Raw genomic sequence first — 144,179 nt, 5'->3', positions numbered from 1 at the left:
TTCACCGGTGTTGCTCTCTCATGGTGGAACACGCATGTACAATCGGTGGGTATCGATGAAGCCCACACACTCTCTTGGACCGAATTAAGAGAAAGAATGATCACCGAATACTTCCCGCATGACGAAACTCAAAGGCTCGAACAGGGGCTAAGGAATTTAAAAATGGTCGGGAATGACCTTGAAGCTTATAATTAACGGTTTGTCGAACTAGCCTTAAGTTGCCCGAACATCATGACTCCTGAATCCCTAAGAGTTGAACTTTACATGGAAGGCCTCCCAAAGAGCATTCACCACGAGGTAGTATCATCCAAACCCGCCAACCTACAAGAGGCTTTAACGATGGCCCGCCAATCTATAAAAACGGTGAATGAAATTGAAGCGCCGACACCAATGGCTGAGGACCAACCGGGTAACAACAAAAGAAAATGGGAAGTAATGTTAATAACAGTAATTTTAAATAAAGAGAAAAACTTTAAGAATTATGATAATGAAAATAATACTTTGGATAAAAATTCCTAGTACCTAATAACAATAACCATCTTATTACTAATTATAATTTTAATAATAATAATACTACTCAATAATAATACCGCTAATGGTAATAATATTAGTAATAACAATATTACTAATAATAACCATACTTGTAATTATAGTTATGTTACTTGTAATAAATGGTAACTAATATTAATATTAATAATAGTAATAATAATAATAATAATAATAATTAGTAGTCATTAATTGATATTAATAATAACTTGTATCACTAACATTAATTGATAATAATAATAACGACAACATTAATAATAATAATAATAATAATAATAATAATAATAATAATAATAATAATAATAATAATAATAATAATAATAATAATAATAATAATAATAATAATAATAATAATAATAATAATAACAATAAATGTATTTGAAAGACTACCTTGAAGAATAAGCCTCACAAAAAAAATAAACACCCCTGCCAGGTCTTGAACCCATGACCTCTCGATCCTACACCAACATCCTTAACCGTTGGGCTGATGCCGTGTTTCTGTTTTATATCTCAATCCGTATATTATATAGCCCGTATAATAGGATCCCTAACTTCCTCTTCTTCCTCAATTTCCATTTTCAATCGATTAATCCTAAACTTCTAATATCATTATTATTTGATATAACACAAAAAAATATATATATATATAATCGCTATGTCAACTAATCAGAAAAAATAAAATAAATAAAAAATAAATAAATAAAAAAAATTGAAAAGTATAGCAGCTCACCGTCGCTGTTATGAACTTGGGAAGAAAAAAAATTGATCTTGCAAAAGGTTACGATTTATATGAAGGTTATAACACAAATTAGTTTGTAAATTGTTTATAGAAACTAATGGAATCATAAATTGAACTAGAAACACAAACACAAACTCTAATTTGATTGAAGAACAAATGGTTGACTTTTTTATTTCGAAACTTTGACTTGAAAATTCATACTCGATATTACAAATTGGGTTTTGAAACCTTGCAGATAGTTTATATAGAAGATTCCTAACAATTCTGCATTTAAGGATTTTTAAATAAGACTCAAATTCGAATTTTGGCTATAAAAATGAAGAACAGAGGTTTAAAGCTTCTGTTTCTTATCTGTTTTCTGTTTTTTTTCTCTTTTCAATTCTGATTTGCATAGAACGTATGTACACACTAGATATAGGATTAAGAATTGACTAATTTTGTTTGTAATAAAACCTGATTAAGACGCGTAACAATATTCAGACAGGAATTTAATTTAGGGAATTAAATAAAAAAAATATAATACAGATCATAAAGAATATTTGAGTCGTACGATTTCAATAAATTTTGGATGTGCCTGCTAAGTAGATTTGACTAGAAAACAAAACCTAAAAAGCTAAGGTTGAAAAAAAAACGGATCCTTGTATCTGTATATAATTTTATGTATATTTTATATTATTGAATTAATGAATAATAATAATATTGATAAATTAATACTAGTAATATTCTTAATAATAATAAAAAATAAAAAAAATCATGTTAATGGTAACTTTGAATAAAGATAATAATTTATAGTAAATACTAATTATTAATAATTATATTAATAATAGTAATCATAGTATTATTTATAAGACACTACTAATAATACATAATGATAATAATAATAACATGATGATATTGCTCATAACAATTATAATTTCAATAAATTCTTATAATAATCAATATTAATAAAACTGCTAATATTAATATTATTAATAATACTAATAATAATACTAATTGTAATTATCAATAAAAATATTATAACAATTCTTACATATCAACTTTCATATCTTTATGCTATATATATAATAATATTATTAATATAGATATTACTATTAATATTGAAAGTAATATAGCGATTATATTTTTATTTGCAAGTAAGTTTATTATATTGATATTATATCTTATTAGCTATGTAATATTTTATTATATATCCTATGATAACATTTATTGAATCATAAATATACATATAGGTAATAATATCATATATATATATATATATATTTATATATAATCATTTTTAATAATACTTGATTATTCTATTTATTACTTTTATATTTTTAATTCGAATTGATTAAAGTTTATTTTATTATTTCAGATTATTATTTTACATTTTTAATTCCAATTGATTAAGTGTACTTTATTTATTTAAATTATTATATATACACTTATTTTTATATTTATATATACGTACTCATTTGTTCGTAAATCGTTGGGAGTAGTCAATGGTCAATTGAATATATGAACATCGTTCCAAAATTCTCTAGACTCAACATTACAGAATTTGCTTATCGTGTCGATTTCATATTAAAATTAAGTTCAAATTTGATCAGAAATTCCCGGGTCATCACAGTACCTACCCGTTAAAGAAATTTCGTCCCGAAATTTGAGTGAGGTGGTCATGGCTAACAATAAAAATGTTTTCATGACCAATATGAGTTGATAATTAGAGGTTTATCATCATTGAATAATAATGATAAAATAATTCAATTATTATAAGGATACGAATGAAGCTATCGCAAAAGAGTGAATTGCAGAAAATAAGATTTTCCTTAGCTTTTGAAGTAAACAAGGTTAAATTTAGAAAATAAGGTACGTCTTAACTTTTGACGTAGTCATGGTTGAATTCCGGAATTCAAGGGATTTAAAAGAAAATCTTGGAAATCTATAAGATCTGATTCTTCGGGATTTATGGAAATTAAGATTTCTTCAATTAAATACGATGATCTGTCCTGATTACTACGTCTGATATTTCCATTATAAATTAAACTCTTCCGTTCCATTATTCTCACCATTCCTATACTTTCTTTCTTAATTCATACATCCAAAACATTGTGAAAATGCCTAATCCCGTTCTAATCCTGATATTTTCCTAATTATCATTTCTGTCATTCTTCTTTTCAATCTTCCATCAGAAATTCTGTTTACTTCTACTATTATCTTGGGGTGATACTATTCTTAATTATACCGTGTCTTTATATTACTATTCATATTAATATCCACGGTTTGTAACCTCCGTGTTGTTATTGGGCTTTATATTTTCTCTTATATTTTGGAGCTTTGTCCCTTCGTTTCTTCTTCTTGTGATTAAACACCGCTTGTAATGGTTCAGAATTCATAGATATAAACTTCAGAATGAACATTGTTAATGTTCTAAGAAGGAAATCGTAATAGCACGATTTGATTTGTCAAATTACCAGAATCACTGAGAATAGAACTATCAAGAATATATTTTCTTGATATGTTCGGAGGTGAAGTAGAATGAACGAGTCATGTAACATGGCACATGATGACGTTATGATCTGTGAATCATCACTTTCCATTAGAAACTCAGCATGACTTACTGTAATATAATCACGTTGATCAAGTGTCATTATATTATACTAACTCATGCATCAATTCCCAACACTACTTCAAAAATATTCATAATTTAAACTCGAATTTTAAAGAATTTTAGAAACTAAAATAGTTTCCTTTATGATGTAATATAGATAGCACGAAGAGATAAATAATTTCGAAAGAGAATATTTATGAAAATATCTTCAGAAATATCGAAGATATTTATGATGATATTTTGGAATTTCTAAGTTCGATGGTTGATGAGGAAGATTTTCCGCAAGATTTTAACACGAGTTCGGAGCAAGATATTCGTTGAAGGTTTCATCGGATCTAGAATTATCTGGATTCTTTGAATATATGGTATGGTCCTTGTATTTGTCCTTGGTCTCCTTTGTGGTTAGCTCAATCCGTTTTCTAGTTCCAACTTTTCTGAGCTTTTCCAACATACTATTCTTTATCATCAAACTTTCGATGATTAAGGTCGTTTATGGTTGTCTATGGTTTCTGCTGCTTCATTCAGCTTTTTCAACATTCAGAGTATTGATTTGTGACTGAGTGCTTTTCAGAATTTCAGAATGAGAGATCATAATTCTAAGAGATAAATGTCATACATATAACTGTTGATGTAGATATGCTGTGAGTTTTCAAAGTACTGATTGCTGATTCCCGGTAATTGTTATGGCAGTTCTTGTTACAAGATGCGGATGAGTATATGATAGGGTTTCAATGAATAAATATAATGATTTGTCAGAGAGATTTAAGCCAAAAAGCAACGAGGTTACTGGTACGTCTGCTGGTAATATGATGGAATATAAATGAATTCTCCGGTCAAAAGGGTAATTGTATATATCAGGATTATAGTAAGGCTACTTCGAATGAAAAGTCGAAGTTGACTTGCTGGAGCTGTGACAAAATTGGCTACTTTGAAAAGGGATCGCAAAGTTATTTTTGCTAATAAATGCCAAAGGATCTGATGCGGCTACATGTTAAACTTTTACTCAGTTGCCGAGAGTTTCTCAAGTGCATAACTATATGCATAAATCTTTCCTTCCGTAGATAAAGTGCGGTTGATTCATCCTATCGATTGAGGTGTTTTCAAGAATCATGAAAGGTTTGAACGCAGATTGTAATCGTCAAGATACAAATGGGGTTTAAGATGAAATCAAGTGGCAAACTTGAAGAAATGTTTAGTTTCATATGTTATAATCAATATTTTAATTCATTTTAATTGTCCAATGTTATTAGTCCACAGTCGATAGTTCACAGTTAACAGTCCAATAATTCATATATAGTTTAATATATAATATTCGAATTAATTAATACATATCGTGACCCTTGTACATGTTCAGACTCGATCACAACTCAAAGTACATATATTATTTGAGAATCAACCTCAACACTGTATAGAGAACTCAATCATTACTGCATATAGAGTGTCTATGGTTATTCTAAATAATATATATATATATATATATATATATATATATATATATATATATATATATATATATATATATATATATATATATATATATATATATATATATATATGCGTCGATATGATATGTCAAAACCTTGTATACGTGTCCCGATATTTAAAGTTCGTAAAATAAATACAAAAATTAAATGACGATAAATAAAATGCTTAAAGTAAATAACAGAAATTAAATGACGATAAATAAAATTGCGATAATTAAATTGTGATAAATAAACTGCGATAAATAAAATGTAATCAGTTAGCTAGGAACAGTTAGCTAGGATTTTGTTAGCGTAGATTCTTAATAAAATTTTCTCATGGTTAATTTGTTTGTTTCTAATAAATTTTTATTTTTGTCCAATATTTTCTTCATTATACCACTTGTTGGATTCTGATAGATCAAAATACAAATATGAAATTGAATGGAAAGGGTTATTATGCGGTGAACGGATACGTATATCGGTGGTTGTAAGTAGGATAGTAAATGACTGTTGAATCAGATTCGAGGAATGTACATTGTAACTTATTAATGTGAAATCTGAATATTCCTCGGGTATTACCTACCCGTTAAAATATTTTCACAATTAACACTTTGTACGAAAGAATTTTTAATTACAATCTTTATGAAAACATATATACATATATATTTTCTTTAGATGTAATCATGGATTTAATGAGTCAATATGATATTAAACTCATTTAATTTACCGTTAGAACAAGAATATATAATCTCTAAAACATTAGAGATTACATAATCGCTATGTCGAACGAAGATAAATGATGTAGAACGCCATGTAGAACGATGATTATACTCGAGGTACAGAATGAGATGTCGAAGCTGGTGACGCGGATGTTGTTGTTGATGGTATTGTTGTTGTTGGTGCTGAGGCTGGTGATGTTACTGGTGTTGGTGATACTGCTGGTGCTTGTAAATTATGTACCGTACTCTCTAAAGTTAACACTCGAGCTCGGAGTTCTTTAACTTCTTCTACTAACCCTAGTTGGTTATCAGTGTGAGGTAGAGGTCGGATATCTTCTCTAGTTCCATTAATGGTAGCTTCAAGACAAAAAATTCTTGCAAATAGGGTATAAACGGTGTTTGCGAACGGGTTCGCCGGTGAGCGGGTCAAGGACTCCAAGGTTAGATGGTAGATTCGATTCATGATATGGAGTACCTTCTTCCCTTCTCCATAGGGTGAGTATGTCACGAACCCACCCCCATTTTCTCCAGTAATCACGGTAGTTGATTGGATGGTGTGCTCCTGTCACGCTGTCTTAGGAGTCAGAGGAACTTGGTCAATTCATAGAGGCCATCTTACGCGATCTCAGGAAAGATTTTTGGTATAAAGAGTTTAGTGACAGCAATTGATAGTTGGATGGTATTCTCAATGCATAATTTGCATACATATATATATAGTACTAGGATCCCTTAAATTAAGGAGAAATTTACGAGAGATATCAGGCAAGGTCTACAGTAACAGATACGTTAAGATATGAATTTTGTCTATACACTATTCATGCAGTCAATGCAGTAAAACGTGTCTAGACTAAGAGTAATGAGTAGGTAATTTCCTAAGGATGATAAGAAGATGATTTCCGGCAAAAATGATAAGCAAAACTTTTGACATGCAGACATGCTCGAAGTTCAGACTCACTAATGCATCCTAATGACTATCAGTTAGACACACTAATGCAAGACCTGGTTCGCTAAGACCACCACTCTGATAACAACTATAGAGACCCGTCCTAATCCATCCGGACGAAGTCCATATCGATTATAAACGATTCACAACAGTTGATTTCATCGCGAGGTACTTGACCTCTATATGATACATTTTACAAATATTGCATTCGTTTTTGAAAAGACAATCTTTCATTACATCAAAAGTTGACGGCATGCGTACCATTTCGTAATATATCCCACTATAATTGACTTAATACTAATCTTGATGAACTCGGCGACTCGAATGCAACGTCTTTTGAAATATGTCATGAATGACTCCAAGTAATATCCTTAAAATGAGCAAATGCACAGCGAAAGATTTCTTTCATACCTGAGAATAAACATGCTTTAAAGTGTCAACCAAAAGATTGGTGAGTTCATTAGTTTAACATAAATAATCATTTCCATCATTTAATAGACCACAAGATTTTCATTTTTCATAAATATACGTCCCATGCATAGAGACAAAAATATCATTCATGTGGATTGAACACCTGGTAATCGACATTAACTTAATGCATAGAATATCCCCAAAATAGAACCTCTCGTCTGTATAATAATCTGAAGTACTAAAGCATTCGTACCCTGAATGGGACTTGTCAAGGTCCATAGATCTATCTATAGGATTCGCGTCAATCAGGGGCCATTTCCCTAAATTCTTAGGTTACCAGACTTGAAGGGCGATATTCGGTTAATAATCCAACTAAATAATGTAGTTTTAAGTACTTGTGTCTATTTTGTAAAACATTTATAAAATCAGCGCATGTATTCTCAGTCCCAAAAATATATATAAAAAGGGAGTAAATGAAACTTACCTATTGTATTTTGTAGTAAAAATACATATAACGACATTGAACAAATTTAGGGTTGGCCTTGGATTCACGAACCTATATAATTTTTATATTTATTAATATACATAATTGTAATCGAACAAAATATATATTATTACTATTAGTGATGTAATTTATATATTTAATAATTTATAGGTTTCATTATTTATATATTTTCATTTTATATATGTACTTGTTACTATAGTTAAGTTATGTGTAAAAATATATTTTTTTTTATATATAGTCTTTATTTTTATATTTATAATCTTAACAATGTTATTAAAACTTTTTATTTTAGTAATCATAATTATTTTAATAATAATAATATAGATAATACTACTAATAACAATAATGGTCATTTTAATGATAGTAAAATAATAATTTTAATAAAAATGTTAATAATGTTAACAATTTTTAATAATAACGATACTATTAATGTTAATCGTAATAATAATAATAACGATAATACTTATAATAATAATAATAATCGTAATGTTAATAACAGTAATTTTAAATAAAGAGAAAAAATTTAAGAATTATGATAATGAAAATAATACTTTGGAAAAAAATTCCTAGTACCTAATAACAATAACCATCTTATTACTAATTATAATTTTAATAATAATAATACTACTCAATAATAATACCGCTAATGGTAATAATATTAGTAATAACAATATTACTAATAATAACCATACTTGTAATTATAGTAATGTTACTTGTAATAAATGGTAACTAATATTAATTATTAATATTAATAATAGTAATAATAATAATAATAATTAGTAGTCATTAATTGATATTAATAATAACTTGTATCACTAACATTAATTGAGAATAATAATAACGACAACATTCATAATAATAATAATAATAATAATAATAATAATAATAATAATAATAATAATAATAATAATAATAATAATAATAATAATAATAATAATAACAACAACAACAATAAATGTATTTGAAAGACTACCTTGAAGAATAAGCCTCACAAAAAAATAACACCCCTGCCGGGTCTTGAACCCGTGACCTCTCGATCCTACACCAACATCCTTAACCGTTGGGCTGATGCCCTGTTTCTATTTTATATCTCAATCCGTATATTATATAACCCGTATAACAGGATCCCTAACTTCCTCTTCTTCCTCAATTTCCATTTTCAATCGATTAATCCTAAACTTCTAATATCATTATTATTTGATATAACACAGAATATATATATATATATATATATATATATATATATATATATAATCGCTATGTCATCTAATCAGAAAAAATAAAATAAATAAAAAAAATTGAAAAGTATAGCAGCTCACCGTCGCTGTTATGCACTTGGGAAGAAAAAAAATTGATCTTGTAAAAGGTTACGATTTATATGAAGGTTATAACACAAATTAGTTTGTAAATTGTTTATAGAAACTAATGGAATCATAAATTGAACTAGAAATACAAACACAAACTCTAATTTGATTGAAGAACAAATGGTTGACTTTTTGATTTCAAAACTTTGACTTGAAAATTCATACTCGATATTACAAATTGGGTTTTTAAACCTTGAAGATAGTTTATATAGAAGATTCCTAACAATTCTGCATTTAAGGATTTTTAAATAAGACTCAAATTCGAATTTTGGCTATAAAAATGAAGAACAGAGGTTTAAAGCTTCTGTTTCTTATATGTTTTCTGTTTTTTTTCTCTTTTCAATTCTGATTTGCATAGAACGTATGTACACACTAGATATAGGATTAAGAATTAACTGATTTTGTTTGTAATAAAACCTGATTAAGACGCGTAACAATATTCAGACAGGAATTTAATTTAGGGAATTAAATAAATAAAAAATTATAATACAGATCATAAAGAATATTTGAGTTGTACGATTTCAATAAATTTTGGATGTGCCTGCTAAGTGGATTTGACTAGAAAACAAAACCTTAAAAGCTAAGGTTGAAAAAAAAATCGAATCCTTGTATCTGTATATAATTTTATGTATATTTTATATTATTGAATTAATGAATAATAATAATATTGATAAATTAATACTAGTAATATTCTTAATAATAATAAAAAATAAAAATAAAATCATGTTAATGGTAACATTGAATAAAGATAATAATTTTTAGTAAATACTAATTATTAATAATTATATTAATAATAGTAATCATATAAGACACTACTAATAATACATAATGATAATAATAATAACATGATGATATTGCTCATAACAATTATAATTTCAATAAATTTGTATAATAATCAATATTAATAAAACTGCTAATATTAATATTATTAATAATACTAATAATAATACTAATTGTAATTATCAATAAAAATGTTATAACAATTCTTACATATCAACTTTCATATCTTTATGCTATATATATAATAATATTATTAATACAGATATTACTATTAATATTGAAAGTAATATATCAATTATATTTTTATTTGCAAGTAAGTTTATTATATTGATATTATATCTTATTAGCTATGTAATATTTTATTATATATCCTATGATAACATTTATTGAATCATAAATATACATATAGGTAATAATATCATATATATATATATATATATATATATATATATTTATATATAATCATTTTTAATAATACTTGATTATTCTGTTTATTACTTTTATATTTTTAATTCTAATTGATTAAAGTTTATTTTATTATTTCAGATTATTATTTTACATTTTTAATTCTAATTGATTAAGTGTATTGATTTAAATTATTATATATACACTTATTTTTATATTTATATATACGTACTTATTTGTTCGTGAATCAGTGGGAGTAGTCAATGGTCAATTGAATATATGAACATCGTTCCAAAATTCTCTAGACTCAACATTACAGACTTTGCTTATCGTGTCGATTTCATATTAAAATTAAGTTTAAATTTGATCGGAAATTCCCGGGTCATCACAGCAGGGTACTAATCTACATCCTATAATCTATTTCTTATTGAAAATCCTTCATCTGATCGTACGAGATGAATCCCTCAACCAGTTCGAGTCCCTCAGATTCTGATAGCTATCCCGATAGTTATTCCGACAGTTATTCTGATATGGAAACACACTTGAGCTCCGAAAGCAATATAATCGGAATGGATCAACCAATCGGCCATCATCAATTCTAGATGAATTGGAGATAGGTTCATGATCGACCTAATCAATGGAGACGAGAAGAAGGCCACCAACCGAATTCACCTCTTGGCGAAGAACCTGATGCACTTACCGGCGAACCTATCCGAAACACCAATTTCAGCCTCATTTCCAGGGTAGCTCTTCACGATTATATTCTACCCACAATTCTAAACCTTATTCATCCACTCGTTCCGACCGACAATCATCCCGGAATAATGGAAGAAGTCAACGAGCTTCGCGCCCGAGTTGTAGTCTTGAAAAATATGGTGCAAAACGTACCAGCTTCAGCAACATCACCGGCACCAACAGTACCACCAACATCAATACCAGTACCACCAACAACCAAAGTTTCAACATCACACACCTAATCATCGTTCTACGAATCGATCTACATCATTTATCTTCGTTCTACATGGCGATTATGTAATCTCTAATGTTTTAGAGATTATGTATCATAGTTCTAATCATAAATCAGATGAATTCAATATCAGATTGACTCATTAAATCCATGATTACATCTGAAGAAAATGTATATGTATATATGTTTTCATAAAGATTGTAATTAAAAATTCTTTTGTACAAACTGTTAATGATGAAAATATTTTAATGGGTAGGTAATACCCGAGGAATATTTAGATTTCACATTAATAAGTTACACTGTGCATTATTCGAATATGATTCAACGGTCATTTACTATCCTACTTACATCCACAGATATACGTATTCGTTCACCGCAGAATAACCATTTTCATTCAATTTCATATTTGGATTTTGACCTATCAGAATCCAATAAGTGGCATAATGAAGAAAACATTGGACGAAATAAAATTTGTTAGAAACAAACAAATTAACTATGAGAAATTTTGTTAAGAAACCACGCTAACAAAATCCTAGCTAACTGTTCCTAGCTAACTGTTAATTTCTTATTACATTTTATTTATCGCAGTTTAATTATCGCAATTTTAATTCTCGCAATTTTATTTATCGTCATTTAATTTCTGTTATTTATTTTATGCACTTTAAATATCGGGACACGTATACAAAGTTTTGACATATCATTTCGACGCATCTATATATATATTATTTGGAATAACCATAGACACTCTATATGCAGTAATGTTCGAGTTAGCTATACAGGGTTGAGGTTGATTCTCAAATAATATATATACTTTGAGTTGTGATCGAGTCTGAGACTTGTATACAATGGGTCATGACATGTATTAATTAATTAGAATATTATATATTAAACTATATATGAATTGTTGAACTACTAATTATAGACTTCTAACTGTGGACTAATAATATTGGACAATTAAAACGAATTAAAATATTGATTATAACATATGAAACTAAACATTTCTTCAAGGTTGCCACTTGATTTTTTTCTTAAAACTCATTTGCATCTTGACGATTACAATCTCTATTCAAACCTTTCATGATTCTTGAAAACACCTCAATCGAGAAAATGAACCAACCGCACTTCATCTACAGAAGGAAGGATTTATGCATATAGTTATGCACCTAAAAAAAACTCTTGGAACCTGAGTAAACCTTTAACACGCATCTGTGCTAGCTCCTTTGGCATTGTTATTACAGAAAATAACATTGCAATTCTTTTTCACAATAGTCAGTTTTGTCACAGCTCCAGCAAGTCAACTTCGACTTTTCGTTCGAATCAACCTTATTATAACTTTAATATACACGTTTGCCATTTTTTATTGTTACCGGGGAACCTTTTATATTCCACCATATTACCAGCAGACGTATTAGCAACCTCGTTACTCCTTGGCTTAAATCTCTTCGACAAATCATTATATCTATCTATTGAAGTCTTATCATGAACTCATCCGCATCTTGTAACAAGAATTGCCCTACCAATTACTGAAAATTAGCAATCAGTATTTTGAATCTCGCAACGTTACTACATCAACAGTTATATGCATACATATAACATCTATCTCCTAGAATTATGATCTTCCATTCTGAAATTCTGAAAAGCATCCAGTCTGTGAATCAATACTCAGAATGTTGAAAAAGCTTAATGAAGCAGCAAAAACTGTAAGCGACCTTAACAGCCAAAAGTTTGATGATAAAAAATAGCGTGTTGGTAAAGCTCAGAAAAAGAGAAGGTTTGGAATTGGAAAATGGATTGAGCAGATCATGAAGGAGGTTGTGGAAAAATTACAAAGACTAAATCTGCCTTCAAAGAATCTAAATGATTCAGTGTATGCTGAAGGCTTTAGCAAATATCTTGCTTCTTACTCTAAACCCTTACGGACAATATTCTTCATCATCCTCTGATTTTAGATACTTAAAAATTCTAAGATATCATCATATCTTTCATTATAAATATCCTCGATATTTCTGAAGATATTTTCATAACTATTCGTATCTAAAATCATTTATCTCTTCGCGATATCAGTGTTACGTCAGAAAGGAAACTATTTTAGTTTCTAAATTCTAAAAAAGTTCGAATTTAAAGTATGAATGTTTTGAAGTAGTGTTGGGAATTGAAGCATGCGTTAGTATAATATAATGACACTTGATTAACGTGATTATATTATAGTAAGTCATGCTGAGTTTCTAATGGAACGTAATGATTCACAGACTTTACCATCATCATGAACCATGTTACATGACTCTTTCATTCTACTTAATCTCTAAACATATCAAGAAAATATATTCTTGATAGATCTATCTTCCATGATTTCCGGTAATCAACAAATCCAATCGTGCTATTTCCTTTCATTTCTGCTTAGAATCTTAATCATGTTCATCCGAACTTTATACCTACAAAACCAAGACATCTTGATCACTTTACTTTAAGTCGGGAAGAAAACAAAAGCATGAAGCCTCAAAATAGAAGAAAGTATAAGACTGGTGAAAATAATGGAACGGAAGAGATGAATTTTTTATAGCAAAATATCAGACATAGCAATCAAGGTAGATTACCACATTTAATTAAATAGGATCATAATTTCCTCAATTACCAAAGAATCAAATCTTATATAGATTTCGAAGATTATCTCTAAATTCCTTAAATTTCAGAAATCCACCGTGACTACATCAACAGTTAAATCTCTATCTCAATCTTTGGTAACAACTTCACTCGTACGCTTCACATACTCGAATCGTTTTATCTAAATTAATCAATAATGATAAAACTCTATTTATTAACTCATATTCGTCATGAAAACATTTTTAATGTTAGCCATGACAACCTCGGTCAAATTTCGGGACGAAATTTCTTTAACGGGTAGGTACTGTGACGACCCGGAAATTTCCAACCAAATTTAAACATAATATTTATATGATTTCAACACGATAAGCAAAGTCTATAATCTTAAATCTCAAAAACTTTTGAACTGTTTTCATATATTAAATTACCCTGTGACTATTCCCGACGATTCACGAACATTTGTGTGACGACCCGGGAATTTCCGTCCAAATTTAAACTTTAATCTTTATATATTTCCGACACGATAAGCAAAATCTGTAATGTTGAGTCTCAAAAGTTTTGAAATCTATATTCATGTATTCAATTGACCTTCGACCATTCCCGACGATTCACGAATAACTAATTGTAGATAGATACATGTATATTCAAATATATATATATATATATATATATATATATATATATATATATATATATATATATATATATATATATATATATATATATATATATATATATATATATATATATATAAGAATTTGAAATATTATTTGAAATAATATATGAGTTAATTGTTAGAAATAAATATGTAAAATAATATGCGATATAATGAAAACTATTATTACAAATGTATATATATATATATATATATGTATATAAATACTACTTGTAAATATATAAAATAATATTAAATCTATTTGTTTAAAAATATATAATATATATTTATGTGATAAAACTTGTTATTTAAAACTAATTATATTTAGAGAGAGAGTAAATGGAAAATGAATGATTTCGAGCTTAATTAGTAAACGTCAGTAACACTCGGTTGATGTTTTGTTAGTTTTAATATATATATTGTACATGTTCATGAAGGATTGAAATAAAAGTTGGACTGTAAATTGATTACGAAGATTTTAGATTTGTCAAAAATATTTTTACCTTTTTGATTAAATATTAGCATTCCGTACATATAAATTGGAACAGAAAATAAATAAGTATTGAACCTTTTTGATCATGTTTCAAACAGTTAATGAGTGAAATAATTAAATATATTTAATCTAAAAGTTTGGGATTTTTAGGAACACTTTTATACGTTAACTGTTTAGCAATGAACACGATATATTACCCGTGAAAACTGTCGGTACTAAAATTCAATGAATGGCAACTGGATTCACGTTTTCTTTCTTTTTACTTTAATATTCATATTTATCCATTATTAGATTACTACATCTATTATTATGAAATATGTTTACAATATATGTATCATTCACGAAGTCATTCACCAAACACCACTACCATACTCACTACCTAATCATCGTCCATCTCCACCATTCCACCATCACTCTCGACTTCCGGCAACCCACCATGCGGCTACCACAAACTGCCATCACCCTTAACCTCACCACCGGTTACCATGGACCACGACTATTATTTTTTTGTGTTACCTTAACTTCGGTCACCATTAATCTAAACTGCCAAAGTTTCACCTTAGCACCTTCTCCTTCGTGAAATCTCACCATCTTTAGACCATTAACCACCATCATCTACTTCCATCACCACCGTGACCACAATGATTCACCGGTCACCATAAACCGCCACTATCTTCTTCATAACACCCACATACACGGTCACCTTCTTGTTCATGTCGACCCAAGGTCACCAACGGCTACCCTTTTTTTCACCATGTACAACAATCATCCACCAAGCCTCCTCATCTTTCTTCTTCTTTTCTTAATCAATCAAACCACCAAGGATACCATCTTTACTATTACCTTCTGCTTTGTGTTGCTGCCATCTACACCCGTCACCTTAAACCCACCATCACAACCACCATATAAAGCTCGTTTCTACTGCTACATACCATCTATTTTCCTGTTTCTCTTCCGAACTAAACACAGCCATCACCACAAACAATACGCATAATGATAATACAGCTTGATTCGATATTTATATATATATATATATATATATATATATATATATATATATATATATATATATATATATATATATATATATATATATTTGCTGTTACTACATTTATTATATTTCTGTTTCTTTTTAGTTGATTCGAGCAACAATTTCTGTTGTTGTGTTCAATTTACGATCCCCAAAAACCATCCACAACAACTGTTTTGCTACTGCTATTATTTCTGTTTGACTTCGCTGTTCAAAAACCTTAAAACATCGAAACCCATTTGGGGAGATGATGAACAGTGAAAACGAAATAAAAAATGATGATTGTGACTAAGATATCAAGATGATAAGATAATAGTGGAGATGAAAATTTAGATGGTAATGATTGGAAGATGATGATGATTGACCACCTGTTGCTGCCACGATGTATATGATATATTTTTTATATATCATCGAATTATTGTGTTGTCTTGTGTTTATATTCTAACCGAACCCTTTGTTTCATGGGCCATCTGTACAATATTAAACCCAGACAAATTGTTGAGCTGATTTTGTTTGGGTCGTGACCTGTTAATAAGTTGGGCTGAAACAAGGCGAATAAAAGACTTATATATATAATCGGGAGCGAACTAAATTCAGAACAGAAGAATTGGAAGAGTGGTTTAGGAGTGGTTCGTGTGAGCAAGAGGTCGTGGGTTCGAGTCCCGGCTCTAGCATTTTACTCTTTTTAAGCCTTTAAAGGTAGTTTTTATATTTATTAGTATTATTATTATTATTATTATTATTATTATTATTATTATTATTATTATTATTATTATTATTATTATTATTATTAATATTATTATTATTATTATTATTATTATTATTATTATTATTATCTATTGTTATTATTAATAATCTAATTATTATTAATTATTGTTATTATGCTAGTTATCATTATTATTTATAAGATTATTATTATTATTATTAATATAACTTATAATGTTATTATTACTAGTATTGTCATATAAAACTATTAGTAATATCATTATTATTATTATTCTTATTAGTAATATTATTTTTATTATCATATTTATTTATAGTATCATTTCTATTAAAATTCTAATAATTATTAAAACTACCATTTTTATGAAAATTATCATTTTCATTATTATTATATTATGACAAATAAATATTTTATACATAAATATTATTATATAATTAATAGTTGTGATTATTTGACTTCCAATATATGTGTTAATATATATAACTGATATAGGTTCGTGAATCCGAGGCCAACCCTGCATTGTTCAAATATAGTCATATGTATTTTTACTACAAAATACATTAGGTGAGTTTCATTTGCTCCCTTTTACTCATTACATTTTTGGGCTGAGAATACATGCAATGTTTTAATAACTGTTTTGCAATATTTTTATGCGTGAGTTCATTTGAATCCCTTTTACTCTTTACATTTTTGGGGCTGAGAATACATGCAAATGCTTTATTAACTATTTTACAATATTTATATGCGTGAGTTTCATTTGCCTTTTTACCCTTTATATTTTTGGGCTGAGAATACATGCGCTGCTTTTATAACTGTTTTACGAAATAGACACGAGTAAATGAAACTACATTCTATGGCTGGATTATTAAACCGAATATGCCCCTTTATAGTATGGTAATCTAAGAATTAGGGAACAGACACCCTAATTGACGCAAATCCTAAAGGTAGATCTATCGGGCCCAACAAGCCCCATCCAAAGTACCGGATGCTTTAGTACTTCGAAATTTATATCATGTCTGAAGGAGGATCCTGGAATGATGGGGATATTATTATATGCACATTGTGAATGTTGGTTACCAGGTGTTCAATCCATATGAATGATATTTTTGTCTCTATGCATGGGATATATGTTTATGAGAAATGGAAATATGAAATCTTGTGGTCTATTAAAATTATGAAATGATTATTTATGTTAAACTAATGAACTCACCAACCTTTTGGTTGATACTTTAAAGCATGTTTATTCTCAGGTATGAAAGAAGTCTTTCGCTGTGCAATTGCTCATTTTAAAGATATTATTTGGAGTCATTCATGACATATTTCAAAAGACGTTCCATTCGAGTCGTTGAGTTCATCAAGACTATTATTAAGTCAATTATAGTTAGATATATTATAAAATGGAATGCACGCCGTCAACTTTTGATGTAATGAAAGATTGTCTTTTCAAAAACGAATGCAATGTTTGTAAAATGTATCATATAGAGGTCAAGTACCTCGCGATGTAATCAACTGTTGTGAATCGTTTATAATCGATATGGACTTCGTCAGGATGGATTAGGACGGGTCCTTTCAGTTGGTATCAGAGCGGTGGTCTTAGCGAACCATGTCTGCATTAGTGTGTCTAACTGATAAGTCGTTAGGATGCATTAGTGAGTCTGGACTTCGACTGTGTCTACATGTCAAAAGTTTTGCTTATCATTTCTAGTCGGAAATCATCTGCTTATCATTCTTTGTCTAGACACATCTTACTGCATTGATTGAATGAATAATGTATAGATAAAATTCGTATCTTAGCGTATCTGCTAATTCATATCTTAGCATATCTGTTACTGTAGACCTTGCCTGACAATTTCCGTAGATTCCTCAGTAACTTATGGGATTTTAGTATTATATATGCATATGTAAATTATGTATTGCAAGGTACTAATCTACATCCCATAATCTATTTCCTATTGAAAATCCTTCATTTGATCGTACGAGATGAATCCCTCAACCAGTTCGAGTCCCTCAGATTTCGATAACTATTCCGATATGGAGTTTCACTCGAGCTCCGAATGCTGTGTCACCAGAATGAACCAGCCAATCAGCCATCCCTAATTCATCTGATGGATTCGTAGTCGACTTAATTAATGAAAATGCGAAGAAGGCGATCCTTCCCACCAACCGAATTCATCTCTTGGCGGAGAACCTGAAGCACTTACCGGCAAACCACTTCGATACACTATATTCACTCTCATTTCCAGGATATCTCGCCATGATTATATGATATCCAAAATTCTCAACCTTATTCATCCGCTTGTTCCAACCGACAATCATTCCGGAATAAGGGAAGAAGTCAACGAGCTTCACGCTCGAGTAATCAATTTGGAGAATATGGTGCAAAACGTACCAGCTTCAGCAACATCACCGGCACCAACAGTACCATCAATAACAGCACCAGTACCATCAACAATCCATGCCTCAACATCTCATTCTGTACCTCGAGTATAATCATCGTTCTACATATCGTTCTAAATCAATTATCTTCGTTCTTCATGGCGATTATGTAATCTCTAATGCTTTAGAGATTATATATTCTTGTTCTAACGGTAAATCAAATGAGTTTAATATCATATTGACCCATTAAATCCATGATTACATCTGAAGAAAATATATATGTAAATATGTTTTCATAAAGATTGTAATTAAAAATTCTTTTGTACAAACTGTTAATGATGAAAATATTTTAACGGGTAGGTAATACCCGAGGAATATTTAAGATTTCACATTAATAAGTTACACTGTACATTCTTCGAATCTGATTCAACGGTCATTTACTATCCTACTTACAATAACAGATACACGTATTCGTTCACTACAGAATAACCATTTTCATTCAATTTCATATTTGGATTTTGACCTATCAGAATTCAATAAGTGGCATAATGAAGAAAACATTGGACAAAATAAAAATTGTTAGAAACAAACAAATTAACTATGCAAAATTTTGTTAAGAATCCACACTAACTGTTCCCAGCTAATTGTTCCTAGCTAACTGATTACATTTTATATTATCGCAATTTAATTATCGCAATTTACATTCTCGCAATTTTATTTATCATCATTTAATTTCTGTTATTTACTTTACACACTTTATTTATCGTCATTTAAATTTATGTTATTTATTTTTACGCACTTTAAATATCGGGACACGTATACAAGGTTTTGACATATCATATCGACACATCTATATATATTATTTAGAATTACCATAGACACTCTATATGCAGTAATGATCGAGTTCTCTATACAGGGTTGAGGTTGATTCTCAAATAACGTATATACTTTGAGTTGTGATCGAGTCTGAGACATGTACACGGGTCACGATATGAATTAATTAATTTGAATATTATATATTAAACTATGTATGAATTATTGGACTGTTAACTGTGGACTATCGACTGTGGACTGCCAACATTGGACAATTAAAATGAATTAAAATACTGATTATAACATATGAAACTAAACAATTCTTCAAGTTTGCCACTTGATTTCATCTTAAACCTCATTTGTATCTTGACAATTCTAATCTGAGTTCAAACCTTTCATGATTCTTACCAACACCTCAATTGAAAGGATGAACCAACCGCACTTCATCTATGGAAGAAAAGATTGACGCATATAGTTATGCACCTGAAAACTCCTGGACCCTAAGTAAAAGTTTAACACGTGTCTGTGTTAGCTCCTTTGGCATTATTATTACCGAAAATAACATTGCAACTCTTTTTCAAATTATACAATTTTGTCACAGCTTCAACAAGTCAACTTCGACTTTTCACTCAGATTAGCTTATTATAGCCCTGATATATAAGTTGTCTTTCGTCATCGATACCGGGAAACCGTTTATATCTCACCACATTAGCAGTAAATTTACCAACAACTCCGTTGATCTCTGACTTTTCAAAAAAAAAAAAATTCACTATATTAAGTGAAACCCTATCATTTACTCATTTACATCTTATAACAAGAATTACTAGACCAACCATTGGGAATTAGCAATCAGTATTTTGAAATCTCGCAGCATGTCTACATCAATAGTTATATGTATACATATACCAATTATCTCCTAGAATTACAATCTTCAATTCTGAAATTTTGAAAAGGCACCCTGCTTACGAATCAATACATTGAACTTTGAAAAAGCTGAATGAAGCAGCAGAAACTGTAGGCAACCGTAAACGACCTTAGTCGTCGGAAGTTTGATGATAAAGAATAATATGTTGGAAAAGCTCAGAAACGATGGAACTGGAAAACGGATAGAGTTAACCATGAAGGAGACCAAGGACAAATACAAGGACCATACCCTAAATTCAAAGAATTCAGATAATTCTAGATCCGTTGAAATCTTTAGAGAATATCTTGCTCCGAAGTCATGTTAAAATCTTACGGAAAAATCTTTCTCCATCAACCATCGAACTTAGAAATTCCAAAATATCATCATCAATATCTTCGATATTTCTGAGGATATTTTAATAAATATTCTTGTCCGAAATTATATACCTCTTCGTGCTTCCTGTGTATCATTATAATGGAAACATTCAACAGAAAATTTAGTACCGAAAAGCAGATTATGCGAAACTATGAAGAAAGCCGTGGACAAATCACAAAGAATAAGTTTGACTTCAAAGAATCCTAATGATTCAATGTCTGCTAAGGTCTTTAGTGAATATCTTGCTCATTACTCTAAACCCTTGCAGATAATAGTTTCTATCATCCTCTGATCTTAGATATTCCGAGATATTATCGTATCTTTCATTATAAATATCCTTCATATTTCTGGAGATATTTTTATAACTATTCTTACCTGAAATCCTTAATCTCTTCGTACTATCAGTGTTACATCATATAGAAACTGTTAGTTTCTATATTCTATAAACTTTCGAGCTTAAAATATGAAAGTTATTGAAGTAATGTTGGGAACTGATGCATGAGTTAGTATAATATAATGACACTTGATCAACGTGATTATATTACAGTAAGTCATGCTGAGTTTCTAAATGAAACGTGATGATTCGCAGACTCTAACATCATCATGTGCCATGTACACGAGTCTTACATTCTATCTAGTCTCCAAACATATCGAGAACATATATTCTTGATAAATCTATTTTTCCGGTATATTCTGGTAATTTGACAAGTCAAATTGCTCTATTACCGTTTCTTTCTTAGGACATTAACAATGTTCATTCTGAAACTTATATCTGCTAATTCTGGACCAATACAAGAGATGCCCAATTGCAAGAAGAAGAAATGAAGGGACAAAGCTCCGAAACAGAAATTGGAGTATAAATCGCAGCAAATAGGGGAAAATATTAACTGGGGATGACAATGATTATAGAAAACAGAAGCAAGGACTTTGAAGTATAAGGGAAGATATAAAGCCCGATAACAACACATAAATTGCAAACCGTGGATATTAATACGAATAACAATATAAAGACACGGTATAATTAAGAATAGCATCATCCCAAGGTAATATTAGAAGTAAACAGATTCTTCTGGTGGAAGATTGAAAGGAAGGATGACAGGAATGATAATTAGGAAAATATCAAGGATTAGAACTGGATTAAGCATTTTCACAATCTTTTGGATGTATGAAATAAGAAGGAAAGTATAGGAATGATGAAAGTAATGGAACGGAAGAAGTTCTTTTATAGTGAAAATACCAAACAAAGAAATCAAGGCAGATTTCCGCATTAATTATAGAGACCTTAACTTCCTTAATCGCCGAAGAATCAAATCATTTAGATTTCGAAGATTTTCTTCAAGTTCCTTAAATTTCGGAATTCAACCATGACTAGTCAAAAGTTATGATGAAACATGTATTTCTCATTTCATTATTAAGTAATAGCTTCACTCGTACTCTTCGAGTAATTGAATTATTTTATTCATATTACTCTATAGTGATAAAACTCTATTTATCAACTCATATTCGTCATGAAAACATTTTTATTGTTAACCATGACCACCTCATTCAAATTTCGGGACGAAATTTCTTTAACGGGTAGGTACTGTGACGACCCGGGAATTTCCGACCAAATTTAAACATTAATCTTTATATGTTTCCGACACGATAAGCAAAATCTGTAATGTTGAGTCTCAAAAGTTTTGAAATCTATATTAATGTATTCAATTGACCTTTGACCATTCCCGACGATTCACGAACAACTAATTGTAGATAGATACATGTATATTCAAATATATATATATATATATATATATATATATATATATATATATATATATATATAATAATTTGAAATATTATTTGAAATAATATATGAGTTAATTGTTGGAAATAAATATGTAAAATAATATGCGATATAATGAAAACTATTATTACAAATATATATATATATATATATATATATATATATATATATATATATATATATATATATATATATATATATATATATATATATATATATATACTACTTGTAAATATATAAAATAATATTAAATCTATTTGTTTAAAAATATATAATATATATTTATGTGATAAAACTTGTTATTTAAAACTAATTATATTTAGAGATACAGTAAATGGAAAATGAATGATTTCGAGCTTAAGTAGTAAACGTCAGTAACACTCGGTTGATGTTTTGTTAGTTTTAATATATATATTGTACATGTTCATGAAGGATTGAACTAAAAGTTGGACTGTAAATTGATTACGAAGATTTTAGTTTTGTAAAAAATATTTTTACCTTTTTAAGATTAAATATTAGCATTCCGTACATATAAATTGGAACAGAAAATAAATAATTATTGAACCTTTTTGATCATGTTTCAAATAGTTAATGAGTGAAATAATTAAATATATTTAATCTAAAAGTTTGGGATTTTTAGGAACACTTTTATACGTTAACTGTTTAGCAATGAACACGATATATTACCCGTGAAAACTGTCGGTACTAAAATTCAATGAATGTTTTCTTTCTTTTTACTTTAATATTCATATTTATCTATTATTAGATTACTACATCTATTATTATGAAATATGTTTACATTATATGTATCATTCACGAAGTCATTCACCAAACACCACTACCATACTCACTACCTAATCATCGGCCATCTCCACCATTCCACCATCACTCTCGACTTCCGGCAACCCACCATGCAGCTACCACAAACTGCCATCACCCTTAACCTCACCACCGGTTACCATGGACCACGACTATTATTTTTTTGTGTTACCTTATCTTCGGTCACCATTAATCTAAACCGCCAAAGTTTCACCTTAGCACCTTCTCCTTCGTGAACTCTCACCATCTTTAGACCATTAACCACCATCATCTACTTCCATCACCACCGTGACCACAATGATTCATCGGTCACCATAAACCACCACTATCTTCTTCATAACACCCACATATACTGTCACCTTCTTGTTCATGTCGACCCAAGGTCACCAACGGCTACCCTTTTTTCACCATGTACAACAATCCGCCACCAAGCCTCCTCCTCTTTCTTCTTCTTTTCTTAATCAATCAAACCACCAAGGATACCATCTTTACTATTACCTTCTGCTTTGTGTTGCTGCCATCTACACCCGTCACCTTAAACCCACCATCACAACCACCATATAAAGCTCGTTACTACTGCTACATACCATCTGTTTTCCTGTTTCTCTTCCGAATTAAACACAGCCATCACCACAAACAATACGCATAATGATAATACAGCTTGATTCGATATTATATATATATATATATATATATATATATATATATATATATATATATATATATATATATATATATATTGCTGTTACAACAGTTATTATATTTCTGTTTCTTTTCGGTTGATTCGAGCAACAATTTCTGTTGTTGTGTTCAATTTACGATCACCAAAAACCATCCACAACAACTGTTTTGCTACTGCTATTATTTCTGTTTGACTTCGCTGTTCAAAAACCCTAAAACATCGAAACCCATTTGGGGAGATGATGAACAGCGAAACCGAAATAAACAATGATGATTGTTACTAAGATATCAAGATGATAAGATGACAGTGGAGATGAAAACGTATATGGTAAGGATTGGAAGATGATGATGATTGACCACCTGTTGCTACCACGATGTATATGATATATTTTTTTTATATATCATCGAATTACTGTGTTGTCTTGTGTTTATATTCTAACTGAACCCTTTGTTTCATGGGCCATCTGCACGATATTAAACCCAGACAAATTGTTGGGCTGATTTTGTTTGGGCCGTGACCTGTTAATAAGTTGGGCTGAAACAAGGCGAATAAAAGACTTATATATATAATCGGGAGCGAACTAAATTCAGAAGAGAAGAATTGGAAGAGTGGTTTAGGAGTGGTTCGTGTGAGCAAGAGGTCTTGGGTTCGAGTCCCGGCTCTAGCAGTTTACTCTTTTTAAGCCTTTAAAGGTAGTTTTTATATTTATTAGTATTATTTTTATTATTATTATTAATATTATTATTATTATTATTATCTATTGTTATTATTAATAATCTAATTATTATTAATTATTGTTATTATGCTAGTTATCATTATTATTTATAAGATTATTATTATTATTAATATAACTTATAATATTATTATTACTAGTATTGTCATATAAAACTATTAGTAATATCATTATTATTATTATTCTTATTAGTAATATTATTTTTATTATCATATTTATTTATAGTATCATTTCTATTAAAATTCTAATAATTATTAAAACTACCATTTTTATGAAAATTATCATTTTCATTATTATTATATTATGACAAATAAATATTTTATACATAAATATTATTATATAATTAATAGTTGTGATTATTTGATTTCCAATATATGTGTTAATATATATAACTGATATAGCTTCGTGAATTCGAGGCCAACCCTGCATTGTTCAAATATAGTCATATGTATTTTTACTATAAAATACATTAGGTGAGTTTCATTTGCTCCCTTTTACTCATTACATTTTTGGGCTGAGAATACATGCAATGTTTTAATAACTGTTTTACAATATTTATATGCGTGAGTTCATTTGAATCCCTTTTACTCTTTACATTTTTGGGGCTGAGAATACATGCAAATGCTTTATTAAGTGTTTTACAATATTTATATAAGTGAGTTTCATTTGCCTTTTTACCCTTTATATTTTTGGGCTGAGAATACATGCGCTGTTTTTATAACTGTTTTACGAAATAGACACGAGTAAATGAAACTACATTCTATGGCTGGATTATTAAACCGAATATGCTCCTTTATAGTCTGGTAATCTAAGAATTAGGGAACAGACACCCTAATTAACGCGAATCCTAAAGATAGATCTATCGGGCCCAACAAGCCCCATCCAAAGTACCGGATGCTTTAGTACTTTGAAATTTATATCATGTCCGAAGGAGGATCCCAGAATGATGGGGATATTCTTATATGCATATTGTGAATGTCGGTTACCAGGTGTTCAATCCATATGAATGATATTTTTGTCTCTATGCATGGGACATATGTTTATGAGAAATGGAAATATGAAATCTTGTGGTCTATTAAAATTATGAAATGATTATTTATGTTAAACTAATGAACTCACCAACCCTTTGGTTGACACTTTAAAGCATTTTTATTCTCAGGTATGAAAGAAGTCTTCCGCTGTGCAATTGCTCATTTTAAAGATATTATTTGGAGTCATTCATGACATATTTCAAAAGACGTTGCATTCGAGTCGTTGAATTCATCAAGACTATTATTAAGTCAATTATAGTTAGATATATTATAAAATGGTATGAACGCCCTCAACTTTTGATGTAATGAAAGATTGTCTTTTCAAAAACGAATGCAATGTTTGTAAAATGTATCATATAGAGGTCAAGTACCTCGCGATGTAATCAACTGTTGTGAATCGTTTATAATCGATATGGACTTCGTCCGGATGGATTAGGACGGGTCCTTTCAATTTGTGTGTAATTAAACATGTAAATATAAATATATATATATAAATATAAATATAAATGTATATATTATATTTTAAATTAATAAAATACACTTTAATCAATTGGGATTAAAAATATAAAATAAAATACAGAACAATTAAGTTACTATTAAAATATATATATATATATATATATATATATATATATATATATATATATATATATATATATATATATATATATATATATATATATATATATATATATATATATATATATATATATATATATATATATGAGTAAAGTGAATATGAGGCTGTTATACACCTACTTAAGTGTAGAACCAAAATATGATTGGCCCATATGATAATGAAAAGTTTAAAACATTGAAAAATGTGCACCCAACTTATTTTTTATCCAATCAAATGTTGGTTCTACACCCAACTTATATGTATAACAGCCACATATTCTCCATCATATATATATATATATATATATATATATATATATATATATATATATATATATATATATATATATATATATAATTATATATATATATAATTATATATGTGATTTTTATATCTAATTTATATAATATGTATATTATAATATAATAAAACATATAAAATTAATTAATCAATATATGTTATATTACTTATAATTATTAAATATTACATAGTTAATGATATGTAATATCAACATATAAACTTACTTTCAAATTTAAAATATTATATTATTATTATTATTATTAATATTATTATTATTATTATTATTATTATTATTATTATTATTATTATTATTATTGTTATTATTACTAATAAACATTATAATTAGTAATAAAAATATGATTTTAGTTATTATTTTGATATCATCAATATTATTATTATTCCTATTATTATTATTATTAGTATTTTTATTAATAATATTAAAAGTATTATTATTATTGAATTCATATTTATTAAATATTAATATTAAGTATATAAATAAAATATATAGATAGATACAAAATTAGTTAGGAATTCTATACTGGCTGTTTGATCGTGTCTCTAATTTGATTCCATGTCAATAATCGATTTTCCATACAAGTCCAACATTCAGTTGTAAGTCTCAATCAACTTTTATATATTTTTCCTCTTCTCTGACTTTCTATCCTGCTCAAAAATTCTGTCAATAAATTGATATATATATATATATATATATATATATATATATATATATATATATATATATATATATATATATATATATATATATATATATATATATATATAAATCTATTAGGTTATGATTATAGAGAATTCACCCAACCTTCTATCATCAGCAAGGTTATAAAAGTCGCGAGTCGGGGACGCATCAGCTGAGTCGGGGAGGCGTCGGAGACGCATTGGTTGTTGACAAACGTTGACTATATTAATAATTTCTTAAATATATATTTATATATGTATAAAATAGTTGATTATGTACCATAAATTTCATAAATAATAACTTGAATTTTAATAAAATTAAACTTCAAACTCAATTAATGTTACCGAGTACATAATCAGTAAGAACACAGAGAAAAGAGCGGCCCAAAAAATGAAAACAAACCCAAATTTTAAAACATATCGCATCTTGGCGAAATTTGACTGATTTTGACCGTTTTTAACCAACTTTGACCTTCTTTAATAGACTTTGAGCGAAATTTTAGCTTTGACCATCTTTTGAGTCATTTTCAGAAAAAACGGGATGGAGAACCCAAAAAAACGACGCATCGGCCGACGCGTCGGCCAAGTCGGCCGACTTTTACAACACTGATCATCAGTACCCAATATAAACAACTAGTCTCAATTTAAATCTGTTAATCTAAAACAGAAAAAAAATGGAACCCATTTATCTCTGTTTCAACCCATTCATACCAACAGCCAAATTCAATTCATTCTTAAAAATCTAAAATTGTAGTTACATTAGGAATCTTGTAGTCGAACTACCTGCAAAACTACAGACCCTAATTCATTCAATTGATTCTGAATTTGGAAGTCAAATGAAATGCCTCGTTCATATTAATTATAAATATTTCATATTAATTGGTTTCTTTGCGAGGTTTTGACCTCTATATGAGACGTTTTTTCAAATCTTGCATTCGTTTTTAAAAAAACCATAACCTTTATTATTGAATAAGGGTCTTAATGACATAATATAGATTGTCTATCAAAGACAATCTCCTCAAATAAATAAGTTTTTACACAACCCATTACAACATGATCAAATATATTACAACAAACACTCCGAATGCAAGTTTAAACAATATAAACAATTATGCCGACTCCAAATCTTGACCTTGGATTGGCATCGACAGCGGAAGTGTTTTTAATATTCACCTGAGAATAAACATGCTCAAAACGTCAACAAAAATGTTGATGAGTCATAGGTTTAATTTCTAATTAATAATCATAATATTTAATAAGACACAAGATTTCATTTAATTAAATGCGCAAGATCATTACAACTGCAAAAATCATTCATACGATGAGTCGCCTGGTAACCGACCTTAATATAGAGCACTTAAGATATCTAGCATTATACATTCCACTATTCATATGTATGACAAGAACCCTTCGAAGTACTAAAGCATTTCCACTATTCAAAAATGGGGGTGGTTGGTGCCCGTAGATCTACCTTTAGGATTCGCGTCAATTAGTGTTTTTCACTAATTCTTAGGTTACCAAACATAATAATAATAAGTACAGATATCCGGTATAATAAAACAATCGTAGAATGTAGTTTCATGAACTTGTTCTTATTTTGTAAAACATTTATAAATTTTGCATGTATTCTCATCCCAAAATAATTTAGATAGTAAAAATGGGACTATAACTCACTTGTGATGATTTTCGAATAGATGGTGGTAAGACTTGGCCTTTGACAAATTCACGAACCTAATAATAATATTCTTGTGTCAAGATATATATATATATATAATTAATATTCCAAACTTATGATACTTGTGATAATTTTAATTGTCCATTGTTGGTAGTTCAACATTCGTAGTCCAATAGTCCAACAGTATAAATATATATATATATAAATATATATGCGTATATTGTATTAGAATTCACTAACACTATAATATATTGTCTTAATATAATAAGACACATAATATGTATATTTTCTGAAGCAATCCGCGACCCATTGTATACATGTCTCAAGCTCGATCACAACTCAAAGTATATAATATTTTGGAATTCACTTCGACCTACAGCTAACTCGAAATTACTGCCAATGGTGTCTTATAGTTCGTTCCAATAATATATATAGAAGAAATCAAAATGATATGTCAAAACACTGTATACGGATCCACGGTGATCAAGTCATATATATAAATATAAATATATATATATATATATTGATAAATATAAATATATATAAATATATATATATATATATATATATATATATATATATATATATATATATATATATATATATATATATATATATATATATATATGGTGCCTTACGATCTTTATTAAGACTATAATATATTGTTGTAGAACTTAATAACGACTATTATAAATTGTATTTCCATAAGTTCGGGAACAAGACATGTATAAATACATGTAGGATACAAGGTAAGTTAGCTAGGATAGGTTAGCATCCATTTTTATGAATCATGTTCGTAGCTAAAAATTAAGAAAAATATCCAATTTTGTTTTACCCATAATTTCTTCGTTACAAATCCGTTTTGAGTGATTCGAGTTGCCATGGTTTCGTTTCAAACTAAAAATTATTAATCTTAGCAGAAAAAATATAGGTTTATAGTCAAAAATACAGCTTAGGTGTCAAATAAGAGAAGATAGTCATATCCGTCGTAAGAACGACATCTTGATGACCCTTTTGAAAAAACATACTTCCACTTAGAGTTTAACAATGGATTTTGGATATATTTCATATACCTATAAAATAAGATTTTTCACCAAAGGAAATCTATTAATTCAAAGTTTAAGATAGGTTTTTAAAATTAAACCCAAAACAGCCCCCGTTCGACTAAGACGGCGTATATTCGATTTTAAGGTGTTCTTCGTGTTTACAAGTTTTATATCCTTATGTTAGCTTGACATATAGTCATAATACATGTGTTGAAGTATTTTAAAAGTCAAGTTAGAAGGATTAAGTTTATTTGCAAACAAGTTTAGAAATAATCTAAACTATGTTCTTGTTGTTATTAGTTATAACTCAAAATAAGATAGCTATATGAATATGAATCGAACGAGATTTTGAATAAAGCTATTACCTCAACTTACTAGGGTAAAGTTACTGGAAAAGATAGTAAATAATCTTTAGCTCAAAGGTAGCTTTGATGGCTTGAAATTCTTGAAGTAGAATCATGGAATCAACAAAAGTTTCAAGTAAGAAATATATCTTGATTTAAGATAGTTATGATTATATGAATTGAACCAAAGCTTGAATATGTTTATTACCTTGATTATAAGATGAAAAGCTACTGATATGAAAGTAGGATTATGAATTCTAAAGAGTTGTGGAGTTGGATTGAAAGATTGGAAGTAAACTTGTACACTTGGAAGGTTATCTTGATATGTTCTTGATGAAGCTTTGTTATGTTGATTATAACTTAGATTTTTGAGACTAATACTTTCTGAATTGAATGGAGGTTTGAGAGAGTTTTTGAGTATGTGTTTAGAGAGTAAAATGATGTAGTTAATTGAATGAAATGGATGGGTATATAACCCCTAAAATGGCATGAACTATGGGGGGAACAAAAACAAAATTCAAGTTTGTTATTTTGTATAAATTTCCATGCTAGCATCCAATTAAGGTTACATCTCTTTGAGGGCAGAATCTAGGGCTGATTAGATGGTATTTTGATGTGTATATACCAATAGGATATACATCTAAGAGTTGTGTATGATACGGGTATACATACCGAATGAATACGAATAGAATTCTTGATAAAATTGAATGAGAAAATGAGTATAGCTATTTTTATTAAGTATAAATATATTGATATATGTTATTAAGTCTTTCAAAAGTGTATTAATACATATTAATACAATACATATACATACATTTTAATTTAGAAGTTATTACAACGTTAATCGTTATATATATATGTATATAGTCTTGAAGTCTTTAAATTAGTAATCTCATTTTATGAATATAACCAATTGTTATTATATGTAATGAGATACTTAAATATCATTTTATCAAATCATAAGTATGTATGTATGTATATATATATATATATATATATATATATATATATATCCATATATACATCATTATATAATTATTTCGAGTTATGACGTTCGTGAATCGTCAGACAGTCTGGGTGGCCAAACATTTGTATATAATTCATTTCAAATAACCAAGTCTTAATAAGTTTGATTGCTTAACATGTTGGAAACATTAATTATGTAAATATTAATCCTCTATATATTAGCGGAAAAATTCGGGTCGTTACATGTAAGACCCTGTTTCTGTTTCTGATTTTGCAGTAGATCGGGACACCGTCCAACCTTCGGGACACCGTCTAGCAAGGAAGGACGGGACGCCTTCCAAGATTCGGGATGCCATCCAAACTGTCTGTCGAGCCAGCTGTTTTAATTAATTAAAAAGGGGTAAAATGGTAAATTCACTTGGATGCCGGTTTGGAGCCTTCAAGGCTGGTTCCTTGGTCATTTGTAGATGATATTTCATCCTCATGAACACTCTCAACCTTCTCTAGAGAGAGAGGAGGGTTTTAGAGAGAGAGATTTGGATTTGGAGAAGAAGGAGTCGGATTCTCGCAAAAGCTCGGGTTCTAAAGTTGTTCATCTCGCTCCTAGCTACGTTGTGGTGGTATTGGTAAGCTCAAACTCCGAATTTCATTTGTTAGATTTGATGTTCAAGTTAGGGGTTTGAGCTAGATTGTTGTGAAACCCTTTTTAGATGATGAAGTAGGTTCATGGTGACTTGTTAATCTTGTCACTTGGCGGGTTTTGGGTTGGTTGACGATTTGGCCTTGTTTAGGGTTTGATGGTGAGTTTAATCACTAGGTTTAGTGATTATGGAAGTGTTGGAACACTTTTGGGTGTGTTTGGTTGCCTAATTTTGGTGTCAAAATGGGTGTGACACGTGTTTAACACTTGTGATCGGGTTTAATTGGCGTGTTAGGACCATTTTCACTCGTGTTAGTGATTATTGGTTAGTTTGGGTGCGGTTTGTACTTGGAAGTGCATTTGGGTTGGAATTTGCACTAAGTGTCATATGGGTTGATTTGTAAGTCAACCCTAATTGTGTTGTTGTGTTTGTGATGATGGATTAGGTACTTTCCATTGACGCGTGGCAGTTTACTTGGAAGCATTCATCAAGGAGACTAGGTGAGTGTTAATATCCTATGTGCATATGTATGTGTAGGATGGGTGCGGGTTGGGTGAAGTGGTTCTCGGTTATAGAGCTCACTTCACATATAGGTGGATTTGATGGACTTGCGTTTAGGTCCAATTGGCACGGTTGTGCGTTTTGGTTGACCACCTTTGGCGAGGTACACGTTTTGTGTGTACGTTATCACACGTGTTTGTGATGTGGAGTATATAACCCCAATGGCGAAGGGTTGATATTGTTGTGATGTGGATAACCCCGATGTGGTGGATTTTATAATCCCGTGATCGTGGGTTTTGAGTTGGAGAAGTGAATCGCGTGTAGTTCGGATTCACGATGACGCGTGTAGTTCGGTCATCTTATTGGAAATGAATCTCGTGTAGTTCGGATTCATGGTGACTCGTGTAGTTCGGTCATCTTATTGAGGTAGTAATCTCGTGTGGTTTCGGATTACTAAGGCGGGTGTAGTTCGGCCAACCTCGATGTTGTGAAGATAGTAATCTCGTGTGGTTTCGGATTACTAAGGCCCGTGTAGTTCGGCCAATCTTCATTGTGGCGTTTGGTATTCGGTAATGGGTTAAGGGGTTAACCTTATTCGTTTTATATTGTTATATATTAATGTATTGTTGTGTTGTAGCTAACCCTCCGGGTGTAGCTTATTGGCGTTGTTCACATCATCGTTGGTGAACTTACACTTTGTAGATATCTTTAGCTTGTTGCTTAGAGGTAGTACGGTATGCTTAGTGTAGTTGCCTTATACATGGATGCTTCGGTATGCGGTATTTGATATTTGTGTGGCGTGTCCATTTTATACATATATATGTATGTAGTATATTATCATTCACTAAGCGTTAGCTTACCCTCTCGTTGTTTACATTTTTATAGATTGCACGGATGCGGTGGCTCGGGTAAACGCGGGGACTAGTGGACTTGCGTAGTTTTCTTTAGAAGACTTGCTTTTGGATTTTGATTAGGATTGGGTAGCGTGTCCCTAAATCCCATGCTCGGTCTATGTTTTTGTATAAACTAATGGGTCGAAATAGTCACTTGTGGTATTTTGGGTCGATGTGGGCCCGGTGTCGTAAAACTCGGTTTTTATTGTGAAAAACTCTTAGTTTAAACTATTGTAATCTACTTTGAAAGTGTTTTGGTTTAAAAGTGTCGGGAAGCGGGTTTTTGCCCGCGTGTGTTCGAAAAACTGATCAGAATGTTTTAATACATCTGGACGCCGTCCCAGATGGCTGGACGCCGTCCCAGTCTTAAGTGCTGGACGCCGTCCAAGCTTTTGGATGCCGTCCAGATCAATTGTTCCATAAAAAAAAAATTTGTTGTGGCACATTTTCGGAAGGTTAACGGGTTGGGTTGTTACAAGTGGTATCAGAGCATGGTCTAAGGGATTTAGGTGACTTGAGATAGGTGCCTAGACTTAGACTTTTGTGTGTGCTTATTTGTTGCGGGACTTGTAGGATTACGGGTCAGAGTGGGTTTAGTTAGTGCCTTGTTTATAGGTTGACTAACATTTATATTAGTAATGCGGATATTATTAATATATTATTTGTGTTGTGATGATAATTCTCGCGTGTGTTATATTGCGTAGAATTTTGTTTGTGTTTGTTTATAACATCAAGCGAGACGGTCGTTGTACTAACAAGTCGATACGGCGTGTGTGCGTAATAAGGACTTGCAAACCTTATTACGGGTGCAAATCGTGTCTAACAAGTGATGTACGATGAGTGTTGAGCAAGATGGGGCGGTGTTATGCGTGTTGTTTTATACGTTCGTGGACTAATCGTTTTGCATTATTTAGAATGACGACGCGAAACGAGATCGAGACGAATGACGTGGAGTTTAACTCTAGAGTTGCAGCCGCCGTTGCGGAGCAAATGAGTGCGTTTTGAGAAGAAATGGATAGGAAGTATTCCAAATTTCGGGGTAGTAGTGAAATGGAGCGTTGTCTTAAGAGCTTCATGAGGACTAAACCCCCGATGTATGACGGGAAATCGGATCCTTTGGTAAGCACAACTTGGATCTCGGATGTCGAAGGGTGTTTTCGTACTATTGAATGCCCTCCCGAGAAGAGGACAAGACTCGCTACTAGTTTGTTGCGGGGTAGGGCGAAGGATTGGTTAGATGGTAAGATTGATCTTGTCGGTGGTGAACCGTTTATGGCGTTATCGTGGGACGGTTTAAGAAGGAATTCTTCGAGGAGTTCCGGACTTTAGCCGATTTGTCAGAAATGCGTAATGAGTTGCGAAATTTGCAACAGGGTTCTATGGATTTGAATACTCTCAAGACGACCTTTATGGCGAAGGCTCGTTTTTGCCCGGAGTATTTAGGGAATGATAATTTGTTGATGCAAGATTTCTATCGAACCTTGAATGATGACTTGAAAAATAAGATTAGCCGGGGTCACGCAAAATCGTTTGCGGAATTATTCACCGTGGCTAGAGGTTTTGAGTCGTATACGCGATCAAAGATTGGTGAACCTTCAAGTGAGAGAAGGGTTGTTTCGTATGGTGCTCCGAGTAAGAGGACTAAGGGTCCGAGTGTGAGCACGGGTGATACGCGGATGGGTATACCGGATTCTAGTGCATCTAGATGTTACAATTGTGGCATGAGGGGTCACAAGTCTTGGGAATGTTCGGTACCAAAGGGTGATGGTATGGTGTGTTTCAATTGCCAAGAAGAAGGACATCGTAAGTCGGAATGTCCCAAGTTAGCGGGGACAGGTGCGGCAAGGAGACGTTAAGGTACGTTTCGTTTTAATAAATATGTTCTTTGATTATTTATTAAGTGCCGTTGAATTTGAGTTTGTAAAATGCCTTGTGTTGTGCATATTGTTGTTATGGGTGATGTTCCTAATGGAAGTACCCTATGGTGACGTTTGATTGTCGGGCGAAGGGCGTAGGACTTGGTGTAACCAAGCATGCTTTAGTATTGGGAATTTTTTCTACAAAGCCATATGTGTGGGCTTCGGTGTTCGATTGTTAAGCGCGTGTTCGCTCTAGTGTGGAATTTGATGAACTATGAGGTTCGTCGGGTGGTTGGAGCCCTTGAAATCGAGTGTTTTGAATCTCGATGTATGTTGGTGATGGAGTTTATATGACGCGACATTAGGTGCCTCTTTTATACCTACTAGCGTGGTGTTCAACTCCGATTGTGTTGCGGTTACATTGTACTTAGGGTACCGAAGTGAAACCCTTAGGTACATGAGTGACTAGGTAGAAATTGACAAACTAGAGCAATTGGATGATTGCGAGGGTGTGGTTTGTGTAATTGTAGTACACTTTTCGTTCGAAGTGTTTGAGGATTGATTTAAATCCTTCGTGTGCTCTCAGTTGGAGCAAGATGTGGTGATGGGTCGTGTGAACCCAATTGTTGGTAAAGTCTACCTTTGGTAGCATGGTACGGTTGTACGAGATGCGGTTATGTGATGTAGTTCCAAGTGGGGGAGTTACACTCCCGCCCAAGGAAGTTTTAGTGTGAGATTTCGGATGACGTTTTAGTAAGATCCGAAAATTGTGTTGGGACCTAGTTTGGTCGATTTGTGGTAGATTACAATTTCGGATAAATTGTACTTACGGTTTAGATTTGAATTATCACCGAGGTGGTAATGTTGTAAATCTCATTAAGAGATAATGGACATGTTTGGTGAGCAAGGTGAAATCCTTCGGTTAAGGGAGGTGTGTCAGATTCTCTTCTAGAGAACTTTTGTTTTGTGCCTATGTTTGATATAGGTGGTTCTTGCTCGATTGTGTGGATGGTTAGTGGTATCCGTTAGGGTTCACTATAGTGTAACAGAGCGCGATGTTACGCTACTCGTTGTTCGAGGCCAAAAGGGCGTTGATTGGTGAAGCATGACCTTCGGGGTCCGCTGACTTCATCATGGTTATTGATTGGTGGAGCATGACTTTCGAGTCCGCTGACTTCATCATGGTTATTGATTGGTGGAGAATGACTTTCAAGTCCGCTGACTTCATCATGGGAGTATGCAATTGGTGGAGCATGACCTTCGGGGTCCGCTGACTTCATCATGAGCGAGGTGTTATATCGGTGGAGCATGACCTTCGGGGTCCGCTGACTTCATTCGGTGTTGAGATTGGTGAAGCATGATCTTCGGGTCCGCTGACTTCATCATGGTAGTGGATCGCGTGTGATTTCGGATTCACGATGACGCGTGTGGTTTCGATCATCTTATTATGGAAGTGGATCTCGTGTAGTTCGGATCCACAAATGACTCGTATGGTTTCGGTCATTGTATTGAGGAGTGAGTCTCGTGTAGTTCGGATTCACAAATGACTTGTGTAGTTCGGTCATTCCTCCGGGATAGTGACTCTCGTGTAGTTCGGATTCACTAAGGCGCGTGTAGTTCGGCCAATCCCGATTGTTGTTGTCGTGAAGGTAGTGACTCCCGTGTAGTTCGGATTCACTAAGGCGCGTGTGTTTTCGGCCAGCCTTCGTGTGGTGTGATCTATCGGTTGTTTTATGCACCAATGGTGGGGTTGTAAGGACCGTCTTGTGGGAACTATCGGTTGTTTTATACGCCGATGGTGGCGTCGTGAGGACCATGTTGTATGATTTAGTGATGCGATAGCCGTGTTTCGCTCACATGTTGTTACGGGTGTGATGATAGTCGATTTTGTACACCTTGGGATCTAGCGTTGCCATGATTGTTTTAGGTGCTATCGGTTTTAGCTGTTGGATTATGATGTTACGGTAGTTACATATTGGTCGTATTGTGCGCTACAAGGGATGTTTAGTGATTGGTATCATCCGTAAGGATTCATTTGGATTGGTCTTCATCGTTTCAGGTTGTTGACCTTAGGTTGTGACTTGGTTACTTTAGCATTGTACTTGGTAATGGTACGCTAAAGGATTGATATCTCGGTTCGAGATTGGATGAGTTTTTTCCGATGTGAGGGAATGTGCATGGTTATAGTGCTCGGATTGTGGTTTTGATAAATCGCGGGTGATGATTTAGTTGTTAAAGGCGATTCCTTGGGAAGGATTGTTTAGGAAAGTCGGATTGGGGCTATGTTTGAGGACCGTTGAGTGTGGTCCGTTTGGTTAAGTGACGAGGATCACGAGGACGTGATCGATTCTAAGTGGGGGAGAGTTGTAAGACCCTGTTTCTGTTTCTGATTTTGCAGTAGATCGGGACGCCGTCCAACCTTCGGGACGTCGTCCAGCAAAAAAGGACGGGACGCCGTCCAAGATTCGGGACGCCGTCCAAACTGTCTGTCGAGCCAGTTGTTTTAATTATTTAAAAAGGGGTAAAATGGTAAATTCACTTGGATGCCGGTTTGGAGCCTTCAAGGCTGGTTCCTTGGTCATTTGTGGATGATATTTCATCCTCACAAACACTCTCAACCTTATCTAAAGAGAGAGGAGGGTTTTAGAGAGAGAGGTGGATTTGGAGAAGAAGGAGTCGAATTCTCGCAAAAGCTCGGGTTCTAAAGTTGTTCATCTCGCTCCTAGCTACGTTGTGGTGGTATTAGTAAGCTCAAACTCTGAATTTCATTTGTTAGATTTGATGTTCAAGTTAGGGTTTTGAGCTAGATTGTTGTGAAACCCTTTTTAGATGATGAAGTAGGTTCATGGTGACTTGTTAATCTTGTCACTTGGCGGGTTTTGGGTTGGTTGACGATTTGGCCTTGTTTAGGGTTTGATGGTGAGTTTAATCACTAGGTTTAGTGATTATGAAAGTGTTGGAACACTTTTGGGTGTGTTTGGTTGCCTAATTTTGAAATGGGTCAAATTAGGGTTTTGGTGTCAAAATGGGTGTGACACGTGTTTAACAATTGTGATCGGGTTTAATTGGCGTGTTAGGACCATTTTCACTCGTGTTAGTGATTATTGGTTAGTTTAGGCGCGGTTTGTGCTTTGAAGTGCATTTGGGTCTGAATTTGCACTAAGTGTCATATGGGTTGATTTGTAAGTCAACCCTAATTGTGTTGTTGTGTTTGTGATGATGGATTAGGTACTTTCTATTGGCACGTGGCGGTTTACTTAGAAGCATTCATCAAGGCGACTAGGTGAGTGTTAATATCCTATGTGCATATGTATGTGTAGGATGGGTGCGGGTCGGGTGAAGTGGTTCTCGGTTATAGAGCTCATTTCACATATAGGTGGATTTGATGGACTTGCGTTTAGGTCCAATTGGCATGGTTGTGCTTTTTGGTTGACCACCTTTGGCGAGGTACACGTTTTGTGTGTACGTTATCACACATGTTTGTGATGTGGAGTATATAACCCCAATGGCGAAGGGTTGATATTGTTGTGATGTGGATAACCTCGATGTGGTGGATTTTATAATCCCGTGATCGTGGGTTTTGAGTTGGAGAAGTGAATCGCGTGTAGTTCGGATTAACGATGACGCGTGTAGTTCGGTCATCTTATTGGAAATGAATCTTGTGTAGTTCGGATTCATGGTGACTCGTGTAGTTCGATCATCTTATTGAGGTAGTAATCTCGTGTGGTTTCGGATTACTAAGGCGCGTGTAATTCGGCCAACCTCGATGTTGTGAAGATAGTAATCTCGTGTGGTTTCGGATTACTAAGGCTCGTGTAGTTCGGCCAATCTCCATTGTGGCGTTTGGTATTCGGTAATGGGTTAAGGGGTTAACCTTATTCGTTTTATATTGTTATATATTAATGTATTGTTGTGTTGTAGCTAACCCTCCGGGTGTATCTTATTGGCGTTGTTCACATTGTCGTTGGTGAACTTACACTTTGTTGATATCTTTAGCTTGTTGCTTAGAGGTAGTACGGTATGCTTAGTGTAGTTGCCTTATACATGGATGCTTCGGTATGCGGTATTTGATATTTGTGTGGCATGTCCATTTTATACATATATATGTATGTAGTATATTATCATTCACTAAGCGTTAGCTTACCCTCTCGTTGTTTACATTTTTATAGATTGCACGGATGCGGTGGATCGGGTAAACGCGGGGACTAGTAGACTTGCGTAGTTTGCTTTAGAAGACTTTCTTTTGGATTTTGATTAGGATTGGGTAGCGTGTCCCGAAATCCCATGCTCGGTCTATGTTTTTGTATAAACTAATGGGTCGAAATAGTAACTTGTGGTATTTTGGGTTGATGTGGGCCCGGTGTCGTAAAACTCAGTTTTTATTGTGAAAAACTCTTAGTTTAAACTATTGTAATCTATTGTGAAAGTGTTTTGGTTTAAAAGTGTCGGGAAGCGGGTTTTTGCCCGCGTGTGTTCGAAAAACTGATAAGAATGTTTTAGTACATCTGGACGCCGTCCCAGATGGCTGGACGTCGTCCCAGTCTTAAGTGCTGGACGCCGTCCAAGCTTTTGGACGCCGTCCAGATTAACTGTTCCATAAAAAAAAAATTGTTATGGCACATTTTCGGAAGGTTAACGGGTTGGGTTGTTACATTACATTACACACCCGTTAAATTAAATTGCGTCCCGAAATTTAGAATAGTACCTAGTTAACGTGCGATATTGGGAAACAAATGTGGGTACTTCAGTTTCATTTGGTCTTATCGTTCCCAAGTAAATTTAGGTCCTCTATGAGCATTCCATAGAACCTTAACGATTGGTATCTTACTTTGTTTGAGTCGTTTGACCTCACGATCCATAATTTCGACGGGTTCTTCGACGAAATTTAGTTTCTCGTGAATTTTAATCTCGTCTAAAGGAATAATGAGATCTTCGGTAGCTAGGCATTTCTTCAAGTTTGAAACATGAAAGGTGTTGTGAATCTTTTCTAATTGTAGAGGTAGCTCAAGTCGATAGGCCACCGGCCCAATGCGTTTTTCAATCTTGAATGGCCCAATGTATCTTGGGTTCAATTTCCCCCGCTTTCCAAAAAAAATAATACCTTTCTAAGGTGATACCTTAAGCATAACCATGTCATCCTCCTCAAACTCTAAAGGTTTTCTCCTAACATCTACATAGCTATTTTGTCGACTCCGGGCTGTTTTCAATCGTTGCTGAATTTGAATGATTTTATCGGTGGTTTCTTGGATAATTTCTGGACCTGTAATCTGTTTATCCCCCACATCACTTCAACAAATTGGAGACCTGCACTTCCTACCATAAAGTGCCTCGAATGGTGCCGCCTCAATACTAGAATGATAGCTGTTGTTGTAGGAAAACTCAGCTAACGGTAGATGTCGATCCCAACTGCTTTCAAAATCAATAGCACATGCTCATAGCATGTCTTCGAGTGTCTGAATTATCCTTTCACTCTGCCCATCAGTTTGTGGATGATAGGCAGTACTTAAATCTTGACGAGTTCCCAACGCTTCGTGTAATGCCTGCCAGAATCTGGAAGTAAATCTGCTATCACGATCAGAGATAATAGAGAGTGGTATACCATGTCTAGAAACAACTTCTTTCAGGTATAATCGTGCTAATTTCTCTATACCATCCTCTTCTTTTATTGACAGAAAATGTGCTGACTTAGTAAGACGATCTACTATTACCCAAATCATATCATAACCACCTGCGGTTCTCGGTAACTTAGCAATGAAATCCATGGTAATGTTTTCCCATTTCCATTCTGGGATTTCAGGTTGTTGGAGTACACTTGATGGTTTCTGATGCTCAGCTTTGACTTTAGAACAAGTCAAACATGCTCCTACATATGTGGCTATATCGGCCTTCATTCCTGGCCACCAAAAGTTTCTCTTGAGGTCTTGGTACATTTTCCTCGCTCCGGGATGTATTGAATATCTGGTTTTATGTGCTTCATCTAGTACCACTTTCCTCAAATCCCCATTCTTTGGTACCCAAATTCTTTCAGCTAAATACCTGGTTCCATCTTCCCGAATATTAAGCTGTTTTTCTAATCCTTTGGGTATTTCCCTTTCAAAACTTCCTTTCTTCAAAACCTCATGTTGTGCCTCTTTTATTCGAGTAGTAAGATTAGTATGAATAATCATGTTCATAGCTTTTACTCGAATAGGTTCTCTTTCCTTTCTACTCAAGGCATCGGCTACCACATTTGCTTTCCCCGGGTGGTAACGGATTTCACAATCATAATCATTTAGTAGCTCAACCCACCTGCGCTGCCTCATATTTAGTTGCTTTTGATTTAAAATATGTTGGAGACTTTTGTGGTCGGTGTATATGATAAACTTGACCCCATATAGATAATGTCTCCACATCTTTAATGCAAAAACAATGGCGCCTAATTCCAGATCATGTGTGGTGTAGTTTTGTTCATGAATTTTGAGTTGTCGAGAAGCATATGCAATCACCTTCTTCCGTTGCATAAGAACACACGCAAAACCCATTCTTGATGCGTCGCAATAGATAACAAAATCTTCCATTCCGTCAGGTAACAATAAAATAGGTGCCGTAGTCAACTTCTTTTTCAACAATTGGAAGGTACCCTCTTGTTCAGAAGTCCATTCATACTTCTTCCCCTTATGTGACAAGGCAGTTAAAGGTTTGGCTACTCGGGAGAAATCTTGAATAAATCTCCTATAATAACCGGCTAAACCCAAAAATTGACGTATATGCGTTGAAGTTTTTGGGGTTTCCCAATTTTTGATGGCTTCAATCTTGGCGGGATCAACTTTGATTCCATTACTACTGACTATGTGGCCAAGAAATTGTACTTCATTTAACCAAAAAGCGCACTTAGAGAATTTTGCATAAAGTTGTTCTTTTCTTAACAACTCTAACACAAGTCTCAAGTGTTGTTCGTGTTCTTGGTTATTCTTCGAATAGATAAGAATGTCATTAATAAATACAATAGCAAACTTATCTAAATATGGACTACATACTCGGTGCATGAGATCCATGAAAACTGCAGGTGCATTGGTTAGAGCGAATGGCATAACCATGAATTCGTAATGGCTATAACGAGTTCTGAAGGCTGTATTCGGTATATCGGCTTCTTTAACCCTCAGTTGATGATAACCCGACCTTAAGTCGATTTTGGAGTATACGCTCGAACCTTGGAGTTGATCAAATAGGTCGTCGATTCTGGGTAAAGGGTATCGGTTTTTAATGGTTACTTTGTTCAGCTCACGGTAATCGATACACATGCGAAAAGACCCATCTTTCTTTTTAACGAACAAAATTGGAGCTCCCCATGGTGACGTACTCGGTCGGATAAAACTACGTTCTAATAATTCTTATAGCTGACTTTGTAATTCTTTCATTTCGGTGGGCGCAAGTCTATATGGAGCACGAGCTATTGGTGCGGCTCCTGGTACAAGATCTATTTGAAATTCAACGGATCGGTGTGGAGGTAGTCCCGGTAATTCGTCCGGAAACACCTCAGGAAATTCTCGTGCAACGAGAACGTCATCGGTTTTCTTTTCTTCTTTTTCAACCTTCTCGACGTGTGCTAGTACGGCATAGCAACCTTTTCTTATTAGTTTGCGCGCCTTCAAACTACTAATAAGATTTAATTTGGCATTACCTTTTTCTCCGTAGACCATTAAGGGTAATCCGTTTTCTCTCGGAATGCGAATCGCCTTCTCATGACAAACAACTTCGGCTTTCACCTTGGACATCCAGTCCATTCCAATAATTACGTCGAAGCTTCCCAATTCCACCGGTATTAAATCAATTTCAAACGTTTCGCTAATTAAACTAATTTTTCGATTTCGGAAAATTTTATCAACCTTAATTAGTTTACCGTTTGCTACTTCAACTATACACTTTTTATCCAAAGGCGTTAACGGGCAATTTAATTTGGCACAAAATTCTCTACTCATATAACTTCTATCGGCACCCGAATTAAATAAAACATAAGCATGTGTATTGTTGATAAGAAACGTACCTATAACAAGCTCCGGGTCTTCCTATGCTTTCTCCCCATTAATGTTGAAGGCTCTCCCACGACCTTGCCAATTTCCATTCCGGCACTGGTTTATGGTATAGCCTGGTTTTCCACATCCATAGCAAACAACGCCGTTATTATTTGTTTCGGCATTATTTACTCCTTTGTTTCTATTTGGTTCGTAGATTTCACACTTTGCCGCAATATGGCCATTCCTATTGCACTTGGTACATAACTCTCTACAAAACCATTCTGGATGAAACGTATCACACCTTGGGCATATAGTTCTTTGCCTTTTGTTGTCGTTGTTGTTGTTATTGTTGTTGTTGTTAGGGTTTTTGTTGTTGAGACGTTTTTTGTTGTTATTGTTGTGATTGGGATTGTTGTTGTTGTTATTATTATTGGGATGGTTGTTGCGGTTATTGTTGCGGTTGTTGTTACGATTATTGTTGTTATTGTGGTGGTTGCGATTGTTGTTGAAATTGTTGTTTTGATTATTGTTGTTGTACTAGTGACCCTGATCACTGCTTTCCTCCCACTTTCTTTTCCCCTGTTTCATTATGGCCTCCTCAGCCGCTTCTTTATTTATCCTTCCTGTAATTTGGCCTATCAATTTGTGGGCTATACGGCTCGCTTTCTGCATTGTTGCAGGGTCGTTAGCACCTATATGCTTTTGGATTCATTCCGACAACCCTTTTATGAATGCTTCAATTTTTGCTTCTTCGTCCTCAAACGATCCAGGACACATTAAAGCCAGTTCATTAAAACGTAGCTCGTAGGTAGTGACGTCTAACCCTTAGGTTGTCAGTGCTTTAAGCTGTGCCTTGAGCTTGTTGATTTCGATTCTGGGACGGTACTCTTCCTTCATCATGTGTTTGAAAGCGGACCATGGAAATGCGTAGGCGGTATTCTGTCCTACGTAATCCATGTAGGTATTCCACCATGTCAAAGCAGTACCCCTAAAAGTATGTGTGGCATACTTAACTTTATCCTCTTCTGCGCAGTTGCTGATTGCGAACACAGCTTCAACCTTCTCTGTCCACCGCTTTAGTCCAACGGGTCCTTCGGTTCCTTCAAACTCATTGGGTTTGCCGGCCATACAAGCTTTGTAGAAACATCCTATCCGGTTGCCATTGTTTCCTCCACTGCTGGAACCCGATTGGTTATTGTTGTTCATTGCATTCACCACTGCAGTCACATTTGCAGCGAAAGCTTGAAGTTCTTCTGTGTTCAATTGTTGTTGTCTAGTAGCTGGAGGAGCCATTTCCTTCAAAAATAGCCGAATGAGTTAATCATATAGAATTTTTAGAAGTAGCCAAAAAGTATTTTGTAGCTTAATATGAACTTATTATTATAAAAGCCTTTTCTTCATATTAGCATTTTATAACTGTAATAATGTTCATACTTAGCAGCTAACACACAAATTAACTACTAAAATTCTAATATGAAAAACTATGGTAAGTTATTACGTTACTACGTAATAATAAGTTGTAATAATAATAAACTTTCCACGCTTATTCTTATTATTATACAATCATAAGAAAAATTACATTGCGGATTTTCTTACAAACTTAAACACACAATATAATACATATTTCACAATGCATGGAATACAGGATAGCTGCCGATGGTTTAAGAACGGCGAGATTTCTTAGATGTTGACGTTGTTTCTTTCTTGGCCAAACGTTTGGATTTTCGTTTGGATAGTTCTTTTTCCAATTCCTCCCAATTGGTTCTTTCGGCTAATTGTTTGGGAGCAAAACCAACAGTCGTTATACGAGCGGTCATTTTATAAACTGGTTTCTTAGGTGGTTCAGGTGGATGATCACAATCATTTTGGGTCATAATAGGTTCATCGGGTTTGGGATCGGGTATAACAGCCAAAGATTTTCCCAAATCACGTTGTGGTTCGGTAATTTCCACAACTTCTTCAGGATCCTCTTCTTCGGGTTCCTCCTCTGGATCTTCTTTCGGATCCTCTTCTGAAACCTATTCTGGCAATTGTGAATCTTCCTAATTTTCCCAACAATTTTCCTCTTTAATGGTAGTACCAAAAGTTAACTTTTCCATTAGTTCATAAGTCGTATGCTTTGACTCAGCCTTCGAATCATTTGATAAGTAAATGAAATCTGAATCACTAGAGATGCTTATATGATCGGATGAAGTCATCTATCACATAATAGCAGGCACGTTAAGAGAATGATATATCTTATAATATTTATATGTTAATAATCTTATGTTTCCAACAATTATATTAAGCAATCAATTTTAAAATAATTACGGTCGAAGTCCAGACTCACTAATGCATCAAAAAACAGTTAGACACACTAATGAAAAATTTTCTGATTCTCTAAGACCAACGCTCGGATACCAACTGAAATGCCCCATTCATATTAATTATAAACGTTTCATATTAATTGATTTCCTTGCGAGGTTTTGACCTCTATATGAGACGTTTTTTCAAATCTTGCATTCGTTTTTAAAAAAACCATAACCTTTATTATTGAATAAGGATCTTAATGACATAATTTAGATTGTCTATCAAAGACAATCTCCTCAAATAAATAAGTTTTTACACAACCCATTACAACATGATCAAATATATTACAACAAACACTCCGAATGCAAGTTTAAACAATATAAACAATTATGCCGACTCCAAATCTTGACCTTGGATTGGCATCGACAGTGGAAGCATTTTTAATATTCACTTGAGAATAAACATGCTTAAAACGTCAACAAAAATGTTGATGAGTCATAGGTTTAATTTCTAATTAATAATCATAATATTTAATAAGCCACAAGATTTCATTTAATTAAATGCGCAGGATCATTACAACTGCAAAAATCATTCATACGATGAGTCGTCTGGTAACCGACATTAACATAGAGCGCTTAAAATATCTGGCATCATACATTCCACTATTCAAATGTATGACAAGAATCCTTCGAAGTACTAAAGCATTTTCACTATTTAAAAATGGGGGTGGTTGGTGCCCGTAGATCTACCTTTAGGATTCGCGTCAATTAGTGTTTTTCACTAATTTTTAGGTTACCAAGCATAATAATAATAAGTACAGATATCTGATATAACAAAACAATTGTAGAATGTAGTTTCATGAACTTGTGCTTATTTTGTAAAACATTTATAAATTTTGCATGTATTCTCATCCCAAAATAATTTAGATAGTAAAAATGGGACTATAACTCACTTGTGATGATTTCCGAATATATGGTGGTAAGACTTGGCCTTTGACAAATTCACGAACCTAATAATAATATTCTTGTGTCAAGATATATATATATATATATATATATATATATATATATATATATATATATATATATAATTAATATTCCACACTTATGATACTTGTGATAATTTTAATTGTCCATTGTTGGTAGTCCAACATTCGTAGTCCAATAGTCCAATAGTCCAATAGTCCAACAGTATAAATATATATATAAATATAAATGCGTATATTGTATTAGAATTCACTAATACTATAATATATTGTCTTAATATAATAAGACACATAATATGTATATTGTCTGAAGCAATCCGCGACTCATTGTATACATGTCTCAGGCTCGATCACAACTTAAAGTATATAATATTTTGGAATCCACTTCGACCCATAGCTAACTCGAAATTACTGCCAATGGTGTCTTATAGTTCGTTCCAATAATATATATAGAAGAAATCAAAATGATATGTCAAAACGCTGTATACGGATCCACGGTGATCAAGTCATATATATATATATGGTGCCTTACGATCTTTATTAAGACTATAATATATTGTCGTAGAACTTAATCACGACTATTATAAATTGTATTTCCATAAGTTCGGGAACAAGACATGTATAAATACATGTAGGATACAAGGTAAGTTAGCTAGAATAAGGTTAGCATCCATTTTTATGAATCATGACCGTAGCTAAAAATTAAGAAAAATATCCAATTTTGTTTTACCCATAATTTCTTCGTTACAAATCCGTTTTGAGTGATTCGAGTTGCCATGGTTTCGTATCGAACTAAACATTATTAATCTTAACTAGAAAAAGTATAGGTTTATAGTTGAAAATACAACTTAGGTGTCAAATAAGAGAAGATAGTCATATCCGTCGTAAGAACGACATCTTGATGACCCTTTTGAAAAACATACTTCCACTTAGAGTTTAACCATGGATTTTGGATATATTTCATATCCATATAAAATAAGATTTTTCACCAAAGTAAATCTTTTAATTCAAAGTTTAAGATAGGTTTTTAAAATTAAACCCAAAAAAACCCCCGTTCGACTAAGACGGCGTATATTCAATTTTAATGTGTTCTTCGTGTTTACAAGTTTTATATCCTTATGTTAGCTTGACATATAGTCATAATACATGTGTTGAAGTATTTTAAAAGTCAAGTTAGAAGGATTAAGTTTATTTGCAAACAAGTTTAGAAATAATCTAAACTATGTTCTTGTTGTTATTCGTTATAACTCAAAATAAGATAGCTATATGAATATGAATCAAACGAGATTTTGAACAAAGCTATTACCTCAACTTACTAGGGTAAACCTACTGGAAAATATAGTAAATAATCTTTAGCTCAAAGGTAGCTTTGATGGTTTAAAATTCTTGAAGTAGAATCATGGAATCAACAAAAGTTTCAAGTAAGAAATCTATCTTGATTTAAGATAGTTATGATTATATGAATTGAACCAAAGCTTGAATATGTTTATTACCTTGATTATAAGATGGAAAGCTACTGATATGACAGTAGCATTATGGATTCTAAAGAGTTGTGGAGTTGGATTGAAAGATCGGAAGTAAACTTGTACACTTGGAAGGTTATCTTGATATGTTCTTGATGAAGCTTTGTTATGTTCATTATAACTTGGATTTTTGAGACTAATACTTGCTGAATTGAATGGAGGTTTGAGAGAGTGTTTGAGTATGTGTTTAGAGAGTAAAATGATGTAGATAATTGAATGAAATGGATGGGTATATAACCCCTAAAATGGCATGAACTATGGGCGGAACAAAAACAAAATTCAAGTTTGTTATTTTGTATAAATTTCCATGCTAGCATCCAATTAAGGTTACCTCTCTTTGAGGGCAGAATCTAGGGCTGATTAGATGGTATTTTGATGTGTATATACCAATAGGATATACATCTAAGAGTTGTGTATGATACGAGTATACATACCGAATGAATATGAATAGAATTCTTAATAAAATTGAATGAGAAAATGAGTATAGCTATCTTTATTGAGTATAAATATATTGATATATGTTATTAAGTCTTTCAAAAGTGTATTAATACACATTAATACAATACATATACATACATTTTAATTTAGAAGTTATTACAACGTTAATCGTTATATATATATATATATATATATATATATATATATATATATATATATATATATATATATATATATATATATATATATATATATATATATATATATATATAGTCTTGAAGTCTTTAAGTTAGTAATCTCATTTTATGTATATAACCAATTGTTATTATATGTAATGAGATACTTAAATATCATTTTATCAAATCATAAGTATATATATATATCCATATATACATCATTATATAATTATTTCGAGTTATGACGTTCGTGAATCGTCAGACAGACTGGGTGGCCAAACATTTGTATAAAATTCATTTCAAATAACCAAGTCTTAATGAGTTTGATTGCTTAACATGTTGGAAACATTAATTATGTAAATATTAAACTTCTATATATTAGCGGAAAAATCCGGGTCGTTACATCAAAGTTCAAACAAAAAAGTCAACTGTTTCTTGTTAATTCAAATTCGTAATTTAGATGATGTTCCTATTGTAATTGATGATCTCCGAAGGTTTTAGGAAGGATTTGCTACATAATTCATGTTGTAAGTATCATCAGAAACCGTCCTAAATTCATAATCAATATTCGAGTACTTGTGTTCATCGTGAAGACTGCTACTGTTGTTGCTGTTTACAATTTTTTTTCCTTTTGATCAAGATCAACCACATTCCGGTTGTTTCTGTTTCATTTGCCAATCCTAAACCGAATCATTGATTCACTGCTATTGAAGTTGTCCTCGATCTCATTTTTAAGAAGAAGAAGGAACAAACAGAAATTTGGTTTAAATAAATTAGAGAGTAAATTAAAACAGAAAGGTACCAAGCAGAACATTGGTTAGGGTATTTACGGTTTAGCTAGAGGTCTCGGGTTCGAGCCCCATTAGTGGCATTTCTTTTTAGCTTTTCTTCAAAGGTTGTAATCCTTTATTTTTATTATTATCGTTATTATTATAATTATTATTATTATTATTATTATTATTATTATTATTATTATTATTATTATTATTATTATTATTATTATTATAATTATTATAATTATTATTATTATTATTATTATTATTATTATTATTATTATTGTTATTATTATTATTATTATTATTATTATTATTATTATTATTATTATTATTATTATTATTACATACTAGTATTATTGTAATTACTAATTATTATCATTATTATTAATATCATGGTTACCAAAATTATTATAATTAATATGGTTTATATTATTATCATTATTAATATTATTAGTATTAACATTATTATTATTAGTATTATTATTATTATTATTGTTATTGTTAGTGTTGGTCCCTTGATAACAACAGGAGTATTGTAAAGGGGGAGGGGGGGTGAATACCATTTCTTTTAAAATAACTTAACAGTTAAACTTGATTAGTATTCAAGCATGCAAATAAATAGAGTCACGGGTAATTTTCAATAGTTATTCTTTATTGATTGAATCACAAAGAATCAAAACTATCCTTGGCGGAATGATAGTTGGTTGATACAGATTACCTAGATTATAGCTAAGAGGTAAACTAACAGCTATTACACGTTTTGACTCTATAATAATAAACCCACACCACTAGTTGTTATAATAGTGGATACAACAATTTATAGTAGTCCTATTATCCGTGTAATGGTTCTATTGTCCACTGGTACATAGGATGTCTGTACTTGTGGAGACAACTACATCAGAGAGCATGCTCTCCTCTTTGGTAGCTATTTGTCGGAACACCCCAATTCGGTTTGGCACCACTATTTGATTATATAAATAGAATGTTGTGTTCCCTAGGTGTTGACAAAGTATAACCCATGTCTGCACATGCGTTAAACTTCTGCATTCCCACGTGGTCTTGTAAGGTCACTTGTCAGCCGCTGACGCGTGTCCTTTTCTGTTCAACTTTGTCTTAGACTTCTGTTGAATAGTACCATAGATGTAGACCACTCGGGAAACTATTATGCTTATAATGGAGCATAGCTGTCTTGTGTAGTAAGCTGCATTCCAGCTGTGCTGGTTCTTCATTGCTGAGCTACTTCATGTTCTTGATTTGCTGAGTACACATCCTGTGCTGATTGAAGAACACTGTCTACCTTGTGCTGGTAGACTGAACAGCAAACTAAACACTCGACACAGCAATATATGCTGTCTATACATAAACAAACTTGTGCTGACTGCACATAACATTTTAGTGCAAATAAATTACAGTTTTGTCATAATTAAATCCTTAATTATTTTGGGGACTCAACAATCTCCCCCTATTTGATGATGACAAAACCTATGACATATAGAGAAAACACTAAAGTCAGCACCGAGGGACCTAATGAAAAATAGGCAGTAAATTTGTCCCTTTTTAAGTTTGTTTTTGGGATCTTTTGCTGAGTTATACATATCTTATAATTTGATATGAATTTTGAAGATAAACTCATTTCACTTTCATTACAACAAAGTATGTACCGTAATTACAACAACAACAAAATGAAAAGTGAATTAAACAAAAGATACAATTTGAGCACATAGGAGACTATCTATCTTTATCTCGTTCTTCTTCAGATTGCTCCTCTTGTTTGATTCTCCGGGCTTCAGGGAACAGATAAGGTACATCAGCAGGTTCAAATACAGGGATATGAGGAGGTAGAATGATAGGGCCTCTTCCGGTTAGTCCTTCACGAGTAGATTCCTTTCCTTTAGGCTTTTGAAAAAGGACTTCTTCTACATTCACCACTGGTGCATTCCCAAACCTTGTTGCTTTCTTGAAGAGCTGTTGGAGTTCATATTTAAGTGTATTTTTTATAGCACTTTCACCTTTACCAATGAAATACTCCAAGATCTCCATCCATTTAATAAATCCAAGGGATCTTAACTCGTCATAGTTTATTCTTTCTTGAACCTTCTTTTTGACCCTCTGTTCACTTTGATGATCCTGTTGGGATTGGATCTTCCATTCATCACATCACCATACCTACTCCTATAGTAATGATCAGGAAATTCAATGGTACGGGTAGGTTCTATAGGAGCAGTAGTAGGTGCTTTCTCAGCAGCTTCCATCTCATCAAGTGCCTTATCCTGTTCTTTGACAATGGCTTTGGCTAACTTTAGGGACTCAGCCTCTTGCTTTCTATCAGCGGCCAATTTGTCTTCTATGTCCCAAAGCCTTACCCTCTCAGCAAGTTCAGCATCAGCAGCCTCCCTTCTTTGAATTTCAGCTTGTAGGCCCAACAAATAATCGTCGGCAGTGATTTTTAGGGATTTTGCTATTTCAATCATCTTTCTACCCTCTTCAGTTCTAAGGGTAGCACGATACTCCCTTAGATCCATACCCAGCTGGCGAGCCTCTTGAAATTGAGCTTCCTCCTCATCAGTAGAGAGCCTTTGACCACTGTTGTTTAAGTATACACCAATTTCAATGCCATAAGTCAAGGCAGTGATGTAGAGTGGCTGATCAAGGGGATGATGCAGCAACCTAACTTGGTGTATCCTTTCATTAATAGCATCTTGTCTTTGCTCAAGCAATTCTTGTACAGTGATCTCCAGCCTGTAAGCATCTCTTTCATCTGGATTCATTTTAAATAAGTCTGGCTCACCACGGGTAACTGAATCATCTTCCCAAGTTCTGTTTTTACCATGACGTTTTTGGAAAGATGGTGGATACATGATTGATTCACCTATGACAGATGAACTCACTGAAAACTGATTAACACGATTATCCTGTGTTCTGTTAAAGTAAGTGAGGTTCTGGGGAGAGATAGGTGATTGAACAAATAAGTGATCTCCACTACCCCAGACTGTAAAGTCAGCAGGATTAACTGTATCATCATCTTGATTAGCACCCAGCTCAACCACCTTGGCTGGGTCTTCAACACTTGTAACACCCAGCAGCACACTTCTGGCTGGGTCTTCATTCACAGCACTCCTTGCTATGTCTTCAGTATCAGCTGACTGATTAGTATCAGCTGGCACAACCACCTCAGTATCTTCATCAGCTGCCTCAAATAGGGGTCCTTTCCTTAGGGGATGATTATCCCTAGGAACAGATTTCACCCTTTGTTTATCAATGGGCATGGGTTCAGCTGATGGTTCTTGTGTTGATACTGGCTCAAGTGGAGGCAGGTAGGGAACAATAGCAAGATGCTCCCCCTGAACATCATCATCATCAATATTGATTATGTCTGCTGGCTTTTGTTGTGTAGCTGGCTGTGCAAAAGATGTTGGACGAGAAGATGAGCTGGTTTCTAACATAGCATCTAACCACTTCATAAAAATTTCAGCTCTAACTCCTCCCCCTGACTCAGTAGATGCAAGATAATCTTTCATTTCTTCAGGAGTCATCCGTTTGATCATGTCTGCTCGCTCAGCATACAGCTTTGCCCTCTTTTTGTCGTATTTGACCATGAACTTAGCATTTCTTTTTTGTGCATTCTTTTTGAATTTATCAATGCCAATCAGGTCATCATCAATGTCCCTCTTTTTTGGGGTTAGCCATCTTCTATGCTCAATTCTGTGGCGTTTAAGAGCAACATAGGCATCCCATTTGACATTGAAGGCATCATTTAATTCTTACTGTCTCTTCTGATGTCTCTCCAGTTTTCTTTTCATTCTTCTTTCAATAGATTGAGAGACAACAAAAGCTTCAGCAACAGCCAATGTAGAAACATCACTGGGCTTACTGCCAGAACCAATATCATCCACTGATGTGGCAGACATACTGGGTTGAGATTCACCAGCTGCCTGTACACCAGCTTCAGTATGAGCATTGCTGGGCTTAGTGCCAGAGTCTTGACCAGTAGTACCATCACCACCATCACCATCACCATCCCTCCTTGGTTGTTTTGGAGCCCTTTCATGCTCATTCTCCCCCTCTGATTGTTTTCTCTTTTTGAGTTTCTTTTTAGATTTCTTCTCCCCCTTTTTGTCATCAGAAGGGGCAGAAAGGTGAACAGGGGAGACCTGTTGTAACGACCTTGGAAATTCCAACATTTATTTATTAATAATTATTATTATTAATACCTGTGATTAAACGAATGTATGTTATTACATTTACATGTTGCCATGATTGCCCGTACTTGACTTTTAAGTGCCCGAAACGTCTTTGTGACACTCGAAACTTTCACGAATAATATATTTAGATATTATTTGCATTCATGATTAAGTTTATTAATCATTTTAATTAACTAAGGCTTTTAGTTAATTACTTGGGCTTTGTTGGACTTAACTTGTTAGTTACTTGAACTTGGGCTTTTATTGGTGTTAATGGACTTAAAGAGCCCACTCTACCTCTTTAATGGATTATTTAGCCCATTTAACATGTAAGTATTACCTTAGAATTAAACTAGACTAATAAACCTTGTATGGAATCTAGTTACATGATACTTCCCATGTAAGCACCCTCATTAACCAACTTTTAAAGGCTTTACATGTATGAGACTAGTAGATAATTTCCTACCCCTCTTTTCCTCTTTGGTCGTGACTTTGGGGGTTGTAAAGGGAGGGTTTGGTTTCAAATTTTGTTTACTTCTTACTTCAATTCTTTCATTCCAAAACACACACAAAGTTACTTGCATTTTTCTCTCTACTTTTCCTCTCACTTTTCTCTCAAAATAGTGTAAGTATCATGAACATTCTTCCTCATTTCTTGTCTTAAAAACCGAATACTTAGCACCTCTTTATCATCATCATCTTTGGTTACTTGATTATTGTTTACTTACTTGTAATTCTTAGTTGTAGTTGCTTACTTTGTTGTTGTTGTTCTTTACTAGTTACAAGATCAAACTTACTAGTTTGATTCTTCATTCATCTTGTATTTACAAGAACATTTAAGAACATAAACTTACTAGTTTATGTTCTACTTTTAAAGTTTCAAAGACTTAAGTTCATGTGTTGTGAAAACATACTTGTAAGTCATGTTAGTAAACTTTAAAGTTTACTTTCTTAAAGATCAAACTTTGGTTTGAATCTTTAAAGTATGAAATCCATGAACTCATTTACTTGTTTATTTAGTGTTACTTGCACTTTAATTTTATGATTTTGGTTGTTGTTGGTCAAGTACTACAAGTTAGTCTTGATCTCATATCTCTTGGAACTAAAAGATAACTTAAAAGTTCAAGAACACATAAATAAGTTTTCTTTAAATATAACTTTGTATACTTATGCTTGATCTAGACTTTTGGGTCTTGGATCTTCAAGATCTAACTAAGAACTATGTTCTACATCCTAAGATCTTGATTAGTTAGTTTACTTTCAAGTTTGTAACTTGTTATTAGCTTTAAAGTTCATGTATGTGTTAGATCTAAGACTTTGATGTAACATTGGTTCATCAAAACACTTACAACTCTTAAGTGAAGTTGTGCTACATGTCTTGGACTTGCACAAGGGTTATGATGGTCAAAACTTGGTAAATATGATCATCAATAAGTTGTACACCTGAAGCTATAGGCATCAAGGATGAGAACCATGATGAACATCAAACACCAAACCCACCGGAACCCATTATTTTTCTGCTTACTGTTCTCTGCCTACTGTTCTGCTGTTTCTGTAACATACCAGTAGACCTGGGCTGTTGTGATTATGATTTTCAAATAGATCTTTTCGAGTAGATAACTTTTCATATAGGACTCGTCTTTATCCGAGTTAGGGTTTAGGATTTATGGCCCTCCGATCGTCACTATGTCCTTTTAACGTTGTGCAGAAATTTCTGACCTACTCGCACTTAGACCGTCGCCACGGTCAAACAAAGACGATTTTGCTTCTGGAAATTTTACCACACTTAAAGGACTCATATACAGAGCCATGGCCACTGGTCTCACCTTAATTCAGTAAGGGTAGAGGCCGTGGTGACTGATCGAAATCAGCTTTTGTTTTAAACTACTTTCATGAACGAAACCTACTTTACACCTTTTGTTAAATGATGAATGATGATGACCCTTAAGACCTTATTTACATACTTTTAAACCTATTAAGATGATTTACTAACTTAGTACTATTTGACTTAGGTTGAGGACCTTCGGACCGATTACTTGCACACCTTTTCCGAACCGACTTTACGACTACATTATCATTGTGAGTTATAGCATTCCCTTTTTACTTTAACTTATTTTGGGAACTGAGAATACATGCGGATTTTATGTTTTTCATACTAGGCACGAGTACTTAAACTTATATATGTGTGGGTTATACAACGGCATAAACATTCCCTTTAGCTCGGTAACGTTTAATCATTGGTTTTTGAACCGTGAACGCGAATCTTAGATATGGATCCATAGGGTTTGACATCCCCACTCGGGCTAGTCGCGCTAGCATTTAATGAGTGTTTAATACTTCGTACACATACGCACTTGCCAAGTGTACTTTCAGGGGGTATAAACGTTAAGTTAGTTACCAAGTGCCCACGGTTAACATATACTTTATCATACTGTTTTGAAACGCTCTTTGTAGCACTGAAATCTCGTGACCTACTTACATTACTGTTAAACTTAAGCTATAGCTCACCAACCTTTGTGTTGACATTTTTAAGCATGTATTTCTCAGGTGCTTGAGGTTAGCTTCCGCTGTGTACTTGTTATGCTGTAGACACCCGCTGCTTAGAGTTGTCACCGCATGAACTACTTTATCTTGCATTCAAACTTTAGTACTCTTGAACTATGCTTTGTAACGACCATTTTGGGTCACGTACACTTATTATTTTCTTCTACTTAGCGAAGCATGCTTTTGGATTGTAAAACATTTGATGTTAGTTATGACGTCACCTTTTATTAATGAATGCAAACTCTTTTTGAAATCGCATATAGTACTTAACCTTGTAATGATCCTATTGTTGATGGTCCGTATATGATGATTTAGTACGGGGCATCACATTTGGTATCAGAGCATTGGTTGTAGGGAATTAGGTTGCATTAGTGAGTCTAAGACCGACCCGAGTAGGATTCACTAATAGGACTAATCTACAACTTGCTAGTTTACTTGTTTCTGCGGAACTTACTGCATGCTGCTGCTTGCTTTTACTGCTATATATCGTATACTACTACTTGTTTACACTACTGCATGATATTATCTGCTTTCGATTGCATGCTACTGCGTTATATTACTGCACGTTACTGTTTACTACTACTGCATGCTACTGCTTACTTCTATTGCTGCATGAACTTACTGCATGTTACCGTTTCCTTTTATTGCTATGTAAACTCGCTGTATGCTTTTGCTTACTCTCATTACTGCATGCCACTATCTGCTTTTAACATGTTACTTCGGTATGATACTGTTACTATTACCATGCTACGTGCTGCTGTAAACAATCTAGGCTGCTGTAGTTGTTATGCCTGGATTACGCACTTGCTACATGTCTATTATTCGTTGTACCGACGTGGAGAACTTATCCTTCCCAGTTCAGATGTTTTCCTGAACTACTTTCCCGCTCGTCTAACCCTAAGAACAAGTAGTGTAATCCACCTGTTACTACTGCTCCACCGTTCCTGAGATCGAAACATTACTTCACGCAATCTAGAAGATTGTTCAGTTGACACATACCCTGTACGCTTTCATGACCGTCACTTAACTCTTTCATTTTTCACCACCGCTCGACGATCTAACGACACCTCTGGACTTAGGTCCCTAACACTACTAGACATTGGAGCAGTCGGGAAGGCATTCCCTTTAACAAGGTCGTAGTGTCTTCTACTGATGCTCATCCATACCCAAAGACTTGGGAGTCACCTCGAGACACATCGTATCACTACTTGCTACACGTGCAACTCAACACGAGACCCAGATTGAATTTCTAGAAAGGAATCTAACGACGTTACTTGGACCCGAATATTTTAAAGAAACTTCAAGGTATTTAAGCATTGGTGCCCGACCTATGGAACATACGCACCCACACCGAGAAACCGTGAGATTAGTTGTGTAGATTCTATTTTGAGATGGCATAGATATAGCACCGTTAGATGAAATTGTGTATAATTGGAAGTGATCACGTTACATTGACCATATGGAATGGTATTGGAATGAACGCACGATTTAGTACAATATAATGACGCCGGGCCAGCGTGATTATATTGAAGTAAATCATGCAGAAGTTCCAATATTACTGCATGAGGAATATGGGGTGATCCAGGGCAAAATTTGTTAGGAATCACTTGAGCATACGCAATATAGCCTGTTAAAGGTAGGAAAAGAATAACCACATAGCCCAGATACTATACAAGAAGGGCTTTGATTGCAGGACTGACAACCCGAAAATTTATTATAGATATCGACACCCTGGATATTTAAGGAAAAGTTTCCCTATAGGAAAAACTTAAAACTTACCTGCGGTAAAGAAACCATTATGAAAACTTGCATGGATCCTGATTCTCGTTAGGGTACGTTTCGGCACAACGTTTTATTGTTTCGGAGTTGTTCAATACTAGAATGATAGAAACCTTACATCTAAGAACCTTAGCGTTATCATGAATAATAAACCATCAACAACCATGGGAATTAAGTATTCTATAGGACACAAGCAAATGGTAAACTGAGAAAGATAGAGGAATAATTTAAAGTAGTACTTTAAGATTAACAGGTGGGTCATTTGGGGATAACCTCATATTAACCAAACTTGGGAGTTTTAATGTAGTAGTTGAAAAAGATTAGTTACCTACGTACAGGCATATGTTATTTGAGAAGATTGATAGAATTTTTCACAGTAGTACAGTAAGATTTGATTTGGGGTGAACTATAAGATTAACCTAATACTCATCAAGTTAGGAAGTTTGATGAAATAGTTGGAACGAACTGACTTTCAAGGATGAAAGAGGAATTTATTTATAATCAGGAAAATTTATTCGTATACCTCGCAAGAATGGTGAAACTATTATGGGGAGAGATGTAGCCCAAAAACTGAACCTTATTAGTTACATGACAACAACCCGAAATCTTACAATGGGAATGGGAAGAAATTCATCACTAACTACCAGAGACGGTAGGCGGTTAGGACATCATCTGGGTTATTATTGACCATCTCGCCAAAACTACTCACTTCCTAGCCATTAAAGAAACCGATACAATGGACAAACTTGCACAACGATACGTAAAGGAAATTTTATTCCATTACTTCAGCAATTCAAATTCTATATTGAAGATTTCTCAAGAATCTCATTTGATACTCATTCTTACGCAACTCTAAATCCTAACTTATTATAAGGAATTTCTTATTCGATGATAACCACAACATCATCTTTCTTACCTCGATATTAGTCATACCGGTTCGAAACCTTCTAAAAATCAATGAGTGGTTAACTCTCATCCTCATTCCCTCCCATTCGTATCTCACTTATAAGCAACAACTTCACACTTAAGCATTTTTTTGGTCAAAAGACTTATGCCCTACAAATAGTCGTCAATCACATATAAATTCAATGGTTTTTATTACCTCAAATATCACTCGAATTTTCAAAAGTCTTTTACACGATTCTCATCAATCTTTTCCAACTTGTAACCCCCGAAATATGAAAATTTTGTTTGCCAAAATTTTTCACACATTATTTTACTGTGCTATCCTCTCAAAGCTTTATAAAAATAAATTTATTTTGTTTGCCATTCATGAAAATTTTTGAATTCGTATCCGTTATATAAAATAAAGTAAATGAGTATTAATTTTTGACAAGTACATATGAAACTTCACTTTCACTGTTACAAATCAAATCTTTTATTCAAAAGATATCATACTTTGAACGGTACGTGTTGTAGATAACCCTAATTTACTAAGAACTTCATTCCTTCTCTTACATTGTCACCATAAATGATTTTTATAAAACCTTCGTTGCTTATTATATAAAACTTTTTGTTGCTCATTCGTACCCAAGTCATCATGAAAACTTTGCAACCGTTGAAATCGAAAGATTTATGTGTGTATGTGTTGAAGACACTTATGCCACATCATTCAGAGCCTTTGGGCATCCACTGACACTTAAACCATTTAAAAACTATTGCGTTACCCCATGGATTTGTTTCACCACTCCAGTTAGAACAATGCTCTTTCTTACATGACTCTAAATACTGACTCATTCCAAGAAACTCTCATTTAGTGATACCAACACCATCAGTATTCCGACCTTATCATTAGTCATGACCTGGTTGGCATTTTGTAAATTCAAGAAGCGATTAACTTCTCATCCTCGTGCTCTATCCTTCGTACCTCACTCTTTAGCAACGGCTTCGCAAGTGAATATTTTGGCCCAAAGACTTGTGTCCCGATTATTACCAAAACTACATTTATGTCATTAGTTTTCATTTCCTATTAACTGGCCCCCGATGATTCAAAGCTTTTCCACTCAATATTTTCCAACTCGTAACCTTTGAAATACGAAAACTATGTTTATCAAAATTTTTACACATTGTTTATTTGTGCGGTCCTCACAAGATTTACAGACAATGAAAGTACTAAAAACTTTTCGGTCACTTAAACGATTTATAAAATCATATATGTATAAATTTATACTTACTTATTTTGATACTAAGTTGTATCTTCATTTATTTAAAAAAAAAAAAAAAAAAACCGCTCCTTACCGAGTTATTCAACTTAAGTCAAATAGTTTTGACTAAAATGGTACATGTTGTACCTACTTCTAAATTTACTAGGAACTTCGTTCCGTTTATGTTGTCACAACAAACATTTAAAGGTTTTGTTTTTCAAAACTCCGTTAGTTGATTTTATTAAAGGTTTTCGTATATTATACTACACCATGTATGGAACACACTTTTTCTCGCCCTCTGTTAAGAGATGAAACTTACTATTAAGATCTTTTGTTAAAAACTCTTGAGCCACTTTGGATGGCAGTTTTATAAAAAAATTATTAGAAAATCTGTACACTCATAAAATGTTCTTTTAAAGCTAGACATGACAAAAATGCTGGCCGATAAATCAGTTTTCAGGGTACACTCAGTAGCCACCCCATCGTAGGACAAGCACTAGGTGAGTTTCCACTCTCAATACTTCACGGCTAAACGCAACACCCTCGTAAACATCATCTCTATGAATCAGTATGTTGAGATACAAGAATCATTTTGGAGATTCTTTTCACTCGGAATAAACCATTCTTTAGGACCAAGAGTTCACGTATCTTCTCATCCGCTCACCCCCTTAAGTACACAGATAAATTCAGAACGAACCATACAAGGAGTTCCCTCTCACGCCTTTCGTGCGACTTTCTTTTGGAAATGTAATATAAGATACTCTAAGAACCTGTGAATCTTGTTACCCCCTTTGGGAGGAGACTGCTTAAAACATCTACGACACTGATGTGGTTACTCTACACATTCATTCCTTCATTGGTTGCAACTGTATGTTGCTTTAGTTAACGTTAACCCTAACTTCAACATGTAACTGAAAGGATGAAGTTACATTACAAAACTGTGCTTTCATTCCATCCAAGGATAAGTCCATCTACAGTGTGGTAAAATGGGTGGTACCTTTCATTTTTCGCTCAGACCATCCTAAAGACACTAAATAATTATGGCTTGCAAGTCCGATTGGTCACTTTCAGCTAAAATTTCAACTCATTAATTCAAATGAAACGTTCTTAAATATCGGGTTCCTTATGCCTATGGCCTCCTTATGAAATCAAGGGGTTTTGTAAAATTCGTGGCTAACGCTATCCAGACATCAAATCGCATGGTTGTGATCACCATGTTTTCCATCCTACCTGTCAGCTTTGTATTACGACATAAGCGCTCGATGTTTTAGATGAGTTTAGAAACATTCATGATGCATTTCATGCATCCATCTTACTGAAGATGCCTGTAAGGCTAGACACACCATCTACCCTTTTGTGGATATACATTCAGATGACATACTCATGTTAAGCAGAAACGAAATCGATTTGCGGATCATTTAAGACACGAGACTTAATTAATGGCATGTACCCATTCTTACTTTCATACACCGAAATACCTTTCAGGGTAAATAACTTACTTCTGAGCCCACGGGTCTCACGGAACTATGATACGCTCCTTCTTATTCGAATACGGTACCATTATTGGACACTCCTTAAAATTTCGGGACGAAATTTTCTTTAACAGGTGGGTAATGTAACGACCCTGGAAATTCCAACATTTATTTATTAATAATTATTATTATTAATACGTGTGATTAAACGAATGTACGTTATTACATTTACATGTTGCCATGATTGCCCGTACTTGACTTTTAAGTGCCCAAAACGTCTTTGTGACACTCGAAACTTTCACGAATAATATTTTTAGATATTATTTGCATTCATGATTAAGTTTATTAATCATTTAACATGTAAGTATTACCTTAGAATTAAACTAGACTAATAAACCTTGTATGGAATCTAGTTACATGATACTTCCCATGTAAGCACCCTCATTAACCAACTTTTAAAGTCTTTACATGTATGAGACTAGTAGATAATTTCCTACCCCTCTTTTCCTCTTTGGCCGTGACTTTGGGGGTTGTAAAGGGAGGGTTTGGTTTCAAATTTTGTTTACTTCTTACTTCCATTCTTTCATTCCAAAACACAAACAAAGTTACTTGCATTTTTCTCTCTACTTTTCCTCTCACTTTTCTCTCAAAATAGTGTAAGTAACATGAACATTCTTCCTCATTTCTTGTCTTAAAAACCGAATACTTAGCACCTCTTTATCATCATCATCTTTTGTTACTTGATTATTGTTTACTTACTTGTAATTGTTAGTTGTAGTTGTTTACTTTGTTGTTGTTGTTCTTTACTAGTTACAAGATCAAACTTACTAGTTTGATTCTTCATTCATCTTGTATTTACAAGAACATTTAAGAACATAAACTTACTAGTTTATGTTCTACTTTTAAAGTTTCAAAGACTTAAGTTCATGTGTTATGAAAACATACTTGTAAGTCATGTTAGTAAACTTTAAAGTTTACTTTCTTAAAGATCAAACTTTGGTTTGAATCTTTAAAGTATGAAATCCATGAACTCATTTACTTGTTTATTTAGTGTTACTTGCACTTTAATTTTATGATTTTGGTTGTTGTTGGTCAAGTACTACAAGTTAGTCTTGATCTCATATCTCTTGGAACTAAAAGATAACTTAAAAGTTCAAGAACACATAAATAATTTTTCTTTAAATATAACTTTGTATACTTATGCTTGATCTAGAGTTTTGGGTCTTGGATCTTCAAGATCTAACTAAGAACTATGTTCTACATCTTAAGATCATGATTAATTAGTTTACTTTCAAGTTTGTAACTTGTTATTAGCTTTAAAGTTCATGTATGTGTTAGATCTAAGACTTTGATGTAACATTGGTTCATCAAAACACTTACAACTCTTAAGTGAAGTTGTGCTACATGTCTTGGACTTGAACAAGGGTTATGATGGTCAAAACTTGGTAAATGTGATGTAAACACATCAATGAGTTGTACACTTGAAGCTATAGGCATCAAGGATGAGAACCATGATGAACATCAAACACCAAACCCACCGGAACCCATTATTTTTCTGCTTACTGTTCTCTGCCTACTGTTCTGCTGTTTCTGTAACAGACCAGTAGACCTGGGCTGTTGTGATTATGATTTTCAAATTTATCTTTTTGAGTAGATAACTTTTCATATAGGACTCGTCTTAATACGAGTTACGGTTTAGGATTTATGGCCCTCCGATCGTCACTATGTCCTTTTAACGTTGTGCAGAAATTTCTGACCTACTTGCACTTAGACCGTCACCACGGTCAAACAAAGATGAGTTTGCTTCTGGAAATTTTACCACACTTAAAGGACTCATATATGGAGCCATGGACACTGGTCTCACCTTAATTCAGTAAGGGTAGAGGCCGTGGTGACTGATCGAAGTCAGCTTTTATTTTAAACTACTTTCATGAACGAAACCTACTTTACACCTTTTGTTAAATGATGAATGATGATGACCTTTAAGACCTTATTTACATACTTTTAAACCTATTAAGACGATTTACTGACTTAGTACTATTTGAATTAGGTTGAGGACCTTCAGACCGATTACTTGCACACCTTTTCCGAACCGACTTTACGACTACATTATCATTGTGAGTTATAACATTCCCTTTTTACTTTAAATTATTTTGGGAACTGAGAATACATGCGGATTTTATGTTTTACATACTAGGCACGAGTACTTAAACTTATATATGTGTGGGTTATACAACGGCATAAACATTCCCTTTAGCTCGGTAACGTTTAATCATTGGTTTTTGAACCGTGAACGCGAATCTTAGATATGGATCCATAAGGTTTGACATCCCCACTCGGGCTAGTCGCGCTAGCATTTAACGAGTGTTTAATACTTCGTAGACATACGCACTTACCAAGTGTACTTTCATGGGGTATAAACGTTAAGTTAGTTACCAAGTGCCCACGGTTAACATATACTTTATCATACTGTTTTGAAACGCTCTTTGTAGCACTGAAATCTCGTGGCCTACTTACATTACTATTATACTTAAGCTATAGCTCACCAACCTTTGTGTTGACATTTTTAAGCATGTATTTCTCAGGTGCTTGAGGTTAGCTTCCGCTGTGTACTTGTTATGCTGTAGACACCCGCTGCTTAGAGTTGTCACCGCATGAACTACTTTATCTTGCATTCAAACTTTAGTACTTTTGAACTATGCTTTGTAACGACCATTTTGGGTCACGTACACTTATTTATTTGCTTCTACTTAGCGAAGCATGCTTTTGGATTGTAAAACATTTTACGTTAGTTATGACGTCACCTTTTATTAATGAATGCAAACTCTTTTTGAAATCGCATATAGTAATTAACCTTGTAATGATCCTATTGTTGATGGTCCGTACATGATGATTTAGCACGGGGAATCACACCTGTGCATCAAGGTCACTATCTGAATCTGGAACATAGAATGCAAAATTGTTCTAGTCAGCAACTTCAGGAGTAAGATGGGCCCAGGATCCACGCCAAATTATCGAAGAAGGAGGTTGGAAGACCTAACTTCATTCCTTGCAACACCCATAGCCATCTGTTCAACAATGGCCCTAACATCACCCTGTAGGGCAGCCAGTCGTTGCATATTTTCAACCATTTGAACATAGGCAGAAGCAGGAATCATATTAGCCATTTGTTGTTCCTGCGAATCCAATCTCTCATGTAGCACCGTATTTTCTTCATTAAGAAAAAGAATTCTGCGATTAGCAGCGTCTAAATCAGTTTGAAGACGGGCAATATCCTCAGTATACTCATTGTGAGAGATGATTCATTTCTTTAAGTCCTCCTCCTCTTCATGTTGTCTGACAATGGCATCCACTGCAAGATCTGCAAAGGCACATACTTGTCTGAGCTGGGCTTCAATATTGGAAGTGGTAACTTGCCCAGCGTTACGTATGGCTTCAGTCACACTATCAACAATAGCAGTGCGAATGGTGTTTTGTAGATCAGGTGTAACTTCGGCGAGGGTCTTATAGACAGCCAGGGTGGAGATGTCAGCCATCTCATCAGCATTAAATTTAGCATAGCTGGTTGAGGGGTGGTCAGTAGCAGCTAACACAGAACTACCTCCGTGGGGTGGTGGAGGTGGAAGGTCAGAATCTGACTTGTCACCATGATCACCATCATTTTTACCTTCACCCGAAGGTTTAGAACCACTGGTATAATTGTCAGCATCATTATCAGCCTCATCAGTGAGATCCACTAGTTTATCTTTGGAGCCAGTCACATTATCATGAATGACTGACTTTTCCTTACCAGTACCTTGATCGGAATCACCATCAGATGAAGAAGATGATGAGGAAGAAGCTGATGAATCAGAAGGTACTGGCGAATCAGGAAGTTGTTGCATGATAAACTTACAAGTAGTTGGATCTTTGATGAACTTGAGAGGCCTCCATGTACCAGGCCATGGAGAAGCAGCTGGAGCCATACCAAAAAAAATGATAATATGGCTGCTCGTTTATCTGTTCTAAAGTAGCCAGCCTCTCATATCCTTCTTCTCTTGCTGGTCGATCAAGCTGAGACAACAGTTCAGTCAGCTCTTCGTGAGGCAATTTGCTGGTTGAGACTATGGCATTTTGACGATCAATTGTTAGCTGATCCACCAGCAGAGCAACTCTGGGAGTGATAGACGCTCCCTGATAGATGAAGTTAGGTACAACTTCATCAGGATCTGGCACCTGGCATACATATGGTTTCTTCTCAGCAGAAATAGTAGCCTGAGAAGAGTTAGTAGTGGCAGTAGCAGAGGTACCAGCATCCATAATGGGTTTCGCAGAGCCAGTAGCAGTAGTAGGTGACTGTGCAGTAGGTGAAGAAGCAGCATCAGCACCTTTAAAGAATGTATCCGGTGTTGAGTCAGAAACCTGTAGATTACCAGTGGAATCCACAGTAATAAATTATCGCGATTGAAGGTCAGAAACATCTGGAATAACATTAGTAGCAGCAGTATCCACCTTTCGCTCTTTGGAAACATAGCCAACATAGCCAGCATCAACAAAATCAAGACCCTCCAGAACAATATTTGTAGAGACCCGTCCTAATCCATCCGAACGAAGTCCATATTGATTATAAATGATTCACAACAGTTGATTACATCGCGAGGTACTTGACCTCTATATGATACATTTTACAAACATTGCATTCGTTTTTGAAAAGACAAACTTTCATTACATCAAAAGTTGACAGCATGCATACCATTTTATAATATATCTAACTATAATTGACTTAATAATAATCTTGATGAACTCAACGACTCGAATGCAACGTCTTTTGAAATATGTCATGAATGACTCCAAGTAATATCTTTAAAATGAGCAATTGCAATGAGCAATTGCACAGCGGAAGACTTCTTTCATACCTGAGAATAAACATGCTTTAAAGTGTCAACCAAAAGGTTGGTGAGTTCATTAGTTTAACATAAATAATCATTTCCATCATTTTAATAGACCACAAGATTTTCATTTCCATTTTTCATAAATATACGTCCCATGCATAGAGACAAAAATAATCATTCATATGTATTGAACACCTGGTAACCGACATTAACAAGATGCATATAAGAATATCCCCTATCATTCTGGGAAATCCTTCGAACATGATAAAAACAACATCGAAGTACTAAAGCATCTGGTACTTTGGATGGGGTTCGTTAGGCCCAATAGATCTATCTTTAGGATTCGCATCAATTAGTAGACTGGTTTACTAATTCTTAGGTTACCAAGTAAAAAGGGGCATATTCGGCTTCGATCATTCAACCATATAATGTTGTTTCGATTACTTGTGTCTATTTCGTAAAACATTTATAAAAGCAGCGCATGTATTCTCAGTCCCAAAAATATATATTGTAAAAGCATTTAAAAAGGGAGTAAATGAAACTCACCTAATGTATTTTGTAGTAAAAATACATATGACTATACTGAACAATGCAGGGTTGGCCTCGGATTCACGAACCTATATCATTTGTATATTTATTAATATACATAAATGTAATCAAACACACACACACACACATATATATATATATATATATATATATATATATATATATATATATATATATATATATATATATATATATATATATATATATATTAGTTATATCTTGTTTATATATTTTTTTGTAGTTATTTAGGATTTATTCTAAACATCATTAGAAACATATTCTTTATTTATGTAAATCATATCTTAACTTATATATTATATGGGATATTATTTTAATTATAGTAATTGTAATAAGTATCTTTTACGAAACTAATACTTATTTGTTAAAAATGGTAGTTTTGATAATAATAAGTTACTAATAATAAAAAATAATAACTTTATTAGTAATGATAATACTAATAATAATAATAATAATAATAATAATAATGATGATGATATTGTTAAAAATGATACTTTTATCTAATTATAAGATTAATGATACTAATAGTTACAAAAGTGATATTAATACTAATATTAATGAAAATGATGATAACTTGTGTTATTTTCATAATAATAATATTAATAATAATAATCCTATAATACTTAATAACAATACTACAATAATTATAATACTTATATTTAATGATGATAATAATAAATTGTTGTACGATAGTTATAATATTAGTTAACTTGACAATGATAATAATAATATTCACTTTTGTAATTATAATCATAATGATAATAAAAATAATAGTTACTACTTGTATTAGTAATAATAATAATAATGATAATTTTAATTCTAATACTAATAATAATAATGGTGATATTACTAATAATAATAATAATGATAGTACTACTAGTTGTATTAACGATAATAGTAATTCTATTTCTAGTATTAGAAATAATCATAAATAGCATAATATCATAACAAAAGTAATTTATAATTTTATAATAACAATAATAATTATAATAATAATAATAATAATAATAATAATAATAATAATAATAATAATAATAATAATAATAATAATAATAATAATAATAATAATAATAATGAAAATAATAATGAAAATAATAATAACTTTAAAAATAAAGACTACCTTTAAAGAGCTATTTTAAAAAAAAGTTGCACCAAACCGGGATCGAACCCGAGACCTCTCGCTTATACCAAATACCCCATAACCACTAGACCAGTTTCGTTTTTCTGAAATATTAAAGATCCTATTACTATTTATCCTGAGTTATTGAATGTGTTCCTTCTTCTTCTCCAAGAACTCCAATCGACCAGTGAATACCATTTATAATAACACTAACGAATCGAGGATTGAAGTAAGCTTACAGTTGATTTTGTAAGAGACTTGTAATGATTCTAATGGTGTATCCTATAGTATACACGCATAAAAGGCATAATGGTTGCATAAAAGTAGCATCAGGAAGGCTGGAAACAACAGTTTTGTAGAGTTATCCGTCCAGCGTTCTTCGCTGTGCAGGCTGCTCCGTCGTGCGTAAGCCCTGAAGGCCACCTAGCGCGTAAGCCCTGGCCGGAGAACGCCATCTTTAGCGTAAATTTTGGATCACAAGTAACAGAACGTATCATCATCTGACACGTGTCCCCGAGCAATCTGGTGGATCTGACACTATAAGTAGACCCCTTGGGTCGTCATTTTACGGGGTTCAGACATTCTGTCAAACTTGAGAGCTGAGATTTCATCTCTCTCTCTAGCACTTTCTCTCACTAGAAGTCATCCGGCTAGCACTATTATGCTCTGCAGACGACAGATTGATTAAGCCACCCCACAAGTTTCTATACTTGTGAACCGGGTCTACAGGGATTATATCCCAATGGTAAACATCAATCGGCAACACTCCACCCTTCTAAAGCTAGATTACTTCTAGTATTGTGTTGACACACTAGGCCTTACCTCATAAGGAAATAGGTGTTAACAATGGCGCCATCTGTTATTAAGACGAATCATCTCACCAACACTGACAAAGAAGGTGAGGGTAACGAATTGGTACCCATAGAAGTAGGAATGATACATCCATGGAAAGCTGGACAACGGAGGAAGGCAGAAGTGTTAGAAGATTGGGAAGAGCAATTAATAACATTTCCTTCTATGTTCAACACAAATGCATCCGATGGTCCAGTGGTTATAGAAGCACGAGTTGCTAATTGCTTAATACGCAACATTTACACGGACACAGGAGCTGGAGCAGACATTATGTATGAACATTGCTTCATACAGCTTCCTAAAGATGTACAAGAAAAAATGAAGGAAACATATGTACCGTTAGCAAGTTTTGCAAGTGAACCGTCCTGGTCTGAAGGAAGTATTCTGCTTGAAGTAACCTTGGGCAAGCCACCCCTAAGACGCACATCCAACATTCAGTTCCTGGTGGTTAAAGCAAATTCACAGTACAACATAATTTTAGGAAGAACTGCTTTAATGACGTTTGGAGCTGTAACATCAACTGTACATGGCATGATGAAGTTTCCAACGCCAGGCGGAGTAGCAACGTTGTATGCAGAACGGCATAAGTCAATTGAGTGTTCTCAAGTAACAAAGGCAATAATTAAGCCAATCATACACAATGATGGGTCAATTTCACCGAATCTTAAATTTCCAGATCAGAAAATCATAATTGGGCACACGTTATCCGCAGAATGTAAAGAAAAAAATATACAACATTTTGACAACAAATTTAGACATTTTTGCATGGCAACCATCTGATATGACCGGTGTTCCAAGGGAAGTTGCACAGCATAGGCTAAATTTGAATCCCAACATACATCCTGTTTGTCAAAAGAAGCGAGGCATGGCGCCAGAAAGAAGCAAATTCCTCCGTGATGAGGTACGAAGTTTGGTAGATGCTGGGATCTTGCGAGAGGTCAAATATCAGACATGGGTGGCCAATCCAGTCATGGTTAGGAAGCCAGACAACTCATGGCGGATGTGTGTAGATTTCACGGATATCAATAAAGAATGTCCAAAGTATAATTATCCTTTACCTGAAATTGATTGGAAGGTTGAATCATTGGCAGGCTATCGATTTAAGTGTTTCCTAGATACAGCTAAGGGATATCATCAAATCCCAATGGCCTTAAAAGATGAAGACAAAATGGCTTTTCACACGACGGAAGGCATATTCTGTTACATTAAAATGCCTTTTAGTTTGAAGAATGCAGGATCAACATATCAGCGACTTATTGATATGGCGTTTAAGGATCAAACTGGACGTAATTTGGAAGCTTATGTTGATGACATTGTCATCAAAAGTCATACTGAAGAGAAGATGTTGCGAGATATAAAAGAGACTTTTGCATCTCTACGAAAAATCAATACTCCCTCCATCCTAGATTAATTGTCCCCAGACAAAAAACACATAGTTTAAGAAATGTCATTATCACACTGTACTTTTTCTGTGCATTTTTTCTTACTTTACTGTTTTACCCTCAACTAATTAATTAGAAATCCCTCTCACCTTTGTAATTTAATTAATTCATTAGGGACAATATTGTAAACTTTATCAAATTTACTTTCCATATTTAGAAGTGGACAATTAATCTGGGATGTCCCAAAAAGGAATACTGGACAATTAATCCGGGACGGAGGGAGTATGAAATTGAATCCTAAGAAGTGCATGTTTGGTGTAGAAGAAGGAAAATTCTTAGGTCATATTGTCACAGAACGTGGTATTAAGGCTAATCCAAAGAAAATTCAGGCAATTGAAGACATGAAATCACCAACTAGCAAGAAAGATGTTCAACGGTTGCATGGATGTCTAGCAGCATTAACAAGATTCTTGTCCAGAGCAGATGAAAAGTCGCTTCCATTCATGAAAGTGTTAAAAGGCTGTTTAAATAAAAAAGATTTTGTGTGGACGGCGGAAGCCGAAAATGCATTCCAAGAGGTTAAGCAGTTGCTAAAAACATTACCTACATTAACAGCACCAAAAGAGGGGGAAACCCTAATTTTGTACTTAGCTGTCTTAAAAGAAGCAATAAGTTCTGTCCTAATCGCAGAACGGAACGACGTGCAAATGCCTATATATTTTGTTAACAAAGTGTTGCAGCTTAGTGAAACAAATTATCCACCACTTCACCGCATGGTTTATGCCCTTGTGCATACTGCACGACGTTTACGAAGATATTTTCAAGGTCATTCTATCTTAGTATTAACAGATCAACCGTTGAAGCAAATACTCCGGCGTCCCGAATCATCTGGTCATTTAGCAAAATGGGCCATCGAGTTGGGGGAGTATGAAATCATTTTTGCTCCCCGGAATGCAGTTAAAGGACAAATTTTGGCAGATTTCCTCTTGGAGACAAATGAAAAAGTAGAGTATAACAACAAAATGACACCAACACAGCATGAGTGGGAGTTACATACTGATGGAGCATCCAGTGAAGAGGGAACAGGCGCAGGACTAGTTTTAACAAGTCAAGACGGTGAAGAGTATACTTATGCATTGAAATTTTGTTTCTATGCTTCAAACAATGAAGCAGAGTATGAGGCATTACTCTCCGGCCTCCGCATAGCGGTAGAAATGGGCATAACAAATTTACGAGCATATGTTGATTCTAAAATCGTCGCCCAGCAGGTTAATGGAACGTTCGATGCAAAGGATACATCCATGAGGCAATATGTAAAGTTGGTGGAGGCAATTTCAAAGAAATTTGATAACCTTGAAGTCGTGCGAATACCTCGAAATAAGAACAAAAAAGCTGACGTCTTGAGCAAGTTAGCTACTTTAACCTTTGATCATTTGCACAAACGAGTGTTGGTTGAAGAGCTTAAGGAGAAATCAATACATGAAAAACCAATTATTGCAATAATTGAAGGAGCTAAGGAAACTTGGATGACTCCATATTTGAGATATTTGCATGACGGATGGTTACCTGTTGATAAGGCGGAAGCAAGAAGAATAAAAGTGACAGCACCAATGTATGAAATTGTTAATGGTGTCCTTTATCGAAAATCATACAATGGTCCGTTGTTAAGGTGTTTAACCGATGATGAAGCATTAAAGGTGGTCAAAGAAATGCATGAAGGATTTTGTTCTCAAGACTCCGGTTTCCGTACTGTGGCATCACGGATCATGCGACAAGGGTATTTTTAGCCTTCCCTTTATCGAGATGTCGCAGAAATCATAAAAACATATGAGAATTTTCAGAGGCATGGTATAATTCAACGTCTTCCAAAGTATGACTTGATACCGGTGTCATCCGCTTGGCCGTTCTGCAAGTGGGCTATTGATATTGTGGGGCCATTCAATAGAAGCACTGGTAATGCTAAGTTCTTGGTGGTAGCAATCGATTTTTTCACGAAATGGGTTAAAGCAAAGGCTTTAGCAGAAATCACAGGAGAAAATGTCAAGAAGTTTGTCTGGCATGATATTGTATGCCGTTATGGGGTGCCAAATGAAATAGTCAGCGATAACGGCAAGCAATTTGCAGAAAATCCATTTCGATGTTGGTGTGAAGAGCTGGACATAAAGCAAAACTTTACATCTGTTGCTCATCCTCAAGCGAATGGACAAGCGGAGGTTACCAACAAGGAAATCGTTGCTGGCATTAAGGCACGGTTGGGTCTGAGTCAAACTGGATGGGTGGATGAGCTGCCAAATGTGTTGTGGGCACACCGGACAATGCAAAAGCAGAGCATGGGGGAAACACCTTTCAGTCTAGTGTATGGAACAGAGGCAGTGATACCGGCTAAAATATGTGTGTCAACGCAATGCATTATGGCATTTGATGTTGAGGCTAATTCTGAAGCATTAAGGGAGAATCTCAACTTGTTGGAGGAAAGAAGGTTGATGGCCGCCATCCGGCAAGCAGATCACAAGCATAAAATGGCAAAATATTATAACAAGAAAGTGCAGCATGTGCAGTTTAAAGTAGGTGATTTAGTGCTACGTGATATGAGGCAAGCAGGCAAATCAAATTTGGAAAGCTAGCCCCAAAAAAGGGAAGGACCTTATAAGGTCACAAAAGTAAATCAAAATGGATCATACATGCTTGCTGCACCTTCCGGCGAGCAATATGAAAGAGCTTGGAATGCAATGAATTTAAAGAAATTTTATGCGTAGCACTATATGCATGGACAGCTTGATCAACTGTCAAATGCATGAGATATAGTCATAAATGTAAAAATTTCTTTAAGAATATGAATAATAGCAATTATTCTTATGGCAATATTTTTCATAAATTTTATCCGGCCAAGGATTTTTTAGCCCAGGTGTCACATAGATGTGTGTCATCCCTACCCGCAGAAAGAAAGATAGCCTTTCGGTGGTAGAAGTGCAATCATACTCAAAATGGTTGTATCGATAGTGAGACATGTAGAACTCACAAAAGCATCGAGGTGATGAAATGAATCTACAAAAAATGTCATGACACAACTTATATACACAAAATGCAGAGCAGAACGGATAACGGACCATGGCGTCCAGCAAAACATTTAAAGGATAAAATAATTCATAACTTTTCCTCACAAGTTTCGTGACGAAAAGCGTATAACGGATAATATAATTTCAATATTTACAACCATAACAATTGCAAAATACAATATCAACATCTTGTGCATTGTTCACTCCAAAAATCTTATTAACTTACAGCATCTTTCTAATAATTACAACCAAGTGCAAAATTAAACGTTGTGCAAAGCGTATGTATATAAACATAGAATTTCATTCATCTTGAGGAGTATAATTAAGTACATCGTCTATCGTTATATTTGGTTTTTTACAAAGATTTTCAAGATCAGTAAACTTCATATTTTCTATCAGTGCACCAGCAGCATCAACTTCTATCATGGCATTCTCATTAATCTTCGATGTAATAACAACAGGCATTGGACTTGGCAATTCTGGCAGTTTTCTTTTCATAAAATTGAAAAAATTTAGTCCTTCAGCAGACTTCGCAAGACGGACAAACTAGCGTATTCTGTGAGACAGAGCTTGACAATTAAAGATACGCTCTATAAGGGCAGGAATCCCAGCAATCATACGTCTTTCATTCTCATCTTTAGCTTTAAGCTGTTCTTTCAAAGCGTTATTCTGCTCAAGTATTTTTTCATTCTCCTTTACTAGTTCATCAATTTTACTCAAGTGCCGCTTTTCTCTTGAGGATAGTTCTTTGACTTGTTCCTTATACTCCACCCTCTGATTATTGCTGTTATCATAAAGCCTCTTCATCGTCTCATATTCCCTCTTTAAGGACGTAGCTATTTGTTCAGTCCTGGCTACTTTCTCCTTTTCAGCAGATAGCTCCTTATTTATGGTGATTTCATTGCCTTGCAGCTCAGATAGGCTTTGAAGGTCATTTAACCCAGAAGCAATGTTAAGAATGATACTTTGTACCTTAACCTTCTTGGCATCTGCATCAGATAGGCTGCTAAAAAATTGGGCTAGTGAAAGACACACCATGGCATTCAAAAAAGTCATGAAATCTTCGTAAGAGTGTGGTGGTCCTTTTAAAAAGGAGGTAAGAATATTTATGTCAAGATTGGAAAGCGTAATTTGTTGCTGAGAAGAACTAGGGCCAGCTCCTTGTTGAGCGGATGACGGAGGAATTTGGCCAGTTCTTCCCCTCTTGGCGGAAGGCGGAAGAGTCACCAATGTAATGTCTTGGTGTGATGCACTAGCTGTTGGAGATAAAGGGAAATTGTTACTTATAAAAGAGTTCCAATATGCTTCACAACATTTCAAGGGTGGCATAAAATATAAGGAAGGGTTTGGATTATAAAATCCACCAGTACTGGGCATACAAGAAAACAAGTACAGGTTTTGGTATGGTATTTTACTTAATTCAGTGTTATCATTTTCATTACCCGAGGCACGACGTTCTCTAGAGGCAACTCAATTCATACCTATGTCTTCTTCTTCTTCTTCATCTTCCTCCTTCCTCACTTCATCTGTTTTGGGGGTATCATCAATAATTTTCTGAGTAGTAAAGGTAAGCTGTGAATAAGACGATGACCGCATGGCGGTAAGCGGAGTAATTTCTGCAAAAGTTTAAAAGTCACAGTGGTTAATTGGATAGATAAAGGAGAGCATCTTATTAAGCATATGTAGAAAAAATAAACACTTACTCTTCCTCCCAGTAAGAACACAGGTATAACCTTGTGTGATATCCCAATATTGACTTACGGATGTCAGCGAAAGCATGTGTTTCCCATATTTAATGTCATTGATTTGTTCAGCTTTAATTTTCTTAAACAAAATGTTTTCCTTGTTCGTTAGTTTTGGAAAGGTAACTGATACGGTATGCAAGTATTTGCGCCAAACTCGAGTAGCTGAGTATTGGTCATCAATTGCATCTTCATTAATAAAGATAAATGAAGCATACCAGTTATCGCCAGGATGATCAAGTGCAGGTTTCGGAAATCCATGAACTTTATTGAATGTGAACCAACCTTTTTCATGGCATGCTATACGTACTAAATGGTAAAATATCCGAATATATGGCTCTATATTCCTTGTGCGACAATACATTTCAAAAATCAGAATCTTTCAAATTGATGCTGGTTTGAATTGACCAACAGCAACACCGTAAAACTTGCAAACTTCTAAGAAAAATGGTGTAAATGGCAGTCGCAAGCAAAAATTGAAAATTGAATGGCCATAAATGGCAACCTTGCCAGGGGGCGGTGAGCAGGCTCTGGCATTAATTGCAGGAATCATTGGTTCAACACCAGCTAATCTAGGAAAATGTTGCGGTAGCTCGCCCAAATATTTCTCATTTACTCTGCTATGAATAGCTGAAACATCCTTTATGGTTGCCATTAATGTTCTAATGACACAGGAAGTAAAGAAGGTATTGATGGAAGAAGATGAATACTGTAGAAGGAAGTTGTAAAAGTAAATGATCGTTTAGGGTTTATGATGGTTAAAAAGCAAAAAGATATAACAGCTGTGATCAGTGGTGAATTTGGGGGTTTTAATTTCAATCACACATGTGTAAGGACATGATTAAAAAGCGACTATATCGAAATGTCTTTTTACAGCTAGAGGCGTGTGGGGTATTATGGCCATGCAAAAAGCAATCATCACAATGTCAGTAAATTTCACCTATCATTTAATGCATGTAGTGTTTTTCCCGATGGAAATGGGTAATGAACAGGATGGTTTGGCGTGCGTTATCAAAAGTTTAATAACTTAATCATTTTTCAAAATGCTTAAGTCATTAAACTGGGGGGACTTAATGATGTATCCTATCGTATACACGCATAAAAGGCATAATGGTTGCATAAAAGTAGCATCAGGAAGGCTGGAAACAACAGTTTTGTAGAGTTATCCATCCAGCGTTCTTCGCTGTGCAGGCTGCTCCGTCATGCGTAAGCCCTGAAGGCCGCCTAGCGCGTAAGCCCTGGCCGGAGAACGCCACCTTCAGCGTAAATTTCGGATCACAAGTAACAGAATGTATCATCATCTGACACGTGTCCCCGAGCAATCTGGTGGATCTGACACTATAAATAGACCCCTTGGGTCGTCATTTTACGGGGTTCAGACATTCTGTCAAACTTGAGAGCTGAGATTTCATCTCTCTCTCTCTAGCACTTTCTCTCACTAGAAGTCATCCGGCTAGCACTATTATGCTCTGCGGACGACAGATTGATTAAGCCACCCCACAAGTTTCTATACTTGTGAACCGGGTCTGCAGGGATTATTTCCAAAGGGTAAACATCAATCGGCAACACTCCGCCCTCCTAAAACTAGATTACTTCTAGTATTGTGTTGACACACTAGGCCTTACCTCATAAGGAAATAAGTGTTAACAGATTCCATTAAAAAAAATAAAAAATAAAATAAAATTTACAAAGGCCTGCTGTTACCGTCGGTTTTAAAAAAATAAAAATAAACTCATATTATGATTATGAGTTCTAGATCGTATTAGACTAAAATTATAAAATGAAATAGACTTAAAATCATTCCTAAAAACTATAGTGACCCTCAATTTAACTTAATTCATAATCGAAAGTTGGAATTCGACTGAAGAACATTGTTTGACCTTTTTCAATTTAAAAACTTTGACTTGCAAATTTGAAATCAATACATAAAATTGGAGTTTCAAACTTTGCAGTTAGTTTAGATACAAGATTCCTAACCTAACTGCAATTTTACATTTTTAAATATGATTCAAAATCGGGTTTTGGCCAAAAAAAATGGACGAACAGAGGTTGTGAGTCTGTTTCAAACTTTTCGGTTAAAATCCCATATGTTAACAGCTAATTGTGATAATAATTGATAATGCTATTTGGGAATTAAGTGATTTTATCAATTATATGAGATGAATAATTGTTATATATGGATTGTCTGTATTGAAAATGCATCACGAGTGTAAGAGAGACAGAAGAAAGAAGTCAAAAGCCGAAAGGGATAGGTAACAAAATTAAAGTCGATGTACAGCAAGAATTTTGACAGAAAACAAAAGAATAAAATTCGTTGGATTAAAGAAGGTGTGATTGACAGAAAATCACAGAGATAAAGAAGGAAACAAAAAAAACATAACTGATAGTGATATTATATCTCGCGAAAAATTCGGCTTTTATATCATATCTAATTAATATTAAATATTAATTAATAATTATATTATCAATATAACGATTAATATTAAATATTAATCCTAAATAATTATAGATATATTAATAATAACAATTAATAATAATAAAGAAAAATTTATAATCATATATTAGTAATAATAATAATTATGGTAATGGTAATAATAATAATAATCATATATCTAATAATGATAATTAACATAATAGTAATAATAATTACATTCATAGTAGTAAATAATGATACTAAAAAAAATAAAATTTATAATAATAATGTTATTAATGATAATGATAATAATAAATTGTATTATTTACTATTAATAATAATAATAACATTAACCTAACAATTTACATGTATTTTACTTCCATATATATAATCTTCTTAATAGATTACTATTTATTTTGATGAAAGTAATAATACATTATTAATATAATATTTATGTTTTAACTTGTAGTTACATTTAATATCACAATCTTATTAGTTATTTAATATTTAATAGTTATATCTATAATAACATATATTTAGTATTTAATATCTATACCTTACAATATATATATATATATATATATATATATATATATATATATATATATATATATATATATATATATATATATATATATATATATATATATATATATATATATATATATATATACAATAATAATCATAATAACAATCTATTTAATAATATTATTGATAATGTTACTTAATAATAATACCAATAATGATAATAGTATTAATATAATACTTATATTCAGTTTATAATTAAGTTTACTATTTATTATAATATCTTTTAACTATATAATTTTATTGAATCCTTATTATTTATTAATTACATATATATTTATTACAATATTACATATGTATAGATTTAATATATAATTACATATTTATTTGTACATCGATGTTCGTGAATAGTCGGGAACGGTCAAGGGTTAAATGATTCCATATAATAGTTCAAAATTTTTGAGACTCGGTCTAACAGACTTTGCTTATCGTGTCGAAAATATATAAAGATTAAGTTTGAATTTAGTCGGAAATTCCCGGGTCATCACAATATTACCCTGTGTACCAGAGTCAGATGGAAAAGTAGCACTTGTACCAGCATCCATGATAACATCCTGTACATTAGAATTAGATGGAAAAGTAGCGCAAGTACTAGCATCCACAAAAACATTCTGTGCATCAGCAGAAACAGCAGCAGAATCAGCAGCTTTATCAGCACCCTTTGGTTCAGTGACAGGTTCATCAAGTAGAACATCCTTGACAATATTGTCAATTACCTTTTTAAGAACAGGAGGATCCACTATGATTTCATCTTCCACTTCAGGTTCAGTAGTGGAAGCATCAATACTGGGAGCAATATCACCAGCAGCTGTAGAAGTAACAGTACCAGCATCAGCATCACCAGTAGGAGAAATAGTAGCACCAACACCAGTAGCAGAGGCAGCAATCTCATGAGTAGGAACAATAACATTTTTAACTTGCTCGCCCTCAGCCTGTTCATCTTCCCTGCTAAGAACTGAAACAATAGAACATTTTATGTTAACAACTATAGAACCAAATAAATTTAACTCAATAATTGCATCTGTTGTTGGTATTTGGGGATAGACTGGTGATTTGGTCAGCCCTTCGAATGAGATAGAATAAGGTGTCTGTAAGTACAGCTGTGACTCTGCTGACTCATTGGCGACACATGTTGACCCAGATAGTGTAAGAGTTCTGGCTGGTAATGATGTAGGAGTGAGACTCTTATCATGATCCGAGTAACATAATGGATGTGCAGTATCCTGAGCTTGTTCAACACGATGAGGACCCAGCTCAAGTTTTCTTTGGGGCTCAGGTATGTGCTCTGCTGGTTGTACTGTCAGCAGAGGATATAACATTAAGTTCAATTTAGAAAAATGTGGAAGTGTCTGGCTAGAAGAGTATGGGTTGCTACTCTTCTTAACACTAGTTTTAAAACAGGCAGCTTGGGGGCCAAGGTTATACCTTTAACTCCACTTTCATTTTTCAAGTCAGCAGGTAAAAGATTTTTAATTAAGTTAGAATTTTCTGCTGTTTGGTCTAGAAACGCACCAGGTTCCATAGCCACATCCTTTGCAGGAGCAGCAGTTGAGACTGGTGCAATCTCCCATGTGGTGTGCTTGGAGCCAGCTTTTGCACGTTTGGATTTGCCTGTTACCAAGAAATAGTTAAGCAACGGATTCCAATACTAGAGGTGGGTAGTCAGTATATAAGACTAGGGTTGCTCTTTATGATCAGAGAGCACTAGATTCTAATACAACTACTGCTTTACCAGTATGTGAGACGGTGGCTGTACTAGTTGAGGTAGCTGGCTTCATCCTTTTTACAGCTGGCTTTCGCTGAGGTCCCTCCCCCTTAGCTGGTGCAGCACCAGAGGTAGTCGGTTGGTCTACTCCACCTTGATCAGCAAGATACTCAAGCATGCCTGGTGTCAAGACATTATATGGAGCAGAAGGAGCATCTTTTGGCATTCCCCCTTGTTTTGGAGGCAGGTCGAATGATTCATCAGCAATCTGCTGGTAAGCTTCACCCAGCTCATTTTCAAAAACAAGGCTCAAATACCTTGGAAAGGGGATTAAGTGTGTTCGTTTGAGTGCAAGCACCATTTCCCTTAGCCTTAAGTAAATTTCACCGGCATAATCAATATTTCGATTGAACAGCATCCCGTGACCAATCTTCAGCTCAAAATCTGAGCACTGATCAAATCTCCCGGACTTCTGACTGATGCAATGAGTCAGCAAGCCAAAGAAGTAATTCCACAGAGGTGGAATCTGCTTCCTTAAGGGCGAATCAGCCACTGGTCCATCAAACCCTATAATTTCCAGTACTTTTCTTCTAACTCATCACTGGTTGGTGAATTAACAAATGGACCAATAGATAATTGGAGAGCACGTCGGATGGCATCAGCAGTGATGGAGCAGGGTAGGGTTTCAGTCACCATGCCACGAATACATGGAACGTTCTGTTGAGTGGTGGCCGTGGTGGCAGTATACCAGAATTTGGCCAAACAGGCCGGATAAAGACGAGAAGGTATGCCGGTAATAGCTCGAGCCAGTGATGATTGTCTTATGTAATCGATAAGCGTATCATAGCCCATGTTGGCTTTGGATTTGAGAATTGAAAGGGCATGAGCAGCATTGCCTCGCGATAGGCGAATGGAAGAGTGTTCTGGTGCATTTGCAGCCCTAACAAGGTTTGGGTGCAGGTTGAACAAAGGGCCATGCACCACTTGTTCTTCGATGACCGGTGGTGTTTGCTGTTCCAGTTGTTGTGGTTCTACTGGTTGTTGTTGCTGTGGTTGTTGTTCCTCTGGCTGGTTTGTAGCAGGTGGTAATTGATGTTGTTGTTGTTCTGCCATTGATGATTTCATTGAAGATGGATGTATGAATTGATTTGAAGATTTGGGATTTTAGAGAGAAGAGTGTGAATTTGAAAACTGAATAACCGAAGGTTATTATGGAAGATAAAACACTCTTTTAACCGTTGAGATTGGATGAAAAAGGCAAGAGAGAGAAAAAGGCAACTGCTATTAGCAAGCGCGTGGGTAGATGTGACAGACTGGCACACTTTCGAGGGGACACAGACTGTTGATTTGACGTATATACGGCTTGAACACTCATACCTCCCATTCAGCATTAAATGCAGCAGGTTTTAATTCAAAAAAATGATTTAAAAACCACAAAATAAGTTTTTTATTAAATACAAAATACTTTGTTACATTTAATGTGTCATGAATTTAATTTAAATCATTGGGAGTAAATGAGTTTCAGATTTAAGGAATCATTTAATTTTGTGAGCTATTTATTATTTCAATTAAAAACATTTTGAGTAACCAAAGTATAAAAGACCTTGTTGTACTGAGTGTTTTACATGTAGGCAGTAAGTTAACAAAAATGACTTACTGTTTTGCCCTACATGTTGTAGAGCCAGCACACCAACAAAAATTGTCTTTTATTTAAAGTTCAAGCATACCCAGCTCAGATATGAGATAGTTAAAACGTTTCTCATCTAAGGGCTTTGTGAATAGATCTGCTAACTGTTGGTCTGTTGAAATAAAATGTAGCTCCACATCTCCTTTTTGAACATGATCCCTTATGAAATGATATCAAACTTCAATGTGCTTTGTTCTTGAATGCATCACAGGGTTATTGGTGATAGCGATTGCACTTGTATTGTCACAGTAGATTGGAGTCTTTGTAACATGAACACCATAGTCTTTCAACTGGCTTTACATCCACAGTACTTGAGTAGTACAACTACCAGCAGAAACGTATTCTGCCTCACAAGTAGATGTGGATACAGTATTTTGCTTTTTGATCGTCCAGCTGACTAGCCTACCACCCAGTAACTGGCAACCACCAGTAGTACTTTTCCTGTCTATTTTACACCCTGCAAAATCAGCATCTGAATACCCAATTAGCTCAGAATCTTGGTCTTTGGGGTGCCAAAGACCATGTTTAGCAGTAGCTTTCAGATACCTAAATATCCTTTTGACTGCTAGCAAGTGTGACTCTTTAGGATCAGCTTGATATCTGGCACAGAGACATGTAGCAAACATAATATCTGGTCTGCTGGCTGTGAAATAAAGTAGGGATCCAATCATACCTCTATATTCAGTGATATTGACTGGTTCACCATTGGGATCAGCATCTATTTTAATAGATGCTGCCATTGGGATCCCTATATCTTTTAAACAGGTCAGACCAAATTTCTTTAGCATATCTATGATATATTTATCCTGACTTATAAAAATTCCATCATCAAGTTGTTTGATTTGCAATCCCAAAAAGTATTGCAAATCTCTTTGTAAGCTCATTTCATATGTCTTTGACATAAGTTTTGAAAAATCTTGACAATGTTTCTCATTTTTAGATCCATAAATAATATCATCCACATATATTTGTACCAGCAAGAGATCACCATCTGTCTCTTTTGAGAACAGAGTGTTATCAATTGTTCTAACTTTAAAACCTATGCCAGTGAGATACATATGAAGTGTCTCATACCATGCTCTTGGAGCCTGTTTGAGGCCATAAAGAGCTTTGTCTAACTTGTAGACATGGTCTGGATATTTACTGCTTACAAAACCAGGAGGCTGTTTGACATAAACTTCTTCTTGCAGCTTCCCATTTAGAAATGCAGATTTAACATCCATCTGGAATACCCTAAAGTTCATTTTAGCAGCATATGCCAAGAACAATCTGATAGATTCCATCCTAGCCACTGGAGCATAAGTCTCTCCATAATCTAATCCTTCTTCCTGTTTGAACCCTTGAGCTACCAATCTAGCTTTGTTTCTGATCACAATCCCATCTTCATCCATCTTGTTCTTGAAAACCCACTTGGTACCAATGATTTTCTTAGTTTCATCATCAGGTTTAGGTACCAATGTCCAAACCTTATTCCTATCAAACTGGGAGATCTCTTCTTGCATAGCTCCTGCCCAGCTTGGATCTTTGATTGCTTCATCAGGACATTTAGGTTCAATGGTAGACACAAAATTTACATGCATACAGAAATTGCTGGTTGCATGCCTTCTTGTTTTAACACCACTAGCCAGATTACCAATAACTTGCTCAATTGGATGCTCTTTTGTCCATCTAGTGTTATGAACAGGTGAGCTTGTCGTGGAACACACAGCATCTTGATCATCAGCTGGTTCAAAGGTATGAGCAGCAGTTGGAGACAGCTGTTCAGTATTAATGTAACCAGTACCAGCTTGTGATCCTTCAGAACCAGTAGACCTATGCTCAAGTTGTAGGACTTCAGTAGAGCCAGTAGGTCCACTAGGTTTAGACACAGATGGAACAGAATGTTCCATCTCATCATCAGAGAACTCAGCAACATGGATTGGTGAGGGATTTGTAGCTGGTTCCTCTTCCTCATCATGAGCTTGCTGAGTAGGCTCTTCAAACAATAACTCTTCATCTTCTTGACTAGGAGATGATTCTAGGGAAGTTTCATCAAATGTAACATTAATTGATTCTTCAAAACAACCCCTTCTTTTATTGAAAACCCTATATGCCTTTGACGTGTTGGAATATCCCAAGAATATTCCTTCATTAGCCTTAGCATCAAACTTACCCAGCTGATCCCTATTGTTTAGAATGAAACAGGGAGTGCCAAATACATGAAGAAATGGGATTGAGGGTTTTCTTCCTTTGAGAACTTCATAAGCAGTTTTCTGATGTCTTTTCACTATTAAAGATCTATTATGGGTAGAACATGCAGTGTTCACAGCTTCTGCCCAATATGAATTTTTCAGCCCAGACTCAGCTAACATAGATCTTGCTGCTTCAATGAGAGTTCTGTTTCTTCTTTCTGCAACACCATTTTGTTGAGGTGTTCTCACAGTAGAAAAGTTCTGTGAAATACCTTTATCAGCACAAAATTTTTCTAATGTAGCATTTCTGAATTCTGTACCATGATCACTTCTTAGCTGTTTCACCAATTGCCCATTTAAAAGCTCCATTCTTTTGATAAAATTAATAATTTCATCAGCAGCTTCACTCTTTTGCTTCAAAAAGAATACCCAGGTGTATCTGGAATATTCATCAACAATAACCAGTGTATACTTCTTCCCACTACAGCTGGCCACATTAACAGGACCAAAAAGATCCATATGAATTAAATGAAATGGTTTCTCAATAGATGAGATTTTCTTTGATTTGAATGAGGCATGGTGATGTTTTCCTTTTTCACAACCAGGACACAATCTGTCCTTTACATAAGACATGGTGGGTAGCCCAGACACCAAACTTCTACTGGATAATTTGTGAATATCTTTGAAGTTGAGATGTGAGAGTCTCTTGTGCCATAACCACTTCAGGTTGTCTGCTGCCTTTGAATAGAAACAAGTATCAGTTGTTTTGACTGATGTGTTCATGTCAATTTGATACATGTTTTCATGACGTTTTGCAGTCAGCAGTGGCTTCCCTGTCTTATCAAAAATAGTGCCAATTTTCCTTCTGAATTAGACTATCTTATTCTTACTTGACAGTTGGCTTATGCTGAGTAAATTATGTTTAAGCCCAACGACATATGCAACATTTGAGAATGTGACATTCCCATTAGTCAAAGTACCAAAACCCTTTGTGTAACCCAATAAATTATTTCCATACGAAACAACTGGACCATCTTTTTCTTGATAGTCCATCGGCAGGGACTTACATCTGGTCATATGTCTCGAACAACCACTATCGAGATATAAATTTTCTTGTTTTGATTGCCCTGCACAGTAGCTAAGAGATTAGTTCTTTTTGGGAACCCATCCAAGGATGGGTTCTGGAAGGGTCATCTTTGATGATCTCTTCCGGTCTACTGGTTTGCTTGAAGAAGCAGTAGCAGACGGGGTTGGGGTAAAAGGACACCGGTTGGCTAAGTGAAACTTGCTGCCACATTTGTAGCATTTTCTCACATTTGGTATCGGTGACTGGTCATACACAGAGTAAAGGGGTGCAGTAAGATCGGGTCAATTTTTGGTTACTGCCTAAATTAGCTGGTCAAGCTTGACTGTCATAATCTGTGACGACCCGGAAATTTCCGACCAAATTTAAACTTTAATCTTTATATTATTCTGACACGATAAACAAAGTTTGTTAAGTTAAATCTCAAGAATTTTAAACTGTGTTCATACATTCATTATAACCTCGACCAAATTCCGACGATTCACGAACCGTTATATATAAATAGATATGTATATGTATATATATATTATAACTTGAGAATATTAATAAAGTATTAAACGTATAATACTTTACACGAACGTATTTGTTTCAATATGATTTTTGATGAAATTAAAAATATATATATTAAATGATTGAATTATTAGAAACATTGAATTATGATTACAAGTCTCTGTTGAGAGGTCCACTATGATTTGAGAAAAATCTATTCCTCTTAACGATATTCAGAATAATTTGTAAAGCTATTTATAAATAAAAACAAAAAGTGTCATTTACGAAAGTTAGACAAAAGTTAGTGGAGAATTGGTTTCCATAATATTCTATTAATCTATTTTCAAACGTACAAAGACGTTTTCAGTTTAAAAAGAACTTTATTATTAAAACGAATATAACTTTTATAAATATCTAGAATCACTTTTGACAACTCATTACTTAACCAGTATAATAAATATAACGATATTTATATTTTATTTCATTAAATATATATAACTATTTAAATTAATATTATATATATTTATACGCGTATTATACATATATAGTTTTTATACTTTTACTATACTTTAACTTTACCTTTACTTTACTTTTACTTTACTTTAACTTTAATAATTCACTTTAATAATTCATACTTTAATAATTCACTTTAATAATTCATACTTTAATAATTCACTTTAATAATTCATACTTTAATAATTCACTTTAATAATTCATACTTTAATAATTCACTTTAATAATTCACTTTAATAATTCAAAAATCTATTATAAATAGAATTCAGTAGGTTTCATTATTTCATAGAAACTTGAAAATATATTTCTCGAAACTCTCTCAATTGATTTATATATATAAATATATATATTTGCTCTGTATTATTTCAAGATATTATTAGTATACATAAAATATTACGACGGAGTGCTGTCCGAGTGATTTCAAAATAGTTTTTTTGAATGAGTCGAAGCTAAGGAAATTATGGGTTATAGCTATGGAGGTGATGGATATGGTTCATGGGTATGCTCGTGAGGTCAATCTAGTGTTTATCATCTCCGTTGCGTCTACGTACTTTCCTGCAATATTGAATCTCAATATTGATACGTTCGTGAATCTGAGGCCAACATTACACTTGTTAAATGACGTTATATGTATTTTTACTACGAAATACAGTATTGTGAGTTTCATTACTCCCTTTTTATATATATTTTTGGGCTGAGAATACATGCGCTGTTTTATAAATGTTTTACGAAATAGGCACAAGTACTAAAACTAATTCTACGTGGGTTTAAACCAGAAATATACCCTTAGCTTGGTAACATTAAACTACTTGTCTATGTACGGTAGGCGCGAATCCTAAAGATAGATCTATTGGGCCTGACAAACCCCATCCTGACTATGGGATGCTTTAGTACTTCGAGGTTATTTTAAACACACCTGATCTGGTGTACTTCAGAGGGTAAAACATGAACGTTAAGGCTTGTTACCGGGTGCCTACAACTTATAGAATACTTTTATACACTTGCGAGTGTACATATATTTATAAACGGAAATCTTGTGGTCTAATAATATATTGAAATGATTGTTATGATAAACCTATGAACTCACCAACCTTTTGGTTGACACTTTAAAGCATGTTTATTCTCAGGTATTAAAGAAATCTTTCGCTGTGCATTAACTCATTTTAAGGATATTACTTGGAGTCATTCATGGCATATTTTGAAAGACGTTGCATTCGAGTCATTGAGTTGATCAAGATTATTATGAAGCCAAATTATAGTTGGATGTATTATGAAATGGTGTGCATGTCGTCAAATTTTGTTGTAAAGAAAGTTTGTCTTTTAAAAACGAATGCAATGTTTGTAAAATGTATCATATAGAGGTCAAATACCTCGCGATGTAATCAACTATTGTGAATCGTTTATAATGTATATGAACGGGTCCTTTCAGTTGGTATCAGAGCGGTGGTCTTAGTGAACCAGGTCTGCATTAGTGTGTCTAACTGATAGTCGTTAGGATGCATTAGTGAGTCTGAACTTTGACCGTGTCTGCATGTCAAAAGTTTTGCTCATCATTTTTGTCGGAAATTACCTGCTTATCATTCTTAGTCTAGACACATCTTATTGTATTGATTGCATGAATAGTGTATAGACAAAATTCATATCTTAGCGTATCTGCTAATTCATATCTTAGCATATCTGTTACTGTAAACTTTGCCTGACATATTCCGTAAATTCCTCCGTAATCTACGAAACCTTTTGCTCTATATAATTAGAATACCACCCGATAGACGGAAAATCATTTCATATCGGGAAAAAAAAATTCTTTATTCAATTGTACGAAATGGAATTCGTCATTAGTTCAAGTCCCTCGGATTCCGAAATGGAATCCCACTCAAGTTCCGAAAGCAGTGTGACCGGAATGGATCAACCAATTAGTCATCATCTATTCTGGATGAATTGGGGATGGGTTCGTAGCCTCCTTAATCATTGGAGACAAGAAGAAGGTAATCCCTTCCATCCACCACATTGCCCTCTTGGCGAAGAACCTGAAGCACTTACCGGCGAACCTATCTGAAACACCATTTTCTCTCTTATTTCTAGAGTATCTCGTCACGATTACATACTACACCAAATTCTAGATTTTATTTATCCGCTCGTCCGAACCGATAATCACCCCGGTGTAATAGAAGAAGTCAACGAGCTTCGCGCTCGGGTAGTGGCTTTGGAGAATATGGTGCAAAGGTTACAAACACCAGCAGCAGCACCAGCAGCATAAACAGTACCACCATCAGCAACACCAACAGTACCATCACCACCACCAACAACAACATCCACATCCCACACCGCAACATCACAATAGGTATCTCAAACATCAACGTCATACGCCCTGTAAATATCCAGGAATATCAACAACAACAAACGATGAAGTATTAATTCATAAACTTCATTGAAGAGATATCTCTGCGGCAGTTATGTAATCTCCAAAATCTTAGAGATTATTTAATTCTGACCGTAAATCGGATGAGTGAACGGAGATGGTAGAGTAGAAACTTTGATCGAAAATGGTGTACGATTTACAAGCTAGAATTGTTTTACCAACAGCATCAACAGGACCGTAGCATCATCAACACAGTCAGTGCCGTCAGTATCGTCACAATCAACAACACCTGTAACATCACAAACTCTGTCAGTTCAAGAATCATTGTGGACATCATTTCTAATCAACAACAAATATATTGTATCAACGAGTTATGAAGTATTAACTCATTTCCAATCGAAAGATTTATATGTATATTTTATATGTATACATTTTTAAACCATAATGAATCTTCCCGTACTAAGCTATTATGTGTGAATCTTAACTACTCAGTTAATTCATATTACAAATATGCAATGATGTACGTCCTTCGTCCGCAACTTAACCATCATTAATTACAATCTCTGTCTCAATTCAATAAAAATCCAATTCATAATAAATCAAGTGTATTATTCGAATATATGTTTGATTTTACACTTTCATCATCGATGTACTCAAAACTTTTCAAATAACATCATTCGTACCTTGCGAAGTTCACAAGAATTTCACGAAAACCAATAAATAACAAAGTAATGATTCATAATTTCAATATTATTGAAGAAATACTTATGCAATTTATAAAGTTTTAGTGATTACTCAATTCTAGTTCCAACCATAAAATAAATGAGTTTAATTTAATATTAACTCATTAAATCTATATTACATCTAAAGAAAATATACACATATATTTTCATAAAGACTGTAATAAACTTCTTTTGTACAAAATATTAATTGTGAAAAAAATTTAACGGGTAGGTAATACCCGAGAGATATATAAATTCACAATTAATATATTACATTTTTCGAAACTGATTCAGCAATCATCAACTATACTCTCTACTTTCACAACCATATCCATTCTTTCATATAAATCAAAACAATCATACTCATTCAAATTCAATTACATATTCTGATTTTGAAATCGCATAATTCAATTCGAAATATAACCAGTATCATCACTCTTAGATTCCTTTATCTTTCAAAGCTATACTTTGACTTCAAAACTGTGTTAGAACATCATATGTATTAACGATTACAATATGTGCTCAAACCCTTCGAAATTCCTGAAGACACTTCAACTAAGGAACAATCGAGATGATGATCCAACCACATGTTACCCACAGTTATACACCTGAAAAACTCTCAAAACCCAAGTCATAGTTCAACACGTATCCATGTTAGACCATTTGGCATTTACTAGCTAAAATAACTTTTCAATTCCGTTTCAAAATTGACAGTTTTGTCACAGCTCCAGCAAGTCAACTTCGACTTCTCAATCAAAACAGTCTTATTATAACCTCGATAGATACGTTGCCCTTTAGCCAACGTTACCGGGGAATCGTTTATATTCACCACATTAGCAATAAACTTACCAACAACTTCACTGATCTTTGACTTTCCAAAAAAAAAAAAAATCATTATAATTATCGAAACCCTATCATATACTCATTCGTACCTTATAACAAGAATTGCCATACCAATTATTGAGAATCAGCAATCAGTATTTTGAAACTTCGTAGCATGCCTACATCAACAATTACATATACACACAACGTCTACCTCCAAGACTTACATTCTTTGAATGAGAAATTTCTGAAAAACACCCTAAACTGCGAACCAGTTCTCGAAATTTTGAAAAATGCTGATGAAGCCGTAAAAACTGTAAACGACCTTAACAGTAAAAAGTTGGATGATAAAGGATAGTATATTGGCAAAGAGAAGCTTTGGAACTGGAAAACGGATTGAGCAAAGTATGAAGGAGGCTGTGGACAAATCACAAAGACTGAACCTGCCTTCAAAGAATCCAAATGATTCAGTACTTGCTGAAGTCATTAACGAATACCTTGCTCCTGACTCTAAACCCCTGCAGACAATATCCTTCATCATCCTCTGATATTAGACATTCTAAGATATCATAGTATCTTTCATTATAAATATAATCCATACTTCTGAAGATATTTTTATAATTATTCTTATCTGAAATCATTTACCTCTTCGCGCTATCTGTATTATAATATAAAAAACTATTTTAGTTTCTAAATTCTGAAACATTCAAGTTTAAAATAGGAATATTCTTGAAGAAGTGTTAGGAGCTGAAGCATGAGTTAGTATAATATAATGACACTTGATCAACGTGATTATATTACAGTAATTCATGCTGAGTTTTTAAATGGAACATGATGATTCACAGATCATAACATCATCATGTGCTATGTTACACGACTCTTGTATTCTCTTTGATCTCTAAATATCAAGAAAATATTTCTTGATGATTCGGCCTTTTTCGAGGTATTTTGGTAATTTGACAAGTCAAGATCGTGCCATTACAATTTCCTTCCTAGAACATTAACAATGTTCATTCTGAAATTTATATCTGCGAATTCTGGACCATTACAATCGGTGCTTAATCGCAAGAAGAAGAAATGAAAGGACAAAGTTCCGAACTAGAAATGGGAGTATAAATCATAGCAAATAGAAGAGAGCATTAACTGTGGATGACAATGATTATAGAAGAAGCAAGGACTTTGAAATATAAGGAAAGATATAAAACCCAACAACAACCCATAAATCACAAACCGTATATATCAATGCATATAGCAATATAAAGACACGGGAGAACTAAAAACACTATAAAACCAAGAGTATAGTAGAAGTAAATAAATTCTTCCGGAAGCAGATGAAAAAGAAGAGCGACAGATATGAAAGTGAGGAGTATATCAAGAATCAGCACTGGATGAAGCATATTGACAAATACTTTAAAATATGAGTTGAGAAGGTGTGAGTTGTAAGAAAACAAATGAGGTGGATTTATAGTGAAATATCTGACAGAGAAATCAAAATGGATTATCGCATTAATTCGAAGAGGATCATAATTTCCTTAATCGCCGAATAATCAAATCCAATATAGATTACAAAGATTTTCTTTTCGGAGATCAATCGTGATGACGTCAAAAGATACGGCGAATCACTATTATCTTATTTCATTCATTTACGATAACTTCACTAACACGCTTCGAGTAATCGAATTATTTTATCCATTCTTCTTGAACATGATAAAACTCTATAATCGTTATAATAACATTCTCATTGTTAGTCATGACGACCTCTATCAAATTTCGGGGACGAAATTTCTTTAACGGGTAGGTACTGTGACGACCCGGAAATTTCTGACCAAATTTAAACTTTAATCTTTATATTATTCTGACACGATAAGCAAAGTTTGTTAAGTTAAATCTCAAGAATTTTAAACTGTGTTCATACATTCATTATAACCTCGAACAAATTTCGACGATTCACGAACCATTATATATAAATAGATATGTATACGTATATATATATTATAACTTGAGAATATTAATAAAGTATTAAACGTATAATACTTTACACGAACGTATTTGTTTCAATATGATTTTTGACGAAATTAAAAATATATATATTAAATGATTGAATTATTAAAAACATTGAATTATGATTACAAGTCTCTGTTGAGAGGTCCACTATGATTTGAGAAAAATCTATTCCTCTTAACGATATTCAGAATAATTTGTAAAGCTATTTATAAATAAAAACAAAAAGTGTCATTTACGAAAGTTAGACAAAAGTTAGTGGAGAATTGGTTTCCATAATATTCTATTAATCTATTTTCAAACGTACAAAGACGTTTTCAGTTTAAAAAGAACTTTATTATTAAAACGAATATAACTTTTATAAATATCTAGAATCACTTTTGACAACTCATTACTTAACCAGTATAATAAATATAACGATATTTATATTTTATTTCATTAAATATATATAACGATTTAAATTAATATTATATATATTTATACGCGTATTATACATATATAGTTTTTATACCTTTACTATACTTTAACTTTACCTTTACTTTACTTTTACTTTACTTTAACTTTAATAATTCACTTTAATAATTCATACTATAATAATTCACTTTAATAATTCATACTTTAATAATTCACTTTAATAATTCATACTTTAATAATTCACTTTAATAATTCATACTTTAATAATTCACTTTAATAATTCAAAAATCTATTATAAATAGAATTCAGTAGGTTTCATTATTTCATAGAAACTTGAAAATATATTTCTCGAAACTCTCTCAATCGATTTATATATATAAATATATATATTTGCTCTGTATTATTTCAAGATATTATTAGTATACATAAAATATTACGACGGAGTGCTGTCCGAGTGATTTCAAAATAGTTTTTTTGAATGAGTCGAAGCTAAGGAAATTATGGGTTATAGCTATGGAGGTGATGGATATGGTTCATGGGTATGCTCGTGAGGTCAATCTAGTGTTTATCATCTCCGTTGCGTCTACGTACTTTCCTGCAATATTGAATCTCAATATTGATACGTTCGTGAATCTGAGGCCAACATTACACTTGTTAAATGACGTTATATGTATTTTTACTACGAAATACAGTATTGTGAGTTTCATTACTCCCTTTTTATATATATTTTTGGGCTGAGAATACATGCGCTGTTTTATAAATGTTTTACGAAATAGGCACAAGTACTAAAACTAATTCTACGTGGGTTTAAACCAGAAATATACCCTTAGCTTGGTAACATTAAACTACTTGTCTATGTACGGTAGGCGCGAATCCTAAAGATAGATCTATTGGGCCTGACAAACCCCATCCTGACTATGGGATGCTTTAGTACTTCGAGGTTATTTTAAACACACCTGATCTGGTGTACTTCAGAGGGTAAAACATGAACGTTAAGGCTTGTTACCGGGTGCCTACAACTTATAGAATACTTTTATACACTTGCGAGTGTACATATATTTATAAACGGAAATCTTGTGGTCTATTAATATATTGAAATGATTGTTATGATAAACCTATGAACTCACCAACCTTTTGGTTGACACTTTAAAGCATGTTTATTCTCAGGTATTAAAGAAATCTTCCGCTGTGCATTAACTCATTTTAAGGATATTACTTGGAGTCATTCATGGCATATTTTGAAAGACGTTGCATTCGAGTCATTGAGTTGATCAAGATTATTATTAAGCCAAATTATAGTTGGATGTATTATGAAATGGTGTGCATGCCGTCAACTTTTGTTGTAAAGAAAGTTTGTCTTTTAAAAACGAATGCAATGTTTGTAAAATGTATCATATAGAGGTCAAATACCTCGCGATGTAATCAACTATTGTGAATCGTTTATAATGTATATGAATGGGTCCTTTCATAATCTCAGTGATAGACAGCTCTTCATTCAAGTCCACTTTTGCTTTTTCCTTAAGGGCAGCTTTCTTCTTGGAACCAGTACCATAGTCATGACGTATTGCTTTGCCTTTATCATTTGATGAGCCAGCGTGGGAAGTTACTGGCTTGTATACTGAAGCTGATGAGCTAGAAGAAGTTTTTCCTGCTGGCTTGGACTTGCCAGTATTATGTTTGACTGGCTTGTCTGCAGCTACTAGTTGACCAGTAAGTTTGTCATCAGCTGGCTCAGCACAATTGGAACTCGAACACGAAGGGGAATCAGTTGGTTTAATTTTTCTAAGATTATTTTTAGTGATTTCCCTTTTGATACGTCTTTCTTTTGGAGTCATGTAGTAGATGCTTGAGGGGTCAGTAGTCTCATCAATTGAGGTACTGGCTTCTCTTGCTCTAACTTCATCCTCTAAAATTTCTTTCATGGCAGGTGGTGGGGACACAGTAGGTCTAACAAACTTATTTGTCAAGACCTTTTCACCCTTAACTATCTTGGCAAAGGTATTTGGCAAGACAGCTTCAGGATGTGTTTCAAGAATTGGATTCATGAAAGTAACTTCTGCAATAGCAGAAGCAGCAGCGTAGTCACCAGCAAAGAAAGCTTCAACTTGGGCAGGCACCTGCTCGTTAACGCACTTTGCTGTACGTTGAGCAGATGTACACCATGAAGCGACAACCTTTTTAAGATTATCCAACTGGTTCTTGACTTCTGCTGCCTCAACGTGAAGAGACCTTAAAGCAAAGTTTTGTTTTTCAAGTTTGGAAATTTCATCTTTCAAGATTTTAATTTCATCATTTTTGCTTTTAAGTTTCTCATTTAAAGATTTGTTGTCAGTTTTCAAAACTTCTTCACGTTTGCTGCCTCTACATAAGTCAACTCTTAGGTAGTCAAACATTTCGGCTTTTTCATCATCAGTATAAGTTCAAAAATTATCAACCTTATACATCAATTCAGTTTTCCATTGAGGTGAATCTCTTTTCTGACCAGCTTCCCTTATATCAGCCAAAAACTTACTACCACTATCATTCTCATCAGACTCCTTGACCTCCTTGGCCATTAAACACAGCTTCTTTTCTGGAGCATAACCAGCACCATCATCATCAGTATCACTATCAGAGGAAGACGACGAGCTAGTTTCATCCCAATCATGATGCTCAGCAACTAGAACCTTTTCTGGCTTTTTACCCTTCTTATCAGTCTTAGCACTTTCCTTCATCTGAGCTTTCATAGCTTTGTACTTGTTCTTGTACTTGTCAGCTTTTGAGAAAGAGTTAACATGTGAAGTTGAAGGTTTCCTGGACATGCATTCAGTAGCAAAATGTCCAACCTTCCCATAATTATAACACTCAGATTTAGGACCCTTGACTGACTTGCTGCTATACCTAGCACTCGGTTTCTTACTCCTTTTGTACGACTTGCTGATTCTATTACGATTGAACCTTTTGAACTGCCTAGCCAGCAAAGCCATACCTTCAGCAAACCCTTCTGCATCACTTTCATCATCACTGCTTTCTTCAGACCCAGTACCACTATCCACATCACTCTCAGCTGACTTTTCTTCTGCCAACAATATTTGAACCAGTAAAGCCTTTTGAGCTTTCTTTTTAGCAGCAGCAATAAGAGCAGTATCATCTATCTTAGAAGATTTTGAAGTGGTGAGGGTAGACCTAAAGTTTTCTTTCAAGTTAAGTTCAAATTTAGCCTCTGCCTTCTCATGGTTCCAAAGTGAACTGTAGAGAGAAGACATGTTAAAGTTCTTTAGGGTCTGAGTGGTTCTTAAAGGGTTAGTAACAGATTTCCATTTAGTAGGCAGTGAATCTATGAATTTGTTTACTTGTTCAAACTTAGTATAGGTGACATTCAAAGTGATCAGGTCAGCAATTAAGGAGTTAAACCTAATGAAGGTTTGCTTAAGGGTTTCATTCTTGTAGGCAAAGAACATTTCATATTCTCGTTTTAAAGCAATCATTCTGTTCTGACTAACTTCTCCCATACCCTCATAGGTAACATCTAGATAGTCCAACATAAGCTTGACATTTTCTTTTCCCTTAATCAGTTTGAACAGTGGGTTAGGCAAAGTTATAGCTAATAAGGTTCTAATTTTTGGGTCAAGTCCAACACGACATTTATCCTCAGCATCCCATCTAGAAGGGGTGAGAATAACCTCTCTGCCAGGAACAGCAGGAGTGTCAGCTATAGCTGGTGCACTACCAATAGTCTCAGTAGGTACAAATGGACCATCTGTGGCAATACCAGACATGAGTGGGTCAATAGACTCAAGGTGAAGCATGAATCTTGCCTTCCAAGTTTCATACTCATCTTCATCAAATTTGGGTGGTCTATTGGATGAGCCATTTTCAAGGTAAGCTGTATTAGAATATGCAGCCATGAGAGAATTCAGATCCAAGATATTAATTATCAAGACTGAAGCTCTGATACCAGTTGTTGGTCCCTTGATAACAACAGGAGTATTGTAGAGGGGGGGTGAATACAATTTCTTTTAAAATAACTTAACAGTTAAACTCGATTAGTATTCAAGCATGCAAATAAATAGAGTCAAGGGTAATTTTCAACAGTTATTCTTTATTGATTGAATCACAAAGAATCACAACTATCCTTGGCGAAATGATAGTTGGTTGATACAGATTACCTAGATTATAGCTAAGAGGTAAACTCACAGCTATTACACGTTTTGACTCTATAAAAATAAACCCACACCACTAGTTGTTACAATAGTGGATACAACAATTTATAGTAGTCCTATTATCCGTGTAATGGTTCTATTATCCACTGGTACATAGAATGTCTGTACTTGTGGAGACAACTACATCAGAGAGCATGCTCTCCTCTTTCCTCTTTGGTAGCTATTTGCAGGAACACTCCAATTCAGTTTGGCACCACTATTTGATTATACAAATAGAATGTTGTGTTCCCTAGGTGTTGACAAAGTATAACCCATGTCTGCGCATGCGTTAAACTTCTGCATTCCCACGTGGTCTTGTAAGGTCACTTGTCAGCTGCTGACGCGTGTCCTTTTCTGTTCAACTTTGTCTTAGACTTCTATTGAATAGTACCATAGATGTAGACCACTCGGGAAACTACTATTCTTATAATGGAGCATAGCTGTCTTGTGTAATAAGCTGCATTCCAGCTGTTCTGGTTCTTCATTGCTGAGCCACTTCATGTTCTTAATTTGCTGAGTACACATCCTGTGCTGATTGAAGAACACTGTCTACCTTATGCTGGTACACTGAACAGCAAACTAAACACTCGACACAGCAATATCTGATGTCTATACATAAACAAACTTGTGCTAACTGCACATAACATTTTAGTGCAAATAAATTACAGTTTTGTCATAATTAAATCCTTAATTATTTTGGGGACTCAACAGTTAGTATTATTATTAAGTGTATAAATATTATGGTTAATATTATTATTATTATCACTAATAGTTGTAATATTATTATTATTATGATTAGGATTATTAATATTATTATTATGAAAATAATACAAGTTATCATTATTTTAGTATTAGTATCACTTTTGTAACTATTAGAATTATTATAATTAAATAAAAGTATCATTATTAACAATATCATTATTAATATTAATATTATCATTTGTAATTAAGATATTATTATTATTATTATTGTTAGAAAATCATTAATATCAAAACTATCATTTTTTTATATAAAACATACTTATTACATATACTACAATTATATTAATATTCCATATAACTATATATAAAACATATTAACATTATTTATATAAAAACTTATAAACAACAAATTAGGTATTTTTATTATAATACTAAATATATATAGATATTAATATAACAATATTAACCACTTTAAATACATATACAAAATAAATATATACAACATATAATTTAAGATATAAAATAAAGTATACGTTTTTAAAATGGAATCTAGTATAAATCTTATATAACTACAAAATATATATAAATAATATATATTAATAAATGAAATCTTGAGATATCTATTATATGTTTTAATAGAAATACAATTGATATAGGTTCACGAATCCGAGGCCAATCCTGCATTGTTCAGTTTTGTCGTATGAATATTTTTACTATAAAATATTGAAGAGTGAGTTTCATATGATCCTTTTTACTCTTTACATTTTGGGTTGAGAATACATGCAAATGTTTTAATAACTGTTTTACAATATTTATATGCGTGAGTTTCATTACTCCCTTTTTAAATGTTTTTGCAATATATATTTTTGGGACTGAGAATACATGCACTTTTATAACTGTTTTACGAAATAGACACAAGTACTTAAAAACATTCTACAATTGAGTTACGAGTACACCGGATATCACCCCTTTATAGTCTGGTAATCTAAGAATTAGGAAACCGAGCTCCTAATTGACGCAAATCCTAAAGATAGATATTTGGGCACTCACAAGCCTCAGTTAGAGAATTTGAATTGCTTTAGTACTTCGAAATAGGTATACAACCGCCAGCTTTAAAAGATATGATCTGTTTGTGAGGTGTACACAACCATCATATTTAAAAGAGTGGCCTATTTGTATGCTTTTGCATGACCATGCGGAATGCCGGTATGCGGGGGATATTCTATATGCATCTTGTTAAGGTCGATTACCAGGTGTTTATATATCGTATGAATGATTTTCCAGCAGTGAGCAGACCTGCACAGATTGTTTTCGAAATATGAGTATCTTGTGGTCTATTATATTATTGGAAATGATTGATTATGATAAACTAATGAACTCACCAACCTTTTGGTTGACACTTTAAAGCATGTTTATTCTCAGATATGAAAGAAATATTCCGCTGTGCATTTGCTCATATTAGAGATATTACTTGGAGTCATTCATGACATATTTCAAAAGACGTTGCATTCGAGTCGTCGAGTTCATCAAGATTATTACTAAGTCATTTATAATTGGATATATTATGAAATGGTATGCATGCCGTCAACTTTCGATGTAATGAAAGTTTGTCTTTTAAAAACGAATGCAATGTTTGTAAAATGTATCATATAGAGGTCAAGTACCTCGCGATGTAACCAAGTGTAATGTATTCGTCTAAATGGATTAGGACGGGTCGTTAGATATTGACGGTTGAACTCAATCTCGTCGTAGAGGTAGTTAGGGTCGGCGTGTATCACCAAGAATCGGCGACATTTGATTTGCAGATAACATATTAAGAGGAGTTTTTAACATTGATTTCGATTTGTATTCATTTTGTGCGTGTTTGTTTGGATATTTTTATAGGGCTAATTGTTGATATGAATGAATAAATAAGGATACCTGATGATGATAAAAAATACGTATTATATGCTATTGCTGTTGTATTTGATGCAGATCATAACTGGTGTTGATGATAGTGTATGTTCATGAAATTTTGAAGCTAATGGGATACTCGGGACGATTATGTTAATATGTTTATTAGGTTTTTGTTTTTTTAGTTAAAGTATACAAGAAGGTAACTTTTTAATGTTATTTGATTAATTTTTAGTTATTTAAAATTTTACCATTTTGCTAACATGATACATATATTAGAAACTTATTAAATATATTATCAACACAATATTAACACACGATTATACGTTGGTTACTTCATGGGCTGTTCGACAATACATCGGTTACTTCGTGGGTGGTGCGCACGACAAAGAACTTACTAGTATATATATATATATATATATATATATATATATATATATATATATATATATATATATATATATATATATATATATATATATATATATATATATATATATATATATATATATATATATATATATGAGGCATTCTTTTTGTTATTGTGCATTATATTATTTATTTTGTGAGACTCGTAAATCATCTGCAAGTCTATCGATTCTGTTTCCACATTTTCTATGCAGGTTCTATTTTATTGTATCTCTTACTAGCTAGAGGTTCATCTCGAAACAGTCTCTCTGCCCTTAAGTTAAGGGAAGGATGACTTTTTTACCCGTAAGTGGAGAAACGATTTTTTCTAATCATTCCTTTACTCATGAGTAAGTGAATGATTGTCTATACATCTTACCTCTTCTATACTTCATATTGACTTTTTTTTTTAACTAGCAAGGGAAAATTATCTTTTACTTGGTCTTAAAATTTTGTTGATTTTAGCCATGAAAATCGCTTCACATTTTTTGTCCACGTTGACATGTTTTAATTTAGTTTGCGTAAAATTTGTCATTTGCCCAGTTTCAGTTAAATAGATATCCCCTTAAATTGTGTCAAATGATCCAGATAATATTTTCTTTGTAGTACCAAGTACCAACCACAATATACTACAAGAAAAATGAGCTTTAGTAACGAAAGCTATTGGTTATTAATAACACTAAAATGGTCACTAAATCAAGTTAGTAACCAAAATAGGTTGGTCACTTTTCATCACTATATATCCGTCACAAAATATTTTTAGAAACCAAAATACCAAAATTGGTCACTATAGTGACCATTTGTTTGGTCACTAATATCGTTTAGTGATCAAAATTTAGTGATCACTTTTTTAATGGTAACTAAATAGGAGTATTCACTACAAGAAATTCGTTCTTTTACCACGAATCCATTTGTGGCGACATAGATTTTGCCGCAAAAAAACCCGCTAAACGACAAAAATTCCTCACTTCTTGACTTCTTGAGTCAAAGTTAACTTTTGTGGCGACATGTCGCCAAAAATTTCGCCGCAAACTTGATTTTCCATTTACTTTTCCTTTTTCTCAATAATAAACTGGTCAAAGTTTGAAAATATTGAATTGCGGAGACATGTCGCCACTAAAAGTCGCCGCAATTATTATATTTTTATTTATATTTCAATTAATTTTTTCTCTCCAAATTGTAAAAATTATCAAGTGGAGGGAAGGTTTCCCGCCATCCTTATTGTGGCGACCAGTCGCCACATTGTCGCCGCGATAAAAAAAAATTCGATTTACTTCCAATTAAATTTTTCCCATCAAACAGAAAAAGTTTACCTTGTAGCGGGAATGTTTCGCGCTAGTTCAATTGGGGCGACATGTCGCCCTAAATGTCACCGCAATTGGTTCATATTGATTTAAGATAACAAAATGTGACGATGATATAACAATGGGGAATGTAGTGGTGATGTAAGTCGGTGAAATGAGGAGGTGATGTAAGACGACATAATGTGATGATTATGTAAGACGGTGGAATGTATTGGAATGTGGTAATGATATGGGGTGATGTAAGACGGTGGAATGATAAGTTAATGTAAGTTGGTGGAATGCGGTGATGATATGCGACATTGGAATTTGGTGGTGATGTAAGGTGATGTAAGGTGGTTGTTATATATGACGATTGAATGTGGTAGTATGATGTGGTAATCTAAAACGGTAAATATCGGTGGTGATATAAGTCGGTGGAATGTGGTGGCCATGTACGACGGTGGAATGAGGTAGTGATGTAAGACGATGGAATGTGGTGAAAATGTAAGATGGTGAAATGTGATGGTTATATATGATAATGAAATGTGGTGGTGATGTATGATGGTGGAATGTGGTGGTGTATGATGGTGGAATGGGGTGTTGATCTGAGACGGTGGAATAAGGTGGTGACGTAAGACGATGAAACGTGGTGGAAATGTAAGACAATAGATTGTGATGATTATGTATGACAATGAAACGTGGTGGTGTTGTGTGGCGCTAGAATGTGGTAGTGTATGACGGTGGAATGGGGTGATGATCTGAGACGGTGGAATGAGGTGATGATCTGCGATGGTGGAATGAGGTGGTTATGTATGACGATGTAATGTGGTGGTTATGAATGACAATATAATGCAGTGGTGATCTAAAAAACGGTGGATTGCGGTGGTGATGTATGACTGTGGAATTAGAGGGCGAAATGTGGTGGTGATGTAAGAAGGTGGAATTTGGTTGTAATGTATGACGTTGGAGTGAGGTGGTGATGTATGATTAAGAACGGAGGCAGTGTTGTAAGACGGTGATGTAATACGGTAGAATGTGGCGGTGATGTAAGACAATTGAATGAGGCGGTGATGTAAGACAATTGAATGAGGCGGTGATGTATGACAGTGGAATTTGGCGGTGATGTATGACATTGAAATTTGGCGGTGATGTATGATGGCGGAATAAGACGGTGATGTAAGACGGCAGAATGTGGTGGTGATGTAAGACGATGAAATGTGATTATTATGTAAGCAGGCGGAGTTTGGCGGTGATGTATGACTATGAAATGTGCTGGTTATATACGATAACGACCAATAGAACGATAAGAAGTACGACGACAATATATATATATATATATATATATATATATATATATATATATATATATATATATATATATATATATATATATATATATATATATATATATATATTGTTGAAACACTGAATATAACCACGTTAAATTCTCGTATTTTTATCATTCTTGTTAGCTTTACGATTTTTCACTATGTTTTCGTTTATTAGAAGTGAGTTGATAAATTGGGGTTATCTAGTCTTGTTTAGGCTCACCTAGCCGGGTTTCCTAACACACACACACACACACGCACACATATATGTATATATATATATATATATATATATATATAAGAGGGATCAAATGAGAACTATTAAGCAATGAGAGCTCTGAGAACTAAGGTAGTCGAGCAACGCGGCCGAACAAAAATTCTTGTAGTTGAACAATTTTTATTTTTGGTCTTTTTGCTTGGTTCTACATTTTATGTAGAACAGGATGTAGAACAACATGTAGAACATGATGTTCTACAAATGTTCTACATCAATTTTTATCTAATTAAGTTAGGGTTTAGATTTAGGGTGTAGATTTTAGGGTTTAGATTTTAGGGTCTAGGGTTTAGATTTTAGGGTTTAGGGTTTAGATTTAGGGTTTAGAATGAGTTTTTTACACAAACGGTTTAGAGTTTAGGGTTTAGGGTTTATGGTTGAGGGTTTACTCCGTAAACCCGAAACCCCAAACCCTAAACTCTAAATCGGGCTAAATAAAAAGAAAATTGATTTTGATGTAGAACGTGTGAAACTTGAACAAAAATGGTGAAATTCGAACTAATTTGAAGAAATTTGAACTTATTTATGTTTTTCAAAATTATAATTAGAAGAAAATCAGGTCCAATTTGAAAAAAAATTTGAAAATTCGAACGTGTTCTGCATTTTTCTGTTCTACATTATGTGTTCTACATTGCATGTTCTACATTTTCACCAGCTCAAAAATTGCTCGACCATAAAAATTGTTCGGCCGCGTTTTCGACCAGCTCCATTTTTTGTTCGTCTGTGTGTAATTTTGCTCGAATTTCAGTGTATTTGGAGTGTATTTTGAGTTTTCAGAGTTCTCACAACTGTGGAGTTCTCACTGGATCCTCTCCATATATATATATATATATATATATATATATATATATATATATATATATATATATATATATATAGTTAGGATCAAGAGGGAAGTAACCAATCGGGGGAAGCGGGGGGGGGGGGGGGGGGGGGGGGGGGGAGGGGGGGTTTAGAAAAAAAACGGGCTAAATTTTACTTTACAAAACATGAAGAAAAAAAAAACGTTAACATTTTTCACGAACAATATTATCTTGAATGTTATTTTTGTCGATCGTTTTTCCACAAAAATAATAATATTAATCACGAAGTGTCTTTTCTAAATGTTCATATTTTCATCCAATCTATAATTTTCGTGAACAAAGTTTTTTCAAAAAACGAATTTTTTTTCTTCCCCCCACTTCTCCCCGATTGGTTACTTTCCCATTGATCATGCCCATATATATATATATATATATATATATATATATATATATATATATATATATATATATATATATATATATATATATATATATATATATATATATATATATATATATATATATATATATAAACTAAAAATATAAGAAAGACTTGAGAAAACTTTTCATCAATTTTCCTTGAAAATTTTCATTTGCCGCTGGAGGGAAAATAAATGAAAATTTTGAGCAGACCCCAAACCCTTTTTCTTTCATTTTTGTAACCCCAATTCTTCTTCTCTCAAAACCCTTTTTTCTTTCATCATCTTTAACCCCAATTCTTCTTCTTCTCAGGTTACAACTTAAAAGTTAATCTAACCAAGATTTCACCTCACAATCTTGTATAAGGTAAACATCTAACCTCCAATTTCTCAAAACTTCCAATTTCTAAAGATTATTGCTAAAAATTCGGATTTGAGCAAAATCATATGAAATTTTAGATTTTTCGTTTTCAATTGTACGATTTTATCAAAACCATGATATTATATATGTTATATTTTCATTTATTTGCAAGTTTGTTGATTTTTGAACTTAGAAATTATTATATTTGGTAATTTTGGATTATTGAGCACTTAGAATGAAAAAGGCTAAATGAATGAAAAAGGGTACAACAACTGAAACTATTAACTAGCCTACTGCATTTATGTTGCTATGTTGAACTTAATTTATATTATATCATGTATGTTTTGGATATGCGATATATGTTTTGTTAGTTGTAAATTTATAAAGTTATAGTTATACCTTGCCACACATCTGGCTAAAGGCCTTGTAAAAAGATTCTTGAAAATTAAGCACATTTTAGGATGGCCACTAAAATTATGTAATAATGAAGTGACTAATGTTCCTTCTATTAGCAATATACATATGTTACTTACTAAACTATTATTATCAATACTACTTAAAGCACAAGTAGTATAACTGTCCAATATACCCTGGTATAGGTATCACCTCTGTATCACATAAATTATTATAAAATGGTATCAATAGCTTATGGGTCAATACCTCGTGTACTTGTTCTAGTTTTTAAGTCTCATTTATCATATAATTTCAACATGCATGAGCGCAAATTCTTTGTAATACTCTTTAAGGCCATTCCCGTGTTGAAATGCAGGGAAATGGTAGCATATATCGCTAATACACTTATCTTCATCTTGAGGTATGCGTTCTCGGAATAAAAACTTCATGTATAACATTATTTTAATATGAAAAATAAGGGATAAATGCCATAGTTCTTATTATTCTTTGTGTGTAGTGCTTGAACTTTGAAAAATAAATAAATCATACGTAGTATATAATTTTTGTGTGCGTCAGTGGAGTAGTCATAGCTGAAGGTGTACTTGGAGGTGACAGCATTCTCAAACATGAAGGTAACCGCTTCTTACATGTTCTTCTCATTTCTTTATCTTCTTTTTCAGTTTACGTGTCCACCTTTGTTATATGTGCAGCATTTTACATATATTGCATTGGCCTGAAAATAAATGATTATGTTTGACACAGAAAGTGCTTGGGGCTACCGCATCCTACTCTACGTTTTGCTACAACTTTCGCGGGCCATAGTAGTTGGATCATTATATCCTTTTCTGCGTTATTTTGGTTATGGCTTGGATTGGAAATAAGCTACTGTACTTATCTGGTCTGATCTAAGAGGTGATGTTGCATTGTCACTTTCTCTGTCGGTTAAGGCAAGTTATCCTTTTATAAATGTAGAAGTTTAAGAAATGCTTATATCTGTACCCTGAAATTGCTCCTTAATTTATTAATTTGTTAATGTTTATGTTCTTGCGAGATGTGTCAATACCATGTTTGTAAGTTGACAGAGAGTTGGACTACTTTAGTTGACCTCACTATTACTGAATTTTGGAATGGTCTTAATGCATTTATCGAGAGTTGTAAAGCGTTTGCTAATAAGCTAATAAATGTAGATGTCCATGCTACAAATCCATGTGAAGCACACACTTATCTTAGTGATGACTCCGAATGATATCAGTTTGTAATTTGTAAAAACAAGCTAAATAAAGTTATAAACGACACAAATAGAATTGTGAACCATTTGTTGCATATTAAGTGAACAAATAGGTAACTTTACTTCAAAATAAATAAAAACAAAATTTGTAAAACACAAATAGAATCGTGAACCATTTGTTTGAACTAATATGTTAATCTGAAATTGTGTTATAATTTCCAGCAATGTTTCGAGGGTTCGGATATGGAGTTACGTGAATGGAGAAAGTATTACGATTTTTATATGGCTCCCAAGAACATCTCCCGAGGACAATGAGGACGATTGTGGTGATAATGATGAAGACGACGGATGTGGTGATAGTGATGAAGACGATGGATGTGGTGATAGTGGCGATGGTGCATAGGGATCTTTGGTGTTTAGACTTTAGTTTGTAATTCGGATGTTGAAGAATTTGATATTTTGAACAATTTGGTTTGTAATTCGTATGTTAAACGATTGTAATTTGTGTTATTAGAAATAGTTTAGTTTGTACTAGATTTGTTTGTTGATTCGCATGTTATAAAACGAGCAATAACAGGTTTTGTATGCGGGAAGAAAACCCAGCATTTTCGCGTGGGAAGCAGAAAAAGCAGCTGCGACCTGTGCAGATTTTCGCATTTTGTGGCGACATGTCGCCACAACAAGTCGCCGCTAATAATAGATGACGTCATAATAGATTTTAATTTTCTTTTTATTTGAAAAATAAATGTCGCCGCAATTTGTCGCCAAAAACTAGATTTTAGAATTTCTTTTTCCTTTTCTTTTACCGTGTGTGGGCCCCATATGTGTCGCCACAAAAGACGCCACATAATATCAAAGGTGACGCATCTATTGCGGCAACCGTTTCGTGACGTATTTGTCGTCGCAAATCAGTCTATTGTGGCGACATGTGTGCCTAATGTGGCGACATAGTGTCGCCGTATTAGACCAGAATTGTGGTAGTGATTAGTGACCAAATATTGAGTCGTCACTAAAAGATCGTCACAAATGAGCATTTTTCTTGTAGTGATAGGATTGGTTCATCAAACAATTGCAAAGAGTTCGAAAACCTAGAATTAAGTTTAAATTAAGCGAATTTTTAAAAAAATTAAAAGCTAACCTTTATCTAATAAAGTACGAGATATTAAAAATCAAGAAGGCTAGTATGCTTGGTAGCGAAGTTTTCTATGCAAGTTCAATTCTGCTAAGCGAAACAAAACTAAACATAACCAGCGACGTTGATGAATAAATGAATTCTATACACAATGTTAAGATCTTCTAAATAACGTCCTTCTAAGTTGTATCGTATGCATGCATCTATCATGCATTTCTTCTTTAGAACTACTATAGGGCGCGTCTAAATTTTGGGCGCCAAGCCTTAGGCGGCTCAATGTGCGAAGTAAAGCAAACAACAATCGCAGTGAGATTATCAATCGCATGACGTCCCAACGCTTCATTTATGATCTCCATAACACACTGTTGAGGGTCATTATTCTTCAATAATCCACGTCGTACAATCCGCACAGCTTCTTCATTCGACATCACAATCCAAATCCCGTCACATCCAATTATCATAAACTCGTCGTCTTCACTCAACTCCATATGTCTCATCTCCGGTTCAGCAATCAAAACCGAGCCTAAACCATTTGGTGACTTCATATACCAATCACCAAGCGCGCGTGTTACACCAAGTTCACCATTTAAGTATCCGTCTTCAAAGTAACCGCCTAGTTTCTCCACTCTTTCCTTTTCTTGTAAATAAGACGGTCTATGGTCATTAGACATTTGAATCGCAACGCCTTTTCTAGAAACAACCGCACGAGAGTCACCAGCGTTTGCTAATATTAGATATCTGTTGTAGAGTATTAAAACGCTTAAAGCTGTAGTCCCACAATAATCGCTGATACTGCGATCGTCAGCCAGAGCTTTGTCAGCTTGTAAAAATGCTTTGCGATGATAATCCTGTAATTCTTTTAATAACGTGTCGTCTACTAGTTCTGCTTGTGGTAAATTGGACTCATCAAGGAATAATTTCATGGTGTAATCTTTGACATATGAGGCTGCTTCTGATCCTCCATGACCATCAAAGATTGCATAGAAAGAACTTGCGTGAAGCCTCTTGTATTTATCACCAAGAAGCATAGATAGATCATCGATTTGAATGTGTTCATCTTCGTTTTGTCTGCGTCCTCCAACATCTGTGTGACTTCCTGACCGTATGCATCGACTGAACTTTGAACCCACGTTGCCATTTTTGATGCTAGCCGAATTTGTGCTCTATATATAGAAAAATAATCAAAGGTTAGGACATCAGTCAATATTGATCATATTCTGTTATATCAACACTTAATGAACGTCATGGTTATATGTTTTACTGAAAAGACTTTTCAGATTCATATGACAATTGATTTATAATCACATTAAAATGCACCAAAATATACAATAATCACACATCAAGAAGATTAAACAAGCAAACGTAGACTTTTTACAAATATTAACAACTTCCAAATCTGTTAATTACTTGTGTTAATAGCTTTACTAAAAAAGATTTACAAATTTACATTACAATTGATAAATAAAATGTAAAAGTATAATCCAAACAATACATCAAGAAGTTGAAACATTTATACGCAAAAGTATTTGGAAACCCTAAACAACATATAAACACTTTTACGGAAGGGCAAATTGCCCAGAAATGTAACATAAAAGCTACTTTTTCCCAATTAAGGGTATCTCAGTTATTTCTTTGCTCATAAAGGAGTTTGATTTCAATTTAGTACGTAAAAAGGTATTATGATTTGAAAATTGTTGAAATTGAGGTAAAAATTGACATGTGGCATTTTTATTTTTATATTAATTGTAATATATATTTCCATGTCATTTTTAATATTTTTTTATCTCCATGTCATAGTTTATTTAAAGGGGGATGATTCTCACACACACTTTTTTGTTCCTCACACATCAATTAAGTATTATTAGAAGAGTAAAAGGTTAAAATAGGTGTGTGAGGATCAAAAAAGTGTGTGTGAAAATCATCCCCTTATTTAAAACATAAACACCGAGTATATATTTTGTATTATTCTGTAATTATATAGATTATAGATTATAGATTATTATTATTTTCAAACATGAATCCAACCAATAATGAATTATCATCGACGGTTCATTGAATTCAACCGCCACCAGCGTCATTTATTTTGTGATATATAAATATAAAACTTTTATACTATATTTGAGGCACGCATGGATTTGGTACCAGATATGGTTCGATCAACTGCTCATCTTCCCTGTTTTCATCATGAGCAGAACGCAACCATCGACCCCTAACACCCAATTTATTATCACTTGCTGAAATCGGAATAACCACCAGATCTGTAAACGAAACCCATCAGATCTGTACACGAATAACCGTCGAACCGTACAGTGTTAATCGCAATTCCATTCGATCTAAATGCCAGATCTGAAAACGAAACCCACCATCTAGTTTCCGAACGGAAATCGAAACCGGCCATTGGAGATGTTGCAGGTCCGACGAAGCTTGAAGAAGATGATGATGGCGATTGATTAAAGACGACGATGATGATGCTTTATGATGATGATGGTGACTGATTTAAGATGACGACGATGAATTAAAATGATGATGATGACGATTGAACCATCAAAAAAAGTTTAATTTATTATTATTATTATTGTTATTATTAATTATTAATTATGTTGTTATTATTTGGATGAATTTGATGAACGATGATGTCGATTATTTAATTGGAAAGAAGTCAAATTAGATTAAAAAAATTAATGACGTGGAAATGAAGGTTTAACACTTGTAATATACAACTCATCAAAAAATAAAATAAAAAAGTCACATGTTGATTTTTATCTCAATTTCAACAATTTTCAAATCAGGATACTTTTTTATGCACTAAATTGAAATCAAACTCCTTTCTGGGCAAAGAAAAAATTGATATACCCTTAATTGGAAAAAAGTAGCTTTTATGTTACCTTTCTGGGCAATTTGCCCTTTACGGAAAGATACGAGTGGTTAAGAGAATTGAAAAGATCAACAACAACTTACCAAATTTTCGGACATCAAAATAGAGTTGACTCTAGAAAAGCATGTATCTAGATTTATGGAGCATAAGCCGTTATTTTTGTGTCTCGCCATCACCATCACCTTCTCAGTTGTTTCAATAGCCATCTTCTGATCAAATCAAAATTTGCGACGTTATTTGCGTATTTGGAGAAATTAATTAACTATGGTTTTTTTTGCGTAATGTATTGTGTTGTGTCCTGATCAGACTCTTTGAACGTATATATAGTAAAGTTTTGTGTGCAAGGCAAGATCCAACAAATCCACATAACCTGTGCGGCAAGTAATTCACATATCACAAATTTTATTACTAGATGAAAATGGCTTTATTTGAAATTTATTTTGATAATTACCGTAAAAATTACTAGTGTACATCTGCGATTTCGCATATATTAATAATTAACGTTAATTTTAATAATAATAATAATAATAATAATAATAATAATAATAATAATAATAATAATAATAATAATAATAACTACAGATATTAAATGTTTCGAGGATCTATCGGTTTTAAAAGTTAATTTAAATAAATCTGCGTTTATGGCATCGGCACAATAAACAATGAGCTAAAATCTCTTGCTAGATGGTTCGAGTGCAAAGAGGGATCCTTCCCGTTCTCATGTTTAGGACTCTCTATTGGCGCAAACATGAAAAAACAACAAATTTGGGTTGAAATAATTGATAAATTCAATAAAGGAGTATCGGATTGGAAAGCCAGAACAATGTTATTCGGAGGAAGATTAACTTTGATAAAGTCGGTATTAAGTTCTATCCCTTTATACTATTTTTCCTTATTCAAACCTCCTATGTGTATTATTAATAAATTAGAAGGTTTGTGTAGAGATTTTTTTTGGAGTGGTTCTTCGGAAAAAAAAAATTGGCTTGGGTAAAATGAGACAAAATCCTCTCATCGTACGATTTAAGTGGTTTAAATGTTGGCTCGATTAAAAATAAAAATTAGGCACTTTTAGGGAAATGGTGGTGGCAATTTTTAAACGAACAAAATTCCTTTTTGGTTCGAATTATAAAAAGTATAGATGGTCAAAACGGCAGGCTTGCTTTAAATATTCTAATTTCATTCACCCCATCAAAAATCTCCACGGAAGGACTTGGTTTAATGTTATCAACCTTGGACCCGCCCTAAATAAGTTAGGGTGTCATTTCTCTAATTCGTCTGTTAAGATTACAGGTAAAGGATGCGAAACTAACTTTTGGACTGGATCGTGGTGTGGAGCTGAAACCCTCAAAGACAAATATCCAAGGTTGTTTTGCCTGGAATCACACAAAGAAGTCAAGGTTGCAGATAGAATCTCATGAAATGAACAAGATATGCTACTTGCTTGGGACTTGATCTCTCCCCCTAGATGGCGAGTTGCTAACGATCTCTCATCTTTAGTTGAGGATGTAAGTCATGTAACACCCTCTGGGAAAAACAATAACTCATGGTTCTGGATACTTGGATCTAATGGAAAGTTCTTTACTAAAACTCTTGATTTCATCTTAAGTGATATAACATCCACTGTCCAGCAAAAGATTACCCCTACTGTTTTTCACAAAATGATCCCGAAACAATTAGCATCTTCGTTTGGAGGGCAAACGAAAATAAACCCCCGGTTAGAGTCGAACTTGACAAACGTGGCATCGATCTTCACTCGGTCATTTGCCCTATTTGTGATGATAGAATAGAGAATTTAGATCATATCCAGCTAAAATGCAATGTTGCGATCGATGTTCAGGATCGGGTAAGAAAATGGTAGACTCTAAATTCGATCAATTTAAATTTGGTAACGGAGTTATTTTGAAGTAATAACCAAGACATCATGTCTTCAACTCGTGTTGACTTACGGAGGGCTGTAACGTGGACTACGGGCTATATCATATGGAAAAATCGCAATGCTCGTGTTTTCGGGAAAGAAACATCAACTTGCTCTTCAATGGTAAATGAAATACAATTCAAGACATTTGAATGGAATTCATGTAGATGGAAAAGGGATGCATAGATTGGCTTTTTTGGCTCACCAATCTAAATTTTTTGACGTCAATCAACTTATACGGAGTAAATTACTATCTATTGGTCATTTATTCAAGGTGGCGATTTTCACCCATTCAGAACGGGTATATTCGTGGATTAATCAAATGGTTATTACAGATTTTGGATCGTATTTTATTTGCAACGGATTATAACACCCCAAATCTTAAACAGAGGTGGAACGGCGTTCCAGCTAGAGGAACGATGTTCCAAATGGTGGAACGACGTCCCAAGTCCAAGAAGGACGTTGTGTAGTGAGGAATTGTGTAAATAGTTGAACAGAGCATTTTGGAGCTATTTGAGGAACAGTGTTCCCATGTGTGGAACGACGTTCTTACTTTACGTAAGGGAGGAACGGCGTTCATGTTTCAAGAACGGCGTTCCTGTGCCAGAATCTGGGTTTTTAAGTTATTTTGTAAAGATAAGAAGGGAACTTTGGTCATTTCACATATGGATGTATTTAAATCTTGAGATCAGATCTAGATCTCATTTCTACCTCAAACTTTACCCTTTCAAACACTCCCAACTAGAGAGAAAGCTTTAGAGAGAGAGCTTGATTCAAGAAGGAAGAAGCTAAATCTAGTCGATTGGAGCTTAGATCTTGTTGTATTCAATTACTAGCTACTTTTTAATTTTGTGGTAAGTACCAATTTCAAGTTCTAGTGTTTAATTTGAGTTATGGCTCGGGTTTTAGTTATGGGTTGAGTGTAAGACCCATTTCCATGCTAAATTGGGGATTGTAAGTAAGACTTGTGTATTTAGACTAAAAGACTCATGAATTAGGGTTTGTTGTTGTTAATTGGGGTTTGTGAGTCTTAAGTAGTTATTGAATCACTAGCACACTTTGAGTTAGTAAAATGGGTGTTATTAGAGTTCATGGGTAACCTAAATGCAAGTATTGACCTTGAAATGGGTCAAATGGGTGTAATGTGACCCAACTAGCAAGATGAGGGTTTAATTACTCAAAACTTGTGTTAGTTGGTGTGTTTGGGCTATAATCACTAGCTATTAGTGATTTGTGGTAGTTGTGACCTAGTGTGGGTGTTAGTAGTGCAAATGGGTCATAATTGCACTATGGGTCATAAATGTACTAGGGGTTATGAGTTGATAAGTAGTCCAATTTGTTTGTGTGTTTAATTGTATAATTAATGTAATAGGTACATTGCATTGAAGGTTGCGGTATTTGGTTTCACTATTCACCAAAGTGACAAGGGGAGTGGAATAATTATATGTGTGTGTATATGGTGTACTTATTTATGTGCTATGGTATGAACCAAAGAGCCGGTAGTGCCATAGCATGTACGAAGGGGTGCTATGATCTTAGCCAAAGAGCTGGTAGCATCATGACATGTGTTGTAGTGTGAACCAAAGAGCCGGGAGCACTATAGCATTCGTTGTTAGGGTGTGAACCAAAGAGGCAGTAGCACCTTAGCTTGAGTATGACTCAAAGTTATGATGTGAACAAAGAGCCGGTAGCTACATGACAAATGCGTATAGCGTGAACCAAAGAGCCGGTAGCGCCATAGCGTGGGTATGGTTAACCATATTATGTGTGTGCGAGTTTGTATTAGCATTATTTATATTATATGATATTGGTTATGCTAGCTTGTGACGTGTTGAGGACTTTAGCTTGTACATTTGAGATTGTATGCTAATTAAATTTCTAGCATGTATGCGGTATGTTTGTAAGTGTTTGCAAGTAAGTAGATTATATATGTATATGTATAATTTTTGCATTCACTAAGCGTTATGCTTACCCTCTCGTTGTTTACCCTTTTAGATTCAGGTGCGGACAAGGACAAGGGTAAGTTTGTGGACTAGAGATCTCCATTTAGTGGGCTTGTGGAGAATGTTTTTGGAATCGACCTACGTTAGGTAGTTTAACCCCAAACGCCATGCTCATGTTTTGTTTGGAACTTAAACTCTTGGGTCGAAGTTATTTTGGATTGTACTAAACATTTAATACTTGAAGTATTGTATAAAACATTTTAAAGATTGTTTAAGCATGTACGGTGGAGTTGTTATTAATATTGTGAATAAAAATAAATTTAGTCGGGTTAATGACGGGTTGGGTCATTACAAGTGGTATCAAAGCATGGTCTAAGGGATTTAGGCGACTTGAGATAGGTGCCTAGACTTAGACTTTATTGTGTGTGCATTTTATACGGGACTTGTAGGATATGGGTCGGACTGAGATTGGTTACTGCCTTAGCTTATGTGAACTAACTATGTGGCGATTATGTCGTATTTGTGTTTGCAAATCATCAAGCGAGATAGTCGTTGTACTAACGAGTTGATGCGACATGCTCGCGTGACAATGACTAGCTACATTATAAACAATTCACAATAGTTGATTACATCGCGAGGTATTTGACCTCTATATGATACATTTTACAAACATTGCATTCGTTTTTAAAAGATAAACTTTCTTTACATCAAAAATCGACAGGCATGCATACCATTTCATAATATCCACTATCCAACTATAATTGACTTAATAATAATCTTGATGAACTCAATGACTCGAATGCAACGTCTTTCGAAATATATGCCATGAATGACTCCAAGTAATATCTTTAAAATGAGCAAATGCACAGTGAAAGATTTCTTTAATACCTGAGAATAAACATGCTTTAAAGTGTCAACCAAGAGGTTGGTGAGTTCATTAGTTTTTCATAATCAATCATTTTTAATAATATAATAGACCACAAGATACTCATAATTAGAAAACAATCTGTGCAGGTCTATTCCTGCTGTAAAATCATTGATATGAAAAACACCGGAACCTTTTAAAAAACTCACCAACGGTATCTAATGCGTAGTGCAATGACAAAATCATCTCACTGTGGTAGTTAATATAATATAATTCTTACAACGTGGGCTAATGCATACGCAATGCAAAATCATCCTACCGAGGGTAGCTGAAACGGGGGCTAATTCGTACGCAATGCAAAATCATCCCTCCGTTACCAACTACAAAGTCGACTATAATACAATACTATACATCGGGGGCTAGTGCGTGAGTGCAATGCAAAATCATCTCGCCGATGGTAGTTAAAACGGGAGCTAATGCGTACGCAATGCAAAATCATTTCTCCGTTAACTACTAAATCGAACCTCTGAATCCAAATAATTCTATCATAGAATGTAGTTTTGAATATTTGTGTCTATTTCGTCAATCATTTATAAAAGCAGTTCATGTATTCTCAGTTCAAAAATATATCTCAAAAGCATTTAGGAAACAGTTATAAAAACAGCGCATGTATTCTCAGTCCTAAAAATGTAAAGAGTAAAAGGGAATCAAATGAAACTCACCTATTGTATTTCGTAGTAAAAATACATATGACGTCATTGAACAAGTGCAAGGTTGGCCTTGGATTCACGAACCTAAATTAATTATGTATATTTATATGTTGGTCAATATTTGTCTAACAAATTAGGTCAAGTCATAGTGTACCACAATTCTAATGCTCGAGACTAATATGCAAAAGTCAACAAAAGTCAATTTGACTCAAAAATGATTTCAAAATTTATACATGATTAATATATAGTTTAAATATCGTCGTTTTATATTTTTAAATATTTTTAAAAGATTTTATTAGAGTAAATAATATAATTCATTTATTATTAAAATTTATATAATAAAAATATATACTTTTATATATCTTAAGTAATAAAATTTATAAAGTTCATTTAATATCATAAAAATAATATGATAGGTAGTATTAATGTAATTATATTGCACGTAGTAAAATATCTTTGTATTACATATTTAGTTGATAAAATAATATCGATAATAATAATAGTAAGTAAAAGTTGTATTATTTTGTAATAATAATTATTATTATTCTACTAATAATAATAACAAAATTTATATTTACAAAAAAATGGTATTATGATAAAATGATAATTCTTATTCATAATAATAATGAAATTTTATATTAACAATGATTTTCCTATTAAAAATAATAATTTTTGTAAAAATGATATTTTTAATATTAATAATACTTTTAATAATAATAGTGATAAAAATAATGAAAAACGATAATTTTATCTAAATCAATATCTTACCATATCTTAAATTTCATCATGATACCCATACTCATTATTTCCTAATCAATTTGTTAATAGCTTTTAATTGTCTTTTATATCACGTTCATGATAATAATAGTAATTATAATAATTAGGTGTTACTAATATTAGTTTTAATTATAATAATACTAATAATAATAAATATTATGATAATACTAATGGTAATACTAATAACTATTTTAATAGTAATAATCATAATACTAATTATAGCTTTAATGATAATAACGATAGTAAAAATAAAATTTTTTAATGATAAAACCTTTTATTGATAATAATAATAATTTAAATAATAATAATAATAATAATAATAATAATAATAATAATAATAATAATAATAATAATAATTAGATAAAAACTATAATGGCGATAATAACGACGATAATAATAATCATTTTTAATAATAATACAAAAATTCAATTGACTATAACTTCTAATCCGTTCATCGAAACCATTCGATATCTAAATGAAAAGTTCTTAAGTTTTCACTAGCTTTCCAACGACATGCATATCTTATACCTTATCTCAACCGCATATGTAACTAATTCAGGATTTAACATAACCTATTTAACGACAATGTCAAAAATACAAGCATGCATAATCCTATATACTCGAGCACTAGTCAAGGATACACTATTAATATATAAAAGTGAGGTTGTAAGTGCTCACGTATCAAAATTGAGATTCAATATTGCAGGAAAGGTACGTGGACGCAATGGAGATGATAAATACTAGATTGACCTCACAAGCATAACCTCGAACATTACCCATCACCTCCATAGCTATAACCCATAATTTCCTTAGCTCTATCCCGCTCATAAAACACGTTTTGAAATTGCTCGCTCATGACCTCGTCGTAATATTTTATGTATAATACAATAATATCACTCTTAATAATACTAATACTAATAATAATATTTTTAATAATAATAATAAATTTAAGTAAATATTACGGAGTATAATAGAGAGACGGATGAATTTGTGAATTGAATCGAGCAGAAACGATCGAGTTTTATATCCTCAAACCGGACCCTATTACTCCGCGACTGCGGAGGTTCGAAGCACAAAACTGCCGCGATCACGGCACTCTTTTTTTCCAAATCGTTGCTCAATAATTCGAGGCTGCCGACGGTTTATATATTATTATATATATAATATATTTAATTTATATAATTAATTATATATTATATTATATTTACGTTCATGGTAAAAATGAAATTTTAACTCAAATGAAACGGACGTTGTCACTTGACTCATGTATCACTTTCGGTTTTTTGAACGCACTTTCGTACGTTTAGAAAACTAGTCTTTTACGTTACGCGACGTGTACCCATATTAATAATTTTGACTTACTCATCAATAAATTACTTTGTAAAAAATGTAATTTATAAATATGAGCGTTGTGGTCATTTGCTTCTATAAATCAGTGACTCGTTGTTTATCAAAATATATTATTTTGAGTCAGGACGTTTTATGACTAAGTTAAAATATATAGATATATATATTTTTATATATATTTGAAATATTTGTCTGATGAATTAATATTTAGTCTTTCAATACAAATTGTATTTCAAAATTCGTTTTAAATTTCGTTTAGAAAAATATTATAACACGTATCGTCTATACTTTAAAACTTAAATAGATACGATTCATTTATGCACTAATATTTTAAATATCATCCGCATCACCAAGTGAGTGTTACTATCGTGTACTTAATTATTTTGAAAACATATATATTTAATGAACATGTTGTAAGTTTTCTATACATCTAACAATCAATATTCCAACTTACATTTATTTAATAAAAGACATTTTAATCAATCAAGTTCTATTATATCGAAAAACATTTTCATACACTTGTAACTAAATCATTATTATTAACTTTTGTCTTCCACTAACTTTTGTCTAATCCTTGTTAATAACACTTTTATTCCTATTTATAAATCACATTAATAATATTCTGAATACCGATAAAAGGAACAGATTTCCTAAATCAAAGTGGACCTCTCAACGGAGACTCGTAATCCTAATTCAATGTATCTGATAAATCAATCATTTGATTTTATCTTTTAATTCCACCGATAAACATATTGAGACAATTACGTTTATGTAACGTATTATACATTTAATACTTTGTTAATATTTTCAAGTTATAATATATATACATATACATATATAATCATATCCGTTCATATAATGGTTCGTGAATCATTGGAATTTGGTCGAGATTAAATGAATGTATGAACAAAGTTTACATTTCCTGAGATTTAACTTAACAAACTTTGCTTATCGTGTCGGAATAATGTAAAGATTAAAGTTTAAATTTGGTCGAAAATTTCCGGGTCGTCACAGTACCTACCCGTTAAAGAAATTTCGTCCCCAAAATTTGATAGAGGTGTAACGACCCGGAAATTTCCGACCAAATTTAAACCTTAATCTTTATATGTTTCCGACACGATAAGCAAAATTTGTAATGTTGATTCTCGAAAGTTTTGAAATCTACATTCATGTGATCGATTGCCCTTTGACCATGCCTGACGATTCACGAACAGTTGCGTAAATATATATATATATATATATATATATATATATATATATATATATATATATATATATATATATATACAAATTCTATACACAAGTAATGTTATATATATATATTGTAATTAATAGATATTAAAGATTCAATATATATTATAATTAGTAAATACGATATAATTAATAAATTGTATTATAGTAGTTATATTAAAATTATTAGCTTTATTTTCATAACTTTTATTCGACTTTTATTATTTATTATTTACTGTATCAAGTCTAATATAAGATATATATTTATAAATTTAATATGTACAAGATATTATGCCACTAATATCATTAATAATACCAATATTATTATCATAACTAATATTATTATTAATATCATTTATAAGACTATTATTATCAATTTTATTATCATTATTTTTTTATTATTAGTAATTAAATCTATTAAAAACTATCATTATGACTAATATTAATATTATCACATTATTATTCATTATCAAACTCTTTATCAATAATACTATTGTTAATAATAAAAATTACTATTAGTAATAATAATAATAATATAATTACACTAGTTAATTATAAAAATTAAGAATTTGATAAATAAGATATATAAATTCAGATATATAGATATAAATATATATATATAATACAGTTACAAATATATATACAAATATTGATAAATACACACGTATATATATAATTACGTATCGATGTTTTATAAAATCCAAAAATCTGTTTCATTATCGAACTGTTTAAGATTGGCATTCACTGCTTCTAAATTGTTGAATTTGTGAATAAAAACAATCAAGTTTAGTTATCAATCAGATCAAAACTTTTGTTATTTGTTTTATATATATGTCTCTACCAATTATTGAATAAAAATCTGTAGCAGTATTTATCGAGAATCTGTTATAAATTAAAGGATACCGCATCACTCCCTCAAACACATATTAAATATATTAAACACTGGAAGTCGAATGGAAGGAAAAAAAAAATAATAAAATAAAGAAACCGTGGGTTCCCTGTACGCTAAGTGTTTTGCACAATCTCAACCTCAAATCGTTTTTCAAAATTCTAAAAATGCAGTTTAGTTAGGAAGAAATCACTCAAACTCTCTGTAAAGTTTGAACAACCAATTCTTTCTAACAAACTTGAATTTTCGAAGTCAAGGTTATATTCAAAAAGTCAAACAAGTGTTCATAATGAAAATTCGTAATCATTTTAATGTTTTGAGTCAAATTATTGATGCAGATAGGTTATAAAGAAGATTTTTAACCTTTTTCATATGATAAGTTCCATCTGAAACGATCTAGTTTTCGAAATTCGATTTTTGGGTTTATCCAAGGTAGCGACGGGTCTGTTACCTGCCCGCTTTCGTTCCTGTTGTTTTAATTAAATCGTTTAACTAATAAGAGTTGTCTCAGCTATAGTTAAGGAACCTAAACCGTTTTGTAAATTGGTTGATTTGATGGACAATTGTTTTTGGTCGAATGATACTGGAAGATGATGAAGAACTTGTAAAAAAATACGGTTTATAATTAAATGTGGGGGGGTTTAAAATAGAAAACGGGCAACAGCCCAAGGGTTCTAGGTGTTTGAGCGTAAGCAGGGGGTCTCGGGTTCGAGCCCGGCTCGCGACATATATTTTTAAAAAGGGTTTATTTGAAGGTAAAATTATTTTATTTATCATTTTTATTATTATTATTAACATCATTATATTATTATTATTATCAATTATTATTATTATTGCTAAGTTAACTATTATTACTATCATTAAAATCATTTATATTATTATCAGCATCACTAAAAGTATCAAAACTTTTAAATTCATTTTTTTTTATTAAAATTTGTATTATTATGGAAATTAACATTTTTTAAAAATTATCATTCTTAATACTAAATTATTATTATTAGAAGTATCATAATTTCATCATAATTAGTATTATTTTTATCCTTATTATTATTAGTATTATTAATATATCAAATAAAGATTTTCTAAATAAAAATGTGATTATAACATAAGACTTAACTAAATTAATATTAATATTACAAAATAAATAATATTTAACATCATAAACTACTATATTCAAATTTGATGTGATAAGTATTAGTTATGTAAAATATATATATTAAGTATAAATTTATCTATACAACATATAATATAACATGTGTATTATTAATAATAATATAATCTTGCTCGATTATTATTTTGTGTTAATATATATATACTTGATATAGGTTCGTGAATTCGAGGCCAACCTTATACTTGTTAAATGATGCTATATGTATTTCTACTACGAAATACAATAGGTGAGTATATAGTTCCCTTTTAAACTCTAAATACTTTTGGGCTGAGAATACCTGCGCTGTTTTTATAAATGATTTACGTTATGGACACAAGTGATTAAAATAAATTCTACGTTGAGTTGTACCATGGCATATTTCTTTATACTTGGTAGCTAATATTTACGTGAGGAGCGTAAACGCGAATCCTGTTGATAGATCTATCGAGCCTGACAACCCCAACCGGGCTGGACGACCAGTTTTAAACGGTTGCACAGTACTTCGTTTCGTTACTACACTTGGTACGGTGTAGGGTTTATTTAAGAATATGCTGCTGTGATTTAAATGTTAAGTATGGTTACCAAGTGCTCAACGACTTTTCCATACACTTGCGAGTGTATTATGTATGTATATGAAATCTTGGGGTCCATAGTTATAACGCTGCTAGCATCAAATCTATATCTCACCAACTTTATGTTGACGTTTTAAAGCATGTTATTCTTAGGTACGAATTAAGTCTTCCGCTGTGCATTTGCTCATGTTAAGGACAATACTTGGAGTCGATCTTCGCAAAGGAACCAAATGTTGATGACTTCGTCCGGATGGATTAGGACGGGTCCTTTCAAGAGGTCATCATGGCTAACAATGAGAATGTTATTATGATAATTATGAGTTGATAAATAGAGTTTTATCATCATTGAGTAATATGGATAAAACAATTTGATTATATGAAGAGTACGAGTGAAGTTATCACCAAAGGGTGAAATGAGTAGGTATAGATTTGTCATATCTTTTGACGCAGATAGGATTGATTTCCAAGTTCAAGAGATTTGGAGGAAAATCTTCATAATGAGATTTGATTCTTTGACGATCAAGGAAACTAGAATCCGCTTTAAATGCGACATCTATTTTGATTGCTCTGTCGGATCTTTTACTATAAATCCACCTTCTTCGTTTCCTTACAACTCACACCTTCTATTCTTTCTCCCTCAATTCATACTTTAAAGCATTCATCAATATGCTCCATCCAGTTCTGATTCTTGATATACTCTTAACCTTCATATTTGTCATTCTCCTTTTTCATCTACCACCGGAGGATTTTGTTTACTTTTACTATTACCTTGGGGTTATAGTAATTTTAATTCTCCCGTGCCTTATAATCACGTTGATCTGTGAATCATCACGTTCCATTTAGAAACTCAGCATGAATTACTATAATATAATCACGTTGATCAAGTGTCATTATATTATACTAGTTCATACTTCAGTTCCCAACACTACTTCAAAACATTCATACTTTAAACTCGAAGGTTTCAAAATTTAGAAACTAAAATAGTTTCTTTTATGATATGATACAGATAACATGAGGAGATAAATGATTTCAGATAAGAATAATTATGAAAATATCTTCAGAAATATGGAGGATATTTATAATGAAAGATATGATGATATCTTACAATATCTAAGATCAGAGGATGATGAAGACTATCATCCACAAGGGTTTAGAGTCAGGAGCAAGGTATTCAATAAGTATTTCAGTAGACACTAAATCATTTGGATTCTTTGAAGGCAGGTTTCATCCTTGTGATTTGTCCACAGCTTCCTTTATACTTTGCTCAATTCGTTTTCTAGTTTCAAAACTTCTCTTTTTCTGAGTTTTGTCAACAAACTATTCTTTATTATCAAATTTCTGACCTTAATTGATGTCTACAGTATTTGCCATTCCATTAGCCTTTTTCAAAACTTCATAGTACTGATTCGTAGGCTGAGATGTTTTTCAGAAACTTCACATTTGAAATATGTAAGTCTTGGAGATAGACGTTGTATATATATAACTGCTGAAGTAGAAACGCTGCGAGATTTCAAAATTCTGATTGCTGATTCCCAGTAATTGGCATGAAAATTCTTGTTACAAGATGCAGATGAGTAAATGATGGGGTTTCGATATAATGATTTTTCGGAAAGTCAAGGATCAGTGAAACTGTTGGTAAGTTTATTGCTAATGTGGTGGAACATAAACGGTTCTCCGGTAACGATGACGAAAGGGCAACGTATATATCAAGGTTATAATAAGGCTGTTTCGACTGAGAAGTCGAAGTTGTCTTGTTGGAGCTGTGATAAAACTGACTACTTTGGAAAGGAATTGAAAAGTCATTTTAGCTAATAAATTCCAAAGGGTCTGACACGGATAAGTGTCGAACTATTACTTTGATTTCGAGAGCTTTTCAGGTACATAACTGTGGGCAATATGTGGTTGGATCATCATCTCGATTGTTCATTATTTAAAGTGTCTTCAGGAATTTCGAAGGGTTTAAACAACGATTGTAATCGTTAATATACACATGATGTTCTAGCACAACTTTGAAGTCGAAGTATAGCTTTGAAAGATGTAAGAATCTAAGAGTGATGATACCGATTATATCTCGAATTGAATTTTTCGATTTCAAAATCAGAATATTTAATTGAATTCGAATGAGTATGATTGTTTTGATTTCTATAAAAGGATGTATAATATTGTAAAAGTAGGGAGTATAATGGATGATTTGATGAATCAGATTCGAAGAATGTAGCATATTAGTTATGAATTCATATATATCTCGGGTATTGATATGGCCGAAACGGACGGTTTTTAATTGCGCGGTGTCGTCAGGCCGCGGCTCGCCAGGATCAACCACTCGTGGGAGAGGGTACTGTTTTAAATTTATATTTAGCGGGGCCTAAATATTACTACTCCTTATAAGTAAGAGAAGTATGACCTAGAGTCGTATTTTTGAGATATCAGTAACATCGAACCTATATTTTAGCCTAAGATAGTTAGGGAGTAGTGAATGTTTATTTTGGGATTTTCTAGTTTATAAGACATGTAAAGTAAATGCGATGAAATTTGTAATTCAGATAAGGTTAAAGTAAGTGCATACTATGATTTCGTCAGTTATGTTGCCGAGATTATGGAATGCTAGCTCATGAATAGGCAGAGGCCTTGTATTCATTACACTAGTCCTAAACGCCCCGGTCATAAGACATGTCACTGGGTACTGCGTTAGGCTTGAAGATTCTGAATAGACAGCAACGTCCCTTACCCCCAACGCCCGTGCAGTCTGACTACAGGCATACACGTTCAGACGGCTCATCCAATTGAGCGACTCGGTTGGGTGACGTATTAACATTCCAAAATGGTCTAAACTTTCTTAAGCATAATAGAATACATAGTTCACCATATCCGAGAGACGTGATGCGTTTCAATGCTTTCGTTAATGATTGGTAAAAGATAGTTAGGCCCTTAAAAAGAGTTCAACCATAAAGAACACCATGGCCAAGTCAAGTTGACTTCCATGAACACGTTCGGTTATCCTAACGGTCCAATCCTTTATGTGTCTAAACAAACATTTCCTTAATTAACTAAGAATCCCTCAAGCGGGGTGCAATGCTTGAGACCGCGTTATGGTGCAGTGTACTGTTCAACACTAACCGTGTTCCATGGCCTTACTTAGCAGAGGTACAACTTACAACAACCGCTGTGCTTCAGCATGCACGTACGAAGTTTATATGCTTGGTAACTACACTAGCATGGTCTAGGACCGACAATGTACTAAGGGTCTAGTCAGATGTTTCACTACGAAAGAGTCCTCAGTCGGAATCCAAAGCTCGATAGACTTACTACAACCGGTGTGCCTTGGTCGATCTTACGTTGTATCTGATAGACTTCTTTTACCAAGGGGTGAAACAGATAATGTACTCTGAATCGGGGTTCGCGACTTCCCAATAACAGAGCCTATAACTGTGATGACCCGGGAATTTTTGACAAAATTTAAACTTTAATCTTTATATGTTCCCGACACGATAAGGAAAGTCTGTTAAGTTGAGTGCCAAAGATTTTAAACTATTTCTATGAATGTAATTAACCTTCGACTGTTCTCGACGATTCACGAACCATTATTTGTAACTAAATGTGTATATATAATTAGAAAATTTTAAAATATAAACGTTAGAAATAAATATTTAAATGAAATGCAGAATAATTAAGTGTAACTTAAAATGAGTCTACAAAACTAACTATGATTCTAAATATAAATTGTATTATATGTATATTGTAATAGATATACATATATAGTGTGTAAATATTCAAAAATATATTTTATAATTAGTAAACATTGCATATATAATGAAATGTAGAATTTAGATATTAAAATATAATTACCAGTTTAATTATAGTTGTTACGTTATTATAACCGTTGTTATCATTGCTAGTATTAATAATATATGTACTGTTATTATCATTAATGAAAATTGTTACATTTAATTTGATTAATATTATTGTTATTATTAATAATATTAGTGTAATTAGTATTATTGTTAATAACAATATTATTGTTATACAGTTATGATAATTGTCATCATTATCATTAGTAATATTATCATTACTAATATATCATTATAAATTTATATTATTATTATGTAAAATATTAATAGTACTACTATTATAGTTATATTTTTTTTATTAATAATATTAATTATAATCTAAAAAAAAAATACATAAATATAAAAGATAAACAAGTATAAAGATAGATATATACAAATATATATAATATATACGACATATACAGATAGTTAGAGTAGGAAATCAGTAATATTATTTAATATTATTATTAATATAATTATTAAATAGTAATATTAATTAAATATAAATTAAATTAAATAAAAGGACATATTATGCATCACCATTTATCAGTATCTTATTTTTCTATTTTTTTTCTGTTTCACTCGTGATCTTGCTACAACTAACATAAACCCTACATGAAGACTTTATCAATAAACTTTTGGAATTTAACATACAACCATACCATACAATCCTTCACAGCTATCTATCTCTCGAGTTCTTTATTTTGATATTTTTTTTTTCTTCTTTCTTCATTCGGTCGAATAAACCGAAAACCATTTAATGGTATTTTTGATTCAACACTAATTGAAGGAAACTGGAATTGCAGAAGCCTTCTAAATCATTATTTGAAACTTTTCTCAAAATTACAAAAGCAAATTCGAAGGAACGATTATGAATTTTCGAGTCAAAGTTTTAAAAATAAAAGTCAACCGATTCATTTTTAAAGGAATTCGAGTTCTCTGTTGTATTTTAAGCCAAATTGATGTTTGGGAAAGCTTTTAGGATGGATTTGAAATATATCTTGTGTTGTAATCTTTGTCTATTATTTTCTTAAAATTGAAAACATATTTTTTTTTCTCTCTAGCTGCGACGAACACAGCAGTTTAGTTTTTAATTTTTTTTTTTTTTTTGTTTTCTGTGGATACAGAACTTAAACGATTTTTATTTTTTATTTTAGTGCAAGTATAAATCAAACAAACGAATTGGTTACTTGGTTGTTTGGATTCACGCAATTCGTTTGATTTCTATTGAAGGAGATGAACAAATATCACGGGTTAAATAAAATTGGATTGTAAGTTTTATCAGAAAAACGGAACAGAGGAGTTGGTTGGGTATGCTTGTGTTAATCTAGAGGTCTCGGGTTCGAGACCCGGTAGGGGTGTTTAATTCTTTTTGAGACTCATTTCTTTAAGGTAGTTCTTCAAACATTTTTAACTATTATGTTATTATCATTATTATTAATTATTATTGTTATTTGTATTATTATCATTAATTATTATTATTATCACATGTATTGTAATTATTATTAATATTAACACTAAAATAAGTATTAGTTATCATATTTATGATTAGGATATTATTATTATTATTATTATTATTATTATTATTATTATTATTATTATTATTATTATTATTATTATTATTATTATTATTATTATATTATTATTGTTATTATTATTAAGTATCTGAATCATTATTGATAAGTATTATGAATGTTAGTTATTATTATTTTTATTAAGTTTTTATCGCTAAGATCTTGTACTATTATTATGATAACTATAGTTACAATTAAGATTATCGTTATTACTAAGTATCATGAGTTTATGAACTAAAGTCTTATGTTATTGATTAAGTATGTAGGTATATAACTATAAAGTTTATATTGATTAGGATATGAATAACATAGCTATGGTAATAAGAATTATAAACAGAGTATTTATATATACGTACATACAAACATAAAACCGTTAAGATCTTAACATATTAGATTATTATGAAGAAAGTTATGAAATAAAAAGTATTACAGTTAAGTTATGATTTAAGTGTAACATAATTGAGAGTGAGTAAAAATTATGATTTAAAAAGTATTATTACAAATGTCAATTCGAAACTACATATATGAAAATAATATTTTGATAAATAATATTGTATATATATAAATTTAGGGATTTAAAAACTATGGATAAAATGGTGATTTATGTAAACTATTAATTATTAATATCAATATCATCAATATTATTATTAACACTACCATAAATAATAATTAGTATTATTATTATTATTATCATTTTTATTATTATTACTAGTATCATTATTATTATTAAAATAATTATTTAATATATAAAACCATATTTAAAACAGATAACCTAATTCTATTTTAATAAGTATTAAATAATTATTCAAGATATATAAAATAAATATATTTAAAATATGACATATGAATCATTAAATATAACAAGTATATTAATAGTATTAATATATGAACTTGTTATATGTTTTAATATATATATGAATGATATAGGTTCGTGAATCCGAGGCTAACCCTGCATGGTTAAATGTCGTCTTATGTATTTTTACTACAAAATACAGTATGGTGAGTTTCATTTTCCTTTTTACCCTTTATATTTTTGGGCTGAGAATACATGCGAAATTTTTATAAATGTTTTACGAAATAGACACAAGTAATCGAAACTACATTATATGGTTGAATTATCGAAATCGAATATGCCCCTTTTTAGTCTGGTAATCTAAGAATTAGGGAACAGACACCCTAATTGACGCGAATCCTAAAGATAGATCTATCGAGCTCAACAAGCCCCATCCAAAGTACCGGATGCTTTAGTACTTCGAAATTTATATCATGTCCGAAGGAGGATCCCGGAATGATGGGGATATTCTTATATGCATATTGTGAATGTCGGTTACCAGGTGTTCAATCCATATGAATGATATTTTTTTGTCTCTATGCATGGGACATATGTTTATGAGAAATGTAAATATGAAATCTTGTGGGCTATTAAAATTATGAAATGATTATTTATGTTAAACTAATGAACTCACCAACCTTTTGGTTGACACTTGAAAGCATGTTTATTCTCAGATATGAAAGAAATCTTCCGCTGTGCATTTGCTCATTTTAAAGATATTACTTGAAGTCATTCATGACATATTTCAAAAGACGTTGCATTCGAGTCGTCGAGTTCATCAGGATTATTATTAAGTTAATTATAGTTAGGTATATTATGAAATGGTATGCATGCCGTCAACTTTCAATGTAATGAAAGATTGTATTTTCAAAAACGAATGCAATGTTTGTAAAATGTATCATATAGAGGTCAAGTACCTCGCGATGTAATCAACTGTTGTGAATCGTTTATAATCGATATGGACTTCGTCCGAATGGATTAGGACAGGTCCTTTCAGTTGGTATCAGTGCGGAGGTCTTAGCGAACCAGGTCTTGCATTAGTGAGTCTAACTGATAGTCATTAGGATGCATTAGTGAGTCTGGACTTCGACCGTGTCTGCATGTCAAAAGTTTTGCTTATCATTTCTAGTCGGAAATCATCTGCTTATCATCCTTAGAAAATTACCTGCTTATTATTCTTAGTCTAGACACATCTTACTGCAATGATTGCATGAATAGCGTATAGACAAAATTCATATCTTAGCGTATCTGCTAATTCATATCTTAGCGTATCTGTTATTGTTATCTTTACCTGACAGTTTCCGTAGATTCCTCCGTAACTTATGGGATTTTAGTATTATATATGCATATGTAAATTATGTATTGCAGGATACTAATCTACATCCTATAATCTATTTCTTATCGAAAATCCTTCATCTGATCGTACGAGATGAATCCTTCAACTAGTTCGAGTCCCTTGGATTCCGACAGCTATTCCGATAGTTATCCCTACAGTTATTACGAATGGATAGTCATCTAAGCTCCGAAAGCAATGTCAGCAGAATGAATCAACCAATCAGTCATCCTCAATTCATCTGAAGGATTCGTAGTCGACTTAATCAATGGAGACGCGCAGAAGGCGATCCCTTCCACTAACCGAATTCACCTTTTGGCGAAGAACCTGAAGCACTTATCGGCGAACCTGTTCGTAACACCATTTTCACCCTCATTTCTCGAATATCTCGCCATGACTATATCATAAACCAGATTCTAAACCTTAATCATCCGCTCGTTTCGATCGACAATCATCCCGGAGTAATACAAGAAGTCAATGAACTTCGCGCTCTAGTAATCAATTTGGAGAATATGGTGCAAAACGTACCAGCTTCAGCAACATCACCAGCACCAACATCAATACCAGTACCACCAACAACTCAAGTTCACATCATACACCTCAACATCTAATTATGTACCTCGAGCATAATCATCAAACTGCAAATCGTTCTACATCATTTATCTTCGTTCGATATGACGATTATGTAATCTTCAATGTTTTAGAGATTATATATTCTAGTTTTAACGGTAAATCAAATGAGATTAATATCATATTAACTCATTAAATCCATGATTGCATCTGAATAAAATATATATACAAGTATATTTTCATAAAGATTGTAATTAAAAATTCGTTCGTACAAACTGTTAATGGTGAAAATATTTTAACGGGTAGGTAATACCCGAAGAATATTTAAATTTCACTTTAATAAGTTACACTGTACATTCGACGAAGCTGATTCAACAGTCATTTACTATCCTACTTACATCCACAGATAAATAAATCCGTTCACCACAGAATAACCATTTCCATTTCATATTTGGACTTTGACCTATCAGAATCCAACAAGTGGCATAATGAAGAAAACATTTGACAAAATAAAATTTGTTAGAAACAAACAAATTAACTATAAGGAAAATTGTTAAGAATCCACGCTAACTGTTCCTAGCTAATTGTTCCCAGCTAACTGATTACACTTTATCTATCGCAATTTACATTCTCACAATTTTATTTATCGTCATTTAATTTCTGTTATTTATTTTACGCACTTTAAATATCGGGACACGTATACAAGGTTTTGACATATCATATCGACACATCTATATATATTATTTGAAATCACCATAGACACTCTATATGCAGTAATGATCGAGTTCTCTATACGGGGTTGAGGTTGATTCTACAATAATATATATAGTTTGAGTTGTGATAGAGTCTGAGACGTATACGGGTCACGATACGTATTAATTCGAATATTATATATATAATTATATATGAATTATTGAATTGCAACTGTGGACTATCAACATTGGACAATTAAAATGAATTAAAATATTGATTATAACTTATGAAACTAAACAATTCTTCAAGTTGCCACTTGATTTCATCTTAAACCTCATTTGTATCTTGACGATTCCAATCTGCGTTCAAACCTTTCATGATTCTTGAAAACACCTCAATCGATAGGATGAATCAACCGCACTTTATCTACGGAAGGAAAGATTTATGCATATAGTTATGCACCTGAGAAACTCTCGGCAACTGAGTAAAAGTTTAACACGCAGCCGCGTCAGATCCTTTGGCATTTATTAGCAAAAATAACTTTGCGATCCCTTTTCAAAGCAGCAAATTTTGTCACAGCTTCAGCAAATCAACTTCGATTTTTTTTCGTTCGAAACAACCTTATTATCACCTTGATTTATGTGTATGTTCTTTTATTGTTACCGGAGAACCTTTTATGTTTCACCATATTACCGTCAGCGTTTAATCATCTAAAAACACAATTCTCTTGAAATCACCTCGGATCGATAACCAATGATTCAGATATGGTAGCAGTAAATGTAGAGAATCGGCAATCAGTACTTTGAAAACTCACAGCATACCTACATCAACAGTTATATGTATAACATTTATCTTTTAGAATAATGATCTTCCATTCCGGAAATTCTGAAAAGCACTCAGTCACAAATCAATACTCTGAATGTTGAAAAAGCTGAATGAAGCAACAAAAACCATAGACAATCGTAAACGACCATAATCATCGAAAGTTTGATGATAAAGAATAGTATGTTGGAAAAGCTCAGAAAAGTTGGAACTGGAAAACAGATTGAGCTAACCACGAAGGAGACCAAGGACAAATACAAGGACCATACCATATATTCAAAGAATCTAGGTGATTATGGATCCGATGAAACCTTCAAAGAATATCTTGCTCCGAAGTCATGTTAAAATCTTGCGGAAAAATCTTTCTCCATCAACCATCGAACTTAGAAATTCCAAAATATCATCATCAATATCTTCGATATTTCTGAGGATATTTTCATAAATATTCTCATCTGAAATTATATACCTCTTCGTGCTTCCTGTGTATCATTATATTGGAAACATTCAATAGAAAATTTAGTATCGAAAAACAGATTATGCGAAACTATGAAGAATTCCGTGGACAAATCACAAAGAATAAGTTTGACTTCAAAGAATCCAAATGATTCTGTTTCAGATGAAATCTTTAACGAATTCCTTGCTTCCGAATCTAAACCCTTACGGATAAATCTACTTCATCATCCATCGATATTAGAAATTCCAAGATACCATCGTATCTTTCATCATAAATATCCTCCATATTTCTGGAGATATTTTATAACTATTTTTATCTGAAATCATTAATCTCTTCGTGCTATCAGTACTACATCATATAGAAACTGTTAGTTTCTATATTCTGTAAACTTTTGAGCTTAAAATATGAATGTTATTGAAGTAATGTTGGGAACTGATGCATGAGTTAGTATAATATAATGACACTTGTTCAACGTGATTATATTACAGTAAGTCATGTTGAGTTTCTAATGGAACGTGATGATTTACAGATCATAACGTCATCATGTGCCATGTTACATAACTCTTTCATTCTACTTAACTTCTGAACACATCAAGAAAGTATATTCTTGATAGTTCTATTCTCAATAATTCTGGTAATTTGACAAATCAAGATCGTGCCATTATAATTTTCTTCCTGAAACATTAATCATATTCATTCCGAAATTTATATCTACAAATTCTGGACCATATCTCGCTTGACTTAAAGTCGGGAAGAGAAAATAAAAGCATGAAGCTTCAAAATATCAATGGGGGTATAAATCACAGTAAATTGGAGAGAGTATTAACTGTGGGTGTCAATGATTACAAAAAGACAGAAGCAGAGATATCGAAATATAAGGGAAGATATAAAACCCAACAACAACCCAGAAGTTACAAACCGTGGATATTAATGCGAATAGCAATATAAAGACAAGGTATAATTAAGGATAGTATCACCCCAAGGTAATAGTAGAAGTAAACAGATTTTCTAGTGGAAGATTGAGAAGAAGGATGACAGAAATGATAATTAGAAAAATATCAAGGATTAGAATTGGATTAAGCATTTTCACAATCTTTTGGATGTATGAACTAAGGAAGAAAGTATAGGAATGGTGAGAATAATGGAACGAAAGAGTTTAATTTATAATGGAAATATCAGACAGAGTAATCGAGGCAGATCACCGTATTTAATTATAGAGATCTTAATTTCCTTACTAGCCGAAGAATCAAATCTTTTAGATTTCGAAATTTTTTTTTAAATCCTTTGAATTTCGAAAATCAGTCCTATCTACGTCAAAAGATATGACGAATCTATACCTACTCATTTCACTCTTTTATGATAGTTTCATTCGTACTCTTCGAATAATCGAGATATTTTATCCATATTACTCAATGACGATAAAATTCTATTTATCAACTTATATTCGTCATGAAAAATATTTTTTATTGTTAACCATGACCACCTCACTCAAATTTCGGGACGAAATTTCTTTAACGGGTAGGTACTGTGATGACCCGAGAATTTTTGACCAAATTTAAACTTTAATCTTTATATGTTCCCGACACGATAAGCAAAGTCTGTTAAGTTGAGTGCCAAAGATTTTGAACTATTTCTATGAATGTAATTAACCTTCGACTGTTCTCGACGATTCACGAACCATTATTTGTAACTAAATGTGTATATATAATTAGAAAATTTTAAAATATAAACGTTAGAAATAAATATTTAAATGAAATGCAGAATAATTAAGTGTAACTTAAAATGAGTCTACAAAACTAACTATGATTCTAAATATAAATTGTATTATATGTATATTGTAATAGATATACATATATAGTGTGTAAATATTCAAAAATATATTTTATAATTAGTAAACATTGCATATATAATGAAATGTAGAATTTAGATATTAAAATATAATTACCAATTTAATTATAGTTGTTACGTTATTATAACCGTTGTTATCATTGCTAGTATTAATAATATATGTACTGTTATTATCATTAATGAAAATTGTTACATTTAATTTGATTAATATTATTGTTATTATTAATAATATTAGTGTAATTAGTATTATTGTTAATAACAATATTATTGTTATACAGTTATGATAATTGTCATCATTATCATTAGTAATATTATCATTACTAATATATCATTATAAATTTATATTATTATTATGTAAAATATTAATAGTACTACTATTATAGTTATATTTTTTTTATTAATAATATTAATTATAATCTAAAAAAAAATACATAAATATAAAAGATAAACAAGTATAAAGATAGATATATACAAATATATATAATATATACGACATATACAGATAGTTAGAGTAGGAAATCAGTAATATTATTTAATATTATTATTAATATAATTATTAAATAGTAATATTAATTAAATATAAATTAAATTAAATAAAAGGACATATTATGCATCACCATTTATCAGTATCTTATTTTTCTACTTTTTTCTGTTTCACTCGTGATCTTGCTACAACTAACATAAACCCTACATGAAGACTTTATCAATAAACTTTTGGAATTTAACATACAACCGTACCATACAATCCTTCACAGCTATCTATCTCTCGAGTTCTTTATTTTGATATTTTTTTTTTCTTCTTTCTTCATTCGGTCGAATAAACCGAAACCATTTAATGGTATTTTTGATTCAACACTAATTGAAGGAAACTGGAATTGCAGAAGCCTTCTAAATCATTATTTGAAACTTTCCTCAAAATTACAAAAGCAAATTCGAAGGAACGATTATGAATTTTCGAGTCAAAGTTTTAAAAATAAAAGTCAACCGATTCGTTTTTAAAGGAATTCGAGTTCTCTGTTGTATTTTAAGCCAAATTGATGTTTGGGAAAGCTTTTAGGATGGATTTGAAATATATCTTGTGTTGTAATCTTTGTCTATTATTTTCTTAAAATTGAAAACATATTTTTTTTTTCTCTCTAGCTGCGACGAACACAGCAGTTTAGTTTTTAATTTTTTTTTTTTTTGTTTTCTGTGGATACAGAACTTAAACGATTTTTTTTTATTTTAGTGCAAGTATAAATCAAACAAACGAATTGGTTACTTGGTTGTTTGGATTCACGCAATTCGTTTGATTTCTATTGAAGGAGATGAACAAATATCACGGGTTAAATAAAATTGGATTGTAAGTTTTATCAGAAAAACGGAACAGAGGAGTTGGTTGGGTATGCTTGTGTTAATCGAGAGGTCTCGGGTTCGAGACCCGGTAGGGGTGTTTAATTCTTTTTGAGACTCATTTCTTTAAGGTAGTTCTTCAAACATTTTTAACTATTATGTTATTATCATTATTATTAATTATTATTGTTATTTGTATTATTATCATTAATTATTATTATTATCACATGTATTGTAATTATTATTAATATTAACACTAAAATAAGTATTAGTTATCATATTTATGATTAGGATATTATTATTATTATTATTATTATTATTATTATTATTATTATTATTATTATTATTATTATTATTATTATTATTATTATTATTATTATTATTATTATTATTATTATTATTATTATTATTATTATTATTATTATTATTGTTATTATTAAGTATCTGAATCATTATTGATAAGTATTATGAATGTTAGTTATTATTGTTTTTATTAAGTTTTTATCGCTAAGATCTTGTACTATTATTATGATAACTATAGTTACAATTAAGATTATCGTTATTACTAAGTATCATGAGTTTATGAACTAAAGTCTTATGTTATTGATTAAGTATGTAGGTATATAACTATAAAGTTTATATTGATTAGGATATGAATAACATAGCTATGGTAATAAGAATTATAAACAGAGTATTTATATATACGTACATACAAACATAAAACCGTTAAGATCTTAACATATTAGATTATTATGAAGAAAGTTATGAAATAAAAAGTATTACAGTTAAGTTATGATTTAAGTGTAACATAATTGAGAGTGAGTAAAAATTATGATTTAAAAAGTATTATTACAAATGTCAATTCGAAACTACATATATGAAAATAATATTTTGATAAATAATATTGTATATATATAAATTTAGGGATTTAAAAACTATGGATAAAATGGTGATTTATGTAAACTATTAATTATTAATATCAATATCATCAATATTATTATTAACACTACCATAAATAATAATTAGTATTATTATTATTATTATCATTTTTATTATTATTACTAGTATCATTATTATTATTAAAATAATTATTTAATATATAAAACCATATTTAAAACAGATAACCTAATTCTATTTTAATAAGTATTAAATAATTATTCAAGATATATAAAATAAATATATTTAAAATATGACATATGAATCATTAAATATAACAAGTATATTAATAGTATTAATATATGAACTTGTTATATGTTTTAATATATATATGAATGATATAGGTTCGTGAATCCGAGGCCAACCCTGCATGGTTAAATGTCGTCTTATGTATTTTTACTACAAAATACAGTATGGTGAGTTTCATTTTCCTTTTTACCCTTTATATTTTTGGGCTGAGAATACATGCGAAATTTTTATAAATGTTTTACGAAATAGACACAAGTAATCGAAACTACATTATATGGTTGAATTATCGAAATCGAATATGCCCCTTTTTAGTCTGGTAATCTAAGAATTAGGGAACAGACACCCTAATTGACGCGAATCCTAAAGATAGATCTATCGAGCTCAACAAGCCCCATCCAAAGTACCGGATGCTTTAGTACTTCGAAATTTATATCATGTCCGAAGGAGGATCCCGGAATGATGGGGATATTCTTATATGCATATTGTGAATGTCGGTTACCAGGTGTTCAATCCATATGAATGATATTTTTTTGTCTCTATGCATGGGACGTATGTTTATGAGAAATGTAAATATGAAATCTTGTGGTCTATTAAAATTATGAAATGATTATTTATGTTAAACTAATGAACTCACCAACCTTTTGGTTGACACTTGAAAGCATGTTTATTCTCAGGTATGAAAGAAATCTTCCGCTGTGCATTTGCTCATCTTAAAGATATTACTTGAAGTCATTCATGACATATTTCAAAAGACGTTGCATTCGAGTCGTCGAGTTCATCAGGATTATTATTAAGTTAATTATAGTTAGGTATATTATGAAATGGTATGCATGCCGTCAACTTTCAATGTAATGAAAGATTGTCTTTTCAAAAACGAATGCAATGTTTGTAAAATGTATCATATAGAGGTCAAGTACCTCGCGATGTAATCAACTGTTGTGAATCATTTATAATCGATATGGACTTCGTCCGAATGGATTAGGACGGGTCCTTTCAATAACTACGTTCTATTAGTTGGAAAAACGATTGAGTTTAAAGCATAATCGGAAAGCATTTCGACAGCATACACAAACCATAATATTATTTCAGCATTATAACTGCTTACATCATAGCATACACTAAAGATAACTACTCGCTAATCATGGAAACAATATCATAAAACATTATATAAGATAAAGGATAGAAGTACCAGTAGATTAAACGAGTTCAGAATACAAAAGTGACGACTTCAAGACTCCAGACCGCTCCTAATACAATCTTCAACGTTCTTCTTCGGGTACTAGGTTTCCCGCACGGAGTCGAAGGCCTTGAGAGTATGACTAATATTGTACAAGAGAGAGAAAGAAGTGAATTGAAGTGTGTGTTAGAATGAATGACAAAGACCCTTTAAATAGACTTGAAATTTGCCAGAATACGCCTGGCAGGCCGCATGGCAGGCCGTATGGTGGGGTGTATTTGGCAGGCCGTATTGCTGGCCGAACGCATGGTGGTCCGTGTGTTGGGGCGTATTTGGCAGGCCGTATCCATACAGGTAGGCCGTATGGCAGCCCGTATGGCAGCCCGTATGGCAGGCCGAATTTGATGCTGGTCAGCCTTGATTCCCTGGATCGTAACTTGATTTCTTGTCTTTCACCGTTTTTACTCTAGAATCTTCGTTTTAGCTCTGATTCTCTTGATTCTTTTGCACCGCCTTCGTAATTACTTGTTCTTCAATTCTAACCGACGAAGTGGGTATTTTGCTGACAAAGTTCGAATCTTTCTTGTTTTTAAGCCTTAATACCGAGGTGAAAACGTGACTTTTTAGCCGATATCAAATATCCCATACTTAGACTTTGCTTGTCCTCAAGTAAACTCTCATTTTTTAAGAATTTTTTCTGTGTTTCTTTTCTAATAGCCTAAGCGGTTTGCTTTTATTATAAGAGCAAAAAGATAAGGTGAGTCATCTATGTTAGTATTGAAACTATCTCTGCAAGTATGCGAGGAGGTTACATGACATAGGCTAGCTTTCACGGGTCACTCAAATCACTCAATTGTTTAGGGTTCCCTGTAGATCTAAGAAATGAAGTACGCTCATAGCCAGTCATGCTGCACCCATCGTCATAGGCTTGATAAAGACTCAAATCCTTGCTGCTAATGTGAGAACGGTAGTAATCTCAGCTTAATAGGTCATTTTTCAATGATGGGAAAGGAATTTTGGAGTGGTAGTGAAGTTGTTTTTGAAGGGTGAGATAAAAGGGTAATGTAGTCTTTACACAGACTTTTATTCGGATAGATAGGAGTGCTGAAGTATTTTGAGAAGCACTTTTGAACTTTTTCTTCATTTGATAATCATTTTCGGTCGAGTTTTCTTCGGCATTTCTCTTATTTAGTTCTGCTCCTTTTTTCAGAACTTGAAAATATCATCATTTTTTTTTGGAGACTTCATCTCGAGAAACTTTTTGCCGGTAAACTTTTTCAAGACCTTTGCCATGATACTTGAGAGGTTTATAACATCGGGTTTTCGGAAGGAATCTCATTTTCTGGATTTTTCGAGAGATGGTACAGGTGATATGGATGTGGTGGTGGAGTAGAAGTAGTGGAGGTGCGGAAGGTTTATGTTTGACAAATGGCTAGCTATTTTGAGTACAACCGAATCGCGTTTCGCTGCTTGGAGATGTAGATCTAAAGCAAGTTATGATTCTGAGCACAGACATCAGCACTCTCAACGAAAAATAGTGAAGCATTAAAGATGAATGCTGGTCTTATTTAGGGTGCCTCACCATAATCAATTTAGGTCGATAATGCCTTAGTCATGCAATGCTCTATTAGAGATTTCAATCTAACAAGATTTTCACCCTACTTAAGCCTTATTTTTATTGACAAACGTTTTAGGTTTTCAAAAATACTCTTTCGAAAAGGGTTTCTTTTTGCAAAAAAATAAAAAAATAAAAAAAAATTGAAATTTGGCTTAAGGACTTGGAATCTTCGTAATGGTTTATTATAATACAGCAAAAAAAGATACCAACATCCCACACTTAGACGAACATTGTCCTCAATGTTCCTAGTGTATCCCACACTTAGGAGTTTAAGTTGAAGATTTAAGAGTATTTGTCTAGTGTTTTAGTTGGGTGTTATCCCACACTTAGTGAAAAGCTAGGATGTGGCATAGTTTGAATCTTGAGCTAGTAGCAAAAAGAAAGAAATACCCCTAGCAGATGCGGCTAGTTTCCTTGCTTCTTTATCGGCTCATTTGTCATCCTTTATTCTTCTACTCTACTTTATTGCACGGGTTGCCTCCCGAGAAGCGCTATTGTTTAAGGTCGTTGGCTCGACCGTAGTGATGCTTCAAAAAGCAAACATTCCTCGCTGATGGTTGTGATCTTGGACTTCTCGAGGGAATGTGAGTCTTGGTGGATAAATCCTGAGAAAGTGTCGGACATAGTGGTAACAGGTCCCGTACTTCTCTTGAAGATCTTCTGAAAGATAAGTAGTGCGCAGTTTTAGCTCTTGATAAGTCTTGAAGTCCGATGAGAATATGATCCACAACCCTGCTGGTTGACCCATGAATGTCAATCATAGAAGCAGTGCTGGTGTTGATGATTTCTCTGATGGGATGCTCATTTCGGAGGTCTTCAAATAATGTAAGAAACTGTATCTTTAGAATTTTGAAGTCTTCAGAACGGTGATCTCCACAGTAGGAGTCTGTTACTTTGCACATATTAGTTAAGAGACGAAGCTGGAATGAAGTGAACAACAATCCTGATCCGAGTATTAATTTCACCGTCTTTGAGTATATCTCTCGACATCCAGCTTTAAATGTGAAACTAGGATCTGTGGACTCGTGGAAGATACGTGATAGTTTCTTCGTAACATAGGTGGCAATGTCGACTCGATCTGGTTCAAGATGAGAGAACGGATTGTTTCGCCTTGCTTCCTCCATAACAGCATCTCGTAACTCTTTGATAATCAGATCAGCGTGGTGATCAATTGTTACGTAAATCACTAGTCTGTCTGGTGTGCTTTCGAAATTATCTCTATCCAGAAGAGCAAAAAGACTGTGAATATCCTCGACCATTTGCAAATCAGAGTGATAAGTCAGGCGTCCGGTGGAAAGATCCATATGCTTCCGGATGAGAGTCAGTAGTGCTCTTTGGTTTCATGAGAACGGAAGTACAGATCCGGCTAAGGCGTTATAAACCCTAGAGTAAATGATCTTCTAATGTCGACATAATCTTGTTTCGAGAATAGTGCGAACCACTGAATTATGCTCTCGTTGCCTTTCTTCGTGATAGATATGATCGTGAAGAGAATTGATAAAATCTTGAATGCGTTCTTCTAGGATTTCAACATCATTGTCTTCTCTTCGGAGATAGAGGTGGTGTTCTTCTCTGATAGCCATAATTCGTTCTGTTAAGCGTAGCGAAAAATCAATGGTTGACTTCCGGATGGCTTCGAGAATGTCTTCAAATTCATCGGTATCATTGATGAAGGTGATTATGTCTGCATGTGTGGATATAACCGGAATTCGGTCTGAAGAAGTGTCCAGCTCCCCTTGATCTAGTTCGGTTAGAGAGTGTGAGTTATTCAGAATGTCTTCATGTTGCTCTTCCTCGTCATCGTCGGTATCTGGTTCCTCTGAGGATGCGTCTGATGAACGGGTTTCTTCAGTATTATGATTCTCCACTTTGATACTTACAGGATCAATTTCTATATCCTTAACCTCAGCCTTGTCGGTCTTCTTCTTAAAGCGAATGATTAAACTGTGATCTTCTGTCTCAAGCCTCATTATTTCTTCATGACGCTCAGTGCTTGAAACGGGTATTGTCGCAGTTTCTTTTACGTCTTCCATTTCCTCTTCCTCCTCAGATTCCTCCTCTTCCTCTATTTCTTTGCTGGGATCCTCTTCTTCCTTTTCTGGGTCATTTACAGACTGTGATTCGACACCCATCTCGACATCGTCGGCTGGTGGTAAAGACTCGTCATCGGAAGTGATCCATCTGGTGGAAATAGCAACATCTCTGCCTGTCCAGAAAGATCGGTTGGTCGGTTAATTTTGAAGGTAACGCTCTCCCCATGTGATCGTAAGATCAAGGTTTGATTGTACACATTAATGACAGTCCTAGCCATATTCATAAAAGGCCTTCCTAACACTACTGGGGTGTAACGACCCGGAAATTTCTGACCAAATTTAAACCCTAATCTCTATATGTTTCCGACACGATAAGCAAAAACCTTAATTTTGAGTCTAGAAAGTTTGAAATCTCTATTTGGATAATCTGCTAACCCTTTTACCATTCCCGACGATTCACGAACAACTATTTATATATAGATAACATATATAATTAAATAAGTATTTATGGTTGGAAACATAAACTTGGAATATTATATAATTTAATTATTAGAATGAATAGTGTAAAATAAATAAAATAATATTTGATGTAATGAGAAATATTATTATATGTAAATATATATATATATATGAATATATATGAATATTACTTGTAATATATATGAGATTATATTTTAAACTTATTTATTTATATATAGATTTATTTTATATATTTATTTATGTAATAAAACAGGTTACTAAAATAAAATTATATATATACATATAGTATATTGAAAATAATTGATTTCGAACTTAATTAGTAAACGTCGGTGACACTCGGTTGACGTTTCGTTAGTTTTGATATAGGTATTATACATATTTATGAAAGATTAAAATAAAATTTGGAGTGTAAATTGATCACGAAGATTCTAGATTTGTTAAAGATATTTTATATCCTTTTAAGTTTAGATATTCGTACTCCGTACATATAAATCGGAACAGAAAATAAATAATTTTTGAACCTTTTTGATCAGGTTTCAAACAATTAATGAGTGAAATAACTAAATAAATTTAATCTAAAAATTTGGGATTTTTAGGAACACTTTTATACGTTAACTGTTTAGCAAGGGACACGACATGGTCACCTCGGGAAAAGTGTCGGCAGAATTATTTGTGATATCAACACATGCCTAAAAGTTATTATTTTTATATTATTATTAATAATTATTATTAATTAATATTAATATTATTACTATAATCCATATAGATCTTAATTATATATATATGTGTAAGAGATTTAGGAGAAGGATTCAAAACTAATTCACACCTTTCACCACTACCGGGTGCCACCATGCCGCCACCATCTCAGCCACCGTAGAACCATCATCACCAACCAAAACCCACTCACCTCCTTGATTATTCTTAAACGGCTAAACTATTTCTACCCTAACAATCCATTAACCATCATGCATAACCACCATGTTACTACTTCCATCAAACCACCTTCATCAACAATTGCAACTGGGTTTCCTTTTGTTCGAGCCAAGCTAGAAATCACTACAACCGACCCATGGCCACCTGCGGCCTGAATTATCATACCCATCGAACAACCACTTAACCGCCACTTTCACTAGTCCACCACCCTCTTTCTCTCACTATTTCTTTCATTTCCTGTAACCACAACGAACCACCACTTCATATAAGTTAGACCATCACGTAACACTCATCTCTAAACCATATCTATACTTCTGTCACCTGTCACCCCCAACCACAGTACACCCCTTAAACATCATCTTCAAAACACACCTTTAAACCCATTTATTATTTTCGTGATTTCATGTTGCCACTCGTTAATTTTTTTTCCCTTCTTCGTTTCAACCTTACTTCTGTCGAGGGATATCACGGTAGTAACCACGATGGAGATACAATGATAATTCAATGGTGAAACTGAGTCACGAGTTTATTGGTGAAATTATGAGGAAGACGATGAACAGGACCGTACATATTAAATATAATACACCTACGTATTAAAACAGAATTGGTGAGTGGTGCAGATGGTTCGAACCTATGTTACTAGCCAACAGGTCTCGGGTTCGATTCTGAGGCCTGCAGTTTTTCATTTTTTTTTTTTTGATTACACAATAATTTACTAAATGGACTTAAAATTATTGATGGACTGTTAGTGGGCCGTAAGCATAATTAAAATTGGGCCGAAATGAAGGAGGAGGAATAAATGGAAAATGGAAACCGAATTAATACAGTTTATAAAAAAATATGGGAAGGGAATTAAAAGAGTAAAACAGAATGGTTCAGCTGGTTGTGTGTTTGATGGGTGAACGGGTGGTCATGAGTTCGATTCTCAGCTGTGACATCTATTTTTTTTTAAGACTCTTTTAAGGTAGTCTAATGTTCCTTATTATTATTATTATTATTATTATGATAATTAAATATTATTAAAGTATTAAAATTTTGGTTAATATGTTTACTAATACAATAACATGATAAATATATGTAACTCTTTTTTCTTATTTTATTATTATTATTATTATTATTACTATTATTAAAATTATCATTATTATTTTTATTATTATTATAAAAAGTGTTGTTTTTATTTTCATTACCATTATTAGAAAAATTATTATTTTTATCAAAATTAATATTATTATTAACCTTATTATTATTATTACTATTATTTTGACATTAATATTATTATTATTATTATCATTATTACTAGTATCATTAATATTATTATAATATTATTATCAACCTTACTATTGATAATATTATTATTGTTACAATAAAAATTAGTTATATAAAATTTTACTTAATAAAACTATATTAAAATTTTTACAAATTATTTATTTAAAGTATATAAAATAAATATATTTAATTAAGTTATTAATGAAACACGTAATTTATTAAGATAACATTTATGTCACTAATATATATTTATTCGATTATTAGATGTGTTGATATATATATGAATGATATAGGTTCGTGAATCCGAGGCCAACCTTAAACTTGATCAATGATGTTATATGTATTTTTACTACAAAATACATTAGGTGAGTATATAGTCCCTTTTTGAACTTTAAATATTTTTGGGATGAGAATACATGCGCTGTTTTTATAAATGATTTACGTTATGGACACAAGTGATCAAAAATATATTCTACGTTGAGTTGTACCACAAGCATACTTCCCTGTAGCTTGGTAACTATTATTTACAGCGGTATTGTAAACGCGAATCCTGTTGATAGATCTATCGGGCCTGACAACCCCAACCGGACTGGACGACCAGTATTCAACGGTTGCACAGTACTTCGTTTCGTGACTACACTTGGTACAGTGTAGTAAGATTTCATAATAAAGGGAAT

General features: G+C 32.9%; 1 protein-coding gene across 1 annotated transcript; it reads right to left on the bottom strand.

The window, feature by feature from the left end:
• Nucleotides 1-107,482: 107,482 nt before the first annotated feature.
• On the bottom strand, nt 107,483-109,650 carry LOC139888754 (probable protein phosphatase 2C 47). Its single transcript, XM_071871745.1, has 3 exons — nt 109,548-109,650; nt 109,395-109,486; nt 107,483-108,415 (listed from the first exon to the last, which is right to left on the bottom strand). Exons 1-3 carry the CDS (start codon nt 109,648-109,650, stop codon nt 107,483-107,485), a joined length of 1,128 nt encoding a protein of 375 aa, XP_071727846.1.
• Between the last annotated feature and the right edge of the window lie 34,529 nt (nt 109,651-144,179).

This window comes from Rutidosis leptorrhynchoides, chromosome 2 (assembly GCF_046630445.1).
Source record: "Rutidosis leptorrhynchoides isolate AG116_Rl617_1_P2 chromosome 2, CSIRO_AGI_Rlap_v1, whole genome shotgun sequence".
Taxonomy (NCBI): Eukaryota; Viridiplantae; Streptophyta; class Magnoliopsida; order Asterales; family Asteraceae; genus Rutidosis; species Rutidosis leptorrhynchoides.
The sequence above is the reverse complement of the archived record's forward strand: the minus strand, read 5'-3'. Positions and strand labels throughout refer to the sequence as shown.

Coding starts and splice junctions, on each gene's coding strand:
- LOC139888754 (XM_071871745.1), bottom strand. CDS start 109,650: ATGGCCGGTTTCGATTTCCGTTCGGAAACTAGATGGTGGGTTTCGTTT. Junction 109,487..109,547: donor TAACACTGTACGGTTCGACG/GTTATTCGTGTA, acceptor TTCCGATTTCAG/CAAGTGATAATAAATTGGGT. Junction 108,416..109,394: donor AGTTGATCGAACCATATCTG/GTACCAAATCCA, acceptor TTCTATATATAG/AGCACAAATTCGGCTAGCAT.